Genomic DNA, 121896 nt, shown 5'->3' on the forward strand with positions numbered 1-121896 from the left:
CCCCACAGCAGACAATTCGAAAGAAGATTATGGTGAATGTAAATGCTTATCCACAAAGCCATGCTTGCAATAATTTTATCAGAACAGGTACATTTTATAAACTCCTTACATGATATCACCAAAGAGCTCAGTAGAGGGAGGTTTTTCAAATGTCATTGGACTTGAAAACACAAAGTTTTGCGAAGAAATGCCAGCGATATTGAGATCTCCAGGATGATAATACTTGTGGAGAATAGGAAGAGGGTCCCTGATACTACATTTAGCATTTGGAAGCTTGCACACTGCTTGAGGCAATAGCACAAATATTAGCACAACTAACACCATCATTTTCTATTAAAATCTGATTTCTAGAAAGAATTTCACCTATTCCAGCATTGCTGTTCAAGGAGCTGTGAATCCTGGAATTAGATTCAAATGGCTGCTTATTCAGCAGATGTGATGATTTGCATCTCAGAATGATGGATTTCTGCCTGTCTCTTTCTCTTTTCTGAATGGTGCAAAGGGATATGGATGGTTTATTCAGTGCCAACAGACAGTTTTGCTCATGGCCATGGGCACTCCTCAGGAACTTTGAAAACAAGGAGAATTAATCATAGTTAATTTGATAATTACAGAACTGCAGTTTCTCCATGACTGCAGATAATTATTCAGAACTGCAGTTTCTCCATGAAAATGTTCAGTTGATCATGCCTAATTGGATATAATGCCTACTAAATTGAAAGGGACTTAAATGATTCATACTTTGTCACCTTGATTTCCATGGGACCTAATTTCAACTCACTTGGTATGGAATTGATTCAAGCAAATATTATGCAGTGTGAAGTTGCAGCAAACAGACTGATGAAGTTGTGTCTGTTTCTAGCCTTAGTTCTAAGTGGCACAGGAAATAATACAAACCTATATGTCACTGTTGGTTTGTAATTTTGCTAGTGCCCACTACAGGTCAACAGGGAATTGGAGAAAGTGTAATCACAGTTAACCTGGTAATTAGAGGGGAAATAATCACTACTCAGACTTCTAGGTTCTCTGAGACATGAAAAAGAAAACATGTTTAACTCAGCATAATTTTCTTGTCTGTAAGAAAAATGAGTCTTTCAAATAAAAATCATTGTGCAATATATTTATATGTAGAACTGTGTGAAAACCTTTTTTTTAAAGCAGTTGTCCAACATAAAGCAGTCTCCCTTCTGTTTTCATCTAAAAGGGGGCATACACCTCCCCAAACATGTTATTTCATATGTGTGATCACTATGTCTGCCAAAATGAAACATTTTTACAAAGTTTCCCATATGATGGAAACATCAAAGGCAAGCAAAACTTGCAGGTGTAGTTTTGTGAGTTACTGGCCAAGCTCCTTATCCAGGTGAATTATTTTACAAAGGCTAGATAGTCACATTGTTTTCTGAGGTGGACATTTAAGTACTAAAATTTTGCTCTTGCCTATATTCTGTATGATTTTTTTCATAGCAGAAATGTATTGGTAGTATTGAAGTTTCCTTAGAATCAGATAATTGTAGGTGTGCTGGTCCCGGGGGGGGGGTGTTACTGTACGGCGTGGTCTGAGTCTGGTCCTGGGTCAAGGGTCTGGAGGCTGTCCGTCAAGGGCGAAGCGAGGTGCAAGGCAAGGAGCCGGGCGTGGTCAAGAACTTCAGAAGAGCAGGTCAGGGTGCTGGCAGGAACAGGTTTCCAGCGATGTTGCTCCCGCAACCTGGAACTGGGCTGACTGGCCTTTATCTCCTCTGGGGCCTAGAGTGGTCCCGGCCCACAGGTGACTTGGCCTTAAGACGAGCACTCCTCCTGAGAGAACTTAGTTCCCTCTGCCTCTCTGCCCTGAGCCTCTGCAGCTCAGGAGAGGCTGGAGGGTTACCGGACCCAGAGGCAACCTCACCTTCCCCTGACGGGGCTGAGAGTGGAGCACCTGCAGGCAATGGGTTCTCCATCGCCTCAGGAGCCAGAGCAGACTCAGCTGGTGCCTGCACCTGAGGATCCAGCGCAGGTGAGGACCCTTCAGGCTCATGCCCCAGCCCCGGCTCAGCTGGTTCTGGAGGCGGGGAATCCTGTGCAGGCTGGGATTCCTCCAATTCAGCCTCTGAATCAGATTCCCAGGCCATCACAGTAGGGTTGGGAGGGAATATGCAGGAAGATGCAACTGTCCCATGCAGAGATCGAACCTGTGACCCAGACTTTATCAGCACCACACTCTAGCCAACTGAACTATCCAGGTGGAAGATAAAATACCTGTTACCCAGTTATATTACCCAAAAAGCCTTGCTGGATCAGACTGGGAGTCCATCTAGTCTAGCCTCCTGTTCCCACATAAACGAGTTCTTTATGCAGCACCCACAATACCAATGTAAGTTGAGCACTTATATACTGTTGTAGAAAAAAATTGGGTTTATCTGTCAGAGAAAAGTGAGTGGAGGCAGGAACCAGGAGAAAGAAAGCAAGGAAGACCCTTTTTGTCTTGCAACAGAGTCCCCCCACACACACCCCGCAAGGAGGTGAGGACTCAGAACAAAGGTGTGTCACAGCTTTTAAATACATTAGAAATTGCCCAGTCCCTTAGCCAAAGATCACCCAAAAGCATCACAGAAAGAGGTGGTCTACAACAGAAATCCGAGAGCTCAGCTTGTCTCCCATTTGTCAAGATAATCTGATAAGGTTTGCTGGTTGCCCTCACCTTGGCCAGTCTGGGCCATGCTTTTGAAATAGTAAATACCTTAGCAATACCTTAGTTCTTTAATCCAGTTCACAGACTTACCCTATTCATACACACAATATGCCCTTTGGACAGGATTTGAAGGATCTGTAAGTGAAAAGAACTATTGGGAGAGGTATTTCCAAGACATTTCCTTCTGCAGAGGAAATATTTGGGGTCATTAAGAGTCAAGATGGCTTCAGGATTGCTCTCCTGTACTATTTAAGGCATGTGGTTTAGGTAGAATAGAATAGAATAGAATAGAATAGAATAGAATAGAATAGAATTTATTATTTATACCCTGCCAATCTGGCTGGGTTTCCCCAGCCACTCTCTGGGCGGCTTCCAACAAAGTATTAAAATACAGTAGTCTATTAAACATTAAAAGCTTCCCTAAACAGAGCTGTCTTCAGATGTCTTCTAAAAATCTGGTAGTTCTTTGTCTCTTTGACATCTGCTGGGAGGGTGTTCCGCAGGGTGGGTGCCACTACCGAGAAGGCCCTCTGCCTGGTTCCCTGTAACCTCACTTCTCGCAGTGAGGAAACCACCAGAAGGCCCTCGTCACTGGACCTCAGTGTCCTGGCAGAATGATGGGGGTGGAGACTCTCCTTCAGGTATACTGGACCGAGGCCATCTAGGGCTTTCAAGGTCAGCACTAACACTTTGAATTGTGCTCGGAAATGTACTGGGAGCCAATGTAGGTCTTTCAAGACTGGTGTTATGTGGTCTTGGCGGCCGCTCCCAGTCACCAGTCTAGCTGCCGCATTATGGATTGGTTGCAGTTTCCAAGTCACCTTCAAACGTAGTCCCATGTACAGCACATTGCAGTAGTCCAAGTGGGAGATAACTAGAGCATGCACCACTCTGGCCAGACAGTCCGCAGGCAGATAGGGTCTCAGCCTGCGTACCAGATGGAGCTGGTAAACAGCTGCCCTGGACACAGAATTGACCTGCGTCTCCATGGACAGCTGTGAGTCCAAAATGACTCCCAGGCTGCACACCTGGTCCTTCAGGGGCACAGTTACCCCATTCATGACCAGGGAGTCCTCCACACCCACCCGCCTCCTGTCCCCCAAGAACAGTACTTCTGTCTTGTCAGGATTCAACCTCAATCTGTTAGCTGTCATCCATCCTCCAACCGCCTCCAGACACTCACACAGGATCTTCACTGCCTTCACTGGTTCTGATTTGAAAGAAAGGTAGAGCTGGGTATCATCCGCATACTGATGAACCCCCAACCCAAATCCCCTGATGATATCTCCAAACAGCTGCATGTAGATGTTAAAAAGCATAGGGGAGAGGACAGAACCCTGAGGCACCCCACAAGTGAGAGCCCAGGGGTCTGAACACTCATCCCCTACCACCACTTTCTGAACACGGCCCAGGAGGAAGGAGCGGAACCACTGTATGACCGTGCCCCCAGCTCCCAGTCCCTCTAGACAGTCCAGAAGGTTGTTATGGTCGATTGTATCAAAAGCCGCTGAGAGATCCAGCAGAACTAGGAAACAGCTCTCACTTTTCTCCCTAGCCCGCTGGAGATCATCGACCAGCATGACCGAGGCAGTTTCAGTCCCATGATGAGGCCTGAATCCCGACTGGAAGGGATCCAAATGGTCCGCTTCTTCCAGGCGTGCCTGGAGTTGTTCAGCAACCACTCGCTCAAGCACCTTGCCCAAGAATGGTAAATTTGAGACTGGATGATAGTTGGCCATGTTGGCCGGGTCTAGAATTGTTTTTTTTAAGAAGCAGTTTAAGGACTGCCTCTTTCAGGAGGCCTGGGAAGGCTCCCTCACAGAGAGAAGCATTCACCACCCCACAGAGCCCATCGCCCAGCCTTTCCCGACTAGCTTTTATAAGCCAGGATGGGCAAGGATCAAGGAGACAGGTGGTTGGTTTCACTCGTCCAAGCAGCCTGTCCACATCCTTGGAGATAACAGATTGGAATTGATCCCACACAACTTGACTCTAGCACTCTCCCCACCCCGGCCCTGCTCCCACGGTGGAGTCTACCTCTTCCCAAATCTGAGCTACTTTATCTGCAAAAAATTTTGCAAAATCATTGCAGGAGATCATGTGGCCCGTACTGGGCCCTGATGGAGCAGGTGGTTCCGCTAAATTGCGAACCACCTGAAAGAGTCTCGAATCACCTGATGCATGTGTGTTTAACCTTGTGCACTTATGAACGTTCATTTTATTTATGACGCCTTAGGATTCTTATAACAATGCTGATGTAAGTTGAGTGGTTACTGGGCACATCAACTAGTCACTGTGTGTGTTTTTCAGCTCCCATATGCATATAATTCTTCCAGGAAGAGGGAATTTCTACATTTTCCCGTCACTATACATAGCTCCCAACAGGCCTTTGAGAAAACCTGTCCTGTCCAGTCAGTATGCAAAGTCTGGAATAAACCTGGTTCCGAACTCTATTTCTTGTTCAGAAGTGTGCAATCTGTGTTCACCAGGCTGCTTCTTGCCCACTGCCTAATCTTACGTGGCCCACAACATAACCTGTGACAGGTCAAACAGCATGAAGAAGGTTGGGCTCCAGATAATTTTCACATTTTTCCCCGCGGACCACTTTCATGACTATCCGCTGTTTTCCAGTCAGCTGAGCAGCACAAGGGGCATTGCTGGAAAAGGACGCTTTTGAACCTTCCATCTCCCAATTCTGATGGAAATTTCCCATCCATCCACCCCAGTGCTGCCATCAAGGGTATCGCCTACTTTGTTTTCCTTTACTGGAATTAAACAAAACTCTACTGGAATTATGAAACCTTAATTCATAGTATAACGATGGATATGAAATCCTAGCCCAATTTGGAATGCGCAAACAGTCTTGCAAATTGGCTATCGTTTAAGAGCCTCTTCTTTTTGAAGACCACAAAGTCCTTGTGGTCTTTATTTTATTTTTTACTGCTAGTCTTTTGATGACCTATTAAGGAGGATAAAATAGGAACTGTTGCTGGAGTGTGATAAATATCCCCCCCCCCTTTGTCTCAGAGGCTGCAATGCTGTGCAGGTGATTATCTCTTGCGATTATGATAATAACTATGATTACTTCTCCAGTTCTACAGAGAGTTCCAGTGTCCAGCAGCAAAACATCTAACCGAGACAGAGGGTTGCTTTTAATATCTCCTGCACCATTCAGAGCTGGGGCTTGAGGTGCAGAGGGCTGCATCAGTCTGATTGCTAAAACTTTGTATCGTCTCACCCTGGCTTCAGTCTTCTGAGTGAGTGTACATTCAAGCCAGAGACTTGTCGATGTAGGAACAGGTTATTTGGTTTCTAGAAAGGAGGTTTTCATGCAGTATGGTGATATTTGTGGTCTTGGTATTAGTACTGCTTCCTCAAGCAGTGTGCAAGGTTCCTATTTCTAGATGCAATGTTAGTCGCCCTCTTCCTATTCATCACAAGTATCATCAGTCAGGAGACCTCATAATTGGTGGCATTATTTCTCATATCTTCCGTTTTTTAGATATGATTTGCTTCCAAAACCGTCCCTCTCCTGAACTTTTTGGTGATCTCATGTAAGGAGTTGGGTTTTCTTAAATGTACCATATCTATCCTGATAATGTTTGTTGCTGGTCTGATTCTATTATAGTCTTCAAAATCTATGGGCCTATTTGCCTGCAATATGGTCGGTTGTATTCAATCTGTAGATGTTGCAATACCTGGGAATTTTATCCACATTGGTCTAAAGAGATGGCGGGGGGCACTTATAGCTTCCTTAAAGAAAAAAAATTAATGATAGCCAGTATCAGTAACATAGTAGATAACCTGGATTTAAATATATTACATGTGCTATTTAAAAGCTACCAAAAGAGGGCTATTGTTTGAATAAAATGCATGCAAGTCAAAAGTTGAGGTGTGAATGTAAAAAATCAATTCATGTGTTCTTCAACCTTGGCCATATAGTGCAAGAATGTTTAGTAGTTGAGTATTGACTTGAAATCTTTAGCACACTCATTGTAAGGTGGCAATTTCTTTCATTTTAGAGTTCTGACGCAGCACTACCAGCACATCCTGGCCTTGGTTTTTGCTTTAAAAGAAATAAATGAAAATCCCCAGATCTTAGCCAACATCAGCCTGGGTGCCCATGTCTGTAACAGTGAATTCAGTGCACGATCCATATATGTTGCCTCCATGGAACTTCTCTCCACAAAGGGCAAGTTTTTTCCTAACTACAAGTGTGATACCCGGGAAAATCTGGTAGCGGTCATTGGGGGGCCTAATTCTGATGTTGATTTCAACATGGCAGACATGCTGTATAACTACAAGATCCCGCAGGTACGTTGTTCACATAAAGCACAAGAATTTAGAGAGCTATTGTCTATCCTGCTTTCTTCAAAGTGAAGTTTTTATTGCGGATATTATAAAGAGGGTTTGAGATAAATCGGAACACCTTTTACTCAGTTTAGGCATAACATTCTGTCCAAGAAAAAGAATATTTACAGTTGATTCAGAGTTGGCTATTCTGGTATTCATGCACATAACCACTTACAGGGAAATAAAGAAATTTTCTACAATCTTGAAGGTTTTTGTTACTGCAAATATTGGCTAGGATCCAAAGGGCAACTAGCTTCTGATAGGCCAAATATTATATTTTGTTTTCTTTCAGTTTTTAGATCTGAGGGGATTTTCAGAAACAATTTGTGGAGCAATATATTTGTTAGATATGAGCGTCTGAGGGATGGAGAGCGGGACATATTTTTTAAAAAAAGAAATGTTCATTTATTTATTTATTTATCCACCCATTCATCCATCCATCCCCCACATTATTCCCAGACAGGGACTCAGTGTGGCTTACAGATAAAAAACACAAATGGCTAAAAACATACTTTAAAAAAAAACAATTAAACATTAATACAATAACTTAAATTTTAAACTACAATGCTTTTATGCAACATATTAGTTAATATTCAAAGAAATGAAAAATTCCAGCATATTGTGTGTTCCATAATAATTAGCCTTGAACTGCACCACATTGTGCTTGGGATCATGTAAAATAGTTGTTCGGAACCAGGCACACTTCTGTTGTAGGTAAGTAAGAGGTAGCTCTAATAATGGAATGTCAGGACATATTTTGGCTGCCAGCTCCATGTCACAGCAAATTCTAAAAAAGAAAAAGAAACAAAAAACCCAATAAGGGATATAAACAAAGTTATGGGGAATGCAATGTTCCTAAACTAAATTTACTGACCAGTGTTTCGAACCAGTGTGCCATGATCCAAGTTCAAAGCATAACAGAATACAAACATCTTTAGCTCTTCATCGCTTGATGTGCTTTTCATCTCCAGTATGTTGGGAAGATAAATAGGGTGCAAGCACAGTTTGCTGCCCTGACCTGGTCCACTGGCATCCCAGCTCTTGACCTGTTTATACCTCAGTGCTCCTGTCTGCAACCCTTGTGGAATATCTACCGCAGCTTGGCAGCAAATCTTCTGTGTGGATGCATTAAATAACAATAGTATCATATGGTGATTATTTGCAGATAGAGCAGAATCTATCAGTGCAACTGGGAGGAAGGGCCATTTTTTACTGTCCCTCTTCCACCCTGGAGTTCCCCATGCCCACTTCTACAAATGGGAGGGGGGCTCTCATTAGCAATGCTTGGTTTCTGTGGAATACTGCAATGGGGAAAGAGATCACCAAAAACGATCTCATTTCCAATACAGCTGATGGACCATAAGCACTGGATCAAACCCAGTGTCTATGCCTTCTTCAGTCTATCACACCTGTAGGAACTGAGAAGATTTTGAATCATGATGGTTCATAGATATTCACTTAAGTAACAAGATGAAATCTGGATGGGATCTCGGTAGATATTTGGGGAGATGCATAATCATTTTGCAGCACACACCCCAACACAAAATTTGTTTTACTTTGGAAAACATCGTCTTAGAAATAACTTTTCCATCTCCTCGTTTGAAATGTTGTTTAGCTCTCCTATGGCTCTGCCCTAATAACGGATAACAAAATGCAAGGAGTTTTCTTCCACCAGATGTTCCCGAATGTGGACCATCAGTATAAGGGCATGCTCCAGTTACTCCTTCATTTCAGGTGGACCTGGATTGGCATACTTTATTTGGATGACAGCAATGGTAAGAGATTTGTACAGAATGTACTTCCCAAGTTCTCTCAGAGTGGCATCTGCTTTGATTTCATAGACAAAATCCCAGAACCAACATTTGCCAGCAATGCCGATGTAATGGTGGACTATGGGATTCAAATTGTAAGGGTTATCATGGGTAGCACTGCCAGTGCTTTGGTTGTACATGGGGAAATTCAGACCATGGCTTATGTGAGAACAACAGTCTGCTCCTCAGCATTTTTTGATATACCAGTGAAAACAAAGGTCTGGATTATGACAGCCCAGATGGATTTCACATCACCTTCCTTTCCAATAAGTTGTGGCATAGAGTTAATCCATGGAGCCTTATCCTTTGCAATACATTCCAGTGAGTTGCTAGGATTCCAGAAACTCCTTCAAGTAAGAAATCCTACCTTGACAAAAGGAGATGACTTTATCAGAGACTTTTGGGAACATGCATTTAAGTGTTCCTTCTTAAGATCCGTAGTAGACAATGTGGACAGCAAAATCTGCACTGGAGAAGAGAAGCTGGAGACTCTACCTGCAACAGTTTTTGAAATGAGCATGACTGGCCACAGCTATAGCATATACAATGCTGTCTATGCTGTGGCGCATGTTCTGCACAGCATTGAATTACTCAAATCCAAGCAGAGAGCAATTGCAAATAGAGGGGGATGGACACAACCATGGCAGGTAACACCCTCAGCAGATTAATGCATTATTATCCATATCTGTAGATGCAAAACTAATCAGAATGTGTAGGAAATTGAATTATTACCAAGCATTTTAGGGTGGTCTCCTATATCTTCTATTTCACAGGAAATTTGTGTGTCAAATTTGCAGAATACTCCTGCAATAAAACAACAGTTTAGAGGGAAATTGTTGGTTTTGTTTTGTTTACTTTATCCCTAGTTCTGGTTTGGTTTTTTTAAAGGCACTCTCAAATATCATGCTCATGGATTGAATTTGTTGTTGTTAAAACAACATATGTCCTTTAATATTTAGACTTTTCAATATGGTCAGTCTGCACAAAGCTTCTAAAACACACATTAATCACAGTACTCAGCTGTGGAATATTGCCACCACATGGAATCTTACATTTTAATATCCTCTGCAATGCTTTGTTCTCTGTGTCTTTTCTATCCTACTTTAGCTCCACCACTACCTGAGATATGTTTCGTTTAACAACAGTTCTGGGGAAAAGGTATCCTTTGATGAGAATGGGTCATTAGTTGCTGGATTTGATATTATAAATTGGATCACATTCCCAAACCAATCTTTTCTTAGAGTGAGAGTTGGAAAAATAGACCCACAAGCTCATACTGGCAAAGTGCTCACCATCTCTGCAGATGACATTATATGGCCCAGCAAATTCAACCAGGTAGCGTCTGTGTTCATTTCCAGATATATCAGCCGTTGGATGAACTGGACATGGACAAAGGGGTTTATGTCCTTCATGAGCAAAACTCACCCTTTGTACGCGATAAGTCAACCAGTGCTGACTATATAAGTTATTAAGGCATGTCAGCTCATTAATGTTGGGGTGGGTGCTGTGTGTTAGGGTTAGTCTTGAAAAGTGAGTCAGAGTCTGTGTTACATCTTGAATTAGTTGAACAACTGAAATTTGCTTTGAACTATTATATCTGTATCTGTATCTGCAAAGCCTACAACATGTCTGTGTGTGGCTGGAACTGTATTACTGAAGCCTTATCTTCTCCAGCAGTAAACTGTTTTGGACCTTAAGCTGCATCTGTGTGGTGTCTGGAACTGGGGACAGATTCAACTCATTTCAGCAATGCTAAAAAAGTGAAATACTATTTATATACTGTCTGTTGTCAGCCGTTAATCCTGATTTATCAGGCCCCATGATTGATAGGAGGTCTGTGTTTGTTCGGAAAAACAGACTTCATAGTTAAATCTAAATCCAAGATTCATCAGGATGAGAGAGTTTGGATTCAGCAGATCTTAGGCTTTCCTAGCTGAGCAAAGGCTCAGTGGAAGCTACACTGGTGTAAATACCTCACCCTAGCTGAACCAAAGGTATAACATCTCAGACAATGAGGTTTAGATCAGTGCAACATAAGCTGGTGTAAGTGCCCCCCCCCCCAAGGTGGAATTCCAGTAGCATGGAAGGTGTATGACAAAGGTGGGATGGGGCAATGAGAGGCTTACACCTATTTCAAATCCCTTTCAGCTTGGTCATGTGATCTGCAACCCAGCAGAACTTAGCCCACAAAAAAGAGTTGGTGTAACTTACACTAGCTTTCTATAGTTTGGATTTATTTAGTAGCCGCCACTCAAAGTTCTTCTCTGGCCATGCTGTGAAACTGCAATGCTTTACATTTTTTATTGATTTTAATCATATTAATGGAGGCTCCCCGAGCGATTTTGAATTCTGGTAGAACTCTTGAAGAACAACAGGAATAAAAGCTGAAACCGGGGCAGAGGAAGTTTAGTGCAGTATTCCGTTGGTTTTACACATGAGTAGAATGTCCCCCAAGGATTCCTGTCTTTCCAGAATCAAGCAGTTTCTTAATGTATAATGACCTATGATATCCAAACTCCAAAATTGTACTTTCTGACTGTTAAAATGCATTATGTCTTTCAACCGTGCACAGACACCGCCCCGTTCATTGTGTAATGACAACTGTCATCTGGGTTATAGGAGGGCTAAGAAGGAAGGGAGACCATTTTGTTGCTATGATTGTTTGCCTTGTCCAGAATGGAAGATCTCAAATAAGACAGGTAAGAAATATCATGTACAAAAGCTTTAAAAATATATATATATATTGTTGGTATCCATAATATTGCCAAGAAAAAGAACGATATGATGACTGATTGTGTCTAGCACCTCATCTAAGAAAAGGCAAAACATATTACACTATGTTCCAATAAAAGCTGAGGTGGTACTATCTTCGAGATTGTGCTGTGCAAAGAGAGAAGGCAACTTCAGTTTTAGGATTAAGAAAGATTTTGTCTGAAGCTTAATATGAGATGTTCCAAGTACAAGGTTTCTCTGGATCATCTCAACATCATTACATTTTTTTGGTCATGAAATTAGCTTTCAATGATCAGCCCTCATAGAACACTTTTGAATTTTAAGGAATTATTAATGTATTGCCCCATATACGGGGCTACCATATATAAAAAGCTCTTTTTTTTACAGACATGGATGACTGCATTCAATGTCAAGAAGATCAATATCCAAACCGTGGCCAGGATTTATGCGTTCCAAAAAAGATAAGCTTCTTGTCTTATGATGAACCTTTGGGGACCAGTTTGTCCATTTTTGCTCTTGCCTTCTCTTTCCTCACAGCTCTGGTACTTGGAGTCTTCATTAAGCACAAAGACACTCCCATAGTCAAAGCCAACAACCGGAGCCTCACCTACGGTCTCCTCATCTCCCTACTGCTCTCCTTCCTTTGTGTATTCCTATTCATTGGTCAGCCTGAGAAGATACCATGCCTCTTTCGACAACCTGCGTTTGGCATTATCTTCTCAATGGCAGTTTCTTGTGTCTTGGCCAAAACCATCACTGTGATCATGGCTTTCATGGCGACCAAGCCTGGGTCCAGGATGAGGAAATGGATAGGGAAAAGACTGGCCTTTTCCATTGTTCTGTCGTGCTCCCTTATTCAAACCACTATTTGTGCTGTGTGGCTGGCAACCTCTCCCCCGTTCTTGTATTTTGACATGCACTCAATGACCGAAGAAATTGTTCTGGAATGTAATGAAGGTTCAGTTATTATGTTCTACTGTGTTTTGGGCTTTATGGGCTTCCTAGCCATTGTCAGCTTCACTGTGGCTTTCCTAGCCAGGAAATTACCCGACAGTTTTAATGAAGCCAAGTTTATCACCTTCAGTATGCTTCTGTTTTGCAGTGTTTGGTTGTCCTTTGTTCCCACCTACCAGAGCACCAAGGGAAAATACATGGTGGCCGTGGAGATCTTCTCCATCTTAGCTTCCAGCGCGGGGTTACTGATTTGTATATTTATACCAAAATGCTATATAATTGTGGTTAGGCCTGAGTTGAACACTAGGGGGCAACTAATAAGGATAAATGATTAAAATTCTTAATTCCTATTTTCCAACTATAGCTACAATTAGCTGTCATTCTGTTCCATTTTAAGGAATAGAATATTTTGTCGTTGTCATCATTACAGGCATGAACAATTACAGGCATGAACAATTTCTTGCTCTGGGAAGAAGTATTCAATCATAGATAGCTGCATGAGGAGCTGTGTTTTTCAGGTTTTATATTTATTCCCATCATTAGAATGAATGTAAGCCTGATTAGATATTATGCTTGATCATTAAATATGTGGTCACAACTGCCAGCTCAAAATACCCAAGTTTATGTTTTTTCCCCATGTTGAATGGGGAATGAATGAATGGGGAGTCTACAATCAATTTGGTTACAACCAGTTCTAAATTTGTTTTAGGTGTTCTATTGTTTTTGATTTTTTTTTAAAAAAACTGTGTTTTATTTTAGCTTGAAGTATATATATTTTCACTTACATGAGTTTTTGCCACCTTGTCTCCTTGGATATATAAAATAAAGAAACCTGCGTGCATTTGCTTGTAGCTTCCTCTTTGTGTTTTGGAACTCAATCAATCGATATCAGTCACAATATCATGGGAAGAGAGCCCCCTTCAGCATTGCAAGAGAGGGTGTGCCCAGTGTATTGACATAGATCTGGGGTACCAAAGCGTGTTAGTGAACGGTAAAAGTTAAAGTATATAGATAATATTTAGGATATGAAGGGGAAACACAAGTTGCAGAAATGTGCCAGGTAATAAATTCGTGAGTTAGCTTATGGCAGGCATGTCCAACAGGTAGACCTGTAGATCATAGATCGATTAAAATACAGCTTAAAATCAGATGAAGATCAAAGTAAAATCAGATGGCAGCCCTCCGGCCCAACTATTTATGCTGGTCTTATATGGGCCAGTTGGAAGAGCTAGGGAGGCCACCTACATGCAGGGACTTATAGAAGGTCCTTAGAAAGGAGGGGGAGTCAGACTGGGCCCCAACCAAAGGCATGGCAGAGCAGCTCCATCTTGCAGGCCCTGCGGAAAGATGTCAAATCCTGCAGGGCTCTGGTCTCTTGCGACAGAGCGTTCCACAAGGCTGGGGCCAGGGGCTGCTGAGAATGTTGGGGGTCAATTACGTCCAGGGGTCCGGCACACTTCTCTTGCGCAGCTCTGGTCTTCCCCCCTGGGACCTTTGACTCAGCAGAGTGTAAAACACAGCGGACGCAGAAGCAGAAACGTTCTTCGTGTGAAGGCAATAACTCAGGCTGAAACGCAGCAGTCTCCTTATCTTAAAGTCTTTATTCCTTAGCAAAACACAACATCTATAAATCTCCTGGCGACAGTTCGCCCATGTTGCTCCTTTCCGGAGCTAACACGCACACTGTGTGTGTCTTTCTCTCTCTCTCTCGGAGATACTGACCACTCCCACTTCCGTGTTCTAAACACACCTCTCGGAATGTGAGGCGTCATTCAGAACTTCTTAACCCTGTAAGTTCTGACTCTCTCAACACCCCCTCTCGCATCACATTCTGAGAGGGCTTGTGAGCACACCTTTACAGACCTCTGTGTGTCCCACACCTTCCCACCTGCCTGTTGAGTCTCCTCACAAATCTCTGGTTCGCACTGTGCGAAACCAACCCACGCATTTGTGACCTGAAACCTCTCAGGTGGAATTCCCTTTGTAGCCCGCGATGACCGCCTGGGCACAAACTGGGGTGCTCCTCTTGACCCACTGGGGCCAGCATGTGCGTCTTCCTCATCAGAAGACTCCCCCTCTGACTTGACACGTCTGTGAGCTTTCTCCATTATGCGCACAGGAGATGAGGGCTCACTCTTGGACACTCCCTTAACAACGTGTGGAGACGCCCTACTCTGTTCAGGGACCTGGTCTCCACCAGCAGGTTCAGGCTCTGGCTCTCCTTCCTCCTCAGAGTCAGACAGACAATCTGAGTGAACGTCAGAGCGCACTTTGCGCCTTGCCCAACCATCCTGCTCAAAGAACTCAGCCTGTAAGAAAGAGACAAACATGTTAGAAACATGGGTTACACGTCCCTGTGAACCTGTAGCAAATTTAACTGTTTTCTCAGTTGAAACAGCCTTGCAGTTCCACATTTGTCCATCAGGTGGCGCTGTGACCAGATGGGCATTCGCAGCCGAGTCAACAACCCAACGTAGGACTCTCCCCCCTCCGGAGTTGTCCTTCTTTGTTGCCTTAGCAACTGACTTCCTGCTGCCCCCGACCTTGGGGCGTTCGCTGCAGGTGTTCTCCAGAACCGCCATCGAAGCAGTCAGCTGATAAGCCTTCCCACGCCTGCTCCCTCTGTTGCCATGGAAACCCGGCTGGTTCCCATGGGAAGCGACCTTGGAAACATCCTGCCCTGGCTCCCTTGCTCTCTGTGGGCAGTTGCGACGCAGATGGTCAGCCGGAGCACAAACAAAACATCGCCTAGTGGAAAACTTTGCAAACTTGCCTTTGGTCTTCTCTGCCCCCCCAACCTTTCCAGCAGCACTCCTCCTTGAGGCTTTTCTGCCGTTGGGAAAATGGCTTTTGGCTTCTGCTGTGGTTTCTCTGCAAACCCCCTCCAGCTCCTGCCAAACAGCCTGGGCACTCTCAAGACCCTTGGAATGGCCTGCAACCCCATTCTCTGGTGCAAAGCTCTTCTCTTCTCCCAGCCGCTCTGCAGCATGCAGCTCACGTGTAGGGGCATTCCGGCAGCCCTCCAACACAGTCCCAGCCCCCTCTGGGCCATCTGGGCGTCCCTCAGCCCCTCTTGGACTTGCAGCCCCCTCTGGGCTTGGTGCCTCCTCAGAGCAATTCTCAGCCCCCTCTGGCCTGGCTCCCACTGTCTTCTTCAGTGCCTGCCTTCTCCCGGCCCAGGGCTTGCACCCGTCCACCTTATCAAAAGGGATTGATGACTTCTGGCTGTCTGCCATCTCTCCCCCGGGGCTCAGCCTACTTACGATACAGTAGCACCTCCCGGTCCGGCAGATCAGATCCTCCCAGCGAACTCCTGGCTGGCACCAGCTACTCCTCAGCTGGCCTTTGGCTGCTCCTCAGCCTCTCTGCCTGCAGTTTCCCTTCCCAGCGTCTCATCAGCTGGCCTCTGGCTGCAGTCCTCTCACACGCACGAACGTTCCTTATCTTTATTGCTGATCTCCATAACCTGTTGGGGGTCAATTACGTCCAGGGGTCCGGCACACTTCTCTTGCGCAGCTCTGGTCTTCCCCCCTGGGACCTTTGACTCAGCAGAGTGTAAAACACAGCGGACGCAGAAGCAGAAACGTTCTTCGTGTGAAGGCAATAACTCAGGCTGAAACGCAGCAGTCTCCTTATCTTAAAGTCTTTATTCCTTAGCAAAACACAACATCTATAAATCTCCTGGCGACAGTTCGCCCATGTTGCTCCTTTCCGGAGCTAACACGCACACTGTGTGTGTCTTTCTCTCTCTCTCTCGGAGATACTGACCACTCCCACTTCCGTGTTCTAAACACACCTCTCGGAATGTGAGGCGTCATTCAGAACTTCTTAACCCTGTAAGTTCTGACTCTCTCAACAGAGAATAGTAATAAATGCCTTGGAGTTTTATGAAAGAAATATCAACAAACCATTTGCAATGTTCTTTTGGGACCCAGAAAAGGCTTTTGATAATATATCTTGGGTCCTCTTAAGAAAAGTAATTGAAATCATGGAATTTGGAGAAAACAGGAAGAGCTATTACTGCCATATGTTCAGAACAATATGCAAATTTAATAGTAAATGGGATACTTTCCGAGAAATGTAGTTATGAAAGGTGCAATAGAAGGTTGCCTACTTTCACCACTATTGCTTATTTTGGTTGTAGAGACCTTATGAAGTCAAACTTCGGTTGCCAAATGCCTCCATTTTGGAATGTTTTGGCTCCCGAACGCCGAAAACTCAGAATTAAGTCTTCCGGTTTTTGAACGTTTATCAGAAGCCAAACGTCTGGTGTGACTTCCGCTTAAGTGCAGGAAGCTCCTGCAGCCAGTCAGAAGCCACGCCTCAGTTGTCGAAGATTTCGGAAGCTGAACAGGCTCCTGGAATGGATTACATTCAGCAACGAATGTTTGACTGTAACGATAATAATCTTTTAATCTTTCAATGATAATATATAATTATAAAATTATTTATGTCTACAACTGCAGCAAGGATTGGAAAAATAAGTAGCATAACAGATCTGAAAGAAACATTTTGCTGGGTTTATGCTTTATGTAGAATGCTAAATGGGAGGAGTTCTGGAATCCCTGACGTCACAAGGGAGGTGGTTCTTAGCCAGTGGGAGGATGTAGCACCCTTAAGAAGAAATTAGAGAAGAGATTGGTATATGACAACACCAAGGTATCCAAACAGAAAAAGGTCTGGAGGGTGGAAAACATTCATTATGAGCTGTGATATTTCTAGGGTCCTATTCCAGGGCCAAAAGGTCACAAAGAGGGGAATTGATCAGGAGGTTTATGAAACTACAGATCGTTTTTCTCTTTGAAATACTAGAACTCAGGTTCATCCAATGAAACTGAGTAGTGGTACATTCTAGGGCTGTCTACAGGTGCTCTCTTGCCAGTGCCCCCTAATGGCTATTTGGCCAATGGCAACCACCAGACAAGCAAGAGGTTCTTTAGATTTCACTGGACAGACTCTTAGGTGGAGACAAATGTTTATTAATTGGTAAACATTAGCAAAGAAATTCATCAGCAACATAGAATGGAGTCTAATATAAATCCAACAGCAATGGCAATAAACTACAAAGTTGCAATATAACCAATAAGCAAAAAATCTTAGGCAACAATAATCGCAATACAGATAGAATAGGTACAGTTCTACATATCTCCCCAGCTGATGGAGATTTGAAAGACTTATCTGGGACACTTCAGACTGGCTGATGGTTGTTCTCTTCACATTCTGGGCCCTGAAGATGGAGCTGTTCCACCAGGCCTTTGGTCGGGGTTCTGTCTGACTCATTTTCTCTTTGTATAAGAACAAGCACGAAGGAGACTTCCCAGCCCGCTCACAGGTCCTTATAATATCAGTCGAAACAGTTGGTCCTGGCGTGTATTAACTGCTTTCAATTTTAACTTTAGGATCATCATTTGTCCAGTTTTAATTTTAATTTATTTGAATTAATTTTTGGATGCATTTTAATTGATTGCTTGTTTTATGCATATTGTATTGTTTATATGATGTTAGCTGCTCTGAGCCCGGCTCCACCTGGGGAGGGAGGGGTACAAATAAAAATTTATTATTATTTATTATTATTCTGGAATGGAACATAGAACAATGTATCAAGATCTCCCTGTCTCCTTCAGTTGCTGGCCCTTATATAGTCCATAGCTTAGGTCTCACGCCACGCTGGCAACAGATGTAATTCATGATATAATTACATTCCCATCCTTTGATGTAATTATGTTCCCATCCTGTGTGGCCCTCATCCCACCCCCAAAGCCGTGGAAGAGGTGCTGACCATGGGAGGCCCAGCAGGCCTCAGGCCGTGCCACCCGCATGGCCCCAAACCAGCCCCGATGCCAGGAAGGAGGTGCCAGCCACGGAAAGGCCTAAGCCAGCCCCACCGTGGCCCCAGTCCCCTGCCTGGCCCCGAGGAGAAGCCATGAAGGTGAGGAACACTTACCTCACCAAGAGCGAAGTCCAGTGATGCATCCAGTAGGAAGAAAACAAAGCCCGTTGTCCTGCCGAGATGGGGGTGGGCGACGGCCAACCTGCACAAGGTGGGTGGCACCGGGCCAGGTTAGACCCACGAGGTGTCGCAAACCCCACCTAACTCCTAGAGGGGGTGTGAGCGGAATTTATGCTCCCATCCTTTCACTTCTCAAACAGCCACATTCCTTATATTAAAGCTGCAGCTACATTGGAAACCAGGAGCACCATATTCTGTTTTATTCCCTGGCAATACAGGTGCCCTGCTCTGATTCATGGGCCCAGTTTGTCAATCCAAATCATGATCAGAAAATACAAGTCTTTGGCAATCCCATTTGCTAGCTCAGATGAAGAAGAAGAAGAGAAGAGGAGTTTGGATTTGATATCCCGCTTTATCACTACCTGAAGGAGTCTCCAAGCGGCTCACAATCTCCTTTCCCTTCCTCCCCTATAACAAACACTCTGTGAGGTGAGTGGGGCTGAGAGACTTCAGAGAAGTGTGACTAGTCCAAGGTCACCCAGCAGCTGCAGGTGGAGGAGTGGAGATGGCTTAAAAAAAGGAATTAGACAAGAGCCCTCTTTGTTCTTTCTTTAAGCCACAGCATCAGCTGTCAGGTTGGGTCTTTGCAAACAGAAAACAAAATGCCACACCTGGAGAGCCTGTGTAACAGCTTCCCCTCTGCTTCTTTTCCAGTTCCAGCTCCAAAATCTTGCTAGATTCAATTGGATTTATATGCATCTCACTGAGACTGGATCTTGTACTCCATCTTTTCTGATGATCAAGAGGTAGTTCTATAATTAAATGTATATACCTTCCATCAAGGGTGGGGAACCCTCCAGATGTTATTGGTCTACAATGCCCATCGCCCTTAACTATTGACCATGATGCCTGTGATGGAGGGCATTGACACCCAGGAACATCTGAAGACCTCATAGATCCCACACAATCTGTCAGATGGTGAACATCTTACTGGAGTTCTGTAAACTAGATGTCCAGGAGTTTAGTGAGGGATAGGGTGCAAAATATGAATGTGCTATATTACCTGAAACAATTTTCAAAAATGCCTTGGAATCCATATAGAACATCTCTTTTGGTTTAAAACTGAGACTGATCCAGCAGAAGAAAAAGAAAGGTGTTTCAGTTATATTGGACTCAACAACTTCTTGACTGATGGTCTCATACTGATAGACGCCACTCTGTACCTAATGTGTGCATAGTGTTATTCTACATTTGTTGTTGTCTTATTCTAGTTTGTTATTCCACAGACAAAACTGAGAGGATGGGGAAGCCAGCGCTAGCAAAGCGTGCAGCATTCAGAAGACATGCAGTGTCCAGAAAGCGTAAAAGAAAAGAAAAGGAAACTGGTGATCTGTATATAGCACAGTCATATGGGTTGAGGTTTCTCATAAAGTAGAGGAATGCACAGGAAAGGGAAGTTGATGGAGAGACAGGCAGGGAGTGGAACCGGTCATGTTGTGCCAGGGAGGAGTGCAGAGAAAAGCCCACACAGCTCTTTGGGTGCCAGAGGTCCACTAAGCCCCATAGAAACCCCAGGGGTGAGCCCACTCTTTGCTGCTGGCTGTTGTGTTCCTTTAGTGTTTGCAGTCAGGAATGGCTGTACAATTAGGCAGAATGAGGCAGTTGCCTCAAGTAGTAGGTGCTGGGGTGGGTAGAGATGTGTAGACCAGGGGGCAGCAAACTTTTTTGGCAGGGGGCCGGTCCACTGTCCCTCAGACCTTGTGGGGGGTCTTGAATTATTATTTTTTTAAAAAATAATGAACGAATATTTTGAAAAATAATAGTGAACGAATTCCGATGCACACTGCATAGAATTAATCCGTTCCAGACTTTTAAAAACAAACCCTAAAACAATTTAACATGTTTTTGCAATTTAACATGAATTTTCCTATCTAACGAGACCATTGAGCCATAAAATGAAAGCAATAAACAATGTACTGTACTGTAAAATAAATAAGGCAGTATTGTAGATGATAAAAATTAAAATTAATTTTTTTTTTCTTACCTGCACTGATGATAGTCATTGTTTGGATGTGGGGTCCTCACCTGGGTTTGGTGCATAGCTGTCAACTTTTCCCTTTTCTTGCGAGGAATCCTATTCAGAATAATGGAATTTCCCTTTAAAAAAGGGGAAAGTTGACAGCTATGGTTTGGTGCTGCGTTGCGGCCTGCTGGGCCTCCTGCTGCTGGCACCTCTTCCGCGCTTTGGGGGGGGGATGGGGGCCCTCCTGCTGGCAGTGGAGGCCAAATCGCCACTGCACCGGTGGCAGGACTGTGGGAAGGTCTTTGGAGGCCCTCCCACCTTTCGCAGCCATTCCACAGGCAGGGATTATCTTGGCGCTGCGTTTCATTGGTAGAGCTGCTGCGGCATCAGCTCTACCAATGAAACACAGCGCTGGGGTGAGGGATGACCCTGGCGCTGTGTTGGCTCTACCAATGAAACACAATGCTGGGGTCAGCCCTCATCCCGGCGCTGCGTTTCACCCTCAGACTCTCGGAGGGTCCTTAAATGGCCATGCGGCCAGGATTTACAACCCTGTCAGGCCTGACTCGGCCCGCGGACCATTGTTTGCTGACCCCTGGTGTAGACCACACAAACTGCACTGCACCTCCTCAGCTAGTCTGCTGCCCCATCAGCAGCATAGAAATAGGAGCCAATGGCCAGCCCAGCTCAGCTTGTGTATGTGGAATTGTGTGTATGGAGGGAGCATCTTGTCATTTGCCTGGGGGGCAGAAAGTAGTATCAAAGGCTACTGTCTTCTGATCCAGACATTGGTCAGAAAAGTTTCCTCAAGCAGCGAGGCATCTCGGCTTGCTTCTTCCACCTGCTTATCCTCCCAAGTGCCCACTCCTTGAACAGTTGAGTGTCTCTGGCTGATGGCTGCCACAGCACATGGAAACCCTTTTCCCTGGGGTGGGAATGGTATGTTGGCTATTGATGGCTAAAGTAAAATTTTCTTTCTTCAAGCATCAGCTTTTCACGAGTTGGTTACTTACTTCAAATCTCCAACGGGTGAAAGATTTCTCATACTTGAGATTTTCATCATTGCTGCCTTGACACTGCTGATTTACATGCTATGTAAGTACATAATTGGCGTACGCTGATACTACTGTCATGGGCTTTGCTTCAATGCCAATAGCATTTCCAAAAAGAGATGGCAGGATCCACCTTCCCTTTACCCCTTTCATCTCTCTTTGATTTCCAGGGGTGAGTTACAGCTGTCACCCAGTGAGAGCAATGACACTGTTTTGTTCTCCCTGAAAAAGTGAGTTCCAGCACTTGTAAGAGAGACATAGGCTAGCACAAGTCCCTGGGACACCCTGGACAATTCCCTTTCCCGGTTTGCAATTTTCTCCTCCTTTCCCAACTAATCCTCATTTGCTGTAGGAGAGCCCCCATTCCTGGTTTCGGCACCCTGCCCTGTGGCGTTCCCAAAGCAAGGAAGAATTGGAATCTGATTAATAAAATACACACAAGGCTTCACCAGCAAGACTCTGGGAGGAGTGTGTATAATAATAATAATTCTCTCTACCCCTCGGCCCAGGTCGTTTTATTCACAAAATAACTTTTTACACAGTGCTCCTAAGAACCAATCCGATTTCCTCTGAGCATTTCAAAACCCCCACATGGGGACAAAGTTAAAAGTTAACTACAAAGAGCTAATTTGAGCATGCATAGTAGTCCAGAGTAAATAAAAGAGGAAGCAAGGAGGAATGCTTTTAGGAAACCCCAGAGGTCATAAACAGGAGTAAACAGGAGAGGAAGGATAAGGTAGTATTTACCATCTCCTTGTGAACAATTAACTACTTCAAAGCTTCTGTAAAGGGAATTGGGGGTTGCTTGTGCGTAAAGGGTGCTGCAGCTCTAGGCAACGTTGCCTGGCTAAACCTTTCCCTGGCTGGACAGCCCTTTCTCCATGGCTGTGTCAGTCGCTGGCAGAATCCGTCAGTGGGCATTTTCTGAACTTCTTCCAACATAAAAACTCTTTGACCCCAAGTCTCCTCCTAGCCTCCCTGCGCGGAAGTCTCCTGCGCAGAGTGGGCGTGCCCAACGGAGGTCCTGGGCTCTCCCCGCTGGTCTCTGTGGAACAGTCTTGGAGCCCTCTCTCCGCAGTTCCCCCTTGCTTCCTGGTGTCCCTCCTATTTCCTTCCTCAAAGGAAGTTTGCTCTCTCTCCCTGCTGGTCCCTTCTCCTGCATCGTTAGGGAGCCTTACCTCCACTCTAGGCTCCGATGGCAGTTCCCTGACAGCTACCTTCTAGCTTCATGACCCAGGATGCCAGATGAACAACTGGCCTGTGTTTAGAATGCTGATACGTGCCTGTCAGGCAGAGAAATATCGGAGACACAGATCAGAAATCATATCAAAATGGCTCAAACCCAGTCAATGCAATGCTTTCATTGCTGACACAAATGGCTTGCTCCATAATTTCTATAACTCCTCATAGCAATCCCACCTGATCATTACATGGCCTCTGCTAGTGCTCCAGTCCCATGAAGGAAAGAGCTTGGGGAAAACAGGCTGGGGAGGATAAGGCCATGGCCAATGTGGGTGAGTCCAGAGCCTACCTAAATATCAAGATATACGCAGGGCTTTTTTTCAGCTAGAATTAACCAGGACTCAGTTCTGGCCCCTCTCAGGTGGGTGCCCCTGCCATTCTAAGAGAACAAGGGAGGCATTCATGGTGTGCTCCGGTGCCTCTTTTTCTAGTAAAATAGCACTGGATAGATGAACACATGGCCTATTTGCCTAGATAATTCGTTTTTAAAGGGCACTCCAAAGTAAGCAAAGCTCAGGGGGAGGGAACCAAATGACCAAGAATTTCCATATTTTAAGCATGAGGCAGCCTGGCAAATGCAAGTCTGTAGGACAAAGTGGGCAGGTGTATCTAGACACCCCAAAATCTAAAGCTCTCTAAGGAAGGCCAACCATCTGGTGACAGAAGTAGCAGGCCAAATGGACACAGGACTTCAGACCACCAGGACAGCTTAAATCAAGGCACGGGAACCCTCAGTCTAAGGGCTGAGAGCAGAAAATATTAATAGAAGTCATTTTCATGTTATTGTTGATTTGATTTTTTATTTGTCCTTCTCCATAAGGTCCCGGGGCATGTTTGTTGTACAAGTCGGCAATTTAAATTCAATATTAATGGCAGTTTGAAACCAAGTATCCCCTTCCCCAGTTTATCAGACTAGCGTGCTAGAACACAATTTCTTCCTTTCTTTTCTACCTACTTCCTTCTTAGATCAGAAGGAACTGGAAAAAAGACAGGAGTTTCAAATGGCAGTGGATATGATTCGAACCGTTCTGGTTGGGATTGATCCAGTCTATATAGACAAGGAGGGTAAGCATTTTATATGAACATCCACACTTTTGCTGTAACATGTTTAAATTAAACAGAGTTCAATTCTTGTAGTTCACTTTGGGATTCAAATTGTGTCAGCAAAACATATATTCAGTGAAACTCATCACCCAACAGAGTTTAGCAGTTTTTCATTGCTCAGCAGGAAGAAAAGCAGACAGTTGTGATTCTCACATCTCCCCACTAGAAATGCTGTCCTCCCCCATCAAACTGTAATTCACAGTGTTTGTGCTAGTGCAAGATTTTAGCACTAGCACAAGGGAATGTTCCCCCCAATTCTCCCTGCATGCCATCACCAAAGCCGCTCTCCTGGGGGGACGGGACTTCAGAACAGATTGGAGGGGAGGGGGCTGAAGATTGCATTGCACAAGGAAAAATCCTTGCACTGACATTATGTCCTACTTAGCTCTATGTGGGATGCAACCCAGAATTCAGCAGAAAAAGAGTTTCGGTGCTTCTATTTTCTTAGATCTCTCAAAGCATAACTGAAAACTGCAAAGTATTCTTTGTATATTTGGCTGTGGGACTCGAGGCGGGAATTGATTTGTGACCCTGTGATTCCCAGTAGAAAAGGAGGACATAGGAGGGGAACATTAGAGATACTTCATGAGCCACTTTAATAATAATAATAATAATAATAATAATAATAATAATAATAATAATATAGTAATTTATTATTTATACCCCACCCATCTGGCTGAGTTTCCCCAGCCACTCTGGGCGGCTCCCAATCAGGTGTTAGAAACAGTACAGAGTTAAATATTAAAAACTTCCCTGAACAGGGCTGCCTTCAGATGTCTTTTAAAGATAGGATAGCTGCTTATTTCCTTCACATCTGAAGGGAAGGTTTTCCACAGGGCGGGCACCACTACTGAGAAGACCCTCTGTTTGGTTCCCTGTAACCTCACTTCTCGCAATGAGAGAACCACCAGAAGGCCCTTGGAGCTGGACCTCAGTGTCCGGGCAGAACGATGGGGGTGGAGACGCTTCTTCAGGTCTACTGGACCGAGGCCATTTAGGGCTTTAAAGGTCAGCACCAACACTTTGAATTGTGCTCGGAAACGTACTGGGAGCCAATGCAGATCTCTCAGAACCGGTGTTATATGGTCCTAGCGGCCACTCCCAGTCACCAGTCTAGCTGCTGCATTCTGGATTAATTGCAGTTTCCGGGTCACCTTCAAAGGTAGCCCCACGTAGAGTGCGTGGGAATAGGATAGTGGATTGCATGGGTCTTTGGTCTGATCAAGCTGCAGGATTCTTCTGAGGCTTTTCATTGGTGATCTCAGCCACAGAGAATCAAGTCTGCCCTCATATTCAAAAGAACCCCATCCTGGAGCTCTGCTTCTTGTTTCAGACTTGGGTGTTTTTAAGTGTTTGGAAATGTTTTCCTGATATTTGCAGATTGTTATTTCAGATACTCCTGCCTTAAAAACTGTTTCAATTTTTTTAGACTTAGAAATACTTGCTGCAGCTCAAAACATATCAGAGGAACTGCGGTATTTTGCCAACAAAAATGATGAACTGCAAAAAGAAATTGGTAAGCTATCCTACGATGCTGAAGAATTGTAGTGCAATGGGAACCTGTCCTGAGTCTGCACCAGCTGAAAGCCCCTCCTCTAGCTGAAAACTCTTAGAGCCACCCTAGGGAAACATCAGAGATATTCAGATCAGCTCTCCTGAACTGTTGAGATTTAGCTTCTATTGCGAGGAAAGACAAGCCCGTCATCAGAAAGAAGCCCTCATGCCCACTCACACAGTGAATTGACCCCTTGGCCACTGAATACATAATTGGTAAAGCGATTATAAAATTGTCTATAAAGCTTTAGATGTAAAAGCAAAGAATGGGAATGAATGCCTATTACCTCACTTGTACATAGAAGCAAGCTAAAGATGGTCAGCAGCAAAACACACATTTTGTGAGAGTTGTATAATGCCATTTCCCCTCTTTCACTTTGTCCTTGGGAAATATCATTGCCTTTAAAGACATATGCCAAAACCAGGCCTAAACTGAAAAGGATCCAGAAAATCCTGATTGAAATGGATCTAGAAAATCAGTTTCCTCCAAGAGCACCTGGATCTGGTCCACAACCACCCGCTCAAGAACCTTGCCCAGGAAGGGGAGATTAGCAACTGACAGTCAGTTACGTAAATTTTCTGAGCCCAGGGAAGATTTCTTAAGGAGTGGTTTTACCACTGCCTCCTTCAATCTAGGGTTCCCCTCCCCGCCTCCACAGAGAGCCCAGAGAGAGAAAGAGAATTTTGATAAGCCACAGCTACATCCCCTCCCCAATCTTCAAGTCTGCCCTGATGTTGTCCTGAGTATCCAGGTGGAAACAAATAGGTGAGGCCCCTGAGGTTCAGATAAGGCCTGTTAGGGGACGTAAATCTTTTCTCTATTCCCTCAAATAAAAGGTTCTTGACTGCACTCCCAGCTATGCCCACCCAGGTATTTACTGCAGCATCAGCATGGGCTGAAGAGTTAATGTTGTTCTTGTTTTAATCTTCCTGAGGCTCCTAGATATGTTATCACATGGGCACAGAAATGAACTTAACAAAAGTAATTGAAATCTGCACAGACATACAAGGTGGTTTCCATTAAATTCCCCATTTCTCTCTCTCTACTTCCTCCATACATGGCTTGACTCAAAGATATCCTTACTGAAAACTTGAACGATGGCTGGCTTATATATGAAAGGACCTTATATTGGTTTTCTAGTGAGGTAGCCTCATGGATGGATGCCCAAAAAAATTGTGAGCGGGAAGGCGCCAACCTCATTTCTGCGGAATCAGTGGAAGAACAGGTGAGCATCAAAGCTGAGTATAGGAAAGGTCTTCTTGAGCTAATGGGCTCCTATCATCACTATCCATTTAAGAAGGTTACATTTACCTGTATGCAGTCAAGACAGCAACTCCGTCAGTCAAGCCAAGGGGTGGGTGAGGCAGGGAGCAGCTGCTACCATCTGGGACTAACTAAGGTTTCTTGGAGCTGCTGAGCTCTAATAGAATGAAGCTGGCATTCAGGAAGGAGGTTTTGAAGGGAGTGAAGGAGGAGATACTTGAGGGGCATCTATCCCTTGGCTTGCCAGTAAATTCTTCCTCTACTCTGTGAGATGTACTGAGTGCTTAGAAAGAAGGCTTTGCTCACCACCCTAACCCTCTGGCATGCCAGTATCATGGAGATGACTCCAGAGGAGCTTGCAGGGTAGATCCAGTGTGGTGTAGTGGTTAAGAGAGCCAGTGTGGTGTAGTGGTTAAGAGCGGTAGTCTCGTAATCTGGGGAACTGGGTTCGATTCCCCGCTCCTCCACATGCAGCTGCTGGGTGACCTTGGGGCAGTCACACTTCTTTGAAGTCTCTCAGCCTCACTCACCTCACAGAGTGTTTGTTGTGGGGGAAGAAGGGAAAGGAGAATGTTAGCCGCTTTGAGACTCCTTAAAGGGAGTGAAAGGCGGGATATCAAATCCAAACTCTTCTTCTTCTTCTAGATCCCTCTCCCAGATCCCTGGCAGAAGGGCTACTGGGGTGCTACAGGGCATAGACATGGGTGAGACCCCATCATCATGCCATTAAGCATACCACAACCAGAATGATTCCAGTGTCTCTGGAACCAACCAACAAGCATGGATGCAGAAACTGGAGTATTTGCCACACAGGTCACTGTCCCACTAGATGGCTCCAAGACCAACTGTCCTATGGCACAGTCATTAACAGTATTTGGAAATTTTAACTCTGTGTCATGACTGGAATACATATGTAGCCAGTCTTGGTGAGGGCAGGTGAAGTTACCCTTCACTACAATATTTCCTCTTTGGGATGCTTCCTTGATTCCATCATCATCATTCATCATCATCATAATGTTGATCAGGGGGACAATACCACATCCACTGTATGAAATGATTATTGGTGATGGGAATACTATGTATAGTTTTGATCACTGCTTCCAAAAAAATGTGGGTAGGGTTTTCAAAGGTGACACCTGTTCCTTTTAAAATGTGTTTGTTTTATGCCTGTTGAATTTCTGTAAAGGGCTGTAGTCTCCCAGAGAAAAGGACATTGTCTTAAAATATTTTATTTGTTCTTTCTCCACCCCTTCCCTAGCTTTTTGTGAGCACTGAAGTACAAAATCTTAAAAAGGTTTTTTGGATTGGAGTCTTTAAAGACAAGGGAGGGACATGGAAATGGCTGTCAGGGAAGATAGTTTCAGAAACGTAAGTTTTTGAAGAAATATTTGTTAATGACATACGTTCCAAAAAGTTTTAGATTCTGATTACATAATTGATCCATTTGCTCTCCAAATATATTTTGCCATGCACTTTTCTCTACTACCAAAGATCTACATATGTATTCCTCCACATCATTATCCAGGTGAGTGACTGCTTCTTCTCACAAGGTTGGAGAGGCAGGAAGGCTGCTCTTCCTGCTTCTCTAAACAAGTGAATGTGCTGATTCAGAAGAGGGTGAAAACATGCTTTTAAATGGTTTGTGCTGCTTAGCTCAGCTTCAACGGGACTTGTAGGAACCTAAAGCTGAGCAACACTCTCTTTAGGAAAATATTTCTACAGTTTATTATCGTTATTATTATTAATTTTATTGAAGTTTTTATCTCTACAAAATAACAGAAAGAAAGGTTTACACATATGTACATGTTAGTAAACAAAGCATGCCACCACCTCACAACCCACCACCACCATTGGTTCGACATAACTCGAAATGTGAGTTAAAATCTGACTTCCTTCCATCGTTGCTTGACCTTAATTCTATAACTTATCTTTACAGTTGTGTTGTTATATTGTATTTGACAAATATTCTGATTTTACTTGCATTTGTAACCTTTCCCCCTTACAAACTTTGTTCTTTACATATCAATATTTCTGTACCAGAGCAGTGTTTTTTCGTATATTCATTCATGAAACTCCATTCTTTTATTAAATTTTGATTTGTTTGACCTCTGATAGCTGCCGTCATTTTGCCCAATTCAACAAATTCAATAAGTTTGATTTGCCTGTCTATTATTGTGGGTATTTTGTCTCCCTTCCAGTTCTTTGTTATAAGAACTCTTGCGGCAGCGGATGCATAGAAGAATATCCTTTTCTTATTTATGGGGATGTCATTTGTTATTAATCCCAGAAGATACGCTTCTTAAAATATACGTTTCCAAGTAATAGTAGAAGGCATGGGGAGTGAGTGAGGAAGTAGACATCCAATCTTGATCGATCAGTGCTGCTGTTTCTTTTCTTTTCAGCTACTGGAATTACTATGAGCCAAATAGAGAACCGAACCACGACTGTATTGCAATGTCCTTTGATTGCTACTACAACAAATGCTGGATGGCAGTAAAATGTGATCTACCAATAAACTATGTTTGTAAGAAGGTGCCTAAGGATACTTGGCTCTAAGAAGACACCTTAAGATGAACGTAACTGGATCCCATGATCACTACACAAAAACAAAACCAAGAGATCACCCACCCCACTGTTTTAATGCACAATCCACACTCTGCCACCTACATTTTGGGACTCTCTGGCAGCAGCCCTCAAAAACCAGCTTGAAAAGGCCTTATTCTGCAAGCTCAAATGTAGATGACTACAAAAATAAAGAATGGAAGGATCCAATCATAGCCTGTTTTTCGTTCAATGCATTTATTTGCAATGCACACCAATATTTGTTTTCTTACTCTGTGTGTCTGATGCCCCATTGCCTCTTCTGATCTGCATGGACACTAACTTACAGGGCACATAAGGGCAACTGGTGAGTTCATAGCCTGGGGGGTGGACACCGTAACTTTTTCATCCCCGGTGGTAGAATCATAGAGTTGGAAGGGCCGCTGAGGATTACCTAGTTGAACCCCCTGCAATGCGGGAATGTGCAGCCGTTACTTATGGGGCTTGAACCTGCAGACTTTGCATTGTCAGCCCCACGGTCTAGCCAATTGAGCTCTTCAGTGTCTTGATGCAGTTGGGGACTGGATGAGGATCAATAAATCAGCTTTGTCTGCTTCACCAAATGCAGCCATTCCTGGGGACCCACAGGTTGAGAACCGCTGACATACATAAATGTATAAACCGCATGTCTGAAACTCCACAGAAAAAGGTCCTGAAACCATTTTGTCTCTCCCAAATGACCTCAAATATTTCTCTGCAAGGTCGAAGGAAATGGGGAGCCTCCCCATTGTCTCTTTGCTCACAAATCCTTAACACATCAATCACTGTTGGAGTCAGCTGCTGCGACTGGCTTCCGTTTCCTGCCAAGGCAAGAAATATCCCATCTCCTATTCCACTTCTTTCCGGTCTTGCACTGTTCTAACACCCAACTCTTCGTTCTGGTTTTAGGGGATTCTGGTTCTGTTAACCCCTCCTCATCTGGAGTGGAGTCAAACCCCTCTCACTCTCCTCCAGCTTGCTCTGCATTGTTTTCAGATTCCACAGGCAGCATTCCAGAGTGAGGATAGATTATCTCTTCCTGACTGTGCGAAGGACTCAAGTTTCTACTCCCCTCAGCTTGCCCCTCTTCCTCTTCTGATTCCTCGCTGTCTCTCAGAGCAAAAGTGTCCCTGACACCATTATTGTTATTTCTGTTGTCTAGTCTTTAACCATAATAAATATTGATTGATTGATTGATTGATTGATTGCCTTTCTAGAACAGATTACCATTCCTAGAGTAGACAAACGTTAAAAAGGAGATATATACATATATTAAATAATATTTATTACTTTTCCAACAATTTAAACACTACAGAAAAAACAACAAAAAAGAACAATACTATACAATACAAAAACACTACATAACACTAACACATTAAACTAACAAAGCAAAACAAAAACAATTTAAAACACATCAAACAATTTCAATATCTTATCTTTCATTCGCTTATTTCAACGATCTCCTCGCACCTCCCTTTTTGTATTCCACTTCTGTTAATTGTTTCAGCAATTCCTTTCCATCTTCCTCTGTTTTCTATCCTATAATTATCTTAACCCATTCTAACCTTATTTTTTCCTTTAATATATTAATCTATTTATACTTAATTCCTTATAACATTTCTACTAAAGCCATATAACTTCATTCCAATGTTCTCCTAACATTCTTTAATTTTACAGTATTTCTGTAAATAGTCTTTAAACTTTTTCCGGTCTTCTTCCACCGACTCTTCTCCCTGGTCTCGGATTCTGCCAGTCATTTCCGCCAGTTCCATATAGTCCATCAACTTCATCTGCCATTCTTCCCGGGTGGGTAAATCTTGTGTCTTCCAATACATGAGTATTGATGTATTCTTGCTGCTGTTGTTGCATACATGAAAAAAGTTCTATCCTTCTTTAATACCAATTGGCCGACCATGCCCAGGAGAAAGGCCTCTGGTTTCTTCAGGAAGGTATATTTAAAAAGGAGAGATATAATAGTCATGGGAGACTTCAGCTATTCTGTTATCTGTTGGAAATAAAACTGCCAAAAATGTAAAGCCAACAATTTCCTCATTTGCCTTGCTGACAATTTCATTTCCCAGAAGGTGAAAAAAGCAACAAGGGGATTAACTATTTCGGGCCTGCTCCTACCAGTAAGGAAGAACTGGTCAATGAGGTGGGAGTCTCTTCCTCTGGGAGGAAGAGACCACATCCTCTGAAGATTCATCATACAGAAGAAAGGAAAATCTGAGCATAGTCAGACACACACACTCTGGAATTTAAGATAAGGTAAAGGTAAAGGTACCCCTACCCGTACGGGCCAGTCTTGACAGACTCTGGGGTTGTGTGCCCATCTCACTTAAGAGGCCAGGGGCCAGCGTGACAAAGCTGCATCTGGCGAGCCAGCGCAGCACACGGAAACGCCATTTACCTTCCCGCCAGTAAGCGGTCCCTATTTATCTACTTGCACCTGGGGGTGCTTTCGAACTGCTAGGTTGGCAGGCGCTGGGACCGAGCAACGGGAGCGCACCCCGCCACGGGGATTCGAACCACCGACCTTTCAATCGGCAAGCCCTAGGCGCTGAGGCTTTTACCCACAGCGCCACCCGCGTCCCTGGAATTTAAGATAGCTGTTTTCAAAAAGCTGAAGGAACCACTGTATGAGATCACTTGGCCAGAAAACTGAGAGAGAGAGAGAGAGAGAGAGAGAGAGAGAAAGAGAGAGAGAGGTTGATGAGGGTTTGATAAAGGTGAGATGTTGAAAACACAAGTGCAAACAATTCAAACAAAAAAATAAAGGAAAGGGGCTGCATCAAAAGAAAACCAGGGTGGCTGCATAAGGCGCTTTCCAATGAGCTGAGATTTAAAAGGGGCATGAAAAAGAAACAGGAGAAGGGACAAATCACAAGGGAGGAGCACGCCCTGTCTTGCTGCCCATTTTGCTGCAAACAGAGTAATGTTCCAGGCCAGTTGCGCTCAAAGGCATTGCCGCAGAATCAGTGCAGTGGTACCTCGGGTTACATATGCTTCAGATTACATACGGTTCAGGTTACAGACTCTGCTATCCCAGAAATAGTACCTTGGGTTAAGAACTTTGCTTCAGGATGAGAACAGAAATCGTGCTCTGGCGGCACGACAGCAGTGGGAGGCCCCATTAGCTAAAGTGGTGCTGCAGGTTAAGAACAGTTTCAGGTTAAGAACAGACCTCCGGAACGAATTAAGTAGGTAACCAGAAGTATCACTGTACTGATCCTCGTCAGTGGCAGTAATGGAAATAATCAAGCAATTCACCACTGCCCTGATTGTGTCCTCATAATTTCTCCTAAAGGAGCTCTTTGGGGTTTCTCCAGATCTTTTTATTGTTTACTATTGTTTACCTGTTAATTCTTTTTTTATTTGTTGATTCTTTAATTTCTAGGGACAAGAGTATTCCTAATTTCTAATGACATACATGTAAATAAAATAGCAAGAACAGACACCTAGAATTACAAGCATGATTCAGACTTCTGGATTATTTAAAACTGTCTTCTTATTAGCTGCTCCCTGCTGTTCAGCTCAGGCCTCAGTAAAATAACATAGCATTTGGGGGTAAAGATGCAGCCCAGTAACCCACAACTGGAGGCCAAGATGGAGAAGATCTCCACAGCCACCATATATTTGCCCTTGGTGCTCAAGTAGGATGGAACAAAGGAGAGCCACACACTGCAAAAGACCAACATGCTGAAGGTGATGAATTTGGCTTCATTGAAACTGTCAGGCAACTTTCTAGCTAGGAAAGCCACCGTGAAGCTCACAATGGCCAGCAAACCCATGAATCCCAGGACACAATAAAACATGACAGTGGAACCTTCATTACATTCTAGTATTATTTCTTCAGTCATTGAGTCCATGTCAACGTCTGGGAAAGGAGGAGAAGTTGCCAGCCATATGCTACAGATTGTGGCTTGAATAAGGGAGCAGGAAAGAACCATGGAGCTGGCCAGTGGCTTCCCGACCCACTTCCTCATTCGGGACCCTGGTTTGGTAGCCATGAAAGCTAGAACCACAATGGCAGTTTTGGCCAATATGCAAGAAATTGCCACTGAGAAGATCATGCCAAAAGCAGTTTGCCGAAGGAGGCAGGTCACTTCCTCAGGCTGGCCAATGAAGAGCAGAGCACAAAGGAAGGAGAGGAGGAGGAAAAGGAGGAGAATATAAGTGAGGTTGCGGTTGTTGGCTTTAACTATGGGAGTATCTCTGTGCTTTGTGAATATTTGAAGCGCCAAAGCTGTGATGAAGGAAAAGAAGAGGGCCAACGTGGCCAAACTGATCCCCAACGGTTCTCCATAAGACAAGAATGTTTTGTCTTTCGGGAGGCAGCCATCCTGTTCATTGTTTGCATATTGATCTCCAGGGCATTCTAAACAGTCATTCATGTCTGAAAATGAAAAAGGAAGAAACAAATCTTATTTTTTAAAAAGGTCTTCTTTCCCCAAATTGGCACAGTGCATCTAAGAGATGCCAGAATGTATATTTGCTACTTCCATACTGTTTTCCCACTAGAGAAAGGAGCTTCTGATGCACAGGTAAAATTAAAGCGTGTGATGTATTCCTTACCCTCCTTGTTTGAGATCTTCCCTTCTGGACACGGAAGGCAATCATAGCAGCAGAATGGCTTTCCTTCCTTCTTGTTCTTTCTATAACCTACATGACAATTCTCATTACACAGAGAAGTGGGTTGTGCCTGTTCATAAATGAAAGAAGGAAATTGTTTAGGAGTTTGCATCTCACTGACCTATCTTCAAATAATAAAAACGACAGTAAAGCAATAGCTTGCTAGAGGTTTGTGCTTTTTTCTAAAGATGACCTTTAATCCAGCACTAATTATAGCATTGGAACTCCAGTACATTTCCCTTTATGAAAGCCATATTAGTAAGTATTTAAATTTCTACTGATATTAGCATGGCAGTGCTAATCTCTATCAAATTAGAAAATGTTCAGGTGAAAGCTTATTGGGTCAATATTTCATGACTATAGAAATTGCTCAAGCATTTTTGACATAAACGTTGGCTCTCGATGCAATCTTTCAGTGCTATTTGTTTCTAGAGTTACCTTCTTCATCACCTGCATGTGCCCTACAAGTTACTGTATTTTTCGCTCTATAGGACGCACTTTCCCCCCTCCAAAAATGAAGGGGAAATGTGTGTGCATCCTATGGAGTGAATGCAGGCTTTCCCTGAAGCCTGGAGAGCGAGAGGGGTAGGTGTGCACCGACCCCTCTCGCTCTCCAGGCTTCAGGCAGCTATCCGCAAGCCTTCGGAGTGCTCCAAAGGCTTGCGGACAGCAGCCTGCAGCCTGAAGCCCGGCAAGCGCTGCACCAACTCCCGCTGCACTCGCCGGGCTTCAGGCAGCCATCCACAAGCCTTCGGAGCATGGCGGGAGTTCCTGCTGCGCTCGGCAGGCTTGCGGATAGCTGCCTGCTCTGGAGGCTGGGGTCGGGGGAAGCTCGGGAGCAGCAGCGAGGTTGCGCACAATCTTGCTGCTGCTCCTGGACCTGGGGTGCCATCAAATTGAGCAGGATTGAGCCCTCTGCTCACTAACCTCTGAGTAAATGGTCCAATCCTGACTGCAGGGGTCTGAAGTATGGTCTAAAGAAAGGTGGAGAGCATTTCTGACAGTATGTTCAATTGGAGTTTTAAGAACCCTAATCAAACATTGCCTTATCCCCACTTGATTTGGGGCCAAATAACTCCAGAATGGATTGGTAGTGTGCGTGCATGCAAAATACTAGGAAGGAAAGAAAAAAGAAAGGAGGAAGGAAGGAAGGATATTCTAATTAAAAGACATACTGGGCTACTTTGAATTTAATGGACTAGTGACACTCTGCAGCTCAGATACCTCTGCAAAGAGACTTGGAAACACAATAGCTTTCTTTCGAACAGACAAGTGTTTTCTCTAGTATATCTAGTCTGATAATTGATGGTGATTCAATGTGTTGCAGTGAGGCAGATTTTGGACTGAGCAAAAAACTAGAGAAAATCCAGAACAACTTCTTACCTGGTTGAACCAGTTGGGCCACATGATACCATCATCATGAATGGTTAACCTCTTTTCTGGGGGAGCTTGTGGGTCCATTGTTCCAACTTTGGCTCTCAGAAATGACTGATTTGGGAATGTGACCCAATTTACTATATCAAATCCAGCTATTAATTTCCCATTTTGGTCAAAGGAAACTTCTTCCCCGGCACTATTATTTAATGAAACTCTTCCCAGAAAGTGGTGGACCTAAGTTTGAAGAGGAAAAAAGCAATAAATGAAGATGCCAAAAATAATTAAATATAAGTAATATTTGTACAAATAGAGTGTTTATCTTTAACATCTAAGAGGTATAGTTCATGGTCTCCTTAAAAGATGTATGTTAGTGTCTTTCTCTCTGTGTTTTTAATGAGTCTCTTTTAATGAGTCAGTTTATCAAGCTTATCCAAAATGGATGGAGCTAAAAAGGAAAAACGAATTAATGAGCTCTACTATTTTCTAGAAAAAGAGAGGCTGGAACTCACCACAAACCCCCCCCCCTTCGTTCCCTTGGAATAGCAATGGTGCCCCCTGGAGAGGGGAGAGAACTGAGTTCCCCTGAGTTATGGCTGAAAAAAGCCCTGCTCATGAGGATATACAAAAGTTCGACATTGTGGAACACAATATTCATTTAACTGTTTTGTGAAGGCTAATTTCAATTGTAGCAATGTTCATTGTGAAGGTAAGATGTGGTTCTTTTAAGAATTACAGTTAGTCTTGGCCTAAATTTCATAGAACTTAGACCACAAATCTAAAATACTGGTGTCCATGTGTTTTATTATTCAACAACTGGGCGAGGGCTCAGGGCCTTGACACGCAGTGAGTTTCCCCTACTGACAGAGGTATTCAAGAAAAGTGCCCCCTTTGGCTGAGCTCCAGAGTTGATTACAGACATCTGTATTAACAGGAAGACAACATTACCTGCCATGGCTGTTGATCTGTAAGTTTCCATCTTGCTCCACCTGCCATTGCTCTGCAATTTAATTTGGGGGACTGCATGGTGTGCAAAGCATGTGCCAAAATATAGATTGCATTGTAGATGCTGTAGCTGTGGGCTGTCATGCTCGTTTCAAAAACAGACCCAGGAAGGCTCTCAATATTCTCCTCCCCAGTGCAGAATTTGTCATCTTTCTTCTCTGAAGCAGGGTCAGGGAAACCACAATTAAATGCCTCTTCCCAGAAAACTTTGAGAAAACGGTCTTCTTTTTCCAAGGTAGGGTTTCTCATCTGAATAAATTTCTGGAATCCTGGAAGATCCTTAGAGTGAACTGCAAAGGATAGAGCCCCGTGGAGGAATGTGATGTCCCAACCTCTTTGAATGGGAAATGAGGTGAAATCCATCTGGGCTGTCATAATCCAGACTTTTGTATTTCCTTGTATTGGCACATCATTTGTTTCTGCAAGTTTGGGTATCATTCTCATTACCATAATTGTTTGAATTTCACCATGCACAATCACAGCATTGGCAGTGCTTCCCACAATAATGCTGATTGTTTTCGAACCTTCTTCCACCATTTCATCAAACTCACCAGAAGAGGTAAGCCTAGGGAAACTTTCTATAAAATCAAAGCAGATACCCTTCTGGGCAAAGATGGGGAGAATATTTTGTACAAATCTCTCTCCAGTGTCATCTTGGAGAAAAAGCACACCGATCCACACCCAACGAAAATGCAGCAGTAACTGGAGGATCCCCTCGTATTGCTGAGCCCCATCTGGGAATATCCAGTGGGTGAAAAGAGCTTGAATGTCATTAGTCGTCAAAGGAGAAGAGCCATAGATGAGCTGAAGAGGGTCATTGTTAAAATCAAGGGAGGAAAGGTGATAACAAATGATGATATCAAAACACCAATTAGACTCGAAACCAGATTTCAGTCTCTGTTTAAATGGTATACAGTGGTACCTTGGGTTAAGAACTTAATTCGTTCCGGAGGTCCGTTCTTAACCTGAAACTGTTCTTAACCTGAAGTACCACTTTAGCTAATGGGGCCTCCTGCTGCCGCCACGCCGCCGGAGCACGATTTCTGTTCTCATCCTGAAACAAAGTTCTTAACCCAAGGTACTATTTTTGGGTTAGCGGCGTCTGTAACCTGAAGCATCTGTAACGTGAAGTATCTGTAACCCGAGGTTGTTTTTGTTTAGTCGTTTGTAGCTTCGAGAACACTGTCCAACCATCTCGTCCTCTGTTGTCCCCTTCTTCTTGTGCCCTCAATCTTTCCCAACATCAGGGTCTTTTCCAGGGAGTCTTCTCTTCTCATGAGGTGGCCAAAGTATTGGAGCCTGAGCTTCAGGATCTGTCTTTCCAGTGAGCACTCAGGGCTGATTTCCTTCAGAATGGATCACTTTGATCTTCTTGTAGTCCATGGGACTCTCAAGAGTCTCCTCCAGCACCAGAATTCAAAAGCATCAATTCTCCGGCGATCAGCCTTCTTGATGGTCCAGCTCTCACTTCCATACATCACTACTGGGAAAACCATGGCTTTAACTACACGGACCTTTGTCGGCAAGGTGATGTCTCTGCTTTTTAAGATGCTGTCTAGGTTTGCCATCGCCTTTCTCCCAAGGAGCAGGCGTCTTTTAATTTCATGACTGCTGTCACCATCTGCAGTGATCATGGAGCCCAAGAAAGTAAAATCTCTCTCTGCCTCCATTTCTTCCCCTTCTATTTGCCAGGAGGTGATGGGACCAGTGGCCATGATCTTCGGTTTTTTGATGTTGAGCTTTAGACCATATTTTGCGCTCTCCACTTTCACCCTCATTAAAAGGTTCTTGTAACCCAAGGTACTACTGTATATTAACCAGGAGGATTTGCCTTTTTCATTATTTCTGTTTAAAAATCTAAACAGAAATAAATTTAGAATCTACAGATTTGGGAAATACTTGGCTATTAATGACTTCACATCAAATATAGCAATTTTGCAGTTAGGTTTATGGAAGAATTGGCTGCTTTTCACATCTAAAGAAAAGTAAAGGAAATAACTGGTAAATGCTTGTTCAAAGAAAAGCCTGATAAAGCTTTCTCCCCCTGCTGCATGTAAGGTTTCTCGTCTGAATAAATTCTGGAACCCTAGATGATTCCTTGTGTCAACTGCGAAGGATAGAGAACCATGGAGGAAAGCTATTTCCCACCACCTCTGCATAGGTTATGATATGAAATCCATCTGGACTGTTCTAATTCCAAACTTTTGCCATAGTTAGTATTGGTACATCATCTGTTTCTGCAGTATTGAGCCACGTTCTCACTTGGCTGTGCTTCCTATCACAACCATGATCATTTCAGGGCCATTCTCCACAATTTCACTGAGCTAACCAACAAGAGCTTGTTTATGGATCCCCCCCCCATAAAATCAAAACAGATTTCCCAAACCTTGCACAAATAATGCTCAACTATCACCCATCAGATAAACCAAGCCAATCCACATCCATGTGAAATGCAGCTGTTGCTGAGCACCAGGTGAGAACATTTGGTGGCTAAAACCAGCTTGGATGCTTTCATTCATTACAAGGGAAGACCCATACAGCAGCTAAATGCATATTTTTTTAAACAACAACAACAATATTATTTGTATGCCATCCATCTGACTGGGTTGCCCAACCACTCTGGGCGGCTTCCAACAGAATATTAAAAACACGATAAATCATCAAACATTAAAAAATTTCCATAAACAGGGCTGCCTTCAGATGTCTTCTGAACAAGAGGAAAAGCGATACCAAAAAGTGATATCGAATATCACTTAAATGCAAATCCAGATTTCAATTTCAATTTGATCAACATCGATTAATCTGAAGGATTCACATATTCTTTACCTCTGTTGATTTGGAAATGTTAAAGTTATTTTGGAAAATATTTCGATATAAGTGATTTTTCAGCAGGCATAGCAAACATACAGTTGTGGTGCCACAGGCCACAGATGTTTTATTACAGTCCTGAACAGCAGTAAAATGTCCAATGAAGAATTATTCCACCTGAGTTTTTAAGGATGTCTGGAAATGAAGCAGACATATTTTCCACAACCTACATTTTTGGTTGAGAAATACCAACCTATGCCCACTTTGCCATTCAATTACCAGCATGCAACCCAATGAGATTTAGTCAAAGGCAACTGTAAATGGCTTTCATGATGACCCATGTTCCATGCAGAACTCTTACTCTTGGCATCTTGTACATAGACAGGATGGTTGACATGTGGAGACGTAAATCAGAGTTTGCCCCCCCAATGACCACCTTTGGAGTCTCCTGAACATCACACTTGTAGTTGGGGAGGAGTCTTTCTTGGCTAGAGAGAAGTTCCATGGAGGCTTGGTAGGTCCAGCTTGGACTGAAATGGCTGTTGTAGATGTGGAAACCCAGAGAGATATTGGGCAATATTTGGGGATTTTCATTTATCTCTTTCACAGCAAATGCCAAAGCCAGGATATGCTGGTAGAGTTGTGTCATTGGTCTGTATGGAGAGCGACATAGTGCATAACAGTTCACATTCACAAAAATGGATTTCATTCCCACAGTGAAGGAAAGTGTGTGGATATATTGAAACACAATATTGAAACCTGGATGTTTTGCTGCGCTGAATATCTAACTCCTGCCACCGCATAGGCAGCCTGGCCCTGATTGCTGCTAGTTCTGTTCTACAGAGGAGGAGGAGGAGGAAGTCTGGTTACCAAAAGCTTACAATAAAATCACCTCTAAGTCTGAATGAATTATGACTTTGCTTGGATTAAAGTCAAATATTCAATAAGAAATCCTTAGCTCACCATGGTAAATGAGCAGAAAGCCTTAACAAAGTGAATGGGGATGTTATCTTCTTACTGCCTTGCAATTATTTTTTTAAAAAACTGAACATTGGTATAAGCCTACCGTATAAGAAGAAAAAGTTTACCACAAACTGGGTGTGAGCTATCAGGTCTGCCCCCATGTCTCATAAACACCAGAACTACGTGGAAGGTGGATCTGGCTGGCCATCTCACCGCTAGAATTAAGACCACTACTGGAGTCAAACAGGGATGCATTTTGGCACCTTTCCTGTTCAATTTTTATATTAATGACATGGTTAAAGAACTGGAGGGCCCACAGTTTGCCCCTGTCACAATTCTCGACCAAAAACTCTCAGTTTTAATGTATGCTGATGACCTAGTACTGGTATCTAGAACCCAGGTGGGCCTGAGACGGCTGCTTGCAAAATTAAGTTCATATTGCAAGAGGAATGCTTTATCTATAAACTATGATAAGACGCAGGTCATTGTATTTGGGAAGCGTTCTAAAAAGCATGTTTGGCACCTGGATGAACACATCATAAACCAAGTAAATACGTTTAAATATCTGGGATTGATTTATTCAGAAACGGCATCTTGGAATACACAGCTATCCAATATTAAATTGCAAGCCTTTAAATCAGCAAAAGCCATTCTGAAATTCGCTGCATGTAAAGGTGGAAATCTGGTCAACCCGGCTCTATCTGTGTATAAAGCAAAAACAATGGCCCAGATTTTATATGGTGCAGAGGTTTGGGGTACCTCAAAGGTCTCCGGTCTGGAACCCCCACAGAATTATTTTTTAAGAGTTCTTTTAGGTTTACCCAAAGACGTGCAATCTGCCATGGTCAGGTTGGAAACTCGCATGTTGAGCATAGAGAGCCAAATAGATAAAAGAATTCTCTGCTACTGGTTTAGAGTTCAACAGATGGATAACACTAGGCTACCAAAAAAATGCCTGATTGAGCTCTCAAATGGATTACCCCTTAAAAACTGGGTACATCATGCTGCCCAACTGATGGGCAAATATGATCTCTCAGTGACTGAGATTAAAGAACTCCCCTTATATTCACAGAAAAATATTTTTAAACGAACCATAAGGGCAGTGGCAACTAAAAACGATCTAAACTCTATGTGCACATCCACATGCGCCCCACTGTATTTTAAACTTAGAGAGGTCAATGAACACATCTCTTATTTTAATGAATTGACTTTTGCACAGCTTCGAAAAGCTTTTACAGAGCTACGACTAAATACAATAAGCTCTGCTTATAGAGATGGGAGACATAGAGGCATACCAAAAAACGAACGTGTTTGCATTAGGGGATGTTCTGAAGTAGAGGACCTTATGCATTATATCTTGCACTGTCCGTTATATAATGATGCAAGAAAAAGATTTTTGGTACCTATAATGACAGGGTCCCCTGGCCAGAACCCCCTTGATATGATGTTATATCTCCTTGCAGACACAGATAAGTATGTGACCTGGCGGGTAGCACTTTTTGCAACTGCTGCTAGGAAAATTAGAGCAAATTATATAGCCAAGGTAGCCATTAACTGTAAAGGAGATGAATTTATTTGATCCTATTTATCTACCTCAGGCTATGCTCTATCTTTGTCACCAAACTCTGAGTATAAATTGCACACTGTATTAATTGATATTGTTTTTAACATTCGTGACCATGTGATGATTTTAGCTTATGAATTTTACTGTTTAATGTTTTTATTTGTACATTGGGGTACTTTTATAGCTTTGTTTAGAGTACGTAATGTTTTAATAATATAAATGTTTTAAGTCTTTTTTTTTACCAATTCAGTATATTTTCTTTTAATTGTCAAATAATTCTGTGTACATTGCGGCAGCCTTTGGCTATGTGCAATAAAACTGACTGAGACTGAGACTGAGACGTGGAAGGAAAAGGGTGGTAGGAGTTCATACACACATGGCCAATATTACGGAAACATTTTGGAAAGTATTTCTGTATCTTTGGCTCACAACATCAGATACACATAGCATTAGAATGATAATATAATGCAACAGTGTTGAATTATCCTTATTCTTTCAACGGTTATACCCAGATAAAAATGTTATACACAGAAAACCATGATAAAAGGTATTTCATAGCTTTTCATTATTTCTTTTGCTGCCATTACAGCCCAACAATGGCATCCCATGGAGTAAACCAAAGATTTCAGTTTGTCAGTTGTTATAATGTGAAACCAAGATTGCATTATTGCGTCTATCAGTTGTGCTTTATTCCTTGGCTGCTTCTGACTAAAATGGTTTCTTAATCAGCTCCACAGATTTTCACTTGGATTCAGGTCAGGGCTATTCAGCACAGTTTGTGGCATTATATTCTGCATTAGACGATCTTTCTAACAATATTTAATTTCATGGCATTAGTATTGTTGTTATGAGCTGCCAAACCTTAGAAATACAGCTTTTCCTAAAGTTTTCCACAATTTTGGCCACTAGTGTAATGAGCATAACCTTAATCATATGTCAAATGCAGAAATATATTCATTACAGATATACAATAAAGTTTTTAAGGACACACACACACACACACACACACATATTTCCTTACAGAATATCATCGAAGAGTTCAGGTGTAGGAAGTTCAGTGAAGGCTATGCTTGAAGTTATATAGATTTGAGACATAATGCCAGCAATAACAACATCTCCAGACTGGAAATATTTGTGAAGAATAGGAAGAGGGTCACTGATGGAACATGGAGCAACAACAGCCTTGCACTCATCTGGAGGAAGCAGCACTGACGCCAACATCATGGAAAGTACCATCCTGCACAGAGCATGGTAGGAGCAAGAGGAATTTTGTAGGCAACAATTCATCTCTTTGCCCATTTTCATCTGAGTGATACTGAGCAGCAAAGTCTCACTGGGATGGTTACGAAAGCCAGATTTTTGCAGGAAAAAGTATCAATGATTAGTTTGACAGAGCCCTTGGTGTAAGGCCAAGCTTTGAACATCACAGGAGATATTAATAGTATCTGCAAGTCTTGATTCATCGTTTTCATGCAGCTACTGGAACTCCCCAGAGAGTCAAAGAAATGATCGTGATTTCTTTGATAATTACAGGAGACTTAATCAGCTTTGCTAGGTTGTTGCTTCTTGGTGATGTGCAGTGGGGGAAGATGTTTATTACATCATAGCCAAAGTCTCAGCTGGTCCTCCTTAGTAGGGAGCAATAAGAGTTTAATGAGACTCAGCAAAATGAGAGAGAAAAGTCACCTAGAAAACTGTGTGAAAGAAGAAAATTTATAATAAAAGAATAACTGCTTTGCAGCCAATAATTTAAAGAGGTAGAATAAAACTTTGCACAACCTTTAAATTGAGTCAGTTTATCAAGCTTATCAATTATCTATTATATTAACTAACACCATATGGACAATTATGGACATACCATAATTTTAAATTAAAATTCAATAATCAAATTTAGATTTAGAAATCTGTTAATTCAGTGATTTAGGCTCTTTCTCAATGAGGTATAAAATGTTCAAGACTCCAGTACAGTGGTACCTCAGGTTACCTACGCTTCAGGTTACAGAGGCTTCAGGTTACACACTCCGCTAACCCAGAAATAGTGCTTCAGGTTAAGAAATTTGCTTCAGGATAAGAACAGAAATCAGGCTCCGGCAGCACGGCAGCAGCAGGAGGCCCCATTAGCTAAAGTGGTGCTTCAGGTTAAAAACAGTTTCAGGTTAAGAACAGACCTCTGGAACGAATTAAGTACTTAACCTGAGGTACCACTGTATAGCAGTCAATTCTGAACAAGTTATGTCCAAAGAAGTAAGGCAATACTACATAAATATTCTTAATTCTATCTTCTGGTGCTGAAAAACTGTAGGTTGTATTTTTCTAACTAGATTGACCACCACCAAATTCTGAGGCCTAAGACCATATTGTAAACAACATGGTTGATCTTGTGATCTTGTGGGGAACTTGATCTGAAAGGTGTCCTGGATCTTTAGGTGCAGCATATCTCTCAGTCATCTGATATCACAGTGACATCAGAGAACCTATTTATCTCACATGAACGATCAGCTGATCATTGGGGTTGAAAATCTCCAAACATGGCACTCTGCAACCCCTTGCAATCAGTTGATCATTGGGGCTTCCATACTGGTACTCTCAGAGCTATGATAGCCTTTGTGATCAGCTGACTGTTGGGGCTTCCATAGCACCATGAAAGCTGATTTGCAGGCCTGAACTATCAGCTCATCACCAGCACTTGTAGAGCACTTTGCACAGGGCTTTGTAGGTGCTCCTGACAGCTGATGGAATCTACAAACCCTCATCAGTCCAGCCACTCATTATCTGTCCCGCAGCTGACATCAGATATATCACATCATATATAGCATATCTGTCAGGGACTGGCCAGATGAGGAGGAGGAATGGTGGTGGCCTCAATCTCAAGAGGCTTCCAGGCAGGAGGCAGATGAAGATTGCATGGACCCAGGTGTGTGGTGGTGGCAAACAGGAGGAGGAGGAGGAGGAGGAGGAGGAGGAGGAGGAGGAGGAGGAGGAGGAACAGGAGCAAGCCAGCATATGCTCTAGTCCTGAACAGAGACAGAAGTCAGAAGTGGTAGAAACATTACAGCAGGCAGTTGACACCATGTCACTTGAAAGCCTGGTAGCGCCTCCTCCACCGTAGGCAGTAAGGAGCAATTTGGAAGTTAGGAAGTGTTTTGGTGTTTTGCAGTGTTTGGGCATCTTTTGTCCCAACGTATCTAAGCACCAAAGGGAAAAAACCTGGTGGCTGTGGAGATCTTCTCCATCTTGGCCTCCAGTGCTGGGATGCTGAGCTGTATCTTCCCCCCTAAATGTTATATAATTATCTTGAGACATGAAATGAACAATAAAGAACAGTTGAAAAAAATTAAGTATCAGTCTAACAACTGAAATCATTATATTCAAATGTGGATACTTTTTTAAATGTTTCAAGGTTTGTTTGGTTGAGATGATCAACAGAAAGAGTTCAGCTCTCATGAATCCTTATTTTTAGAATGAGATTATTATTATTATTTTCCATAATACAGTGTGATAGCTGCTACAGAAAATACAAATTGAATGGGTAGAATACAGAGTCCTCTGTGGGTGGACTCTTCTTAGCCCTTACTACCCACAGCAGAGTGTAGCTCCCCTGGGTTCTCACCCGGAACCGTTACTTTCTCCTCTCACCCTGGGAGACAAACATTACTGATGAAGAAAATAATAATGTAATATTGCATCATGTTGTGGTTCCATTTTCTTTTCAATCTATGGCCTAGCTAAACTGAAAAGACCTGGACCTATCTACCTTTTACTGTACAGTACTAGCTGCTTTTAGGTACTGTACGTAGCAAATGTCCATTCCAGAACACTAAGGCAAAAATGGCAATTATGGCAATTACGATTTACCTTGAATTGTTTTGTAGCCAGACAAAAAAGAATATTGGGAGATATTTAACAAATAGGAAAATTAGTCAAAGTCTTAGTAAGGAAATATGGCTATATGTGATCACATGATATTATGATGAGAGTTGATCTGAAGCGCCAAATGGTTTTGTTGTTTTTTTTAAAAAAGATATTTTTTAAGATTTTACAGAATGAAAAAAGAAAAAAGAAAAATACAAAATAAAAATAATTAAAAAACAATTCCATCTTTCCATCACTTATTTTTCATTTGCTTGTTTCCCAGACCTCCTCACACCTCCCTTTTTTGTATTCCAATTCAATTTATTGGTTCAGCAAATCCTTTCCCTCTTTGTTTATCCTAGTCTTTAATCTTAAAATATTATACCATTAAATTTTTACCTGTTAATAATCCATTTTTTCATATTCCTTATAGCGTTATAGCTAAAAACCACTTAACTTTTTATCCAACATCATTCTAACATTCATTAATTTTACAATATTTCTGTAGATAGTCTTTAAATTTCTTCCAATCTTCTTCCACCGACTCTTCTCCCTGGTCTCGGATTCTGCCGGTCATTTCTGCCAGTTCCATATAGTCCATCACCTTCATCTGCCATTCTTCCAGGGTGGGTAGATCTTGTGTCTTCCAATACTTTGCAATAAGTATTCTTGCTGCTGTTGTAGCATACATAAAGAAAGTTCTATCCTTTTTTAGCACCAATTGGCCTACGATGCCCAGGAGAAAGGCCTCTGGTTTCTTCAAGAAGGTATATTTAAATACCTTTTTCATTTCATTATATATCATCTCCCAGAAAGCCTTAATCCTTGGGCATGTCCACCAAAGGTGAAAGAATGTACCTTCAGTTTCTTTACATTTCCAACACTTATTATCGGGCAGATGATAGATTTTTGCAAGCTTGACTGGTGTCATCTACCACCTGTATATCATTTTCATAATATTCTCTCTTAAGGCATTACATGCCGTAAACTTCATATCTGTGGTCCATAACTGTTCCCAGTCAGCCATCATAATGTTATGTCCAACATCTTGAGCCCACTTAATCATAACAGATTTCACCGTTTCATCCTGCGTATTCCATTTCAACAGCAAGTTATACATCCTTGACAAAGTCTTAGTTTTGGGATCTAACAGTTCTGTTTCCAATTTTGATTTTTCCACCTGGAATCCAATTTTTTTATCCAAATTGTATGCCTTCATTATTTGATAATAATGAAGCCAATCTTGTACTTTGTTTTTTAGTTTTTCATAACTCTGCAATTTCAGTTTGTCTCCCACTTGTTCCAAAATTTCCCCATATTTCAGCCATTTGGCCTCCATATTGAGTTTTTTCTGAGCCTTCGCTTCCATCGGTGACAACCACCTTGGGGTTTTATTTTCAAGCAAATCCTTATATCTTATCCAGACATTAAACAGTGCTTTCCTGACAATATGGTTTTTAAATGCTTTATGTGCTTTGACCTTATCATACCACAGATATGCATGCCATCCAAATACATTATTAAAACCTTCCGGATCCAAAATGTCTGTGTTTTCAAGGAGTAGCCATTCTTTCAACCAGCAGAAAGCTGCTGATTCATAATAAAGTTTAAGGTCTGGCAGGGCAAATCCACCTCTTTCCTTTGCGTCCGTTAATATTTTAAATTTTATTCTGGGCTTCTTGCCCTGCCAGACAAATCTAGAAATATCTCTCTGCCACTTCTTGAAACAATCCATTTTGTCCAAAATTTGCAATGTTTGAAACAAAAATAGCATTCTTGGCAATACATTCATCTTTATAGCAGCAATACGGCCTAACAATGAAAGCTTCAAATTTGACCAAATTTCTAAATCTTTTTTCACTTCCGTCCAGCATTTTTCATAATTGTCTTTGAATAAATTCTCATTTTTAGCTGTCATGTTAATCCCCAGGTATTCCACTTTCTTAACCACTGTTAAACCTGTCACATTCTGAAACCTCTCTCTTTTAATCGCTGTTAAGTTTTTCTCTAAAACCTTTGTTTTTAGTTTATTCAATTTAAATCCTGCAACCTGGCCAAAATCTTGAATCAATTCCAAAACTCTTTTGGTACTAGATTCTGGCTCCTGTAATGTCAGTACTAGATCGTCTGCAAATGCTTGAAGCGCCAAATGGTTTTGATTTGTTCAGGATGATGACATTGGGTTGCATCTATTAAGATTGCTGTGATCCTTCGATTAGTGAATAGCAATCATGTGTGTAATTTGAAAGTATATAAAAAACATTGCTTTGGATGTGGTTCTTTGCAGCCTCCTCCTTATTTTTGAGGCTGTCCCGCTCAATAAAAGCCTATATCTTCACTTGGTGTCTGCATCCTGTTCTGTTGAGTTTCTGTGAAGGTAACCTCCAGGCTAGGAACCCCCTTTAAAATTTCACCAACATTACCCTGTCTCTCAGGGTCCTCCATCAACCATCTACCACCTCCATGAGCTTACAATCTCTGGACCTTAATAAAGGCACCAGACATAGGACTCCAATGAAAGAACAAAAGAAAAAGAAAGAGGCAATAAGAAGAGAGTGAAAAAATAAGTAAATAGGAGAGAGAGAGAGAATAATTATGAGTTTGTGGGTGGCTGCATATGTACAAAGTTGAGTTTGGGAGTAGGAAAGAGAATTCTCAGCATTGTGCCCTAATACAGTATTGTGCTCCCTAGCTGGGGCTGGCTCTCCTAGGTATTTGGGGAGAGAGAGGGAGAGAGAGAGAGAGAGAGAAGACCAAAAGAAATATTAGAGAAAGATACAAAAAGAAAACTTCATTTTTTTCATCTTCTGTCTATCTCCAGGTAGCCTGTTGTTGTCGTTTAGTCGTGTCCGATTCTTCGTGACCCCCTGGACCAGAGCACACCAGGCACTCCTGGTCAAACTCATGCTGGTAGCATCAAGAACACTATCCAACCATCTCGTCCTCTGTCGTCTCCTTCTCCTTGCGCCTTCCATCTTCCCAACACCAGGGTCTTTTCCAGGGAGTCTTCTCTTCTCAGGAGGTGGCCAAAGTCTTGGAGCCTCAGCTTAAGGATCTGTCCTTTCAGTGAGCACTCAGGGCTGATTTCCTTAAGAATGGATAGGTGTGATCTTCTTGCAGTCCATGGGACTCTCAAGAGTCTCCTCCAGCACCACAATTGTTCCTTTAGTCAGAGACCATTAAAATGGCACAGTGGTTAAATGAGTGCTTGTCAACCTTCTAGAGCCCTTGGACACATTTGGAAACTTGTCATGGGTGACCTTTCCACACACTTGGATGCACCTCAATTGCCCACAATATGAATAACAGTGGGCACCAAATCCTCCATCAAAAGTGTTATTGAAATGCCTAGGAGAAGAAACATGTATTTGAATGTTCTTGGAAAGATGACCAATTCAGTTTTAGGCAAGCTTTCCTTGAAGAATATTCCTCAGTTGGAAGCTACAAAAGAACAGGCTGCAAGAGACTAATATTTCTCAGGGGAAGCATTTCAAACACTGATCTCAGCTTCTTGGTAGCTCTGTAAGAGCAAAGGTGGTTCATGAGGTCTTATGGTTGCTCCAAGCTTAGACCACATGGCTCTGACAAGCCTTTCTTGTATTCCAGTAGCAATAATGGAGGAACTTTCACCCTTAACTAAACTTTCACCCTAAAGTTTTACTGACGGTCTTTTCTGACTGAAAAGCACTTGAAACTGACCTTTGAAGAGTTTTTAAGTAAACCATTTTTAATTTACAAACGTGGTCTTTTTTCATGCTGCAGAAAGAGGGAGACTTTGGAACTCACTCACAAGGGCACATTTTAAAGGTCTAACAGCCTATATTTCCACACTTCACTTTGGTGGATGTTTTGTGATTTTAAATCTATACTGCAGAGCTTTACAAACTTTTCCTGTTGGTGACACACTTTTTAGACAAGCATCATTTCATGACACAGTAATTCAGTTTTACTAGCAAACTAGAGATTAAACCAACCTTTTTCCAGCCCCGGGAGGAGTGTGGGGAGCAGTCATGTGACACACCTACACATTGCAGCCGGGACACTAATGTGTCACGACACACAATTTGGAAAGCTCTGCTCTACTGGGTTTCTCTCAGTCAAGAGTACTTGTTCCAAACCTGGATCTGGGCATCCAGGAAATCTCAGATAGATATTAGTGGCATTTATATGATATAGATATATATATATTCCACCAACAGTTTTCTACATTTCTGTCAAATCTAAGTTTCTCTCTCTTCCTCTGCAGCTTCAGCCTTTCCAAAGGAGTATCTCATTTAACAACGGTGCTGGGGACAATATGTTTTTTTAATGAGAATGGTGAACTGGAAAGTATTTTTGATATTATCAACTGGGTGATGTTCCCAAATAAGTCCATCTTGAGAGTGAAAGTTGGGGAAATGGATCCCCAAGCTCCACTGGGCAGAGAGTTTTCCATTAATGAGAATATAATTACTTGGCACCAGAGTTTTAACCAGGTAGGACTCAATGGCTACTTTTAAGATCTGTAGTTACATATATATATATATATATATATATATATATATATATATATATATATATATTAATCATCCTTTAGACTCTGATCAGTGAAATATAGTCAACTGCATCGAGTCTTTTCTTGGTTAGGTCTGGGTTGTGAACACACCATTGCAGTGACCTGTGGTTCCTCGGTTTAAAACCCTGAAGCTCTGCCTTTTTCACATCTGTTGTATCTGTAATTATAGCATTCCCTTCTTGTGATTTCAATATAACCTTCCTTTCTTTTTCTTTTCTCCATTTGTAAGCTAACCATTTCCCAGGCTCATTAGCAATGTTTTTTTGATTTTTTTTTTAGCATATTGCCATTTTATTTCTATCTCCTCGGTTTCTAACATAGAAACTTATCTCTGCAGCATCTTAATTTGTCAGACAATGTTTGTATTTGCTGGAGATTGTTCTAGGTCTTTTTTATTTTGTCACACAGTATTTCTCTCTCTTTTTTAAGTCAAGAATTACTGTATGTTGTATAGAATGACCACTTATGTTGTTATTATTTTTTTTAAAGAATTATTTATTTATACAACAAGAAAAAAAACACCAAAAAAACACAAATACCAAATAACACACAAATTACAAAAGTAAAAAAATGACCACTTATGAATGCTTTACTTGGCTCCTGTCTGGTTTGACAGTTTAGCACAACATTAAAAATGCCTGGGTAATCTTGTTTTGCAAATTTATTTACACAGTGGTGCCTCTTTGTGTAATACAATTACAAACTTCACGCTTTTGTGGGGCAAAGTCCCTACGCCACAATACTCAGCTCCCTAATCTGTCAAGTTTAACCTCTGCTAGGACAGTTGATTTTTTTGGGGGTAATAATTTTTATTAGTTTTCAAATGCAATCCAATAATAGCTACATTATAACAACAAAAAATTATAATACAATTATTAATACTGCAAAGCAGTCCTGTGGCATAGCACAGTGGACCCTCGGGTTACGTTACCTTCGGGTAACGTAACTTTCGGGTTGCGAACGCAGCAAATCCAGAAGTGTATACTTCCAGGTTCCCCCGCACGGACATGCGCAGAAGCACTCTATCGTGCCGTGCACATGTGCAGAAGCGGAGCCTCATGTTGTGGACTTTTCGGGGTACGTAAGGACCCCCAGAACAAATTAAGTTCATATCCGGAGGGTCCACTGTAAAAGGAAAAGGCATCAAACTTTGATAATTACACTATAAAAGCAAAAGATGAGGACAATACAGAATACCTGCAATGTGTTTTGTCTTATGGGTAGGTGGTTCCCCTGGCCTTGTGCAATGACCCCTGCCATCCAGGTTACAGCAGACAAAGGAAAGAAGGGGAACCATTTTGTTGCTATGAATGTGCTCCGTGTCCAGAAGGGAAGATTTCAAATTAGACAGGTAGGAACGACTGCATTTCCTTGAATAAATGTTATTAGTTTTCAACTGTGTATGAACAAATAAGAGGTGTCCTCTTTTCTTTAATGTGTCTCTGCTTAAATAATAAAAAACAAGGTCTCTTTGCCCTTCCATGGCAAATCTGCTGATTCTCTAGCTGCCTTCATAATTGCTTCTTTTTGTGAGGAATGTGCCACTTTCCCTACACTCTCACGAGGCCTGTGTCCTGGGGGTGGTGATGGTGGCAGGATCCTGGGCATTCTATCTATGTCTATTGCACTCATGTTTATGATGGGGAATTGCTGATTTAACCGGTCCCCAAAAAACATTTTCCTGTCACCTCCCTTAGTGCATTTGGGGCTCCTTTCACCCTCAGATGCTCTCATCTGCTCCAATCCTCCCAGGCCTGGAGGGGATGCAGGTGTACCCCTAAACATTTTGTGAATCTAAGTTTGGCCTCACTGAGGGGCAGTATTTCAATGAGTAGGAAATTGAGAGTACCCCTAAACATTTATTTTTTTAGGGGGAAAAACCACTGTCTGCAATACTGAACTACTTTTATTAATCCCCACCCCTTTCAAGATGTGAATGATTGCTTCCACTGCCAAGAAAATCAGTATCCTAACAAAGAGAAAACCCAATGCCTTCCCAAAAGAGAAAACTTCCTGTCTTATGGAGAAGCTTTTGGCATCGGCTTGGCTCTTTTGGCTCTGGCTCTTTCTGCAACCACAGCCTTGGTGCTTGGAATCATCATCAAAAACCGGAACACTCCCATTGTCAAAGCCAACAACCGGAATCTCACCTACACGCTGCTCGTCTCCCTCCTGCTCTGCTTCCTCTGCTCCTTGCTGTTCATTGGCCAGCCTCAGACATGGACCTGCACGCTAAGACAAACTGCTTTCGGGATCATCTTCTCAGTAGCCGTTTCTTCGGTCTTGGCCAAAACCCTCACTGTGGTTCTGGCTTTCGTGGCCACCAAGCCAGGATCCAAGATGAGGAAATGGGTGGGGAAAAGATTTTCCATCTCTAGCATTCTTGGCTGCTCCTTTATCCAAGCAAGTATTTGTATAGTCTGGCTATGTAGCAACCCTCCTTTCCCAGATCGGGACATGCACTCTCTGCCCGAAGAAATCATCGTGGAATGCAATGAAGGCTCGGCCAACATGTTCTTGGTTACACGGGACTGCTGGCTCTTGTCAGCTTCATTGTGGCTTTCTTTGCTCGGAAGCTGCCGGACGTTTTCAACGAAGCCAAATTCATCACTTTCAGCATGTTGGTGTTTTGCAGTGTTTGGGTGTCTTTTGTTCCAACCTATCTAAGCACCAAAGGGAAAAACCTGGTGGCTGTGGAGATCTTCTCCATCTTGGCCTCCAGTGCTGGGATACTGAGCTGTATCTTTTCCCCTAAATGTTATATAATTATTTTTAGACCTGAGCTGAACAATAAGGAGCAGCTAAAAAGAAAGTAAAAATTTAACATTTGATTATATTTCCCTAGCAAAATCTAAAATGGTTTAGTAGGCTGGAATTTTCATCCCAAAATGTATACGCTTGTTTATTAAATGTTGACTAATGTTACAGTTTTGATACCGACCTGCCTGCTGCCTACCAAGGAAATAAATACATCCATCATGAACTGTTCAACACACACCTTTTCTTCAGGGCATACCAGGTCTTCCATCATAAACTGAGATCCAGTTATTCAGCCCTAACGCCTTGCCTCAGATGCCATTGCTAGGTCCTCAACAAGGACACTAAACAAGGCCAGAGATGAGTGCATGAAAGGCCATCAAATTACTGCTGGTACCATCTGGATCTCTCATTACTTGTTTTCCTGATACCAGGTGTGATTGAGGTTCTTACTCTGAGAATCTTTGAAACCAGAACTGAACAATAAGGAGCTGCTAAAAAGAAGGTAAAAAATTAACATTTGAATATATTTCCCTAGAAAAATCTAAAGTTGATTACTAGGCTGGATCACGTTATGTTTTGGCATTATCAAACAGCTACTTTTTGTTTTGAATGTTTTTCTGCTGAGGCCTTGCTTTTCTATTAGGCAGGCTTAGGGAATTGCCTCGGGTAGAGGAGCAGCCTAGTTATCTCCTTCTGTACAAGCCCATTCTCCCTGTATCTGGACATAGTTTGGAATAGTCTCCCTGTTCCCAAAATCCACGAAGAAGTAGTGCACAGCACAGGTTGTCCATTCAATATTGCAGGGGGCACAGCTTGTAGGGGATTGGATTAGCAGAAAGAGCATTAATTTTTGTAAGTAAGTGATTCAAAATTAATTCTTTCATTTCTTTTTTTTAAAAGAGAAAGGCTTCTCACACAGGATATTCATCACTAAGAATTATTATTTTTATATTGATGTTTAATGTTTTGTCCTAGAGTGTGTGGGGGGGGGAGATGAATTGTAGCACTGACATTTTTATCCCAAGCATGTTCTGCTTCCTCATAGATTCGATATTGGGAGTCACTGTAGCTCAGCCTAAATCCCTCTTCTCTGTCATGCTGGTGCAGCTAGAATGGATCAGGGAGATCTGCTGAATTGTGAAGTTCTGAGACCTTAGAGAGCAATTCTTTCTAATAGTGTGAGCTGTTTCATAAGCAGACAGGTGGTCTTGCATATTAGTAGAACTCCCTTCATTAAAAGTTTCTATGCAGATGATGGATAGCCAGCTTTGGGGGGGGGGGTGAAAACACCACAGTATCCACTGTCCCTCATTCCAAGGAAGGAAGCTGGAACCCCTGGAATCTCTCACTGCTCAGAGTTTGGGGTGGAATGCAGCAGAGGAGAGGGGTGTGTGTCTTGATGCAATTGAATGGTTGTGTGGTAGTCACAGCCAACAGAGGTTCAGGCGCTCCACCAGGGTAAAAAATAAAGGTTAATCCATCTGTGACTTGTTGCAATAAAGGGAGATGCAAACTTGCATGCCTTAACAGAACTTCAACCAAGTGCATAAAAGAGCGGTTTGATTCATATCACATGATCAAATGGAAGAGTTTTCTTTCTTTTTTTGTAATTTTCTAATTCTCAACATTAAAAAGATCTGCCTAGTGTACATGTATATAAACTAAACTAATGGATGATTTGTATAGATTCAGAAAATGGTCTGTGTAACACTGAGAATGAAACTTAGTTTATGTACATAACACCTGAAAATAAAATGACATCAATATCACACGAAAAGGGAAATAAGTCTCTTAAGAGAGAGAAAAAACAGGGAAACTAAAAAGCAGTTTAAAGTTCCTAAATTTACATAAAGCCTTCATAACTTGATATGTGGATGATATTGTACGGCAGCAAAACTAAATGAAATCCTCTGAAATGCGAAACTGGTGGTGCAAAATTAGTACATACCTTATATTTTGGTTATGTCCAAATATTAAGATATACGGGCATCTAAACTTGCTAGAATTAAATAATACAGCAGTCTACAATCTTTCTAGGAATTCATTGATACAATATTTCCCTACCCTAATCATAGCTGACTTAATGGAAACTTCACCCATTCACTAACAGCAGCTCAAATAGCATTTTCTGATCTGAAAATGATAATTATAAACATTGGAATGCAATGAGATTGTGTTGGGCTTGGTATGCTGATTATTTGTTTCTTCTAATCAGCTGCCCCCTGGTGTTCAGCTGAGGCCTCAGTAAAATAATATAGCATTTGGGGGAAAAGATGCACCCCAGTAATCCAAAGCTGGAGGCCAAGATGGAGAAGACCTCCACAACCACCATGAATTTTCCTTTTGTGCTCATGTATGTTGGTACAAAGGACAACCAAACACTACAAAAGACCAACATGCTAAAGGTGATAAACTTGGCTTCATTAAAGCTGTCCGGCAACCTCCTAGCTAGAAAAGCCACAACAAAGCTGACAATGGCCAGGAAGCCCATGTAGCCTAGGATACCATAAAACATGAGGTCTGACCCCTCATTGCAGAACAGTACAATTTCTTTGAGCATTGCGTGTGTGTCCAGATCTGGGAATGGGGGAGAAGTTGCCAGCCACACTGTACATATGGTGGCTTGAATAAGAGAGCAGGAAAGAACAAGAGAATTGGACAATGGTTTCCCCACCCATCTTCTCATTTTGGAGCCTGGCTTGGTGGCCATGAAAGCCAGAACCACAATGGTGGTTTTGGCCAATATGCAAGAAACTGCCACTGAGAAGATCATGCCAAAGGCAGTTTGCCGAAGGAGGCATGTGAGCTCTACAGGCTGGCCAATGAAGAGCAAAACACAAAGGAAACAGAGCAGGAGGGAGATGAGGAGAGTGTAGGTGAGGTTCTGGTTGTTGGCTTTGACAATGGGAGTGTCGTTGTTCTTCACAAAGATTCCAAGCACCAAAGCAGTGAGGAAACAAAAAGAGAGAGCCAAGATAGCCAAACTTATCCCCAGAGCTTCTCCATAAGACAAGAAGGTTTTTTGTTTTGGAAGGCATCCATCCTGGTCCTTGTTTGGATACTGGTCTGCAGGGCATTCAAAACATTCATCCATGTCTGAAAAGGAAAAGACAGATATTTGTACATGGAAGCCCCATCTCTTGTGCTTGACAGATATCATGCACAAGTATTGAAAGGTCTTGAATTATGACTCCTAGGTCCGTTCGATAGGACAAGTCCTTATGTTCAGAAGAAGTCATTTTCAGCTATGATCCCCAAGCAATGTGCATCTTAAGGTCAATGGGAAGAAGTTTCCCTCAGGTACAGCACTGAAGATCGGTCTCCAGAGCCCACCACCTGGCTGTCTGATTTCCAGCTGTGGACAGTGGTACCCTAACAACTCTAGTCCTTGCCACTGTAAACTCAAAACTGGCTGATTGCAATTCTTTCTGTGTGGCAGTTCTTTGGCCTGGTTTGGAAGCCCCAGCTGGTGTCAAATGTAGTAGTTAAAGGTTTAATGGGACACCATTAAATTATTGGTAATGGTTGGCAATGTACTACCAAGCTAGGTTCAAGGACCTTTTAATATTTGACAAAGTCCTCAACCCCGGCTTTATCCACTCATTTAGTAGCCAGTTGGTCACAGTGGGTCTCCAAATCTTCCAGAGGTCCCCTTCCCCCTCCCACAATGAGAGTCAGTAACCTCCAGAGACACAAAATAAGCATTTTTCACAGCCCACACAGCCACATAGTAGGATTACGTTCACTAATAAGCGTTTCATTGGCTTCAGAGCAAGACTTGAACTAATTGTGTTCCATTCTTCTTCCAGCTTGTTTCATAGTCTGCAGCTCCTCAGAATACCAAGGGGGTCCTCAGGCGCCACACTTGTAACCCAAGAACAGTTTTCCATGGTAATAAATCAGACCACATCTGATACTACAGCATTCACATCAGGGAAATTGAATTCTGATCATCCCTTGAATGGTTTGCAGTAAATTCCTTACCCTTTTGGTCTGAGATCTTCCCTTCTGGACACGGGAGGCAATCATAGCAGCAAGAAGCCTTCCCTTCTTTCTTGGTTCTATGATAACCTAAATGGCATTTCTCATTACACAGGGAAACCGGTAGTGTCTGTGCATAAACAAAATGAGATAATAGTATCAGAGATAGAATATGAAATCTATAGTTAAGCATTAGGACAGTGATAAAGGAAAATGCTATTATTCCTTTTCAGAGAGCACTTTCTAGGCATCTGCAGCCAGAGTTAGTTGTACTACCAGGAACTCAATTTATCCAGTAGAATAACTTTATCTTAATCCCCTTGTTAAATATGCCAAAGCTTTCAAAGCTGAGTCTATGGCTTTATCACTTTGGAATGCATTCAAGAATTGTTTGACATAATTTCATTCATCCCCCCCCCCAATGGGAAGGCAGTTTAGAACACAGTCAGCTGTTGCTTGTTATGATTCCCAGCCATGATTCCCAGTCTTTGATACAATCTTCTTCCTTTTTACAGGTTAAACAATTAACTTTGTTTTGACTGTTGCAACTGGGGTTCTTGAATTATTTTCATAACATTGGAAGCCCTCAACTTATAAGGTTTCTAAATATTACTATTGTTTAGAATATTAGTGAAATAGTACAGAGTCAATCATTATTTGGCTTTATGGACCTTCATATATGCGTTTCAACATATGACTTCATGCTCCCGGATGTTTTCAGATCTATGTTAATATCTGTGTGCTCCCCATCACAGTTGCAATCACTGCTTTGGTAAGTAATTTCGGTTTGTGAAATGACCTCCAATAAGTGCAATCACAATGGATCTCCCAGTCAAGTCTACATTGGCCCCATTAGGCAGGATTTTTACCATTGAGAAAATGACTACAGTGGTGCCCCGCAAGACGAATGCCTCGCAAGACGGAAAACCCGCTAGACGAAAGGGTTTTCCGTTTTGGAGGTGCTTCGCAAAACGAATTTCCTATGGACTTGCTTCGCAAGACGAAAATGTCTTGCGAGTTCCTGCAGGGTTTTTTTCCTCCTCCTCCTTTTCCCCAAGCCGCTAAGCCGCTTATCAGCTGATCCGCTAAGCCGCTAAGGCGCTTAACAGCTGATCCGCTAAGCCGCTTATCAGCTGATCCGCTAAACCGCTTAACAGCTGATCCGCTAAGCCCGCTAAGCCGCTTAACAGCTGATCTGCTAAGCCACTAAGCCGCTTAACAGCTGATCGCTAAGCCGCTTATCATCTGATCCGCTAAGCCCGCTAAGCCGCTAATAGCGCTAATCCGCTAAGCCGCTAATGGACTTGTTTCGCAAGACGAAAAAACCGCAAGACGAAGAGACTCGCGGAACGGATTCTTTTCGTCTTGCGAGGCACCACTGTAATATCCTTTGAAATTGGCCTTACCTGGTTGAACCTACTGGGCCACACAACAGCATCATCATGCATTGTAAGCCCTTCATCTTCTGGAGCCCAAGGGTCCATCATTCCAACTTTGACTCTAAGAAAGGACTCATTTGGAAATGTGACCCAGTTGAAAATATCAAATCCCGCTACTAATGCTCCATTTTGGTCAAAGAATATCTCTTCACCGGCACTATTGTTGAATGAGATACTTCTCAGAAAGTGGTGGAGCTAAATTGGGAATGAGGAGAAATCATGGAGGTAAACAAAAGGATTCCATCTTACATAAGTGTGATTATCTTCCACCTTTGAGAGCTTTGGTCCATTTTATGTTTGAATACTAATCCTCTCCCTGAATCAGTTGTCTACTGACCAATAGTACACCAGTCTCACCAGAGTGTTAAAAGGGGTGTTGGAATTGTATGTGGAAATGCATGCAAACTGCACAATTCAAATCGTTGTAGCACTGACAACAAGCGAGGCCACTTTAGAGCAAACAAAGGCATGGAATGCACAACTATTTTCCATACAATTTCCCCCCCCTAAATCTTACTGGATGGTAGCGTTTCCTCTCAATATAAGCCCTAAGGAAGAATATAGCCCCTATACCTAAGTCCTAAACCTTTTTAAATAAAATAAAATAAAAATCTGCATTAGTTGGATCACATTACCTGCCATGGTTGTGGTTTCAGATGGTCCCATGCTATTCCATTTGTGATTCTTCTATGGTTGAATTTGAAGCATGACATGGTATGCAAAGCATGTGCCACAGTATATAGAGCATTGTGGACACTGTAGCTTTGGGCAGTCATTCTCATTTCAAAAACAGATCCAGGAAGGCTCTCAAGATTCTCCTCCCCAGTGCAGAATTTGCCATCTATCTTGTCTAAGGTAGGATGAGAAAAATAACAATCAAATGCCTCTTTCCAGAAAGCTCTGAGGAAGCCATCTTCTTTTAACAAAATGGGGTTTCTCATCTCAATAAATTTCTGGAATCCTGGAAGATCCTTTGAGTGAACTGCAAAGGATAGAGCCCCATGGAGGAATGTGATGTCCCAACCTCTTTGAAAGGGAAATGATGTGAAATCCATCTGGGCTATCATAATCCAGACTTTTTCCTTGCCTTGCATTGATATATCATCTGTTTCTGCGAGGTTGGGCATCATTCTCATTACCATAATGGTATCAATTTCACCGTGAACGAGAACAACACTGGCAGTGCTTCTCATGACAATTCTGATTATTTTAGAACCACCATCTACCATTTTATGGAGCTCATCAGAATAGGTTGCTTGGGGGAATCTTTCTACAAAATCAAAGCAGATACCTCTCTGGGAAAACATGGGAAGAACATTTTGTACAAATCTCTCTCCAGTGTCATCATGCCTTGAAAGAACCCCAATCCACATCCAGCTGAAATGCAGTAGAAGACAAAGTATCCCATTGTATTGCTGAAGCCCATCTGGGAACACCCAGTGGAAGAAAAGTGTTTGCACATAGCCATTCAGAATGGGAGAAGAGCCATACATGAGCTGAAAGTAAAGGAAGCAAAGGGTCAGCTGAAGGAAAGGGAAAGGAAAAGTGATACCCAATTGTCCTATCAAGCACCAGTTCAAGTGGAAACCAGTCAGATGGGTGGCAGGCAGATAAATAATAAATAGTTATGATAGAATAAGGTTACCAGACAGTTCCCGGATTTACAAATCAGTCCCTATACAAAATCAATTGAAGTTGAAAAGTGTCCCTGGATTCATTGAAAAAAATCTGGTAACCTTATATAGAATGTAGAGATGCAGTACAATTTTGTTTGATCTGCTTTCTGAAGTGCACTGATTGAATTGCAGCTGCCAGTCAAAAGATGCACTACTTAGAATTTTGCAATGCACATGGAAATATTTCCCTTGTGCAAAAGATACCTTCAAAAGCCACACTTTAGGAAGGAGTGCACTGAAAAGCCTTGGAAAATGTGCAATTTAGAATGAAATGTTTTATTCTTTTCAAGAAGTACACACAAAAGGCATAGATTCCAAATGTAGGCATTATGTGTGGGGGGCTTCTTTAAATGAGCACAAAATGAGTCATAACAAACTAGAAACATTGAAAGGGGACAGATATTTTAAATGGGTGGAATTAGGTTGCTCAGTTGATGCACCATTTGAGAGATCTGTTAAGGATGCTCAACGGGGACCAACCAAACTGAGATAAATGAAGGAGAAGGCATAGAAGTTGGGATATGGCTATTATATTTCAAATATTTCAGAAATCATGGTCAGATTGGATAACAGGTGGATTTGTGGAATTTAGTGGAGGGACTGGTTTTTTAAAAAAAGATTTTGGAAAGATTTTGGAATTTGATTGCACGGTTTATATTAAGTTTCAATTTTGTGTCCAATTAGAAATTCTTCCTCCTATGTTGTCTACATAGGTGAGCAAGAAGAATAAATTGTCATTTCAGGAATTATAGAACTAGGTTAAAAAATATCACCTACTGCAGATACACATGCTCACAAACACACAAACATATATATCCCCTATTGCCTACACACACACACACACACAGGCTGAAATGCTTTGGCCAACACCAAAAAGATACTATTCTATTGCGGTTATGATTATTTTGTTCTTACTTGGGCCATCTTGTACATGGACAGGATTGTAGCCATGTGAATATATAAATCAGAGTTTGGTCCACCAATGACTGCTATTGAAGTGCTTCCAGCATCACATTTATAGTTAGGGATGAGTGTTCCTTGTCCAGAGAGCAGTTCCATGGAGGCTTGGTAAGTCCACCTTGCACTGAAATGGCTGTTATAGATGTGGAAGCCAAGAGTGACATTGGGTAAGAGTTGGGGGTTTTCATTTATCTCCTTTACTGCAAGTGCCAAGGCCAGGATATGCTGGTAGAGTTGTGTCAATGGCCTGGAATGAGAGCTGTGTATCACATAACAGTGCATCTTTGCAAAGAATATATTGTATCCCTCACAGCCCAGGGAACCGCCTGGATATATTGACAAACAAACCTGGACATTTGGCTTCCCTGAACAGTACTTTTGGTGCTGCTAACTAACCCAATCTATGCATAGATGAATGCACAGCACTCCCTCCTGCCCCAAACTGGTTCAGGTAAAACTCAGAAAGGGAAGTGTGCTTTAATTTTGTACATATAAAACAACAACAAATGACTGAATTATCCAATGAATGACTCTGGATATGAATATATAGCATGCATGAGAAAGACTTCATAAAATCAAATTATATTACACACACGCACACAATTTTATTTTCCTAACTGCAGTCACCAAAATGACAGCCATTTGAAACAGAGAAAGCAAATCTTCTACTGAGATGCTGCAGTGATATTTGAAAGTTTTATAGCTATTTCACACAACAGAATATGACTTAGGGCCCAATTTTAAGCAGGAATGTGTTTCTTTGTTCACAGAATGTAAGCAACTCTGCTGCTACTGCTACTATTATTAATGTTGCTGCCAATATCTGGCTATCCAATCATACAGGCATTGACCAAAGTTCTCTTTAGAAAAATCATTTCCAAGTCTGAGTGATTAATGATTCCTGACATATCTGATAAAAACCAAAGCTGAACTCTAGAAACCCAGAGACTTCCATTTAAAATAACCAGAATGCCTTAACAGAGTAAATGTAATTTCTGCTATGTATATTGCCATGTGATAAAGTTGTAATGGCTAATTTCTAGGTCTGGTACATATTTATAGGCAAAAATTCCAAAGCAAAGGTTGACACAGCTTGAAGAAAGCATTTTGAGATATCATATCTTCTCTAACCCCTAACCAAGTACTAAAAAGGAGAAGATTAGTGGAAATCATCACCACAGTTCATTATCACCATGCAGTAAATGCATAAATATACTCATAACACATAGAATCATAGACTCTTAGAGCTGGAAGGGACCCAAGAGTCATCTAGTCCACCCCCCAATGCAATTCCTTACAAAGTATGATCGAAAAGTTCAGGAGAGGGAGGGTTCTTGAAGGTCAATATACTCGAAGCTATATAGATTTGCGACATAATGCCAGCAATGATGACGTCTCCAGACTGATAATATTGGTGAAGAATTGGAAGTGGGTCCCTGATAGGACATTGGGGAATAGGAGGCTTGCACACATAGGAGGCAGTGACACTGTTATTAATACTGGATATAGCACCATCTGGAATGTACGGTTTTACGAAACGATTAACCTCTTTGCACATTATCAACAGAGCATTCCTGGTTAGGAAATTCTCACTGGAACATCCATGCAAATTTGGTCTGCTCAGTGCAAAGAAATCAGTGATCAGTCTGAGAGTGCCTTGTGTCTAGCAGCCTTGAATGGCACAGGGGCTATTCATGGCATCTTCTAGCCTTGGTTCCCAGTTTGTATGTTGCTGCTGTATGATTCCCCTGGGATGGAGAGAAGAAGCAGAAGTGACTATGATTAACTTGATAATCAGAGGAGAGATAATTACCAGTTTTGAGTAGTAGGTTTTCTATCAGATCACATCAGAAAATCACATTTCCCTTATTGTAGTCAAAGCATCACCTAGAGGTGCAAAATTTCGAGCAAGGCATATCTATCCCTGTGAAGGCAAAAGGTATGGGCAATAACGTTAATGCAAAAGCATTCTAAAGACATGAAAGCTCTGATGGGTGAACAGGACACATTTGATGCTATGGATCTGTAGTAACTCTTCATGTGTCACTGGAATGGCAAGAAATGCCAGATCTTTGCAGTGTAAGGAGTAATTGATCAGACTGAGAGAACATCTGGTGTCAGCCCAAGCTTGAATATAACGGGATATTAACAGCTTCATTGAGTCTTTGTTCATCGTTGGCATGTGGCTACTTGAATTTTCCTGGGATTTGGAGAAGAATCAGTTATTTCTATGAACTTGATGATAATAGTAGGAGAAATAATTTCCCTTAGTAACATTGCACACAAAAATATGTTTAGTACATCACTGACATTGCCCCCACACCCAAAAGAAGACTTGGAGATATAAGTGGAGTAAAATGTTTATTTGTTAAAATATAAAAAGTCAGAGGAACGGTGAATAAAACTCAAAACAATTTGCTCATCAAAGTATGGGTGAAATCTTTACTAAATCTACTAGGGACGCATCCCTCCATCTCTCTGGGCTTCTCACACAACCTCAAGCTGTGGCTCACCAACTAAGGATGGGGAGGAAATGATTCCCTCCTTGGGACGTGAGACTCGGTTATGAATTGGCACTATTAGGAGGCGCCATTGAGCAGTGCACATGCAAGACCCCCATGGTTGATTTTGGGGGGAGCGATAACACAACTCCTTGCCAAAGGCGCAAGGGACCCCAGATACACACTATTACATGCACACATCTCAGCTAGGGAACCAAACTGATTCAGACAGGAATGACACAGGAGCCAAACTTTGAACTTTTATCAAGCCTCCTGAGACTGTTTCCACTGAAATTGTTCTTCAAGGTTGCAGGGGTTTAGAGGATTGAGGTTGAATCCTGACAAGACAGAAGTACTGTTTTGCAGTGACAGGGGCGGGCGGCTGGGGGGGACTCCCTGGTCCTGAATGGGGTAACTTTGCCCCTGAAGGACCAGGTGCGCAGCCTGGGAGTCATTTTGGACTCACAGCTGTCCATGGAGCCGCAGGTCCATTCTGTGTCCAGGGCAGCTGTCTACCAGCTCCATCTGGTATGCAGGGTGAGACCTTACCTGCCCGCAGACTGTCTCGCCTGTGGTGAATGCTCCAGTTACCTCCTGCTTGGACAACTGCAATGCACTCTATGCGGGGCTACCTTTGAAGGTGACCTGGAAACTGCAACTAATCCAGAATGCGGCAGCTAGACTGGTGACTGCGAGTGGCGGCCGAGACTATATAACACCGATCTTCAAAGACCTACATTTGCTCCCAATACATTTCTGAGCACAATTCAAAGTGTTAGTGCTGACCTTTAGAGCCCTAAATGGCCTCAGCTCAGCCCAGTAGACCTGAAGGGGCATCTCCACCCCCATCGTTCAGCCCACACACAGCGAGAAGTGAGGTTGCAGGGAACCAGGCAGAGGGCCTTCTTGGTAGTAGTGCCTGCCCTGTGGAAAGCCCTCCCATCAGATGTCAAGGGAATAAACAACTATCTGAGTATCAGAAGACATCTGAAGGCAGCCCTGTTTAGTGTAGTTTTTAATGTTTGAAGTTTTATTCTGTTTTTAAGGTTCTGTTGAAAGCCACCCAGAGTAGCTGGGGAAACCCAGCCAGGTGGGCAGGGTATAAATAATAAATTGTTGTGTTGTTGTTGTTGTTGTTGTTGTTGTTGTTGTTGTTGTTGTTGTTATATTTAACTCAATCAGAAGTCAGAATTGAGGTTTCCTGTGATGCCCTTCATTCTTAACCCAAGTTTTGCTGTGATTACTACATTAGACCCTGTCCAACTCTTCAATTATATGAGTCTATATTCATTAAACTTCCCCAATGTTCAACATTATCCCCATTCCACTGATAGAAAGGATCCAGAAGAGAGTGTCTCAATTCTAATGTCACACTATTGAGTGTGATTTAATCTCAAATATTTATTTAAATGTACCATATAGAATTGAACAGACAGACTTGTTAATTATTTTAATTCTTTCTTATGTTTAGCTGCTCTTTGCTATTCAGATCAGGTCTCAGTAAAATGACATAGCATTTTGGAGAAAAGATGCAGCTCAGTAACCCAAAACTGGAGGACAAAATTGAGAAGATCTCCACGGCCACCATGTACTTCCCCTTGGTACTCAGATACGTGGGAACAAAGGACAGCCATACCGTGCAAAAGATCAACATGCTGAAGGTGATGAACTTGGCTTCATTGAAACTGTCCGGCAACTTTCTAGCTAAGAAGGCCAGCGTGAAGCTGACAATGGCCAGGAGACACAGGAAGCCCAACACACAGTAAAGCATGACAGTCGACCCTTCATTGCATTCTAGCACAATTTCTTTTGGCATTGAGTGTTTGTCAAAGTCTGGGAATGGGGGAGTGGTTGCCAGCCACACACTACAGACTGTGGCTTGAATCAGGGAGCAGGACAGGACTATGGCGATGGCTAATTGTTTCCCCACCCATTTCCTTATCCGGGACCCTGGCTTGGTGGCCATGAAAGCTAGCACCACAATGGTGGTTTTGGCCAATACGCAAGAAACTGCCACGGAGAAGATTATGCTAAAAAGTATTTGTCGAAGGAGGCAGGTCACAACCTCCGGTTGTCCAATGAACAGCAGAGCAGAAAGGAAGGAGAGCAGGAGGGCGAGGAGGAGAGTGTAGGTGAGGCCCCTGTTGTTGGCTCTGACTATGGGTGTGTCCTTGTTCTTCATAAAGATTCCAAGCACAAAAGCTGTGATGCAAGAAAAGGAGACAGCAACAGCGTCCAAGCTGATCCCCAGAAGCTCTTTGTGAGAAAGGAAGCTGATGGTTTTTGGAAGGCATGTATCCTGACCAGTGTTTGGATATTGATCTCCTGGACATTGAAAGCAATCATCCATATCTGGAATCAGAATACAAAGAACACAGCAAGCATAAATGAGAATCTTAGCCCTTGCACCGTGCATCAATTCATTTCTTTCTTTCTTTGCAACAGTGTTGGTAGAAGAAAAATATCAAAGTTAATCTTGCAGTAGGAAAGGTATATATCCCTGTTCCCAGATACAGGGGTATGTTCAGGCCATGTGTTTTAAAGGGATGATGAAATATTTTTAAAAATGCATTTTCAGAAGGTTTGAAAGTGTTTTAGATATTCATACACCTCAGACTTCATACTTTCTATATCACATTTATGTGCATATGCAGTTTTAAAAATATTTATATGTTTATATTCACATTTTGAAAACTGGAGTGGCAAATCTCCTTGAAGCATCATCCGAGGGGGTGATGATGTGCTATGTTGTCTTGTACAGAGAAAAGGGTGGTAATTAGTTTCTGTTTGCTTTTAAAAACTGATGTGGATAAGCAAGGTCATAGCTGTTCAATTTGATGAGCTACGGATTGGATCAACTATCTATATGAAATTTCTTACCTTTCCAGTTTGAGATTTTCCCTTCTGGACATGGAAAGCAATCATAGCAGCAAAATGGCTTTCCTTCTTTCTTGGTCCTACTATAACCTGGATGGCAGTGGTCATTACACATGGAAAGGGGCTGTGACTGTGCATAAAAAAAATAACAATGTGCTTATATTGAGAGCCTTTATTATGGAAACTTTATCTCAGTCTTCTTTATCCATTTAAGAAAAGGCTTCACAGTGGGTTTGTGTAATAACATCAGTTCCAGAGGGCATGTCTGGGCCATTGAGAGATGTGACAGGAAAGATCAGGGAATGGATTTGACCCAATGAATTAAAAGCCACCTTCAACCTCTGAAATATCCCCAAATTGGAATGAGATTTATACCAGCATAGGAACTCATCTATATCTCTACCGTGAAAGAGGGGAACATTGAAAGGATAGAGGATTGCAAAAGTGCTCTTCAGCCACACCAGTGAGAGTCCAGGATGGCTTTAGATGCGTGGTTGAATCGTCATCAGATTTTCTCTACTACCAGCAAACTTTGACTAGAACAATGAAAAGGCCAAAGGACATTGCATAGCAATGAAGTTCCAGCATTATGCAAGGTGAATGTTTTGGTTCAAAGGCATGATTTCACTGGGGACAGTGAACTACAACCATTTGAGTATCTAGATAACTCACTTCTTGAATATTGAGGAAATTTATAAATGCACCCTGAAATATGCAAGGACTGCACCTGGTTAAATTGTTTGGGCCAGATGATGAGATCCTCATGAATGGTGAAGACGTTGTCCAGGGAGGTCAGAGCATCTTTCTTATCTTGGAGAGTCGGAGGGTCTATCTTTCCAACTTTAACCCTGAAGAAGGTCTGGTTTGGGAGTGTGACCCAGTTTATAATGTCAAAGCCAGCAGCCAATTCCCCATTTTGATCAAAGGACACCATTTCCCCCACACTGTTGTTAAATGAAATACTTCTGAGAATACGGTGGAGCTAAATTATGAGGAAGGGAAATCGTAAGTGTGTAAAGGTGCAAAAGATGGAACTATGAAATATGGTGATAAAATTTTTTACTTGGAGTGTTCAGATTGTGTTCCCTTAAAAGTCTTTATACAGGCCAATGGCATCAACAGTAACAATAAGTCACCTAAAATTTCAGATGAGCTCCATTTTTACCCAAAAATGCATCTGGGGTGATACTATATGATAATCTTCTTCTAAATAAGTCATTTGGGGGGGGGGGATTGTGAATACCAGACTGCTCACGGAAGTACAGACCACTCTTTTACCTATGGTCGAATTACATTTCCAAGCAAAGGGGTGGGAAGCTGGTAAAAAACCCCTCTCCTTTTCTGGTAACTACATCCCACAAATCATACATAAATTCATTATGAGGTTTAAAATAGTTCCATTACAAAGATTTACCATCACTAGTTATAGTCAAACCACTGTTCAGCTTTTTATAAGTTGCAGTGGGCAGGGTTTTGTGTGTTTTTTTAGAAGAAAGTCATTTCTTCAGCCACCATTTAAATGCCAGAACTCTATCCTTAATAATAATGCAAATTTCTGAACCCTCTAAGCCAGGGGTAGTCAACCTTTTATACCTACTGCTTCTAATGTATCTTTCTTGTTGGTAAAATTTCCTTACCATCCACCAGTGCTCGATTAGGCTTGTGCCTTAGAACCCCCTACCGCCCACCTAGAATCCTGAAACGCCCACTAGTGGGCGGTAGGGACCAGGTTGACAACCCCTGATCTAAGCATTGCTGTTGCACGAAATAGGTGGTGGTGTCTTCCATCTGATCAGGCCATTATGTTCAGGCCATCACCTGCCACTGTTGTGCCTTCAGAATCGTCCACCTTCCACCGCGTGACATTCCTGTGTATTTGAACTGTGATAAATAGCTGGCATGCAAACTATGTGCTATTGCATAGACAGCATTGTAGACGCTGTAACTATGAGCAGTCATGCCCATTTCAAACACAGAAACAGGAAGCATCTCCAGCCTCTCATTCCCAGAACACCTTTTCCAGTCCATCTTGTGTGCCGCAGAACTGGGAAATGAACAGTCAAATGATTCTTCCCAGAACTCCCTGATGAAGCCATCTTCTTCTTCTGAAGCAGGGTTTCTGTTCTGAAGAAATGTGTGGAAAAGCAGCACCTCCTTTGAATGAACTGAAAGGGACAAAGCACCATGGAGAAAATGTATGTCCCAATCTCTTTGGAAGGGGAATGATGTGAAATCCATCTGGGCTGTCATAATACAAATTTTAGCCATTGTCCCCCATGGCATATTCTCCATTTCTGCAATCTGAGGCATTGCTCTCAAAACCACCATGGTCTGAATTTCTCCATGCACAAGCACAACATGGGCAGTACTTGACATAACGACATTGAATGTCTTAACTCCTTCTCCTACCATGTCTACAAAGCCACTGGAAGAAGTTAGTTTGGGGAATTTTTCTATGAAGTCAAAGCAGATGCCACCCTGGGAAAGCAGAGGAAGTATGTTCTCTATAAAGCTCTCTGTGTTGTCGTCATCCTGGGAAACAACTCCAATCCACGTCCATGAGAAATGCAGAAGTAAGTGGAGAATTCCCTTGTACTGAAAGGCGCCATTTGGGAACATCCGGTGGAAGAAAACAGCCTGAGTTTCATTATTCATGACTGGAGAAGAGCCATATATGAGCTAGTTTTGAGAAGGTAAGATAAGAGAAACATTTCTCGCTTTGTGAGTATGGAGACATGACAAATTGTGCTTTCCCCCTCAAATTGTTTTACCCTTGAATACCAAAACCAATCCAGTACTAAACATCTTTAAAGAAAGATTCATATGGATGTAATGAATCAGATATATAATCTTAGATAATATATCTGACCTGTGGTCCGGCTCACCCCATTCCTCACCCTTCACCACTCTGGTAACTACATGACTATATAAGCTAGGGAAAACTTTCACATTCAATATATTAGATGGGTAAAAAATCTCTTGAACTGAATTCATGCTATATTTAGGTGGCCTGGGAAAATTTAGCTAATGGTCCATCAAAGAAGGACAAGTAGTAGGATATTACCTTGGGTCACTGAGCCATGAGACCTTGTCCATTTTTATGACTTTGGTACAAAAATGAGTAAGGTAGATAGATAATAGATGATAGATAGATAGATGATAGATAGATATAGATAGATAGATGATAGATGATAGATGATAGATGATAGATGATAGATAGATAGATAGATAGATGATAGATAATAGATAGATATAGCTAGATAGCTAGATAGCTAGCTAGATAGCTAGCTAGATGATAGATAGATAGATAGATAGATAGATAGATAGATAGATAGATGATAGATGACAGATAGATAGATAGATAGATAGATGATAGATAGATGATAGATAGATAGATAGATGATAGATGATAGATGATAGATGATAGATGATGATAGATGATGATAGATGATAGATAGATAGATATAGATAGATAGATAGATGATAGATGATAGATAGATGATGATAGATGATAGATGATAGATGATAGATGATAGATGATAGATGATAGATAGATGATAGATAGATAGATAGATAGATAGATAGATAGATAGATGATAGATGATAGATAGATAGATAGATAGATAGATGATAGATAGATAGATAGATAGATAGATAGATAGATAGATAGATAGATGATAGATAGATAGATGATAAATAATAGATAGATAGCTAGATAGATAGATATAGCTAGATAGATAGATGATAGATAGATAGATAGATAGATGATGATGATAGATAGATAGATAGATGATAGATAGATGATAGATGATAGATAGATGATAGATAGATGATATAGATAGACCACAAGGTTTATTTTTTTCAAACTGAACCATGAGACCTTATCAATTTTTGTTACTTTGGGTACAAAAACGAATAAGGTAGATAGATGGATAAACCCCAAGGTTTATTTTATTTCAATAATATTCTGAATGTGTCTATCTATTTCATTCACAACTTTTCCAGTCTGCAAGACGCATCAAGATGGAGGTGAATGGCATTCAAATGACTTGTTCAACTTAGAGGTTCCCCACACACGTCTTACTTGTGGCATCTTGTACATGCACAGGATAGTTGCCATGTGAAAACAGACATTAGAGTTTGGTCCCCCGATGACTGCTACTAGAGTATTCTCAACATCACACTTGTAGTTAGGGATGAACTTGGCCCGTCTAGAGAGAAGTTCTATGGAGGCTTGATAGGTCCAGCTGGCACTGAAATGACTGTTATAGATGTGGAATCCAAGGGTGACATTGCGCAAGATTTGGGGGTTGGCATTGATCTCCTTCACAGCAAATGCCAAGGCCAGGATGTGCTGGTAGTTCTGAGTCAGGACCCTTTATCAAGTGTCATATGGTGAGAGTCATGTGTTACATTTTACACCATCGGCTTCAGTTCATTCACAATATTTCAGTTCACTGTATATTTAATTAACATATTGCACATGAATGGCTTTTAAGGCCAAGGTCCAAAGTATTTTAAACAATGACCTCCAACTTCAAACATCATCTCATTTACAAGCATACAGTCATTGTGTTGCAAACAGAAGCAGCAGCAGCAGCAATAGAAATTTGCAGCACAACTATACAGGTCATTGGGAAGGAAGAGGACATTATATGATACTCTGACCTGTCTTTCCATGGCTGCATTAGTGCCTACTCCTTAAGCCCTATCCAGGCATGCCACTTCATTGAACAGGAAAAGCTGCAAGGTTTTCAGCGAAGGCAATGAGATTAAGATCTATTGTTTATTATTGATGTAAACCTCTAAAATGTATTATGTATAATTAAGTTTTTATGTCTATCTTCAGTATATTTTACTTTATTTTTTTTTATAATATTTTTATTAAACAATTTTTATATTAATACAAACAAAACATACATGAACAAGCAACAAACAATAACAGAACAAAAAACAAGTACCACTTCATATCCTAATTTCTTAAACCTTACTTCCTCGACTTCCTCTTGCCTCCCGTTTCTGTATTCCAAGTTCTTATAATTATTCAGCGAATCTTCCCTTATTTTACTATAAATTTATGTTAATCATCCTTATTCTCTTTGTCTTAACCATTACTAATAGTAACCATTTATTTTAAACCCAACATCATTCTAGCTGTCATTAATTTTATAGTATTTCTTTAAATAGTCCTTAAACTTTTTCCATTCCTCTTCCGCCGCTTCTCTTCCCTGGTTTCGGATTCTGCTCGTCATTTCTGCCACAGTATATTTTACTTTATTGCTATGGCTAGTTGCAGCTGCAAATAAAGATTCTTCTGATCTGATCATGTGAAGTAGAACAGATCAAGCAAGCTAGAGTCCCTGATGTTTTCCTCATTGCCCTCTTGAAACTCTACTTCAAGCTTCAGAAACATTTAATCCTGGACAAATATTTTCTTTCGTCAAGACTCCTCAGAGCATCACTCTTCCTAAACTCTTGGAAATCAGCAGCTCTCACAACATTTGTTATGGCTTTAATGTTGATGAAGAAACCCTGAAATATTTCATTGAAACTCAAGACATTACATATAGTATCCCTCTTTATATCAGTTCCAAGAAAAGTCCCAAACGTTTAGCATCAAAATGGAGAGATAGTGATCATCTCTATGAAGTACAATTGAAAGCAATATGCTGTCCAGACTACTACATAACGAGAAAATGATTAATCCGTAGTTTGCTCATCCTCGCATTAAAAAGAGGGACAGAGATTTCAGATATCCTCAATAATAATCCCCCAAACTAACTGACTGACCCTAAAGACAATCAATAAAGCAATATGCACTTCCAACAGTTTGTTCCCAAATCCCGTACAAAAGAGCAGCATGACTTGGAATAGTATCACTAAAAGAGTATGATATGGCTTTAAAGCAACATACATGTGGTCATCAGAAAGTTCCTGAGCCGGATGTTTTTCAAAGGATATGGTGCTTGAAGATATGTAGATCTGGGAAATAATGCCAGCGATGATGAGGTCTCCTGACTGATAATATTTGTGAATTATAGGAACAGGTTCTTTGATAGAACATTGAGGAAGAGGAGCAAGCATGCATATCCCCTGGGACAGCAGTAGGAACACCACCACCCCAAATAATGCCATCTTGCAGAGAGTTTAATGGTAGACACCAAGCCATCTGCTCTGTGATTCTTATTCAGCAGAATTTGAATTATCACTCACCCAGCTGATTCAAGGGCAAAAAATACAGAATAAAGAATACGTGGCCATTCAGAGCTATGTCTATAGGCCCAGCTCTGAGTGACTCTTAGATATTAATAACATCCCTTAGTCTTTGACTGTTATTTTGCATGGGACCAGTAGACCGCCCCAAGGATAGGGGGAAGAAGTACAAATAATGGTGATTAATTTGATAATTGCAGGCCTGTTAAGAACTTAATCTGATTCATTGTTTCTCTGCAATATTGCAAAAGAAAACATGTTTTTCACATCTCAGCTGAAGTCTTCTCTGGAAAATCCTCAGTGGAAGGAAGTTTTAACTTGTTATAGTTACAAATGTGTTCACAACTGAGGTCTTAAAATGAAAAACAGCACAGGCATGTAACTGGTTTGAACTATATTTAATCACTGAGGTGGAGTCAACTTTTGCAGAAGTTCCAAATGGACCCTTATTTTGAAAACTTGAATGTTTTAGAATTCAAATGAAAAACCACATTTGGTCCTTCTTTGTGGTGTCACTGCATCTGGGGGGAGACAGTCAATAGAGCTTCTTGTGCCACCGTGCCCATTGATAAGATGTCTGGCACATGGGCTCTGTCTGAATGACCCGCCCTTCACCATGAGGTTATGGCAAGCTGCAACAAATAGAAAATAGAATTTTAAAATAGATACAAAAGAGTAGAATTTCAACATCTCTACTTTCTCCTGCTGTCTTCAGCTGATCCAGCCTTTCACGGATAACACATGCTTTGAATATGAACACAGAAATGCTTCCCTTAAAAAAACCTGGAGATGTTTGGACTGTGTTTCATAGCAGTCACGTTTGGTGCTCCTTGTTGTGGTCTTCACTTCAAAAGAGAGAGAACCCTGAAGATACTGCGAGTCATTAGGAGAAATCGAGAAATCAAAGCTGATTTCATGGAAAGCTGTTGTGATCCAGACTTTTGCCCCTATTTCCTTCTCAAACACACTGCTGTGTAATGAGCAGGATACAATGATTTCCATTACACTGGTTAAATAGCAAAGAAACATCCTGACTTGTCTCCAGAGGAGGAAAGGTTCACTTGGGCTGATCGGGTTTTTAAAATGATTCAAATTACTTTCTTTCAATGTTTTGGATAAGGCAATGCAAATCCCTCTGCTGTGGGTCAGGCCTTAAGCAACTCAGGCCTGCAACTCAGGTCTCAAACTTCAACACTTGTACACTGACATCAGCAGAAGTCATGTAAATCTTTTCCAAAGTACAAAACTTAAACAGACTGGAAAATACTCACCTTTTCTCCACACAGGCTATTATAGCAACAATTATGGATTATTTTTTCTGGAAGTGCAATAAGTATTCAGTTGCTTCTGTTGATTAAAAAAATTAGGTTTTGATCCAGACAGTTTTAGTAGTTTAGCCTATTTCACTCAAAGATAAGTACTATTATGAGTCTGAATCCAGCCCAGTATCTCACATATATTTTCTTTTGTCTAGATATTGAGAAGTCAATTAAACATAAATATTGTACATCAATGAGACTATTCTATGTTTCATTTATTTCAAACAGTATTCTAAATATGAGTAAGTCTAGATCCAAACCACACTTCACATTTCATTTTATCTACAGTAAATAAATAATAAAGAATGCAACAGCAACATAGGTCTCAGTCCAATAAATTACAGCATAATTTAGCCCATGTGTATTATTTTTCTTTATTAGATTCCTAGACTACCCTTCATCCGAAGACCACAGGGCATTTTACAGTATAAAAACATAAAAATACATACCATAATAACAAAACCAATACACTCCCCCACAGTACAAAAGGCCACAGGAATAATGAGTTATTTCTCTTTTTCCCTGGCTTAATTCCTGTCACTTACACATTGCTAATTTAAAATGGACCAGGGCCAAATAATTTAGAATATTTCATTGTTTTGTTCTTCTTAGCTGTTCCTTGTTGTTCAGCTCAGGTCTCAACAGAATGATATAGAGCTTTGGAGAAAAGATACAAACCAGTAACCCAGCACTGGAGGCCAAGATGGAGAAAATCTCCACGGCAACCATATATTTCCCCCTTGTGCTGAGATAGGTTGGGACAAAGGTCAACCAAACACTGCAAAAGACCAACATACTGAAGGTGATAAACTTGGCCTCATTAAAACTATCAGGCAACTTACGGGCTAGGAAAGCAACACAGAAGCTGACTTTGGCAAGCAAACCCATGAAGCCCAAGACGCAGTAAAACATGGCGACTGAGCCCTCATTACATTCTAGTATAATTTCTTTAACAACTGAGTGCATGTTGAAATCTGGGAATGGGGTAGAGGTTGAGAGCCACACCGTGCAAATAGTGGTTTGAATCAGGGAGGAGCCAAGAACAATGGAAACAGCCAGTCTTTTCCCCACCCATTTCCTCATTCGGGATCCAGGCATGGTGGCCATGAAAGCTAGAACGACAATGGTGGTTTTGGCCAGAACACAAGACACAGCTGCCGTGAAGATAATGCCAAAAGCAGTTTGTCGAAGAAGACATGTCAGCGTTTTTGGTTGGCCAATGAAGAGCAAAGCACAAAGGAAGGAGAGCAGGAGGAACATGAGGAGAGTGTAGGTGAGATTCCGGTTGTTGGCTTTGACAATGGGAGTGCCCTGGTGCTTAACAAAGATGCCAAGCACTAAAGCTGTAATGAATGAAAAGGAAAGAGCCAATATTGCCAAAGTCATCCCCAAAGCTTCTTCGTAAGACAGGAAAATTATGACTTTTGGAATGCATGAATCCTGGGCATTATTTGGATACTGATCCTCTGGACATTGCAAACAGTCATCCATGTCTGGAAAAGAAAACATAAGGTTTGAAATATGGGAGCCCTGTTTACAGAGGAATAATCAAGAATAAAGAAATAATAATAATCACTAGTTGGGGTAGCCAATATTAATTCTACAAAACCTAGAAAGATGTGTTCTTGGTAGATGTATGACAAACATATGTCTGTCTTTCGTATGCAATTATATATTCAGGATACTGTACTCAGAGATAGTAGGCGTAGAACCTAGTTGTGGATTCCACTCAGAAGGGGATACTAGCCCTGGAAATTCCATCCAGTTCTGTAAAAAAAAGGGGGGAGCATTCCGTAGATGGGGAGCCACTGCAGAGAAGACCCGTTCTCATGTTACCACCCTCCTGGCCTCTTGAGGAGAAGACACACAAAGGAGGGCCTCAGAAGATGATCTCAGGGTCCAGGTAGGTTCACATGGGAAGAGGTGGTCCTTGAGGTATTGCGATCCTGAGCCATTTAAGGCTCTATGGGTCAAAACCAGCACTTTGAATTGGGCCCAGAAACTAATTGGTAGCCAGTGCAGTTGGACCAGGATTGGTGTAATATGTTCAAACTGTCTTGTTCCCTTGAGCAACCTGGCTGCTGAATTCTGCACTAGCTGAAGTTTCTGAACCATCTTCAGAGGCAGTCCTACGTATAACACATTGCAGTAATTTAACCTTGAGGTTACCAGAGCATAGACAACAGTAGTTAGGCTATCCCTGTCCAGATAGGGGCGTAGCTGGGCCACCAGATGAAGCTGGGTCAATTTGCACTACCCATGCAAAGTAAAATTAAATAACACAGCATGTGCAAAGAGATAGTTAAATATCTTGAGATTAAGTCATATGTGAAAGTTTTCCATTATACTACTTACCCTTCTGGTTTGAGATCTTCCCTTCTGGACAGGGAAGGCAATCATAGCAGCAGAATGGCTCCCCTTCCTTCTTGGTTCGACTATAACCCAAATGGCAATTGTCATTACAAAGAGAAAGGGGCAGTGCCTGTAGATAAAATCATAGAAACATATATGCTATAAACATGGTGTCCCCAGACTGACTCCAACATCTGCATCTCTTAGGACAGGTGTGGGGGACCTTCAGGTCTTGGCAATGCTTGCTGGGAATATGGGTGTTGCAGTTCAGAAAAGTCTGGAGACCTGAAGGTTCCTCACTCTTGTCTTAGGGAAAGGGCCATAGCTCAAGAGTAGAATATCTGCTTTGCATGCATAAGCTCCTGGGTTCAATCCCAGGCATCTCCAGTTAGGGTTCAGAAAAACCTTGGTCTTGAACCCTAGAGACCAGTTTCCAGTCAGTGTCAACTCTACTGAGCTAGATGGGTCAGTTGTCTGACTGGTTATAAAGCCTCTTCCTGTGTTGCTATGTATATTGAATGGAATGTAAGAAAAGCAGTGTCTAGAAACATCTCATCATATCATGATCATGATTACCATTAAACTTATTTATTTCATTTATCACTTTGATACAAAACAACCTGAAGGAATCTTACAATATACAGAATAAAGTAAAAATGCAAGAATAGCACAAGAGGGTAAAAACACAATGAACAACAAAGCACTAAATAGCATTATGCACTAGTTCTCATAGAGTTGTATGCCATATGTGGTCCATGCAATTAGGACAACTGTATGAGCAGGGTCTTCATTGCACCAAGTCCCTATAAATAGATAGCCATGTGCATATGTAAACAAACATGTTCACATCTGCCATGCCACATGCAAACATGGCGGACATGATTAGCAATGGCACAGTTTGTGGCATGCTCCAAAGGGTGTGAGCCTACCTGCCAGTGTGTAAATGAAGATGCAAAGGAAGATGACTACAGACAGATGTTTTGCCATGACACTTTTTAGATAGAGCCCACAAAAATGGGCCTGAACTGTACCTGGTTAAATCTGCTGGGCCACACAATTGCATCCTCATGAATGGTGAACTGTTTGCCCGAGGCGGCCTGTGGGTCTATCCCACCAACTCTTACTTGAAGAATGGACTGGTTTGCGAGTGTCACCCAGTTCATTATATCAAATGCAGACTCCAGTTCTCCATTTTGGTTGAAATAAACTTTTTCCCCAGCACTATTATTAAAGACGCTACTTCTCACCAAGTGGCTGAGCTAAATTCGGGAGGGGGAAAGAGGATGGGAATTGAAGGGGAATTAATCACTATATAGGTAAAGGTAAAGGACCCCTGGATGGTTAAGTGCAGCGACTATGGGGTGTAGTGCTCGTTTCGCTTCAGGCCGAGGCAGCCGGCGTTTGTCCACAGATAGCTTTGCAGGTCATGTGGCCAGCATGACTAAACAGCTTTTGGCACAACAAAACACCTTTACGGAAGCCAGAGCGCATGGAAACGCTGTTTACCTTCCCACCACAGCAGTACCTATTTATCTACTTGCACTGGTATGCTTTTGAACTGCCAGGTTGGCAGAAACTGGGACAGAGCAACAGGAGCTCACCCTGTCGCACGGACTTGAACTGCCGACCTTTTGATCGGCAAGCCCAAGAGGCTCAGTGGTTTAGACCACAGCGCCACCCGCATCCCCAAATATAACTAGATATAGCGGGTTGATGAGCTTTCCCACTTGAGGGATATGAGGAATGGGTCCTTCAACAAAGGATTTATAAAGACTAGTAGTAGATGCAATTGTAGTTGTCAAGCACTAAAAGCCCCACATCTCCACCATCTTCTTTGTGATCACCTTCATTCCATCAAGAAGAATGCGTAACAACCACACATCACAAGAAAAGGAAGAAGGAAGGGTTACAGCCTTTCAAGCAGCCTTTACAACTTATGAACAAGTAAGGCTTGTTACTACATTTTTGTTTAGAATAAAGGAGGGTTAAGCTCCACCAACTGAAGGGATTTTTAAAGAGGTTTGAAGAATTCACAGGGGATAAGGCTGTCAGTGGCTGCTGGCCATCATGTCCATGTTCTGCTTCCATGGTTGAAGGCAGGATGCCTCTTTTCTAGGAATCAAAATTGGGGTGAGCCCTGTTGCAATCAGGTCCTATGGGCATCTGGCTGGACATTGTGAGAAGAGGATGTTGGAGTAGATGGGTCCTTGGCCTGATCCTGCAGGATCTTCTTATGTCCTCAAGTAAGTGAATGCAGACAATTGACCTTCTGTATATGCTTTCTTAGTATATTATATTACTGCTGCTGCAGTAATTGGCTGAATTTCAGCAAGATTTTATATGATGCATCTTTTCATGAAAAACAATTATACAAAAGACACAGACCATTCTGCAGCAGCTGCCATTTGGCATTAAATAAAACTCCTGTTGCAATCTCCTGTTAGTGAGATGAACGGCCTATCCCCATTCAGGATGAGTCCTCACTGAACTCCCTGGCAGTTTCTACTGACAGATGTAAAACAGATTCATAAAACAGTGAATCATGTTTTCAACAAGACATGTAATTTAGTCTTTAGATGTGAACCAATAATAATAATAATAATAATAATAATAATAATACCTATTCAGGTTGAGTAAGTTAAAAAGTTATAACAGGATTAGGAAATAGAGGATATAACAAGAAACAAAATTTAAGGTGGTAGACCACTAGTCGAGCAGGAGGGAAGTCATAGGCTCATTGCAGCCAAAAAGTGTGTTAATGAAAATATAATGTGATGTAATGATAATATATGTTAAAAATAATAAAAATTGTTATATAGAAAAAAAGATGCTAACCACTGTTGGTGAGAACAGAAGCTTTTCAAACACTCTGGATTCTTCCCTTTTTTATTATTTCCAATGGTATGGGGAGCATTCCTGCATTATTGCACTCCTGATCTTACCTTCCACACCTGTTGATTCCAAAACGTCAGCCATCCTCCATCCACAATTGCTCTGTGTTTGAATTGAGATGAATGTGTGGCATGCAAGGCATGTCCCACAGCATAGACTGCATTGTAGATGCTGTAGCTGTGGCCAGTCATGCTCGTTTGAAAAATAGACCCCGGAAGAGTCTCCAGCTTCTCCTCCCCAGTGCAAATTTTGCCATCCTGCATATTTTCCCCAGAGTCAGGGAAATCGCACACAAATGCCTTTTCCCAGTATACCTTCATAAAGCCATCTTCTTTTTCCAAGATGGGATTTCTCGTCTGAAAAAATTCCTGGAATCCCAAGACCTCCTTTGAGTGAATTGTGAAGGATAGAGCACCATGGAGGAAGTCAATGTCCAGATCTCTTTGAAAGGGAAGTGATGTGAAATCCATCTGGACTGTCATGATCCAAACTTTCCCTTTAGCCTTCATTGGAATACCTTCATATTCTGACATTTCAGGAAATGCTCTCAAAACTGTCATGGAATCAATTTCACCATGAATGAGCAACACATTGACAGTACTTCTCATGGCAATATTAAATGTCTTGAGTCCATCTGTAACCACGTCTGTAACCCTGCTAGAATATGTAATTGTGGGAAATCTTTCCATGAAATCAAAGCAGATTCCTCTCAGGATAAATTTTGGAACCACGCTCTGTATAAACCTGTCTCCATTCTCGTCATTCACAGTCAACAAACCAGTCCATGTCCACCTGAAATGTAGCAATAACTTGAGAATCCCTTCATACTGATGGTCTAGATTTGGGAACATTTGGTGGTAGAAAGCAGCTTCAGTTTTCATTTTCCCCACTGGAGCAGAGCCATAGATGAGCTAAATGAAGGGTAGGAAATGAGGAGATGAGATACTTTTTAAAAAGGGTGTACTGGTTTACTTTTTAACTTGTATTGGCAGCAGTTAAAATCCAACCTAGATTTCAGATTTGTTGCTGTTGTTGAGTGCTGACGACCTGGGAGTTTTTCAGTTTTTCTCAAGCTTAAGAGAAAGTGGTGGAATTCAAAGGTATAAATATGCTGACCAATTCTCTAAACCAGAGCTTTCCAAACTTTTCATGTTGGTGACACACTTTTTAAGAGATGCATCATTTCATGACCTAGTAATTCAATTTTACTAGCAAACTGGAGGTTAAACTAACCCTTTTCCAGCCCTGGGAGGAGTGTGGGGAGCATTCGTGTGACACACTAACGTGTTGCGACACACAGTTTGGAAAGCTCTGCTCTAAACCAACTATCTTAGCAAAGGAATTCACTTTGTCCTCACTTGTGAAACTATAGTGGCAGAAAGCATATACTGAAAGAGGGTTGTGCCAGTCTACTCAAACAATTGCGCATTTGCCTTTCATGGTTGTGCCATGTCTTACATTACACTGGCATAGCAGGGCTTCCACCATATTCTGTTGTTGCATTAGAACTCCCATAATCTATGAGCACTGACCACGCTGTCTGGGGCTGATGAAAGTTGGATTTCAATCTCATCTGAAGGACACCACACTGGCATATTTACTGTAGTCCCTCAGCCAGTTTACTTCAAGCATAGATCAGCACAATTAGACACAAATATTTATATTAAGATATCTGTCCAGCTCTTCACCATTTATTTCCATGGCAGTTATCATATATTAAGCAATAAGGGGAAAGAGCAAAGGGAAAACAAATGAAAAATGATAAACACAGTGACCATTGTAAAGGTACAGCTGATCATCAGAACTTGCAAAGTGCCATGCCTTTGCCTCAAAAGAAGACCCAATGGTCTGCGTAGTTTGACACCATGAGAGGTGCTCTAGGAGAATTTTAGCTGTGGAATCTTGTAGATGCTCAGTATAGTTGCCATGTGGAGACAGACTTCAGAGTTAGAGCCTCCAATGACTGCTACGGGGTTATTCTGGAGGTCACACTTGTAGTTGGGAATGTATCTGCCATATGTAGAGAGAAGTTCCAAGGAGACACGATAGGTCCAGCTTGGACTGAACTGACTGTTATAGATGTGGAAGCCCAGGGTGAGGTTGAGTAAGATTTGGGGGTTTACATTGATCTCCTTTACAGCAAATACTAATGCCAGGATATGTTGGTAGAGCTGTGTCATGATCCTGAAATGATAGTTATGTACATGCTGTGCCACAGTGCGTTTCCTTCTGGATGGGACATCTGCTACACTTCAGCTGAGCTAATGATATTTTACAGATCAATTTATCTCAGTCTAGGGAAATCTGGAAGAACATTAGCACACACAGATTGCAGCCCTAAACTAAACTGGGAGACTAAGCCTTTTAAAAAAAGAGTTTGACTTACACTATCCCTTTTGCTAATGCTGCTTCCACTGGGATGCTAGGTCATTTGAAGGAAACCCAATGGAGTATGGAATAGCTCTCCACCTGCACCAACACTGCCATGCACCTGGAACATCTCCCCTTTTGGGGGCTTACCCTGGCCTTGTATGAGCCAGGTGAGCTCCCAATTAGCTGGAATGGGAGACTTACATCAATATATCTCTGTCTGATCTGGGATGAGGGGTTTCAGCTGGCTGAGCCCAGGCTGATCCACCTTGCAGATCCTGGCTTTGAATTGCTCCTTAAGCTGCTGAGAGAAATAGGCTGGGGATGTTAGATTCATGGCTGCCACAACTAAAAAGATAAAAGGAAGGTGGTGATTAATGTGGCTTAGCTACAGGTATGATACAATTATTTGACAAAGGCCGGGAAAGTTGAGCTGCCATTCTTCTCCCATTCACTGGATCTAACACTGTTCTATGGGCCTGGCTCTTCCAGGGGAAATATAATAAATATGTGGTACCAGGGGATTTTAGAAAACAAATCTTACACAATGTCGTCAAAGAGGTCACTAGAAGGACATTTTCTGAAGTCTATTGAGTTGAAGAATATGTAGATCTGAGACATAATACCAGCAATGATGAGGTCTCCTGGCTGGTAGTACTTGTGAAGAATAGGAAGGGGATTACTGATGCTGCATTCAATATTAGGAATCTTGCATGTCACCTGAGGCAAAAGCACAGGTAGCCATAGTACAAATCCAACCATCTTGCATGAAATAATTCTTCTTGTACATAAATTCTCCCACCTCCACATTCTCCTTTGCTGCGTCCTGTACTGCAGCCTGCGCAGCATGACTTAAGGAGACACTAGGGGCTGATTTGTGGCTCAGATGGTGCAGGATAAAGTCTCTGTTATCAGACTGACCAAGCGCTGGCTATCTTGCTATACCTTGGAAATGTGCAAGGGATATTAGTAGGATCTTCCTATTTTCATTAATAATAATGCAGCTCATAGTCCCTTTGTATGGGGAGAAGTGTCTTCTGTTCTTATGTTAATAATTACAGGGCCGATGATCACATTATTATGGTTTACAGGCACTTAGATGTGACTGCTGCAATCATCCAGTTTATGTCATCACCTCGTTGTGTTATGGAAATTAATGGGCCCAGATGATGCAATTTGTAGCAAGAAACTAGATGGCTGTAACTATAGTAGTTAGGGGCAGATGATGTTTATATTCTCAACTTTGCACAAACAGGGACCATTAAGCAAATAACATGCTAGGTGCATTATACTTGAAAGTGCAGTTGGGCTGCTTGCTCTGTGCAGGTCTCAGAGGTCTATATGAATGGAGGAAATGAGGGTATTTTGTGGGTATTTTCCAGAGTTCAAAAGTAGCAGAAAAGTTTCAAAAGATTCCCTATTAATAAGATGATGTTTGAAATCCCCTTGAAAAAATATTGTGTGTGGAGGGTTTAATAGCCTTGAGAACCAGCCCTAAGTTTGTATTCTCTGCAGTCCTGACTACTGTTCATTTGTAATGAGGCACCTAGAGAGCAAGGATCAACTCAGCAACCCAGCAGACTCTCCACCTCTTCCCATGCCAGAGGTTGTCCACCTTATAAGGTCTGCCAGAGACTATTCATTGTCTGCCCAGTGATGCACTGTAGAAACTTCCAAGCTTACTTAAGTAGAGTTTGACTTCTTCAACCCCGGTCTGGTGGAACGCTCTGTCACAAGAGACTAGGGCCCTGTGGGATTTGACATCTTTCTGCAGGGCCTGCAAGATGGAGCTGTTCCGCCAGGCCTTTGGTCAGGGCTCAGCCTGTCTCCCCTTTTCTTTTTGTATAAGAACTAATATGAAAGAGGCCTCCCAGTATTCTCACTGGCCCATATAAGATCAACGTAAGCAGCTGGGCCTGATGAACATTTACTGTTCCCAACCCTAACCCTGCGGAAAGCCATCTAATTAGACTTTAATTTGATTTTGACCTGTTTTTAGGAGGTAATTTAATTATTGTTTGATTTTATACTAATGTTATATATCTGATGTTAGCCGCCCTGAGCCTGACTTCGGCTGGGGAGGGGGGGATATAAATAAAAGTTATTATTATTATTATTATTCAGGCCTTAAGGTCCTGAAAATTATAGACTGGTTACCATAACTTCTGTCTTGGGAAGACTTGTAGAAAGTATGATCATTCAGTCAGTCATAATTTTATTTGTACTCTACTCTTCTACAAAAACAATCAGGCTCCAAGTGTCTTACAACAAAGAAAACAGGAAGACATCTCAAAATGAACCAAGTACAAAAGTTTACTCATGGCTTTTCTAAAGTCATAGAATTTTAGTGGCTTCAATGATTCCTTCTTCTTAACTGCTCCTTGTTATTCAACTCAGGCCTCAGAATAATAATATAACATTTTGGGGAAAATATGCAGCCAAGAATCCCAAAGCTGGAGGCCAAGATGGAGAAGATCTTGACAGCCACCATGTATTTTCCTTTGGTGCTCAAGTACGTTGGGACAAAGGAAAGCCAAACGCTACAAAAGACCAACATGCTGAAGGTGATGAACTTGGCTTCATTGAAACTGTCAGGCAACTTCCGGGCTAGGAATGCCATGATGAAGCTGAACATGGCCAGGAAGCCCATAAAGCCCAGAGCACAATAGAACATGAAGGGTGATCCTTCATTACATTGCAATACAATCTCTTTGGTCACTAAATGCATGTCTAAATCTGGGAACGGAGGAGATGTTGCCAGCCACACAATGCAAATGGCGACTTGTGTAAGGGAGCAGGAAAGAACAATGGAAATGGACAGTCTTCTTCCTGCCCACATCCTCATCCTGCTCCCTGGTTTGGTGGCCATGAAAGCCAGAACTACAATGATAGTTTTGGCCAACACACAAGAAATTGCCACTGAAAAGATTATACCAAATGCGGTTTGTTGAAGAAGACAGGTAAGACTTTCAGGCTGGCCAATGAATAGCAAAACACAAAGAAAGGAGAGAAGGAGGGAGAGAAGGAGAATGTAGGTGAGGCTCCGGTTGTTGGCTTTGACTATGGGAGTGTCCCTGTGCATAATGAAGATTCCCAGCACCAAAGCTGTGATGAAAGACAAGGAAAGAGCAGAACTGGTCAAAGTGATTCCCAAAGGTTCTTCATACGTCAGGAAGGTTATATATTTTGGAATACATGAATCCTGGTCGTCATTTGGAAACTGATCTTCTGGACACTGGAAACAGTTCTCTGTGTCTGGAAAACAAAACATCAGGTCTGAAATAATCAAATCTAAATGTGAGAAAGACCTGGATGAATGTTGTCGGGTTAAAAATGGAAGTATAACTATTTGCAAGATGTTGTTCTCACAGATGAGCAACCCAGCAGCACTGGACGCTGTTTTGTCAATGAATATGTCTTTCCCTACTAGTTATTGTTGGGGAGGCGTGGAACAAACTACTTCTCCTCTTGGTCTGGGGAAGGGCAGCCTTGCCGTTTCCACTGACTGCTGAAGGATCAGCTGCAGGGACCACTGTTAACCCTTTCCCTGTCCGGAAGAACATTCTGCACCAACTGTACAAAGGCAGTTGACAGCACCAATTGTCAATTTCTTTTGTACTGCAGAGCTACAAGAAAGCACACTTTGGCCCAATCAATCACAGGAGATTTTGAGCTGCTGGGTCTGGGTTGAGTACATGTAGCTTGCTGTTCTTTTGCATTTCATCTCAAGAGGCAATAGACTGAAAGGTGGGGCAATAGACTGAAAGGTGGGGTCTTTAAAACAAATGAATGAGTTTGGTCTGTGTCACTTTGACATTACCTTTTGAAAATTGTGGCATTCCATTGTTGATTCCATTGTTAGATTGCTTTAAGATGTTTTACAGGAAGCAATTCATGAATGGAATTTATGTATCATGTGTGGTGTCTTCCGGGTGCAAAGATTCAGGATGTGGCAGAGAAATTGCCAAGTCTTGTAAAGCCCATTCACCACAACCCTTTCCTTCTGATCCATGTGGATACTCACAATACTGCCGCAACAACCTTCGATGTATAGCAAGGGGCTGTGCGACTTGGGGCAGGAAGCTGAAGGGCCTTGAGGCACAGGTGGTCTTTTCATAACTCCTTCCTGTTGAAGGTCGTGGCCCAGGAAGAGAGAGGAAAATACTGGAGGTAAACCACTGGCTGTGCAGGTGGCGTCATCAGGGAGGGTTTGGCTTCTTGGACTGGGCTATGTTGACTACATGTCAGTTTATCAGATTGCATCTTCATTCATATCAGCAGCTACCACCACCATTGTAGAATTGTGAACTACTCTTTTGACACAAGGGAAATGACTCTCTCTATATCCTGATGTCAATATTCCTGATAAACTGTGTGCATGATATTTCTTACCCTTCTGGTTTGAGATCTTCCCTTCCGGACATGGAATGCAATCATAGCAGCAAAATGGCTTCCCTTCTTTCTTGGCCTTCTGATACCCTGGGTGACAATTGTCATTGCACACAGAAAGGGGCTGTGCCTGTCCATACATGAAAGAAAATAATGCACTTCCGGTCAGCGCCAGCGACCGAATGGTGGATTCCCTCTGAGCTCCGGAGGGAATCGGCTTCGCGGAACTGGGTCTTACCACTGCAGCGAAGCGGGGACCCAAAAAAATCACAGGTGGGGAAGCCTGTGAACTGGAGGCTCGGCGGGCTCCATTTGTGCTCCCCTCCGCTGCGAAGGAGCCTTTTTAAAGGCTTCCGAACAGATCGGGGGAGAGTGGCGCGGAGCTGAGAGCTGTCTACCCATCTCCGCAGAGTGAAGCCGCATAGCCAGGGTCGGAGAGCGCTGATTTCTTCACTGGACAATTGGATACCAAAACAACTACCCGTGAGTAGGTTTAAGAGATCTATTTGGAGGAAATTTCTACTGAATTTGGCACCGAAACGGGAAAGGTAAAAACAGGAAGTCTGCCTTCCCGGATTGTAAACAGATCAAAGCAAAGAGACTGTAAAGCTGTGACTTAGAAAGATGTCTTTGAAAGGACTAAAATCCAACACCAAAAAGGTGATTTCCCCCTCTGTTTGCAGGAACAGTGGGGTGAAACCTGAAGATATCTGTCCTGCAAGAAAAAGAGAGATTAAAATTATATCTGCTGACTTTAAAGCCTGGAAACGGACTGCCTATGACAGGGAAGCCGATCAGTGGGATGAACTGTCAAAACTGCAAGAGTAAAAAAGTTTGACTTAACTCTGCAAAAGATACAGTGTTGATAGAACTGTATTGGAAAGTAAAGTAACTTTTAAGGACTTTAAAATTCTGACTTTTAAGAGATATTGGGGACCTATAAGGACTATACTTGTTTAAAAGTTGCAAAGTGAAGTTGGAATTGTGTCCCCTAGAGGTGACTATGTTGCAATAACATCTTAGTCAATAAGTAACCAAGCTGTGGAAAATTCCTTTTCAAAACAAACTTCCCAGGCGTGAGACTGACCTTGGGTTGTGCATGAGAGTGTTATGGCAGATGGAAAAGGGAAGATAGAGTTGACACAGGAAAAAACCACCAGGTCTGGTAGACAATACAAGACCGACACTACATACCAGAGAAGGGCCTCAACATCCGGAGCAGCGGGTACAGTAGGAGCTGCTGCCTCACAGGCAAAATCAAAAGTTATGTCATCTGAAGAGTTATTGGCTCAAGCATTGGGTAAGATAGATGCATCTTTGGAGAAATTAGCCAACCAGGTTGCAGAGACAAATAGAGAAGTAGCTGAGACAAATAAACAAGTAGCTGAGGCCTCAGCAAAAATTGACCTGAACACCTCAAGTATCAATGAATTGGGAAAAAAGGTGAATTCTAATACACAGTCTATTGAAAAACTATTGGAGGAATCGGCCTCAACTAGAAAGTTAGCGGAGGAAGCCAAGGAAATTGCAACCGCCGCTCAAGAGAAGATACCACCAGTATATAAGAAATTAGAAGAGCATGACCTGACATTGTCCATGATAGAATTACAAAGAAAGGAGAGGAATTTATGAATTAGAGGTGTACCAGAAAGTGAGAAAGATAACCTGGTAGACTTTCTCACAAAGGAATTGCTAGAATTTTGGCAACAAGACCTGGGGGAAGAAGAATTCAAGATAGTGAGTGCATTTAGACTTGGTAGAAGACAAGGAAAGAATAAAGCAAGAGATTGTTTGATTACTTTAAGAACAAAGGAAGAAAGGGATAAAATTCTGAATCTGCATTATCAAAGAACTCTGGAAATTGAAGACGCTTTCGTGGAAATTTTTAAGGATATACCAAAACATATTTTGGATGTAAGGGCCTATTACAGAGATTTGGTTGCTCTGTTGAGAAGAAATAGAATACTCTTCAGGTGGGAATTCCCCCAAGGCCTGTCTTTTAAATACAGATGAAAGAAAATAAGAATAAGGACAGTAAATGACAAGGACAAGTTTTTGAAAGATCACAAAGAGGACCTACAGAAGGAAGTGGAGTCGGTGTCAGGAAAAGGAATCTTGGACATAGCAAATCTATCATTTGGATTCCCTGGGTCAGGGAAAGACAAGCCACCGACAGAAGAAGAACAACAACTTGGTGCAGTGGGAGGAAAAACTAAGTAACCAATCATGTCTCTGCAACTTCTAAGCTGGAACTGTAATGGACTGAATTCCCCTAGAAAGAGAAAAGGTGTTTTTCATATATTAAAAAAAGAACAATTGGACTTGATTTGTTTACAGGAAACACATGTAATGAGGTTACACAGGAAAATACTTATTAATAAAAGATTAGGACAAGAGTTTACTTCGTCTGACAAAGTTAAAAAGAGAGGAGTGGTGATATATGCAAAGGAGAAACTTTTACCGAAATTAATTTTTAAAGATGAGCAAGGAAGATATTTGGCAATTGAAATTCAGCTTCAAGGAGAGAAATTTTTGATAGTAGGGGTGTATGCACCGAACGAGGGGAAATCTGATTTTTTAAAGAAGTTGCATGAGACTCTTATGGACTTTATGGATTACAATATAATACTGATGGGAGATATGAATGGAGTTGTATCTACTAATATGGACAAGGAGCAAAAACAGGTAGTCACCAAAGATGGTAGACTACCAAAAACCTTCTTTGAAATGACTGATAATATGGGCTTGATTGACATTTGGAGAACTAAGAACCCCCTGGGGAGAGAGGGAACTTTTTTCTCTGAAGCCAAGATGACATGGACTAGAATCGACCAAATTTGGATTACTAGAGGAATGGCACCAAAGATAAAAAAAGTGGAGATCTGCCCTAAAACCTGCTCTGACCATAATGCTGTAAAGATGGAGATGAAGCAAACAACAACCGGCACCTTTAGATGGAGGATGAACAACACCTTATTTAGAGATGAAGAAGTGTACAACAAGGCCCAAAAGACTTTAAGAGACTATTTTGAAATAAATTTGTCAACAAATGTTGAAAAAAGAGTAATCTGGGACGCAAGTAAAGCCGTGATGAGAGGGTTTTTGATGCAACAGAATGCAATAAAAAAGAGAAGGCAAAATGAGAAAAAAGATAAAATTTTGGAGAAAATAAAAGAAGGTGAGAAAAAATTGAGAGTCAAGCCAAAGTCGCAGGAGATTTTGAGAGAAATAAAGGCTTATCAAATACAATATATGGAATTGATGAATCAGGAAATAGAATGGAAAATTAAACAAATGAGACAGAAGACATTTGAATCGGCGAATAAATGTGGGAAATTACTGGCTTGGCAATTGAAAAAAAGACAAAAATTAAATACCATTACAAACCTGGAAGTAGAAGGAAAAGACATTCATAATCCAAATGAGATTAGAAATTGCTTCCAGAAGTATTTTAAACAACTATATGCACAAGGGCCACAGAATGAAAGGGATATTGATGGATTTTTGAAAACAAATGGATTACAAAAAATCTCACAAGAAAGTAAACTATTGTTGAACTGTAAAATATCTGACCAGGAGATAGAAGGTGCCATCCTAAACATGCAACTGGGAAATCTCCGGGACCGGATGGGCTGACTTCCAGATACTATAGATCTTTGAAGGACTGGTTAATTCAACCTTTGAAGGAAGTCTGCAATGAAATTTTGGAAGGGAAAAGGGCACCAGAAACATGGAAAGAGGCTTATATTACACTTATACCGAAAACAGAGACTGAAAAGACTCAACTTAAGAAGTACCGTCCCATATCTTTATTAAATGTGGATTACAAAATTTTTGCTGATATTTTGGCTAAGAGACTGAAAAAAGTATTGATTGAAGAGATTCATAAGGACCAAGCGGGCTTTCTACCGGGAAGACATCTATCTGATAATTTGAGGAATGTAATTGACATTTTGGAAAAGTTAGAAGTGAACATAAATACTAAAGCTGTCCTGATATTTGTGGATGCGGAGAAAGCCTTTGACAATATTTCTTGGAGTTTTATGAAAAAGAACCTACAGGGTATGGGGGTAGGCCAAGGTTTTGAAAATGGTATAGGTGTAATATATTCTGAACAAAAGGCTAAATTAATTGTAAATAATGTGGTTACGGAACAATTTAAGATAGAAAAAGGGACACGACAAGGGTGCCCAATTTCCCCATTACTTTTTATATCGGTCCTGGAGGTTTTGCTGAACATGATTAGAAGGGACCGGCTGGTTAAAGGTATTCAGGTCGGAGCTAAACAGTATAAATTGAGAGCATTTGCAGATGACCTAGTTTTGACGTTACAGGAGCCAGAATCTAGTACCAAAAGAGTTTTAGAACTAATTCAAGAATTTGGTCAGGTGGCAGGATTTAAACTGAACAAGTCAAAAACTAAGGTTTTAGAGAAAAACTTAACATTGTTTGAAAGAGAGAAGTTTCAGAATGAAACAGGTTTAACTGTTGTGAAGAAAGTGAAATACCTGGGGATTAATATGACAGCTAAAAATGGGAATTTGTTTAAGGATAACTATGAAAAATGCTGGATGGAAGTGAAAAAGGATTTAGAAATTTGGTCTAACTTGAAGCTTTCCTTGTTGGGTCGAATTGCAGCTATAAAGATGAATGTATTGCCTAGAATGTTGTTTTTGTTTCAAACACTGCAAATTGTGGACAAGATGGACTGTTTCAAGAAGTGGCAGAAAGACATTTCTAAATTTGTCTGGCAGGGCAAGAAGCCCAGGATAAAATTTAAGATTTTAACTGATGCAAAAGAAAGGGGTGGATTTGCCCTGCCAGACCTTAAACTTTATTATGAATCAGCAGCGTTTTGCTGGCTGAAAGATTGACTGCTTCTTGAGAACACAGACATTTTGGACTTAGAAGGTTTCAACAATGTTTTTGGGTGGCATGCATATTTGTGGTATGACAAGGTTAAAGCACATAAAGCATTTAAAAATCATATTGTTAGGAGATCTTTGTTCAATGTTTGGATTAGATATAACGACTTATTGGAAAATAAAACCCCAAGGTGGTTGTTGCCAATGGAAGCGAAAGTCCAGAAAAAGCTTAATATGGAGGCCAAGTGGCCGAAATACTGGGAAATTTTGGAACAAGAAGGAGATAGATTGAAATTGCAGAGTTTTGAGAAATTAAAAGATAAAGTGCAGGACTGGCTGCATTATTTTCAGATAATGGAGGCTTATAATTTGGACAAAAAAATTGGCTTCCAGGTGGAAAAATCTAAATTAGAAACAGAAGTGTTAGAACCCAAAACCAAGATTTTGTCAAAAATGTATAACTTGCTGTTGCAATGGAACACTCAGGATGAGATGGTTAAATCTTCTATGATTAAATGGGCACAAGATGTTGGACATAACATTATGTTTGCTGACTGGGAACAGTTGTGGACCACCGGTATGAAATTTACGGCATGTAATGCCTTGAGAGAGAATATTATGAAAATGATATATAGGTGGTACATGACACCAGTCAAGCTTGCAAAAATCTATCATTTGCCAGATAATAAATGTTGGAAATGTAAGGAGACTGAAGGTACATTCTTTCACCTTTGGTGGACGTGCCCAAAGATTAAGGCTTTCTGGGAGATGATTTATAATGAAATGAAAAAGGTATTTAAATATACCTTCTTGAAGAAACCAGAGGCCTTTCTCTTGGGCATAGTCGGCCAATTGGTGCCAAAGAAGGATAGAACTTTCTTTATGTATGCTACAACAGCAGCAAGAATACTCATAGCAAAGTACTGGAAGACGCAAGATTTACCCACTCTGGAAGAATGGCAGATGAAGTTGATTGACTGTATGGGACTGGCAGAAATGACTGGCAGAATCTGCGACCAGGGAGAAGAGTCGGCAGAAGAAGATTGGAAGAAATTTAAGGACTATTTACAGAAATATTGTAATATTAAGGAATGTTGAAGGGGGTTGGATTGAAATTAAGTGGCCTCTAGCTGTTATGGTAAAAAAATATGGAAGAAATGGTTTTGCTTAAGTAATGTTTAAGCCACAATAATTCAAGAAGTTGAATAGAAAACAAGGTGCTAGTTAACTGTAATGCTAAGAGATCAGGATTTGCTGGACAAATAATCTGAACTAGAAAACAAGAAGGGGAGGTATGAGGAAGTCAAGGAAGTATGTTATTGAAAATAGGTTGTGAAATTTATGTGTTTTTAATATTTTTTCTTTTTTTATGTTTTCCTTTTTTGTTTGTATAAAATTGAAAACTCTAATAAATATCTTATAAAAAAAGAAAAAAGAAAATAATGTTTCAATTTTTGCAAGTTTGTACCTCAAGTGTTAGATTTTGAATCAAGGAGGATTTTGTTTCATTTTGCAATCTGAAGCAAGTTTCCCTTTTCTGCACCTGCTGGATTATACCTGAATCAGATAAATGATCACTTGTCTGTGAACTTTTGCAGAACACAGTTCATTCAAACTTAGATTTGCAAAGGGTGCTCTAATAGACTTCTTCACCCTCCCTCCCTCCCTCCCTCTCTCTCTCTCTCTCTCTCTCTCTCTCTCTCTCTCTTTCTCTCTTTCTCTCTTTCCTTTCTTTCCTTTCTTTCTTTCTTTCATCAATTTCTACCTGCTTGACATGCTTGCTGAAAACATTTGACCAAAAAAATTCAATCCAAGGTTCCCAGAGCGACCTGTGAACCACAGAATGCTTGACTATAGCATAACCTGAGTGGCCTTTACCTGATTAAAGCTCTTGGGCCACACAATAGCATTCTCAGAAATGGTGAATGTTTCTTCCCGTGGTGCCATGGGGTCTATCTTTCCAACTCTGGCTCTCAGAAAGGACTGGTTTGGGAATGTCACCCAGTTGGTGATATCAAATCCTGTTTCTAACTCTCCATTTTTATTGAAGGAAATTGTTTCACCAGAACTGCTGTTAAATGAGACACTTCTTACAAAGTGGTTGAGCTAAATTTCGGAAGGAAATATAAGAACAAGAAGATAGGTGTGTTAAAGGATATGGGTAATGAATCTGTATTTTGGTGGAACCTCAGATATACCAGAGGATGATCGACAAAGCCTAGCATCATGTTCTCACACTGACCAACCAGGTATCCATGGAAAACTTGGAAGCCAGAACAGAGTGCAGAAATATTGTCCTCAGTGTGGTTCTCAACAGTTAGTATTCAGAGGCATACGGACTCCAACTGTGGAGGTAGAACATAGCCTTTATATCTAGCAGCATCTGGTAGCTCTTGAGTTCAACTTGCTCCTCAGGATTCAACTCACATGAATAAAGCATATTGTGAAGGGGGGGGGGATAGACCAGTAACTGTTTTGGAGCTGGCTCTTGAAGGCTGAGGAAAAGAATAAGTAAGGGGAGGGTGTACACATCCATCTCTAGGTCCTACTTAAAAGCATGGGTGCGCTATAAACAATCCCTACATAGGGAAATACAAACTCAGTGATAGAGCATGTGCTTTGCATGCAGTGCATCCCAGGTCCAGTCTCTGACATCTCCAGGTAGGTCTGGCAATGTCCCAAGGAGCTGCTAGCCAGTGTAAACAAGACAGAGCTAGACAGACCGATGGTCTGATTCAATATCATTGGCCTTCCTCTGTTTATTCATGTTTCCTAAATAAACTTAACAAAATGGAATCTATGACAGGACTGAGAGCAAAACTGTGTGATGACACTTGGAGTTGACAGAATATCATAAAAGTTGGAGGAGGACAGGAAGCCAGGATTAGCCTAAAATCCTTTCTGCCTGTGTGACACTTGTAATGAAAGTTATTACATAGACACCCACCCACGCACATACACTAGCTTCCATCGATATGAAAAAATGATCAAATTCCCTCTGAACCACTGCTAAAATCCTAGTAACTATTATTTACAGTTTTTAAAAGGAACGCAATGCCAAGTCATGCATTCAATTTCTTAAGGGATTTGGCTTTTAGATGCAAAATAGCCTTGATAGACAGCTTTATACACTGTCTGGATTCCACTTTTTGTTCTCCCAGATATGGTGGTGTTTCCCACATAAGTTTCCTCAAGACATTACCTTCCACAGCTGTTGACCCAGAAGCTTCATTCTTCCTTCATCCACCAATGCTCTGTGCTTGAACCTGGATGAATGCATGGCATGCAATGCATGTGCCACAGCAAAGACAGCAGTGTAAACACTGTAGCTGTGGCCTGTCATGCTCATTTCAAAAACAGAGGCAGGCAGAGTCTCCAGCTTTTCCTTCCCACTGCAGATCTCACCATCCTGCCTGTTGACCATAGGTCTTGGGGAAAAACATTTAAATGCTTCTTCCCAAAATACCTTGATAAAGTCATATTCTTTGTCTGAAGTAGGGTTTCTCATCTGGAGAAATTTCTGGAAAGCTGACACTTCCTTTGAGTGGACAGCAAAGACTATTGAACCATGGAATAAGCCTATGTCCCACGTCCTTTGGAAGGGAACTGATGTGAAATCCATCTGAGTTGTCATAATCCAGACTTTATCTTTTCCTTTTACTGATGTGTCCTCAAGTTGTGAATACTCGTGAAACATTCTCAAAATTATAATGGTATCAATTTCCCCCTGAATGATCACTGCATCAGCAGTGCTTCTCTTGACAATATTGCTTGTTTCCATCCCTTCTGACACTATGACAGCAATGTCATTGGAGTTAGTCATTACTGGGAATCTTTCAATGAAATCAAAGCAAATACCTCTCTTGACAAATTGGGGAAGTATGTTGCTTACAAATGTCTCTCCATTGGCATCGCTCACAGACAGCACCCCAACCCACGTCCACCTGAAATGCAGCAGTAGTTGGAGAATCCCTTTAAACTGATGAGCCACATCTGGGAACATCTGGTGGTAGAAAACGGTCTGGGTTGTCTGCTTGGTCACTGGAGCAGAGCCATATATGAGCTGAAGAAATGAAAGAAGGACAAAAGAGCAGGAAATTTCCAAAATTAAAGGGGGGGATAATTCTGTGTCGTTTTATTCTGTTGAAGTTGTATGCCAATCATTAAAGAAGATTTAACCTTGATTAAGAAGTCTGCATTTATTGAGTGCTGCTGAGAATTTCAAGTGTATGTGTTTGTGAGGTACAAAGAGGCTGAGCATTCATATACACCAGGATTAGGACACCTCAGACCCTGCTTTGGACAGTGTGACCTGCCAATGCTCTCAAGCTAGCCCTGGAACAGCTCTGCTACACACCTTCAACAGAGATTATGACATTTTATTTGTCTGGATAGAAGATTCAGAGAGGTGCCTGTAAAAATGTACAAAGGTAACATTTACATTCATTGCACTACCACTTTTGCCTCTCACCTCAACCATCAATTGCAGAACTCTCAAAAGGTTGCTCGGGGGGAATGTGGCCCTTGGGCTGGAAAATGTTCCCCATTTCTGCTATGCTTCCCCAGCTATGCTTGGAGAGAGTAGGATCAAAAGCAACGCTTCATATTTAGATCACAAAATAGAACCATAATCATTTAGTCTGACTTGATTTCATTTCCAAGCAAGGAGGAACATGGCCAAGGACTCAGGATATTTGAATACTTTAATTGCTTCTACTTGGTAAAGTGAGGGTCATTTTTTGCAAGCTTGTCTTATTTAACTATCATTTATATGCTATAAATGGTTCTAGTTGCTACTTTTAAAGCCTTCACATACCTGTGGTTTATTTACTTTGGCTTTATTTTATGTCTGGATTTGTCTGACAATGATTAATAAGTGTATATATGTTATATATAATATCATCAGATCTTGTGTGAAAACATTGCAGTATGCAGGATCATTAATTTTTTAAAAAAATAATAATAAAACTATTCTTAAAATTTTGTTCTCTTATTCTTGCCTTCACTCCCCCATTCTGAAAAACTGTTGAAAGATACCTTCCTCAAAAACATCAGACCTTCATTTCCCCTGTGAACTTCACCTCCAACTTTGTACTTCTTTGTACATTAACAAACATTGCTGCTTATTTACAGTTTTTCCCTGGAGAAAACCTACAGTTCCTTCCATATCCCTCCTCTGAGTTTGAAATGTACAAGGCAAAGAGGAAATGTAAGTTCTTGAGATAGATTTCTTGGGACTGACATATATAGCTAACTTATAAGTTAAGTAGTGGAGCTTTCCCAGGAGAAGTAGACCTCTTCAGACTCAATGTCTATGAGAACATCAGGCTGATCCTTTCCCCTTTTACATTTAAACATTTAATTCCCTTCTCTACTGATCGCTCAACACATTAAAATAATCTGTATTCTGAAGACAAGGATATATTCAGTACTTAATTTTTCTGAATGTACAAACTGATCTTGAAAACCACCTAAAAATACTTCGAATCACCAAAACACAAGTGAAAATTACTTGTTATACTCCCATGCTCTAGTGCACACCATACCTGTGGGATTTTGTAGATGCGCAGGATATCTGCCATGTGGAGACAAACTTCAGAGGTGGGCCCCCCAATGACAGCTACTGGATTGTTGACATTATCACATTTGTAGTTAGGGATGAATCTGCCCTGGGTGGAGAAGACCTCCATTGAGGCCTGATAGGTCCATCTTGGATTGAAATAACTATTGTAGATATGGAAGCCCAGGGTGAGATTAGGCAAAATCTTGGGATTTTCATTGATTTCCTCTACAGCAAATATCAGTGCCAGGACATGCTGGTAGATCTGTAGCATGACCCTGAAATGAGAGGATTGGAGGATTTACAAATTATTTCCATCCCAAGGATGAAGAAACGTTGTCATGCACAGTTGGCCTTTTGTCACATGGGCTCAGCCACCCAATACTATTTTGAGAGAACCTGTTTGCAAAGTTCTCATTGAAAGTTGCCTGCCCCCGTCATATTTTGGAGATTTAAATTTCTTAGTGTTGGTTTTCAGAATGGCACTGGTGCATCCAGAATTTGACATTGTCTCATTTCTAAAAACATATACATGCACACAAATTGCACCTTATAAAATGAGAGTGAGCAGAATCCCTGAACTATCAGAAATAGTTAAAAACGGACCATTTTTATCCATACCTCACCTTCCATTTAAGAACAGTGGCCTAGTTTTGATGGCTACAATAGTGAACTTTGCTCTATCTTATATCCTTGTAAACCACTTGGAGGTTCTATTTCTATATTTCTATATAATTTTTCTGTGATCTTAGGGTTGGAGGTTGCCATTAAAATCAAAATACAAAATTTAGCTGAGCTTCCTCAGAATGGAGGACGTTCTGGGGAGGTCAATTGGGATCTTATGTCCTTATTTTTTATTGGGGAGGGGTTAAACATCATGAGGGAACATGAGCTAATGTTTCATCTGAGCTGCTTCTCCTTGAAAAATAATATGAGTTTTATGACTCAATTTAGCTAGTTTACTAGTAAGGGTAGCATCTCCCCTTTTTAAATAATTGTGCTTCCAAATGTTGATGATCATTTTGGACTGTGGCTATTTATAATCTATAGAAGCTGGTTGTTGGATAGCAAACTATTTTTAAGGGAAATTTTAATGTATTGAATGCCAATTATTTCAATATTTTGTGTCCAAGAAAATCAGAGGCAGGTGGAAGTTAAGATCACCACTGGATGTCCCTGCAACACCATTAGTTGAATCACTCCTTTGATGGTAATCGCAGTTTTTAGAGGTTTTAACCTTAGATCCATCTTTTCCAGAGCTCAGTCACATAGTGGCCAACCAGATACTCATGGAAAACCCACAAACCTCCATGGGATTCATAGGACAGGCTTTTTAATATATCGGGCAACCCAAATCCCATTTGCAAACTAGAAACACATACCAAACACACAGGGCAACCTATTCTATTGGCAATAATACAAGGCGTCTTTCAAGATTAATTTCAGTGGAGCAAGGGGGGAACCCTGTGGGCACCAGGGAAGATCTCTGGGGGTGCATGCATACCCCACAGGTGCCACGTTGGTGATGGAAAGTTTGAAAATCTTACAAAGTTCCATCAAAGAGGTCCATTGAGGGACATTCTATGAACGTTGTTGGTTTGGAAAACATGTACATCATAGACACGATGCCAGCAATGGTGAGATCTCCTGGATGGTGGAACTTATGAAGAATAGGAAGAGGGTCACTGGTGCCACATTTGACATCTGGAATCTTGCACACTACCTGAGGCAAAAACACTAGTACTAATACTAGAAATGCCACTAACTTGCAAGAAAAAAATTCTTCTCCACACCCATTCATACTCATTATCTTCAAGCATGGCTTGAATGGACACACAGTTGGTCGATACACAGCTCAAACTGCACAAGATAAAGTATCAATGATCAAACTGACAAGAGCCCTGACTGTCTCTAGCCACAGCATGGAATGATACAAGGTTTATTGACAGCATACTTCCTTCTTCTGTGCGTGGTTTTGCTGGGGATTAGTACTGAAGCTCCTTTGGGACTTTGTGGAAAAGTAGGAGTCATCATGTTTAATTTGATAGTTAGGAAGAACAATAATTGCCTATTTAGAATCACAGATTCTGTGAGACAATGCGAACAACATGTTTATCTGATCTCAGCAGGTCTTCTGTGGTCTTCATCACGTGGACAGCAAGAGAGGCATCAGCTTGTAATGACCAAGAGCAACTGAAAAGCCCCCCAGAAAACAAATTAGCCTGGAATAAGACTAATCAACCACAAATGACTTTTTTGCGAAGTCTACATAAAAAGTCTCATATTTAGAAGGTTTTTAAAGAAAGAAATACTTTTGGAAATCCAGGTGAAAACTTCAGTGGCCATTGAGTAAGCAGTAGGGTTAGATAAGAGTTGAATATATTAGCAAGAAACGCACAGGGTTGTATTCAAAGTTAGTAATGTTTAGAGCAGACCCATTTACATTAATGGAATAACTAATTTAGGTCCATGAATTCAATGGGTCTACTCTGAGTATGACTAATGTTGGATACAACCCATAGTATCAGGCACCAGTAACATGTAGTCAATTCACTAGATTTGCAGTCTGGAGAATAATCAAGATGTGCATCTACTGAGCATACCGATAGATCCACCATCCTGCTGAATCACGCAACGAGAGCATTAATATTGTATTTCATGGTGCTGCTGTCGAGAGAATAGCATGTAGATGCAACATAACTGTCAGCAGAGATAGCCAGTTTGGGGTTTAGGAAGACCTTGATCTTTATGCTGTGGCTACTGGCAGGTGATCAAAAGTAGAGGGAATGTGCAACTTCTGAGAAGAAATGAAAACCAATAGAGACAACAGATACACATGTGCAATGGAGCTCACAGACAAATTTCAGTGCGGTGGCTGTAATCTCCAGACTGCTTGTGATATGGATGTTAAATGGACTGATTTGTTCTCTAGCACATCTCAGTTCTGTTAAGTCCTGCTCATTCTCACAGCTAGAGATGCAGAAGCCTATACTTGTATAGGTTTCAAAAGAGTGAGCAAAAGAAAAACACCTTAAAAATGAGACCTTAAGGAGAGGGAAATAGTATAAAAGGAAAACATGATTTGCAAGATCTGTATTTTTATGTGGCATTAAAAGCTACCATCTGACTCACTTTTTTATACCTACAATACTTCAAAATCAAAATGTGAACCATAGACTCATAGAACTGTTGGAAGAGACCCTGAGGATCATCTAGTCCAACCCCTGCAAGGCAGGAATATGCAACTGTCCCATATGGGGGCCATTCCTGCAACCTTGGCATTATCAGTGCCACACTCTAACCAACTGAGCTATCCAGGTCCACAGTCACGCAGTTAACTAGAATATGGAAAAAGTCATCCAAGCACCTGACCGATTTATATACTTGTTGCTTTGATAGCCCACCCTTCCTCCCAGGAATTCCAAGTAATAATAATAATAATAATAATAATAATAATAATAATAATAATAATTTTTTATTTATACCCCGCCCTCCCCAGCCAAGGCCGGGCTCAGAGCGGCTTACAAGCAATAATAAAAACAAGATGAATGATTACAACTTAAAAACAAAAATAAAATACAACATTAAAATAATGGAGCATTAAAATATTAAAATGTAGCCTCATCGCAGGAGGAGAAGGAAAAGAAAAAAGAAAGAGAGGGAGGAAGGGAATCAAATTGGCTCCAAGCCAAAGGCCAGGCGGAACAACTCTGTCTTACAGGCCCTGCGGAAAGAAATCAGATCCTGCAGGGCCCTGGTCTCATGAGGCAGAGCGTTCCACCAGGTCGGAGCCAGAGTTGAAAAGGCCCTGGCTCTGGTTGAAGCCAATCTAACTTCCTTAGGGCCTGGGACCACTAGGGTGTGGCTGTTTATGGACCTTGAGGCTCTCCGTGGGGCATACCGGGAGAGGCGGTCCCGTAGGTACAAGGGTCCTAGGCCGTGAAGGGCTTTAAAGGTCAAAAGCAGCACCTTAAATCTGACCCTGTACTCCACCGGGAGCCAGTGCAGCTGGAAAAGCACTGGGTGAATATGCTCCCATGGCAGAGACCCCGTGAGGAGCCTCGCTGCAGCATTCTGCACCCTCTGGAGTTTCTGGTACAGCTTCAAGGGCAGCCCCGCGTAGAGCGAATTGCAGTAGTCAAGCCTGGTAGCAAGTAGCATATGTGTTCTGTGTACCTTCCCCATGTTTTATTCTCACAACCAGGGATTTTCCCCCCAGCTGGAACTCAGTTCTGGCACCTCTCAGGTGGGTGTCATTGCTATTATAAGTTGTTGAACCAATTACAGTTGGTGAAAGGCACTTCTAGCCTCTGACACTACCTGAGACTTCAGCAAAGTGCAAATTAGGTGCACTGGGCTTTCAACGTAAATCAAATCAAATTCCCCCCTCTCCCAAGCAAGAATGTCACTGACCCAATCAGTTTGCATCATAGAAGCATACAAACACTTCAGTGTGTTTGTGTGTATATACATTTATTCCTGATTGCAGAGTTCAACAAATGCAAACATATGGGGGAGAAAATAATTACTGTATTAAAATGACAGAAGATCTTACAGCACTGCAGTTTGCTCAATTTTATTCTCTTGCTACAGAGGTCTCCTTGTTAAATACTCATCTATTTAGCACAACACATTTTCAATGTCACCATAACTCAAGCAACAGCAATGCAGACATCCTTTTCAGTAAAAATGTGATGCGATGACTCCCAAATAAATTCACTCAAACATGTTTTTTTCAGCTATGTGAAGTCCCTGTGTTTCCTTCTGACCAAGGGACGAGTGCCACAGAATATTAGATGCACCCATTTAGATTTAGGTAGGTAGCCGTGTTGGTCTGACGCAGTCGAAATAAATAAATAAAATAAGAGAATTGTCCAGTTGCACCTTAGAGACCAACTATGTTTGTTCTGAGTATAAGCTTATACCCAGAACAAACTTAGTTAGTCTCTCAGGTGGTACTTGACAATTTTCTTATTTTATTTATTCATTCAGACGCCTCAATGCTTTCTCCTTCTCAGCTGCTGCTTGCTGTTCAGTTCAGGCCTAAGCACAATAATGTAGCATTTTGGGAAGAATATACACCCCAGTAAGCCAGCACTGGAAGCTAAGATGGAGAAGATCTCCACAGCCACCATGTATTTCCCTTTTGTGCTCAGATAGGTGGGAACGAAGGACATCCAAACACTACAAAAGACCAGCATGCTGAAGGTGATGAATTTGGCTTCATTAAAACTGTCAGGCAACTTCCTAGCTAAGAAAGCTACAGTGAAGCTGACAATAGCTAGTACACCCATGTAGCCTAAGACACAGTAGAACATGGTGACTGAGCCATCATTACATTCCAGAAGGATTTCTTTAGTCATTGAGTGCATGTCTAAGTCTGGGAATGGGGGAGAAGTTGTCAGCCACACACCGCAAAGAGTGGCTTGAATAAAAGAGCAGGAACAAACAATGGAGAGAGTCTGTCTTCTCCCCACCCATTTCCTCGTGGGTTTGGTGACCATGAAAGCAAGAACCACGATGGTTGTCTTGGCCAGCACGCAAGAAACTGCCACTGAAAAGATGATGCCAAAAGCAGTTTGTCGAAGGAGACAGGTCACCTTGTCAGGTTGGCCGATGAAGAGCAGTGAGCAAAGGAAGGAGAGGGAGATGGAAATGAGGAGGGAGAATGTGAGGCTCCGGTTGTTGGCTTTGACTATGGGAGTGTCCCGGTGCTTAATGAAGATGCAAAGCACCAAAGCTGTGATGAAGGAAAATGAAAGAGCCAAAGTGGCCAGACTGATCCCCAAAACTTCTGTATAAGACAAGAAACTGATGAATTTTGGAATGCAGGAATCCTGTTCTACGTTTGCATAATGATCTTGTGGACATGGAAAGCAGTCGTCCATATCTGAAAAAGAAAAGTTTGGTTTCTGTACATGGCAGTGTTATGTGCATTGCACTAAAATTATCAAGCCCAGCATTACAACAATGTGAATGAGACTTTACAGGTTCAAATCTGGCAAAGAATTAAGTGGTCTCCTCATGCAATTTGTAAGATGCCAAAATATGGGATGTTCCATGGGCCACCTGGGTCTTTTTGCCCACCTCCATTTTAGAAGCTGAGTCCTATGACCCAGGGTGGCTTCTCTTCAAAGATATTATCAGTTAGAAGTATGCAGAATATTTCTATTTTCCTTTCTGTTTTAACTTATATTCTTTCAGTCGTCATTCTCTTCATTCCATTTCTGTTATAATCTCTCTCTTTCTTAGGGGAAAAGAACACACCTCCTGAAAGTACAGGATACCCTTCCACTCCCCCTCTTATCCTGTTTTCATTCCACTCCTCCCAACATGTCAGTTTGCATTCCAACAGCACTTAGCATATTCTGTCCTTATCGGTCTTTTCTGGGAGTTTGCCTGTGCAGGTATTTTTAAAGGGATTTTGAAGTTCTGAAAAACGTAGCATTCACAAAGCAGACCTTTCTAGCTTCCTTTTGTGTGTGGATCATGTCCCCACCCCCTCCCCACATAATGATTGACACATGTGGTACTGTGATTCCTATCTTTATCTACATAATGACAAGTGATTCCTAATAATATTTATGTAAGATGCTGCTCCCATATCATTAACCAGGCAGAGGGCCTTCTTGATAGTGGCGCCTGCCCTGTGGAATGCCCTCCCCTCAGATGTCAAGGAAATAAACGATTATCTGACTTTTAGAAGACACCTGAAGGCAACTCTGTTAGGGAAGTTTTTAATGTTTGATGTTTTATCATGCTTTTAATATTCTGCTGGGAGCTGCATAGAGTGACTGGAACCCAGCCAGATGGGTGGGGTAGAAACCAACAATTAATTATTATTATTATTATTATTATTATTATTATTATTATTATTATTATTGACCACAAGTGGTTAGACTGGATGGCCCTTCTAACTCTTTGATTCTAACCATCCTTAAATTCTACATAACCTTTCCAATTGATGGTTAGTGACCCCATTAGTGTCCATAGACTCTGTACATGACTTCCTTACCTGTTTGGTTGGAAATCTTCCCTTCTGGACATGGAAGGCAATCATAGCAGCAAAATGGCATCCCTTCCTTCTTTGCCTTACGATAACCCAAGGGGCAATTGTCATTACAAAGAGAAAGAGGCTGTGCCTGTCCACAGATGAAAGAGGAGGATGTTTACTAGATGGTGAAATTCTGCAGTGTTACCCCCTAACCCATGAAAGGCGAACCATCTTTGGGGTTGGAGATTTGGCCAGTCTTCTCTAAGCACATATTTTAATGTGAGGGTCATGAGGAACCAGCAATAACTGGAAGAACTCTTGTAGGGCTCAGAGTGTGGGTTGGATTATTCCTATGGGGTATGATGGGGGTCGTGTATCTATTGCCTCATGCCAGGTGGTTAACACTCACTTTGGAGCTGAGGTTGAGGCAGTTTAATAAAATCAGATCTTCAATGCAAACACCTTTGACTCTTTAATAAATGTGTAAGCATTATTGAACTCCAACATTTATATCTCATCTCGTTATACTGGTATCCATGTGGAAATGCGTTGAGTTTATGTTAGGTTTCCAAAATAGCAATACAGCTGGAATTTAGAATGCAGAGGCTTCATAGAACCTTTTCTACTACTGGTAACACTTGTCCATATGATAAAAAATGGGAACTCTATGCACCATCTCATATTTTGGAACACATTGAAATGCAGGTTACTATAATTTCCTGTCCCACCGATGAAATTGGTTGTTTTTGCTTGGTTATAGTTTGCTTATTCTTTTAAGCCTATTTTTATTCTTTTTTTGTTTTTGTTTTTATACTTCTACATTTAAAAGTATGTTCAATTTAATCCTTGATTACAACCTTTTAGGACAAATGTCTACAAATTCTTTAAATGTTAAAGTTTTCCAAGGAGAATATTTTATTTGATGAAAAGAAGGTTTTGGATGGGTGAAATCACCCAACTGACACAGCAAAGAAACCTCTGCACCCATGTCCACATGTGTACACTAAAGCTATAGATGAGCAGCGCTATGCCAGTATCTGAACAGTGAAAAATTGAAGATGGGACTAATGGATAGCCCCCAATACATGAATGGACCTTACCTGGTTAAACCTGTTGGGCCACACAATGGCTTCCTCAGAAATAGTGAGCACTTCTTCTTGAGGAGCCATGGGGTCTATGCTTCCAACTTTGACTCTGCAGAAAGACTGGTTTGGGAACGTGAGCCAATTCATAATATCAAATCCAGCCTCCATCTCACCATTTTCATTGAAAGATACTTTTCCTCCAGCGCTATTGTTAAATGAGATGCTTCTTACAAAGTGGTTGAGCTAAATTGGCAAGGAAAGAAATAGCAATTCATGAGGAAATCATGGAGATTTCAACGAATCTATCTAACGAAAAGTTTGCCCTAAGAATGACTAAAGCTGGATCCATCCAAATTCAAATTTACATTAAGATTTAGAAACAAAAAATATGTCAAGTAAGGCATGCATAGAATGATTCCTGCCTTCCGCCCATCAGCAGAAGGAAGAGTCAGGAACAGATTGATCCATGGTCTCTAAACCAACCCTTATGAGGAAAGGGTGAAGGAGCTAGACATGTCTAGCCTGGAAAAGAGACTGGGAGCAGATATGATAGCCATCTTCAAATATTTGAAGGACTCTCACATGGAAGATGCAGCAAGCTTGCTTTCTCCTGCCTGATTGAGGGAGTTGCCCCAGATTGAGAGAGTTGGGGATGTTTAGCCTGGAAAAGAGGAGACTGATGGCCATCTTCAAGTATCTTAACGGCTGTCTAACGGAAAATGGAGCAAGGTTGTTTTCTCCTTTTCTGGAGGGTAGGACCTGAACAAATGACTTCAAGTTACATTAAAGGAGATTCCGACTAAACATCAGGAAGAACTTTCTGACAGCAAGGGCTGTTCAGTTGTGGAATGGTCTCCCTTGGGAAGTTGTGGACTCTTCTTCCTTGGAGATTTTTAAGCAGAGGTTGGATGGCCATCTGTCATAGATGCTTTAGCTGAGATTCCTGGGTGTTAGCCTAGATGACTCTTCAGGTCTCTACAAACTCTATAATTCTATGATTCTATGCTCTTACGTTCCTACATTCTTAGTGTGCTCAGAACATTACCTTCCACAGCTGTTGACTCAAAATCTTCATTCTTCCTTCATCCACCATTGCTCTGTGCTTGAACCTTGATGAATGCATGGCATGCAATGCATGTGCCACAGCAAAGACAGCAGTGTAAACACTGTAGCTGTGGCCTGTCATGCTCATTTCAAAAACAGAGGCAGGCAGAGTCTCCAGTTTCTCCCTTCCAGTGCAGATTTTTCCATTGTCTATGTCTGTCATGGGATTGAGGAAAGAACATTCAAATGCGTCTCCCCAAAACTCTCTGATAAAGGCATATTTGTTTCCTGAAGAAGGTTTTATCATCTGAAGAAATTTCTGGAATCCTATTACCTCCTTAGAGTGAACGGCAACGGAGATAGCACCATGAAGGAAATCTATGTCCCAATTTCTTTGAAAGGAAACTGATGTGAAACCCATCTGGGATGTCATAATCCAGATTTTACCTTTGTCATTTGTTGATCTCCCCCAGCCAGTGTAGACGGGCAGCATTCTCAGACTTAACATGGTATCAATTTCACCATGAACGATCATTGCATTAACAGTGCTATTCCGGATAACATTGCATGTTTTAATCAACTCATCAATTTTCTTATCAAAGTCACTAGAGTGAGTAAATTGAGGCATTGATATCATGAAATCAAAGCAGATGTCTCTCTGAGCAAACATGGGAACCACTGTATGTATGAATTTTTCTCCGTTGTCATCATGCGCAGATAACACCCCAATCCACGTCCACCTGAAATGAAGCAGTAACTGAAGAATGCCTTTATACTGATGATCCACATCTGGAAACATCTGGTGGTAGAGGACAGTCTGAATTTTCTTATTTATCACTGGAGCAGTGCCATAGATGAACTAACGAAAATGGGGGGGGGGGAATCAAGGTAGGAAAAATTATATAGTGAAGATCTGAGCAGCCCTGTTCAACAATTACACCAGAGTAAACATATATGGCAGCTTCTCCAGAACAGAGGACAGAATAGATGCCCTCATGGAACAGCACAGTGGAGTAGTCAATCAGTTTCACAGGCACATCTCTTTTTTATGCTTTATTATCCATAATTACATCCATACTTCAAAGACATATCTTCATTATTATCTGTAAATAAAACTTATCAGAACAAAATTTCAACAACAAAAAAGTCTTCCTATTATTAATTTAGTACATAAATTTGACTTCCCATCCTTTTCAAAATCTTTTCACTCTAATAAACCTATTGCCCAAACTTATCAACATATTAGTAATGAAATAATAATGTACATCGGTATATGTATATCTGTTTTAACCCTTTTAACCTTAGTTATTTACAGAGATTACTCAAAAGCTGCAACCAAATTTAGATTGCAACAATTATTTTTTAAATATCTCTTTAAAGGTTCCCAGTTATCAATGAGGGAGAAACTTCAAAAGATGTTATACTGTTGGTATTTAACCCCTTCCAAATTCACAGGCATATCTCACATGATGTCAGTGTAATTCAGGGGTAGGTGGGATGTTGCTCAGTAGGTCTTTTGGACTCCAGTTCCCATAAGTCCCAGTCAACATGGCCAATGGTCAGAGACTGTGACAATTGTAGTCCACAATTTTTGGAGGGTAAACATTTTGGCTGTGCCTGATCTAAGGAATGTGTTCATTTTAAGGAAACACAGCCTTCTGAAATTAAAAATAACCGATCTTAGTTAACTTAAATGTTTCTTTCTTTCTTTCTTTCTTTCTTTCTTTCTTTCTTTCTAAAAAAATATATTTAAAAGTTACAATACAATGCATTTCCAAGAAATATAGAAGCTCCACAGATACCACTGTGATGATGGTGGTATTAAAATATCCTGTTCTTCTTCAACAAAACAGAAAAAGGGAGACCAGATTGTGTTAAAGATATCTTTTTTGGAGATGCCTTTGATTAGTTGCTGATGGTATGTTAAGTGTTTCTGACTACCTAAATTGTATAGAAATTTATTCATGTATGTGACTACAGCAGCAAGAATCTAACTTGCTCAAAAATGGAAAGAAGAAGAAGTCCCAGCAAAGGAAAAATGGATACAAAAACTTAGGGAATATGCAGAAATGGTGAAACTTACTGGAAGAATAGGAAATTAATTACTGGAAGAATAGGAAGTTAATTTGGATATGCAGAAGATATTAAAAATAAATTTAAGGAACTGCAGAAAGAGGGGGAAGGAAGTTTCGAAATATTAAAATGACTGTAAAATCAGTGAAATGTATGTATCTGAAAAGTGTAGATTTTTAAAAAAAATATGTTATATGTTTCTGATATATAGGATGATATCCAGCATTAGTCATACACAAAGGTGATCCTTTGTCCAACTTTATTGGGTATCACCCATAACCTACATGTTTTTCATAAGTGGAAGACATCACATTGGCTAATCCTATAGCAGGCCTTATAGTGAGGTGGACAGAAAGTACATTGGGATCTAATGGTAGATCTTGCAGATAAGACTAGATACTGGTACGCTAGTGCAACCATAGACATGGCCACAAGTGCATCAACAAGTCTCCGCAAACCACTATAACACACATACCAACAACCCCCCAAATGCCCCCTACCACTGTATTGTCTCAATAGAGGCTCACATCTTCATAGATTTAGAGGGACAACCTGTCAAATCTTCCACTGTTAAATATGGTATTTTGGAAGCAATTCCTATCTTCAATGTACAAATCAATATCTGAAACCAAGGCATGTGGCTAATGTTCTCTTAAACTCTCTAGCTCTGCACACATGTATTACCTGTGGAATCTTGTAGATGCACAGGATGTCTGCCATGTGGAGACAAACTTCAGAGGTGGGCCCCCCAATGACAGCTACTGGGTTGTTGATATTATCACATTTGTAGTTAGGGATGAATCTGCCCTGGGTGGAGAAGACCTCCAGTGCGGCCTGGTAGGTCCATCTTGGATTGAAATAGCTGTTATAGATATGGACGCCCAGGGTGAGATTAGGCAAAATCTTAGGATTTTCGTTAAGCTCCTTTACAGCAAATATTGAGGCTAGAATATGCTGGTAGATCTGAATCATTGACCTGTAATCAGAAATATAAAGAAATGCTGTCATGCAGAGGGGGATATCTGTCATATTTGCTTACAAGAACACTACCAGTTTCTGCTTTGAAAGTTAGCAGTTAAAGAAGGATCTCTAAAAGAAATTCTCTTCATTCCAGTTTCTCTGTAGGATTGTAACATTTCTCCCCAAATTCTGGAGAGTCGAATTACTTTGTGTTCTTTCTAAAATGGGACCGATATATCTAGAATTTAACATTGTCCCCTTTTTGAACAAAAATATTATTTTGGGATTTTGTACACATTTGCAAACATTTCAGACATAGGGAAATTGGTGGGGTGGGGGTAGGAGGTGAGTAGAATGTGAGTAGAATGGATGCCAATAGTATGTGTGATGTATATAGCTTGTGTGAGCGCGCACACACAGGGAAAATGTAGAAGTTATAGTTAAATGGCAAAGAAATGGAAATATACAGTCTTTGACAAGGCAGTTAGAGCTCAGATGCAGGCACAGTTGATAACACAAAAATCAGAGCACTGTTACTCCTCTAGAAGCATTGCTATCCCATAAATAAGTTCTGTGGATAGGCTTTTTTACCAAATAGGTAGAAATTAAGGTGGCTCACAAGGGTGGTCACCACTTCATTTATTTTATGGCATTTTGTGCAATTGGCTATCAGTGACCATGTCCAGCTGCAAAAATTCACAATCTGGGGTAACCTAATATTCTTCCCCCAAAGCCAATGAGCACTGAAATGAAATATTTTATAACAGTCCCCCACCCCACCCCGCCAAGGGCCACTCGCTGATCTAACACCTAGATGAGTAGGGCTGGAGCAGGACTAACATTTGCTAGCTCTTTTTAATTCGAAAATTCTTCCAGAAGGAGGCTTGTGATACTGGATCCTTGTTTGGAATTACTAAAATAAAAATGGGAACACGATGGAGATGATGTGGTATTTAGTTAGGGAAGGTGTGCCATTCATTAAATAAAGGAAAGATGGATTGGCTGTGAACTCCACCTGTTCACTGGACTTAATAAAGACAGACTTGTCATGGAAAAGCATTGAAGGAAACTTACAGGGCGCCATCAAAGAGGTCATTAGAGGGACGTTCTCTGAAACTTATAGAGTTGGAGAATCTGTATATATGAGACATAATACCAGCAATAATGAGGTCTCCTGATTGGTAATGCTTGTGGAGAATAGAAAGAGGGTCACTGACGTCACATTTGATGCTGGGAACCTTAGACACCACTTGAGGCAAAAACACTAGCACCAACATTACAAATGCCACTATCTTGCATAAAACAACCCCTTCTGCATTCCAATACACTTGCCAATACATTATCCTTCTCTGATTCCGATGTTGAATAGCACATCCTTATATAAGTGGCGGCCCGGTTTATCTATGTTTCAAACTGTGTCTCAGTGATCAGACTGACTGAGTGGCGATATCTCTAGCTCCAACTTGGAGTGATGCAGGGGATATTATAAATATCCTTTAGTCCTGTTGCTTTGCTGAAGAAGACAGAGGATAATAATCACCAGTCATAAAATTACAGGGTAGTTAATAATCTATTGCTGTTTCTATGAGACGTTGCTGAAGAAAACATGCTTATCACACCTCAGCAAAATTTGCTCCCAGTCCTCCTCCTTACAGTGCAATGACTGACATCAAGAAAAGATTCTCAAGATAATGAGACATCTGTATTTGTAGGTGCAGGTCGCAAATTGAACCAATTTGTCTGTTCTAGTTCAGTCTTGTCGGTGCTGAAATCACAGGCTCATTACTTCAAGATAGAAGATCGTCCAAACTCTGCAAAGTTTGAAGTGTGAAGTTTAATACCAAAATAAAATAAAAAAGTGTTCATGCCAGTAATATATTTGGTGGGGATTTCCACAATCTAGACAGCACCACAGAGAAGGCCCTATCCTATTTCACCTCAGAACGAGCTTCTCCAGACATTGGGGAAAACAAAAAAGGCTTCTTCCAGTCTTAACTGATTGGCAGGGCCATAAAGGGAGTGAAACTTGAAATATAAATATCAAAACCATTATGGGTTTTCATGCTACAATCAGTACTTAGAATGATGGATACACATACCCCTAAACATTTTTTGAATCTAAGTTTGGCCTCATTGTTTGGCAGTATTTCAATATGCACAGAAAAATGAGAGTACCCCTAAACATTTTTTTAAAAGAAAAAAAAGCACTGGATGTTGCTAATACATATGCAATCAGTGCGTTGTCAGGAGCTCGTCCTACACTCAAGTAGGACCCTGGCAGAGACACATGCCCAACTGGCATGTTCTCTCCCTCCTGGTTGATCGTTCGGGATCTTCAAAAGTTTTCTTCAGCCCGAACATCACAGCGACTGATGCCAACAAACACCGGCACACTTAGGGATCCGCAGAGTCTGCACAGTTTGCGTGACAGACCTCAGCAACTCAGCATTTTGACTAATCTACTTTATTTACATATAAACACACATGGAGCACTGCAACATGGCTCCCTTTCTCTCTAGCATCAGACAGCAAAGAGAAAGAACGAAGGTCAATAGTCCCACTTCACAGAACACAGTAGCACAAACATCCTGACTCTGTCACTTCCCTCTTTGTGGAGTCAAAACATACACCGTCATGTGATAGACAACAATCCCATGACTGCAATCACGGAGCAAGAATTCTAACACCTCACCAAACATAACATGCTAGCAGACACATTTGACAGTAGCTGCAACTTCCAGTTTGTCTTCAAAGGCAGCCTCAAAAAGAGGGTGCTATGGAAATCTAATTGGGAGGTTACCAGAGCATGGATAGTTGTGGAAAGGCTATAATCTAGATTACTGTGACAAGGTATCAGTATGATGAAATAAGTATGTGAGGCACTGAAGAGGAAACATGTAGCTACAAAGATGGGGATAATCAAGTCCACAATAAAAGATGGAAACAAAGTATAAATTTAGAGGTCAGGAGAGATGAGAGTGATACTGTGGAAGGAGAATAAAATAAAATAATTAAAGAAAATTGAAATTTGTGTGAGAAGGGTTGAACAAGTGAAGGTTGGAATGTGAAACTTGTGTTTGCAAGAGAACCATGAAAGGGGGACAGAACGATACATGCAGAGGAGCTGTTGCTTTAACTGTTGAGAAAGAAAGAGGAAGGCAAAGATAAGAAAGTTGACATGCCTCATGATTAAAGCAGTATAAGCTAGTAGAATGAAGTATTGACATACACAGACATAACTGATCCTTTGCTCTCATTTGCTTGTGCAGTTTTTATATTTGCTGCTCCACCCTTCAACTACTTGTGGGTTGAGGTTGTGTTGCACCGGCTTGCTGACATTTCCAGCCCAATCCAAATAACTTTATTGTACTAGCCATTGGCCAAATCTGAATCAAAAATAAATACCAGCAAAAGGGGTGTCACGCCACAATAGTCTCTATTTAGATCTCTGTGTCTCCCTTACAGTTCAATGCTATATTGTCCAGGGTCTTCTTTCTGATCTTTTTGGTCGCCAGAGCAAAAAGGGCAACTTTGTGAGTCACTGAAGCGTTTGCATTGCTAAGAAGCCATAGGACCTTCTCTGCCAAGGAGAGACATCCTTCTTGTATGGATGGTAGGGTGGGAAATTGCCTCCTAGGTCCAATGTATAGTGAGCCATATAGAAAATAGTACAAGGTGTATTCCACCTGCGGTTGCCCACATATACAGAGTCTGTCTTTGTATAGTAGTACCCTGTTATATTGTCCATCTCCCCCCCCTCAAATTTTTTTATTCATTTTATAACACAAATAAAGAACACAAACAGAAAAACAAGCAATACAAACAAATTCTTGTCATATCCTTATTTTTCTAAACATGGTTAAGTGGGCTTCCCCAAGTCCCCCCTATCTGATTTTCATTTTACTTCATCTTTAGCAGTTTACATATATCATAGTTTCTAACCATCTTTTTTTATCACACTTAAAATAACTTCACATTTTATCACTTACGAATAACACTATTTTAAAATACACTATCTTCTACTTCTAACCCTACAGCCTATTTCCACATCCAAAGCTATTCTAAGATTTAATTTTTTCCCCTTCAAATATTCCTTAAACTTCTTCCAGTCTTCTTTCACCATCTCTTCTCTCTGGTCTCGGAGTCTCCCGGTCAGTTCGGCAAGTTCCATATAGTCCATTATCTTCATCTGCCATTCTTCGATAGTTGGTAAATCTTGTTTCTTATATTGTCCATCTAGGACAATGGAGGGCATAGCTTGAAAACAGAACTTAGTAAAAGCAAATCTTAGTGAGTCTGGAGGCTTGCTGACATTTGGTGTCTGAATGAATGAATCTTTATTTGTGTCAGCCATCGGCCACAGCAATAAAAGACAATATGATATACAAAGAATAGAAATAAAAAGTCAATTATATAAAATACAGTTTAGGGTTTTGAATCAACAGTCAAATAGTGGATCTTATTCTGATTGCCCCAGCTAAAAACCTTGCAGCCTTTGGTGTCACCTGCTCATCTTGATCTGCCAAGAGAAAGGACACTGTGGCAGTGGTTGGGTGACCCAGAATAGACAATAAAAGAAGGATGATAACCTCATTCCTCAAGTCTTTATTAAAAGTGCAAGCCAGAAGGGCATGCACCACCGATTTGGTACTGCCATCTCCACAGGGACATAAGCATTTTTCGTGTGGAATCTGTTGGAATCGTCCCTCAAGTACAGCTGAGGGCAATACATTCAATCTTGTGAGGGTAAAAACACGCCTATATTTTAGAATTGCTAGGTTATGCAGATATGGTGCCATAGAGTCGAAATGGGAAGGTGGAAAAAAGTCATACCATAGGCAAAATTTCCTTATTGTGGCCAAGTTGCTCTGACGCTCGATATCATTTAGGCGCTGACAAATGAGACTGTTTGCTTTACTAAAACCCAAAGTGAGTAGCTGTTGTGGTGATAAACCACAAGAGTGATGTTTTTGGTAGACAATTTTAGTCCAGGCCCTCTTGTGACCATCTTGCAGCACTAGGGATATTAGACCGGGGCGATTTGAGTTTAGGCAAAGCCAATAGTTAAGTGTCCTACACCAGATCCATAATTCTACCAAGGGAAGATTAGCTTCTAGGTGCAATGATGCATATGGGACACAGAGTGGTGTCTGGATTCTACAGGTATTGGGCTTGAACCACACTATTTCCCCGACAATACTTTCATCATCTGATTACACCACAAAAGCATGAAAATTAAGCCTAGTCTTTACACAGGTCGCTGAAGAAATAACACAAGGGGCTTGCTGGATGCTTTGTGCATTTTAGCAGAGTTAGGCTTGGTTCATATCTCGTTGCCTTCATGAAGCAAGAGTGTGGGAAAAAAGATAAGAGAAAAGTTGTGATCTTTGGGAATAATGGGACACGGCAATCTAAAATGTGACATCCAGGAATTATAGTTGGATGCTTCTCAGCTTTGAAATTCCCAGCCAAAAGGCATTTACCTAAACGTTTTATTTGGTTCTTAGTACTTTCAGAGGGTTAGAATTTACAAAAAAGCAGGAAAAGTTGTTGAACGGTGTATGTTTAGATTTTGATTGCTACTTTGCAATTCCACCTGCAAGTGGCAAAACATGGGGGGGGGGCAGTGGTTGGTGTAACAACTCACCTTACAGCAGAAAATATTGGTTAAATGGCCCTGCCCAAAACCATTCAAATATCCATGGTGATGTTTTGCTTCACTAGCAGCAGGATGGGTGATTAGCAGTGATTCAGAGGAAAGCCACTCTCTTCATTCTTCAGCCTGGTCTGGGACCTTTTTATACCAATGTTTCTGTAGGCAATGGGGGCTTTCAAAGAGTTTCTTTTCTGAAGGTCCACTGAAAGACTATCAGCTCTGGTACTAGGGCACACCTTCCAACATTTTCTCTGATGAAAACAGGGACATCTTTCTCATTCATTCATTCATTTCTACCCCACCCATCTGACTGGGTAGGTTCCAATATATATATATATATATATATATATATATATATATATATATATACACACATAATAAAACATTAAACTTTAACAAACATCTCTATGCAGGGCTGCCTTCAGATGTCTTCTAGAGGCTGCACAGTTACTTATCTCCTTGCCTCAGGAGTCACATAACTCCATACCCTCCAACATTTCTCTGATGAAAATAGGGACATCCTATGGAAAAGCAGCACATTCTGATCAAATCAGAAACTGGGATGGCTTCTGTAAATCCAGGACTGTTGCTGGAAAATAGGGACGCTTGGAGGTTCCGCTAGGGACCCATTCGAACCCCAAAGCAGCAGCATAACTCAGGGCCCCCTTCATCCCCGAACGACCAGTGCATCCCATAGTCCCAACGATCCTCGCGATTCCTGCCGAAACCGTTGTCTAGGGGACAACACACAAGGCCTCGTTCTCTGGGTTCACAGGATGGCCTCACTGAACAGCCCTCTCTGTTCCAGTCAACCTGCAGGTTCAGAGAGAAAGAGAAACAGCTAAAGAACACAATGCAGTAGACTCTGGGGTGCAGCTCCTAAAAGAGTTTATGAGCACTGGAGGCCACCTAAACCCTGGTTTAATCCGTGGCCAGGCCCAGTTTGATCTGAGAAGGGCAGATGGCTTAACTATACTGCTTAGTTCAAGTATTTGGGGAGTTTGCTTCTACTGACTGCTGGATCACTCATCTGCATAGGTGACGTTGTTCCGCATCTGAAAGTTGGCTTATAAACTGCTGAAAGTTCAGAATGCGAAATTGCTTCTATTGGCATCATTTACTGTGCTTACTCATGGCTGTTTTTGCCAGCTGGCCTGGACCCCTTTCCCACTGCACATGTCACTGGTTCCAACTGCCTTAGGAGGCAGAGAAGCAGGGTCATCTGTTCTGGGAGTTGTGGCAACATCTGGGCCCCCTATCCTTCAAACAACATTATTGGACACGGGTGGCGCTGTGGTCTAAACCTCTGAGCCTCTTGGGCTTGCCATTCGGAAGGTGGGCAGTTCGAATCCCTGTGACGGGGTGAGTTCCCATTGCTCTGTCCCAGCTCCTGCCAACCTAGCGGTTCGAAAGCACACCGGTGCAAGTAGATAAATAGGTACTGCTGTAGCAGAAAGGTTAACGGTGTTTCTGTGTGCTCTGGTTTCTGTCATGGTGTTCTGTTGCACCAGAAGCAGATTAGTCATGCTAGCCACAAGCCCCGGAAAGCTGTCTGTGGGCAAACACCAGCTCCCTTGGCCTGAAAGCAAGATGAGTGCCACAACCCCATAGTTGCCTTTGACTGGACTTAACCGTCTAGGGGTCCTTTACCTTTTTTACCTATTAGAGTGACAAAACCTGACAAATTCCATATATTTCTTAATTGCTAGTAGGCTGCACAGATCCATACGATTGTAGGGATAGATGAGGAGGAGTGCTGGCGATTGCCTGACCAAGTGGCCTCCAAGGAAAGTTCAGGAGAGGACAGTTTGGACCCAGGCTGGTGGTGGTGGGAGACAGGACACAGTCCAGAGGAGGAGGAGAGGTGAGGAAAAGTGGAAACTGGGAGCCAGGAGGATGAGGAACAGGGCAAACAAGCAGATGCCCCAGCCCTGAGCAAGGACAGGAATCAGACTTAATAGAGGTGGCACATCTCACCTGGGGATCAACATAGGTGGCACCATCTCTCTCTCTTTTCCTGGATTTTCTTTTCTTCACTATGATTATTGTGACCACCAATAAACAGGCAACAACGGGGAGAAGAAGAATTAACATGAACTCCCAACGTATAATTTGTCCAAGGCCACCTGCAATGTACAATAATAGTCTCTTGGAATATGCTGTAAAACTGCAGCATAAAAAAGATTTTGAAATAAGGGATAAAAAAGACACGGCAATAACACATTGTCAAAACCGAAAACTGTCCGGTAGCACCTTAGAAACCAACTAAGTTTGTTCTGGGTATAAGCTTTCATGTGCATAAGCTGGGTATAAGCTTTCGTGTATCTGAAGAAGTGTGCATGCACATGAAAGCTCATACCAATAACAAACTTAGTTGGTCTCCAAGGTGCTACTGGAATGATTTTTTAAATATTTTGTTTCAACAAACCCTTCCTTAATGTTAAAAGGGTGCAGATCTGACCCTGGAGGTTCCAGAAGAACAGAAGAAGAGGCCACAGGGGGCCCATCCAGTCCAACTGCATGCCCTCTCACTGGCCAACCAGATACTTTCAATGGAAGCCGGCAAGCGGGACCTTCTATTATTCACTGCCTGCCCAGAGCCACTTCCTTGAAGGCCACACCTCAAATCACTTCCTTTGTAGCTAGAAAAAAGAAGGGTGTGGGTGTTAGTTTGAACAGCTTGTTTTTTTTAGAGAGAGAGAGAGAGCAGTGGAGGACAGAAGGTGTGAGTATCTTCCTGCAATATTTATTATTACAAATTCATTTGTCTTTATTTATGTGAATGGGGGAGGGAGATGGGGAGGAGAAGGGGTGAGGGCCATAGCTCAATGGATGAAGTTCACAGGCTCAACCCCTGATTGGCATCTCCAGAAAAGCGCTGGGAGAGACTCTCAGCCTTAAACCTTGCAGAGCCATTGCCAATCAGTGTAGACAATAGTGAACTAGATGGTTGGACTTCGTGTAAGGCAGTTTCCTGTGTAGCTGAGAAATGGTGAGTCTTTTCTGTGCTTGTCACAACTTCCAGCAGAAGGAGTATGGAGGTTTCCCACTCCTGTTTCCATTTAGTTTCAAAAACCACAAATGCTCAGCATGCCCACACACTTCTCCTTGATTCCTTGATGCTTTTTAGAGATACCCCAAGTTTTCACCACCCCAAGCAACGCCTCTCAGAAATGTGGGGTGGGGGAAAGAATACACTTCTCACCTCTATCACTTGTGCAGATTTTGAGAATGTCAACTGAAGCTTCCTTTTGATCTGAAGAACTGCTGACCCTGCAGGTGAACGTGGAGTCATTGGAACCTTTTCGCCAGGAGACATGGAGATCCCTACCATTGTGGGAAAGCTGGTATTCACCTGAACCTCCCCCTAAGGTCCTTGGGGGATTCCCTTTTCCCCAGGAGATAACAAACTTTTCTTCTGTGGATGCAATGCACTGCAGGGTCACATTGCAGCCTTCTGGAGTCTTGGAGATGTTTTGGGGGAGTATCTGAGGTGCTGGCACTGGCTCTGTTCAATACAAACAAAAGTTACATGAAGTTTGTGCTTCAGTGGCTGCCACTAACTGTGTAAGGCAGTGAAAGGAGACCTCATGCCCTGGTTCTCTCTAGTTGGCCCTTGAGACTCTTTCAAGTCTGCACCCATGTACACCCTCTGCTCCATGCCCCCCCCACAAGTGCTTTTTGCCTTTCTGGGATGTTTCCTTCAACAAAGGTAGAAGGCACATTTGTTGCTCTGCCAAATTTTGCCTTTGGCCTGGAAGAAACGTGGGCCTCAGAATGTGTGATCAGATCCACCACTGTGCTGGGCCCAGGGGGCTAACCCAAGCAACGCGGTCCAGGTCTGGTCCCGAATCCAAGGGTTCTGCAAGGAGTCAGTTCAACAGGGCCAAGGCAGGACACGAGGCAGGAAACCAGGCAAGGTCAGGTACAGGATCACAGGCAGGTTCTGGCAAACAGCAATATTGCTCACACAACCTGGGGCGGGGTCCGACAGCCTTTTATCTTTGTCAGGGTAACGGCCGGTCCTGATCCCCCAGTGACTCACCTCCCTGTCTCACCCAAAGGTAAGCACTCCTCCTGCGAGTACTCAGGTCTCTTCTTCTCCCAGACCTTAGACTCTGCAGCTCAGGAGATGTCAGTGGGTTACTAGACCCAGGGGCTGCCACAGCCCCCCTGACCCAACCAGTAGTGGAGCAGCTGTAAGTGATGGTCCAGCTGAAGGCAACGAGGTCATCCCCGCATCTGAAGCCAGGGCAGACTCAGGCCCCTGACTCGGCCCAGCTGGTGTTTGTTGCAGGGTAACCTGTGCAGGATCAGGCCCCAGACTTGGTCCAGATGCCGCCTGAGGCAAAGGAACTGGTGCGGACTGAGACTCCTCTGGTTCCTAGTCCGAGCCCGAGTCCCAGGCCATCACAACCACAAACTGATGTCCAAACCAGTGCCTGAAATTTACAGTCACTCCCTGACATAAGAAGAGTCTGCTGGATCAGACCAGTGGCCCGTCTAATCCAACATACTGTTCTCACACTGTGGGAAACCGACAAGCACAACAGCACTCTCCCCTCCTGTGATTTCCAGCAACTGGTGTTCAGAAGCATTACTGCCACCACGTATGGAGTGGTCAAGGTTGGTGGCCATCACAGTCACTTCTGGGAATGAGTTCCACAGTTTAACAACTGTATGAGCTGCAAGGACCTATTGTTCATTCTTGCAGCTGAAATTTTCCCCACCCTTGACATGTCCTCAACAATCTCCTCCCAATATCCAGTAGATGATATCTGGCTTCTCCAATTTCCCCATCTCTGGACTCACAAAGCTTACCATTTCTGGGATGAATGACGTCCACTCTTCCTCCCTGGACTCTCTTCTCCCGATGGGTTGGATTCTCTGCTGCTTGACTTAAAGTGCCTTTAGGGAGACAAAGAGGGTGGGAAATATTGTTCAGGGCTCTGTTTCGGGTCCCCTATTATTTTTGCAAACTGAATTTCTCCCTCCCTCCTTGCCAGTGCTGAAGATTTACCAAAGGCAGAGAAGATCAACAGATGGAAGTCAAGAAGGATTAGCAAGCTTCTGTGAGTGACTTTCATGGCCGGTTCTCTCTGGGAATGAATCGAGCTTTCAGTGTTTCCTGGAGAGGGGAGGGGGAAGGAGAGGTTGGCTTACCCCAGTTGCAGTCCACACCTTTGCTATCTGCAAACTACAACACAGAACAGGTGCCAACAGAGAAACATCCACCAAGCCGTTGCAAATAAATGTAAGGCTAACGACTGGGAAGTCATAAAAATGAACCATGTGACACTCTTGCTCTCCCATAAAATCACTTTACAAGTATTTAAAAGTATGAGTCAAGGTTAAGTAACACCTAAATTGCAGTCAGGCTCGCTATCCTATGAACAAAATGAGTTCTTTAGATCTGCTTTCTCTCTCTAGTCCTTTTAGTGATGCTGTGTATCTTTCTGTCCTGTTTTAATCTCTGGCATTATCACTTATTCTTGTATCTGCCTTATTGCAGGGCAGATTTGAGGGTAAACCATACATGGAACGAGTCTGCCCCTGCGGCTTGATGGAGGTAGAAACTGTCTCTCATCTCTCGTTACGCTGCCGTTTCTACGGGGATAGACACTCGGTATTTATCACTCCTGTTATACAAAAATCTCCAAATGGGTCCGAACGTAAATGTCTAAAACTCCTGGTAGAGGACAAGGATCTAGAGATTATGCTAAGGGTGGCCAAATTCTGTGCAATTGCCATAAAACTTAGGGAACAAGCTGTACTTCCAAAATGATTAAGGTTTTAAATGATAATTTTAGGTTATATTTTAATGATCAAGATTTTATTTTTTTTTTAACTGCCGCTAAGATCAAACCTCTCCATTCTGAAGGAAATCAGCCCTGAGTGCTCACTGGAAGGACATATCCTAAAGCTGGGACTCCAATACTTTGGCCATCTCATGAGAAGAGAAGACTCCCTGGAAAAGACCCTGATTTTGGGAAAGATGGAGGACACAAGGAAAGGGGGACGACAGAGGACGAGATGGTTGGATAGTGTTCTCAAAGCTACTAGCATGAGTTTGACCAAAGGGTCTTTTCCAGGGATTCTTCTCTTCTCATGAGGTGGCCAAAGTCTTGGAGCCTCAGCTTCAGGATCTGTCCTTCCAGTGAGCACTCAGGGCTCATTTCCTTCAGAATGGATGGGTTTGATCTTCTTGCAGTCCATGGGGCTCTCAAGAGTCTCCTCCAGCACCATAATTCAAAAGCATCAATTCTTTGGCGATCAGCCTTCTTTATGGTCCAGCTCTCACTTCCATACATCACGACTGGGAAAACCAGAGTTTTAACTATACGGACCTTTGTTGGCAAGGTGATGTCTCTTAAAATTAACTATGAAAATGGGGAGAGTGGTTCCCTGCTGAAATAAAAGTTCCTCACCTGGGAGGGAGAGAGGGACGGAGCCTGTCTGCTCTAAGCCAGGACGGAGTTCCACAGATTCGGCCCACAGCACTGGATGCAAATGGCCGATGGCGGAGACAAGTTGTGTTTCTGAGCCATTGGGGGGGCACGAACAAGAGACACCCCCCCCAGACCTCAAAGATAAGGGTTCAGGAAGCTCTTACGGTATCCTGGACCCAATGACTTTGTGAATTAAGGCAACCCGGTAAGATGTGTGGGGTATAAATTGTAAAATTATCATTATGGAATGGGACATCACTACTTTCATCAGAGAAATGCTGGAGTCAGGAATTGGATCGTTTTCATCAAAAGAAAAGAAATACAACGAGAAATCCAATTTCAAGCAATACTTGCTTTCTGGCGCCATCTGCTGTTGCATGTTTAAAACGCATTCAAATCACATTATTGTGACGAATGTAGCTGAGTCCTCAATCCGCTCAGAGCTGCTTCCTTGACCACACCTCAAATCACATTCTTTGTAGCTAGAAGAAACGAAGGGTGCTAGTTTGAACAGCTTGTTTTTTTTAGAGAGAGAGAGAGAGAGAGCAGTGGCAGACAGAGTGTGAGTATCTTCCTGCAATATTTATTTTTTACATATCCATTTGTCTTTATGTATGTGAATGGGGGAGGGAGATGGGGAGGAGAAGGGGTGAGGGCCATAGCTCAATGGATGAAGTTCACAGGCTTAACCCCTGATGACATCTCCAGAAAAGGGCTGGGAGCAACTCTCAGCCTTAAACCTTGCAGATCCACTGCCAATCTGTGTAGACAATAGTGAACTAGATGGTTTGACTTCATGTAAGGCAGTTTCCTGTGTACCTGAGAAATGGTGGGTCTTTTCTGTGCTTGTCACAACTTCAAGCAGAAACATGGAGGTTTTCCATTCCTGTTTCCATTTAGTTTCAAAAACCACAAAGGCTCTGCGTGCCCACACACTTCTCCTTGATTCCCTGATTTTTAGAGATACCCCAAGTATTCACCACCCCAAGCAACGCCTCTCAGAAATGTGGGGTGGGGGGAAGAATACATTTCTCACTTCTATCACTTGTGCAGATTTCGAGCATGTCAACTGAGGCTTCCTTTTGATCTTCAGAATTGCTGACCATGCAGGTGAACGTGGAGTCATTGGAACCTTTTCGCCAGGAGACGCAGAGTCCTGACATTGTCAGAAAGTTCATTCTTAGCCAAAACTCCAGAACCTGGAGGTCTTACTTATTTTCCATATGATTTTGAATGTTTCTTCTCCATATGCACGGCACTGCAGGGTCACATTGCAGCTCTCTGGAGTCTTGGAGATGTTTTAAATCACTGAATGTAGCAGTCTTTAGGTTTTACAAGCCTTTCATGCTTCCTGGAAGAAAACGTGAATTGAAGCACAGCCACCCTTTGGATTTTGGGGTGAATTTTGCCGTAGAGTTCCTCAACCAACAATTGTGG

General features: G+C 41.8%; 9 protein-coding genes across 12 annotated transcripts; 2 read left to right on the plus strand and 7 right to left on the minus strand.

Annotated features, from left to right (window-relative positions):
* Positions 1-6841: 6841 nt before the first annotated feature.
* On the plus strand, positions 6842-12857 carry LOC128404251 (vomeronasal type-2 receptor 26-like). The gene is made up of 5 exons (XM_053369744.1): positions 6842-6985; positions 8640-9188; positions 9943-10170; positions 11408-11534; positions 11956-12857. The coding sequence occupies exons 1-5, from the start codon at positions 6842-6844 to the stop codon at positions 12855-12857; spliced, it is 1950 nt and encodes a 649-aa protein (XP_053225719.1).
* Positions 12858-17104: 4247 nt separating this feature from the next.
* Positions 17105-29382, plus strand: LOC128404109 (asialoglycoprotein receptor 1-like). Of its 4 annotated transcripts, none has more exons than XM_053369431.1 (8): positions 17105-17181; positions 19759-19857; positions 21480-21590; positions 23756-23854; positions 25323-25409; positions 26522-26673; positions 27970-28079; positions 29114-29382. In XM_053369431.1, the coding sequence occupies exons 2-8, from the start codon at positions 19773-19775 to the stop codon at positions 29265-29267; spliced, it is 798 nt and encodes a 265-aa protein (XP_053225406.1). In that variant the 5' UTR covers positions 17105-17181; positions 19759-19772; the 3' UTR covers positions 29268-29382. The 4 variants fall into 4 exon arrangements, with proteins under 4 accessions (XP_053225406.1, XP_053225408.1, XP_053225407.1 ...); XM_053369433.1 differs by having other exon boundaries at positions 21486-21590; XM_053369432.1 differs by lacking the exon at positions 17105-17181 and adding an exon at positions 19141-19278.
* A 3403-nt stretch (positions 29383-32785) lies between these two features.
* Positions 32786-42873, minus strand: LOC128404252 (vomeronasal type-2 receptor 26-like). Its single transcript, XM_053369745.1, has 6 exons — positions 42659-42873; positions 39472-39763; positions 36246-37106; positions 35307-35534; positions 33867-33993; positions 32786-33687 (listed from the first exon to the last, which is right to left on the minus strand). Exons 1-6 carry the CDS (start codon positions 42871-42873, stop codon positions 32786-32788), a joined length of 2625 nt encoding a protein of 874 aa, XP_053225720.1.
* Positions 42874-54998: 12125 nt separating this feature from the next.
* Positions 54999-61142, minus strand: LOC128404253 (vomeronasal type-2 receptor 26-like). The gene is made up of 4 exons (XM_053369746.1): positions 60816-61142; positions 58192-58419; positions 56789-56915; positions 54999-55900 (listed from the first exon to the last, which is right to left on the minus strand). The coding sequence occupies exons 1-4, from the start codon at positions 61140-61142 to the stop codon at positions 54999-55001; spliced, it is 1584 nt and encodes a 527-aa protein (XP_053225721.1).
* Positions 61143-64811: 3669 nt separating this feature from the next.
* LOC128404254 (vomeronasal type-2 receptor 26-like) lies at positions 64812-72373 on the minus strand. Its single transcript, XM_053369748.1, has 6 exons — positions 72153-72373; positions 70323-70614; positions 68057-68917; positions 66966-67097; positions 66242-66368; positions 64812-65713 (listed from the first exon to the last, which is right to left on the minus strand). The coding sequence occupies exons 1-6, from the start codon at positions 72371-72373 to the stop codon at positions 64812-64814; spliced, it is 2535 nt and encodes an 844-aa protein (XP_053225723.1).
* A 1988-nt stretch (positions 72374-74361) lies between these two features.
* Positions 74362-82146, minus strand: LOC128404255 (vomeronasal type-2 receptor 26-like). The gene is made up of 6 exons (XM_053369749.1): positions 81929-82146; positions 80955-81198; positions 79065-79925; positions 77154-77381; positions 76126-76252; positions 74362-75263 (listed from the first exon to the last, which is right to left on the minus strand). Exons 1-6 carry the CDS (start codon positions 82144-82146, stop codon positions 74362-74364), a joined length of 2580 nt encoding a protein of 859 aa, XP_053225724.1.
* Positions 82147-83737: 1591 nt separating this feature from the next.
* On the minus strand, positions 83738-98816 carry LOC128404256 (vomeronasal type-2 receptor 26-like). Its single transcript, XM_053369750.1, has 7 exons — positions 98802-98816; positions 97746-97921; positions 96185-96476; positions 93841-94701; positions 92517-92744; positions 85777-85903; positions 83738-84639 (listed from the first exon to the last, which is right to left on the minus strand). The coding sequence occupies exons 1-7, from the start codon at positions 98814-98816 to the stop codon at positions 83738-83740; spliced, it is 2601 nt and encodes an 866-aa protein (XP_053225725.1).
* Positions 98817-101195: 2379 nt separating this feature from the next.
* On the minus strand, positions 101196-109631 carry LOC128404257 (vomeronasal type-2 receptor 26-like). Its single transcript, XM_053369751.1, has 6 exons — positions 109429-109631; positions 108079-108370; positions 105323-106180; positions 104278-104520; positions 103214-103334; positions 101196-102088 (listed from the first exon to the last, which is right to left on the minus strand). Exons 1-6 carry the CDS (start codon positions 109629-109631, stop codon positions 101196-101198), a joined length of 2610 nt encoding a protein of 869 aa, XP_053225726.1.
* Positions 109632-114413: 4782 nt separating this feature from the next.
* On the minus strand, positions 114414-121622 carry LOC128404258 (uncharacterized). Its single transcript, XM_053369752.1, has 6 exons — positions 121496-121622; positions 119031-119138; positions 118832-118918; positions 117216-117518; positions 115988-116136; positions 114414-114823 (listed from the first exon to the last, which is right to left on the minus strand). The coding sequence occupies exons 1-6, from the start codon at positions 121620-121622 to the stop codon at positions 114629-114631; spliced, it is 969 nt and encodes a 322-aa protein (XP_053225727.1). The 3' UTR covers positions 114414-114628.
* Positions 121623-121896: the final 274 nt, after the last annotated feature.

This window comes from Podarcis raffonei, chromosome 16, assembly GCF_027172205.1.
Source record: "Podarcis raffonei isolate rPodRaf1 chromosome 16, rPodRaf1.pri, whole genome shotgun sequence".
Taxonomy (NCBI): domain Eukaryota; kingdom Metazoa; phylum Chordata; class Lepidosauria; order Squamata; family Lacertidae; genus Podarcis; species Podarcis raffonei.

Excerpts from the sequence above, each read along its gene's own strand:
- LOC128404251 (XM_053369744.1), top strand. The coding sequence starts at position 6,842 with ATGGAACTTCTCTCCACAAAGGGCAAGTTTTTTCCTAACTACAAGTGT. Across the intron at positions 6,986-8,639 it reads ATAACTACAAGATCCCGCAG|CTCTCCTATGGCTCTGCCCT; the intron begins GTACGTTGTTCA and ends AATGTTGTTTAG. Across the intron at positions 11,535-11,955 it reads GAAGATCTCAAATAAGACAG|ACATGGATGACTGCATTCAA; the intron begins GTAAGAAATATC and ends TTTTTTTTACAG.
- LOC128404109 (XM_053369431.1), top strand. The coding sequence starts at position 19,773 with ATGGGGAAGCCAGCGCTAGCAAAGCGTGCAGCATTCAGAAGACATGCA. Across the intron at positions 21,591-23,755 it reads ACTGCTGATTTACATGCTAT|ATCAGAAGGAACTGGAAAAA; the intron begins GTAAGTACATAA and ends CTTCCTTCTTAG. Across the intron at positions 23,855-25,322 it reads AGTCTATATAGACAAGGAGG|ACTTAGAAATACTTGCTGCA; the intron begins GTAAGCATTTTA and ends CAATTTTTTTAG.
- LOC128404252 (XM_053369745.1), bottom strand. The coding sequence starts at position 42,873 with ATGGTACTTTCCATGATGTTGGCGTCAGTGCTGCTTCCTCCAGATGAG. Across the intron at positions 35,535-36,245 it reads CAGATCAACAGCCATGGCAG|GTCCACCACTTTCTGGGAAG; the intron begins GTAATGTTGTCT and ends CTTCAAACTTAG. Across the intron at positions 33,994-35,306 it reads GGCCCAACTGGTTCAACCAG|GCACAACCCACTTCTCTGTG; the intron begins GTAAGAAGTTGT and ends ATTTATGAACAG.
- LOC128404253 (XM_053369746.1), bottom strand. The coding sequence starts at position 61,142 with ATGCACTGTTATGTGATACACAGCTCTCATTCCAGGCCATTGACACAA. Across the intron at positions 56,916-58,191 it reads GGCCCAGTAGGTTCAACCAG|ACACTACCGGTTTCCCTGTG; the intron begins GTAAGGCCAATT and ends GTTTATGCACAG. Across the intron at positions 55,901-56,788 it reads GAAGATCTCAGACCAAAAGG|ACATGGATGAATGTTTTGAA; the intron begins GTAAGGAATTTA and ends TTTCCTTTTCAG.
- LOC128404254 (XM_053369748.1), bottom strand. The coding sequence starts at position 72,373 with ATGGCATTATTTGGGGTGGTGGTGTTCCTACTGCTGTCCCAGGGGATA. Across the intron at positions 68,918-70,322 it reads GCATGTACAAGATGCCACAA|CTCATATATGGCTCTTCTCC; the intron begins GTAAGACGTGTG and ends TCTCAAAACTAG. Across the intron at positions 65,714-66,241 it reads GAAAATCTCAAACTGGAAAG|ATATGGATGATTGCTTTCAA; the intron begins GTAAGAAATTTC and ends TTCTGATTCCAG.
- LOC128404255 (XM_053369749.1), bottom strand. The coding sequence starts at position 82,146 with ATGGTTGGATTTGTACTATGGCTACCTGTGCTTTTGCCTCAGGTGACA. Across the intron at positions 79,926-80,954 it reads TTGGAGGCTCTAACTCTGAA|CTCATCTATGGCTCTGCTCC; the intron begins GTCTGTCTCCAC and ends CCCTTCATTTAG. Across the intron at positions 77,382-79,064 it reads GGAATCAACAGGTGTGGAAG|CTCAGCCACTTGGTGAGAAG; the intron begins GTAAGATCAGGA and ends TCCCGAATTTAG.
- LOC128404256 (XM_053369750.1), bottom strand. Across the intron at positions 85,904-92,516 it reads GGCCCAAGAGCTTTAATCAG|GCACAGCCCCTTTCTGTGTG; the intron begins GTAAAGGCCACT and ends ATGTATGGACAG. Across the intron at positions 84,640-85,776 it reads GAAGATCTCAAACCAGAAGG|ACACAGAGAACTGTTTCCAG; the intron begins GTAAGAAATATC and ends TTTGTTTTCCAG.
- LOC128404257 (XM_053369751.1), bottom strand. The coding sequence starts at position 109,631 with ATGTTGGTGCTAGTGTTTTTGCCTCAAGTGGTGTCTAAGGTTCCCAGC. Across the intron at positions 106,181-108,078 it reads GCATCTACAAGATTCCACAG|TTCATCTATGGCACTGCTCC; the intron begins GTAATACATGTG and ends CATTTTCGTTAG. Across the intron at positions 103,335-104,277 it reads ACCAGGTAAGGTCCATTCAT|CCTCTTTCTCTTTGTAATGA; the intron begins GTATTGGGGGCT and ends GGACAGGCACAG.
- LOC128404258 (XM_053369752.1), bottom strand. The coding sequence starts at position 121,622 with ATGTCAGGACTCTGCGTCTCCTGGCGAAAAGGTTCCAATGACTCCACG. Across the intron at positions 118,919-119,030 it reads GTTGATCTTCTCTGCCTTTG|GCACTTTAAGTCAAGCAGCA; the intron begins GTAAATCTTCAG and ends GTCTCCCTAAAG. Across the intron at positions 114,824-115,987 it reads CCACCTATGTTGATCCCCAG|GTTGACTGGAACAGAGAGGG; the intron begins GTGAGATGTGCC and ends CTGAACCTGCAG.